The sequence below is a fragment of the Taudactylus pleione genome, unplaced genomic scaffold (assembly GCF_031769625.1).
Source record: "Taudactylus pleione unplaced genomic scaffold, aTauple2 ptg000969l, whole genome shotgun sequence".
NCBI classification, from domain to species: Eukaryota; Metazoa; Chordata; class Amphibia; order Anura; family Myobatrachidae; genus Taudactylus; species Taudactylus pleione.
Genome location: NW_028285370.1, coordinates 3,474,074 through 3,618,252, shown reverse-complemented (window position 1 = coordinate 3,618,252; position 144,179 = coordinate 3,474,074). Strand labels below are relative to the sequence as shown.

The 144,179-nt window shown below is 46.1% G+C and overlaps 3 protein-coding genes and 3 pseudogenes across 3 annotated transcripts; 4 read left to right on the top strand and 2 right to left on the bottom strand.

Moving 5' to 3' along the window:
- Nucleotides 1-15,592: 15,592 nt before the first annotated feature.
- On the top strand, nucleotides 15,593-27,796 carry LOC148454897 (EF-hand calcium-binding domain-containing protein 12-like). The gene is made up of 6 exons (XM_088460645.1): nucleotides 15,593-15,657; nucleotides 22,649-23,060; nucleotides 25,708-25,923; nucleotides 26,188-26,344; nucleotides 26,803-27,056; nucleotides 27,551-27,796. Exons 1-6 carry the CDS (start codon nucleotides 15,593-15,595, stop codon nucleotides 27,794-27,796), a joined length of 1,350 nt encoding a protein of 449 aa, XP_088316771.1.
- Nucleotides 27,797-33,438: 5,642 nt separating this feature from the next.
- LOC148454895 (E3 ubiquitin-protein ligase PHF7-like) lies at nucleotides 33,439-50,940 on the bottom strand. Its single transcript, XM_088460644.1, has 11 exons — nucleotides 50,756-50,940; nucleotides 39,823-39,884; nucleotides 39,504-39,601; nucleotides 38,229-38,330; nucleotides 37,226-37,350; nucleotides 36,832-36,991; nucleotides 36,456-36,562; nucleotides 35,258-35,374; nucleotides 33,941-34,077; nucleotides 33,597-33,671; nucleotides 33,439-33,509 (listed from the first exon to the last, which is right to left on the bottom strand). The coding sequence occupies exons 1-11, from the start codon at nucleotides 50,938-50,940 to the stop codon at nucleotides 33,439-33,441; spliced, it is 1,239 nt and encodes a 412-aa protein (XP_088316770.1).
- LOC148454896 (U2 spliceosomal RNA) lies at nucleotides 44,121-44,193 on the top strand (annotated as a pseudogene).
- Nucleotides 50,941-58,228: 7,288 nt separating the features above from the next.
- LOC148454894 (EF-hand calcium-binding domain-containing protein 12-like) lies at nucleotides 58,229-68,779 on the top strand (annotated as a pseudogene).
- Nucleotides 68,780-83,039: 14,260 nt separating this feature from the next.
- On the bottom strand, nucleotides 83,040-123,141 carry LOC148454893 (E3 ubiquitin-protein ligase PHF7-like). Its single transcript, XM_088460643.1, has 11 exons — nucleotides 122,945-123,141; nucleotides 122,653-122,862; nucleotides 100,857-100,918; nucleotides 100,536-100,633; nucleotides 98,346-98,447; nucleotides 97,342-97,466; nucleotides 96,948-97,107; nucleotides 96,572-96,678; nucleotides 95,373-95,489; nucleotides 94,180-94,316; nucleotides 83,040-83,098 (listed from the first exon to the last, which is right to left on the bottom strand). Exons 1-11 carry the CDS (start codon nucleotides 123,139-123,141, stop codon nucleotides 83,040-83,042), a joined length of 1,374 nt encoding a protein of 457 aa, XP_088316769.1.
- Nucleotides 123,142-133,537: 10,396 nt separating this feature from the next.
- LOC148454892 (EF-hand calcium-binding domain-containing protein 12-like) lies at nucleotides 133,538-142,104 on the top strand (annotated as a pseudogene).
- The last annotated feature ends 2,075 nt before the right edge of the window (nucleotides 142,105-144,179 follow it).

Genomic DNA, 144,179 nt, shown 5'->3' with positions numbered 1-144,179 from the left:
TTATCATTTTATGTAGATCACTTTTTGCAGAAGCACGTCCACATCCGGGACACCATACATTTATTGGAGAACTTAAAACATATCACCTGGCGTCCGGGGTATAGTTTTTTTACCCTGGATGTGCAGGCATTATATACGAATATTCCTCATGAAACTGGCATTTTAGCCATACAAAATACTCTTGTGAAGGATTTTCTGTATACTTCTGAGAAACAGCGTGCTTTTATCACTGAGTCTATTTGATTTATTTTGACACATAATACTTTTATATTTGACTCCACCCATTATTTATAAATTCACGGCACAGCCATGGGCACCAGATTCGCTCCGAGCTATGCGAATATCTATATGGGCCAATTCGAAGATCAATATATATGGAATGGTCCGGCTGGAGCGCATCTGGTGTTCTATGGCCGCTATATTGATGATTTGATTATGATTTGGGATGGGGATCAGAGTTCAGCCGCAGATTTCACAAAATTTCTTAATCAGAACACTATAAATTTACACTTTACATCACAATATAGTTTAGTTTCAGTTGATTATTTGGATGTCACTTTATTTGTGTCAGACAATAAGATTAAATCAACACTTTTTTCAAAAACAGTAGACTGAAATACATATCTGGATTATAGAAGCGGACATTATCGCCCATGGGTGAATAATATACCCAAGAGTCAGATGGGCAGGGTCCGTCGAAACTGCACTGAAGATAAAGATTTTTGTTTTCATGCAGATAGGTTAAAGGCCAGCTTTTTAGAAAGGGGGTATCCTGAGGAATTGGTAGAGAAGGCCAAGAAGCATGCAGAGGATACTAAATCAGATGTTGCCATCAGTCATAGGAACTTGGCAATATCGGATTTAGAAATAAAGAGAGAGAGGGTTGGAATTCACAAAAAAGATCATGCTTTATTATTTGTGACTCAGTTCAATAATGGTGCTAATAAAGTTAAGTCTATTATTAATAGGAATTATAAGTTATTACATAATGATCCCATCCTCTCTCAAATAACTGATCAAAAACCCCAGGTGGTTTTTTAAAAAGGATAGGAACCTAAAAAGTTTCCTTGCACCCAGCATGTTAAGAAGTACCAAACAAATAGATACAACTAGAAGTACTTGGTTGCCAGAATGCCTAGTTGGTTGTTTTAGATGTAACCATACAAGATGCTTGACATGTGGGTTTATTGAGAACAGAAAGAAAACTATTATATCCACAAACTTGGGGACCCAATATGAAATCAAACAATTTATTAATTGTGAATCAACATATGTGGTCTATGTTTTGTGTTGTCCATGTCAAAAACAATATGTAGGATGGACCACGAGATCCCTTAAAGAAAGATTTAGGGAATATAGACTAAATATTTTGAAAGGATTATATACACATAGAGGTTCTCAACATTGTTTTGAGGTTCACTCAAAAGACCCTAGTGGTCTTAAACTTTTGGGAGTGGAAATTATATGTAAAACCCCTAGGGGGGGCGATAGATTTAGAAATTTATGCCACGCTGAATCGAGGTGGATCTTTAGGCTACAGACACTAGCACCAGATGGACTTAATGAAGCTTTGGAATTCATAGAGTGATGACATGGGTGCAGGTCATTTGTGCCCCTATGTACTGAGTGGTCAATGGGGTACATACTATACCTTGCACTCTGTAGTCCCCACTCTATTGATTCTCCTCTGATACTTTTGGTTTTTGTGGGATTTTGCCCCAATTTGTAGCTCATGTACTTTCTTATATCAAGGTACATTAATTAGTGCTAATCTATTTTGATCTTGTCGGTTGTCATTTATGGTGTCGATGGATATATATTTATGATATTGATTATAATGATTTAATGTTAATTGATTTCAACAAAATTATATGCTAATTCAATTTCCTCCATAGCTATACATATTGGTAGTAAATGTATATATATGTATGCAGAAGTGTGCATATATATATATTTTTTGGGACATAGGGATGATTGTTCAATGAATATTCATGGAGTAATGTTTTATTGATATAAATTTATACTTATGAATTAATATTTTTTAGCTTTTAGATTATTTTTATTTTTATCATTATTATTAACATTTTTATTCTCCGTCATATTTTTTGTCAGAATATCAACTATTTGTATTTTTATATTAATTAATTTTGTGATTTAGAATGTTTATTTCATTTATAAATATACCAATTGTGATTAGAATCAATTATAGGTTGCAATAAACTAATGTGGTTATAAAAGAACAAATGAAATTAGTGGGATGCATTAAATGGTTATAGGCTGAAAGAGTTAATTCTGATTAACCAATGAAAGAGATGACTCTTCTATTTAAATCGGATCCATATGATGAGGAATTATCCAGCTTGATAAAGGCCATTGCCGAAACGCGTTGCTGCTTACCTCATTGATCTACTGTATCCAGCACCTTGATACCTGCTATTGCAAAATTATTGGAGATCATTTGGATTTTTTACAATATAATTCCTCCCAGCTACTACTGAGACCGGACGCTGTCTTCCACATTAACTTGATTACCATCACAGCTGCTGGCGTGGCGGATCACGTGGAGACTTCCGACTTGCATAGTCTGGCATAGAATGGAGGCCGCTTGTTTCCCCTCCGCCGGCGGAGAGAGTGAGAGAGTGAGACCGCTGCAGGCACTCGAAGGAGGCTTAGCCTGCCACTTCACCTGCTACATGTGGAGTATTGAGCCAGAGATGCTCCGTGAGTAAATCCCCTGTCTGGGGCTCCATTCATTAAATTCTAAGTGGGACACCACCATCTGAACAGGTGTTATTCCGATTCTCCTTTTTTTTCCCCCATACATTTGCGGGCCAGGACTATTTCAATTTATGATTTACCTATTTCATCAAGTGCTGGATTTCCTTCAATATCACGGTTATTAATCCGTGTTTAGCAATTGTATACACATGTGACATTGCTATTTCAATACCTTAATTGGATATCCTTATGGTATACATTTTATCAATGTTAATGCATCAGCCATATACAGGTTAGGCACTTTGAAGTCCATTTATTGTTATTGTCTAGTGTTTCATGTATGTATTTGTATCCATTTTTAATAAATTTAAGTGTGATTTTCAAACTGACACAATTGATTGGTGTTTCTGACAGAGACACACCAGCGCAGTATTTCTTTTTTCATTTCCTTAAGATTCACACTCTCACAGAGAAGGAGACGGAAAACTAGTGACCATAACCAAGCCCATCTGAAGCACAGGTGCAACAGGGTGGGAGTCCTGTGGAACCTTATGGACTTCGTAGAAATATAGATAACAAAGGTAAGTTCTTACCATATCTCTTATTTTCTACGGCAGGGTCCATAGGGTAACCACAGGATACCTTGGGGATGTCCCAAAGCAGTACCTTCAAGGGTGGGGATGCTCCTGTGCAGAAAGGAGAATCCGCCACCCGAAGGAAGCATCCTGAGAGGCAAAAGGTATCAAAAGCATACTATCATACAAAGGTATGGACAGAAAACCACCTGGCCGCCTTACAAAGCTGAACAGCCAAGGCGCCAAGGCAAGCTGCCCATGAGGGACCCACAGACCGAGTAGAATGAGCAGTAAGAGGGCGGCATTGGAATGCCCTCATAAGTGTAAGCCTCAAAGATAGCCACACGAATCCACCCTGCCAACGACTGTTTGTTGGCAGGCCATCCCTTCTTTTGGAAACCGTAGAGGACAACCAAGGAATCCGACTTCCGAAGGGAACTGGTATGAGCCACGTAAATACGTAGAGCACATACCACATCCAATGAGACCTCACCTGCTGAAAGGTCTGGTGAGTTAAAGGCCGGTACTATAATTTCCTCACTAATGTGGAAACCAGACACCGCCTTAGGAAGAAAACCAGGGCGAGTCCTAAGAACTGCCCTGTTCCTGTGAAAAATCATAAAGGGAGGGCGACAAGAAAGAGCCTCCAAATCTGACACCCTTCTAGCTGAAGTAATACCTAGAAGAAATACAGTCTTAGCTGTAAGCCATTTGAAGTCTACTGAGCCCAGGAGTACAAATGGAGGTCCTTGGAGAGCCCTAAGGACCACAGCCAAATCCCAAGAAGCCACTTGAGGGACAAAGGGAGGCTGAATGCGAAGGACACCCTGCATAAAAGTGCGGATATCAGGAAGCGGAGCAATCCTATGCTGAAACCACACTGACAGTGCAGAAACATGCACCTTCAAGGATGCAAGGCAACTTGTAAGCCCACCTGTAGGAAAGCCAGAGCCCTGGATATCTGAAATACCTGGGGATTGTACCCCTTGGGTGACACCCATCAACTAGGTAAACCACAACCTGTGGTAAATCCTGGCAGAAGCAAGTATCCGAGCTCTGCGCATGGTGTTAACCACATAGTTGGAGAACCCCTTAGCCCATAGGAGGAATGTCTCAAAAGCCACGCCATCGAAGACAGATGACCCAGATCCGGGTAAAAGCAAGGACCCTGAGACAACAGGTCCGAATGTTGAGGTAACAGCAACAAAGTGTCGATGGAGAGACTCCGCAGAGTACCAGTGATGGCTGGGCCATGCTGGAGCCACCAGCAGGATCGTACCCCCTTCTTGCTTGAACTTTCGAAGCACACAATGAAGAAGGGATAACGGAGGAAACTGGTACACAAACTGGAAGGTCCACAGAACCGATAATGTGTCTACCAGGAGAAACTCTGCTTCTCTTGTTCTGGACCCGTTCACAAGCAGCTGGCGGCTGTGTCTGGAGGCCTTGAGGTTTATATCTGAAAGGCCCCATTTGTCCCCTAGGAGCTGAAATACTTCCCGGTGAAGAGACCATTCCCCTGGATGCACATCATACTGGCTGAGGAAGTCCGCTTCCCAGTTGAGGACTTCTGGGATGAACACAGCCGAGATGGCCGGGAGATTGCCATCCGTCCTAATCAGAATGTAGGATACCTCTTTAAGGGCCGTCTGACTTCCTGTTCCTCCTTTGACAGTTTAAGTAAGCCACTATAGTGGAGTTATCTGACTGAATTTGCACTGGTTGTCTGTGCAGAGTAAGTCTTGCATGTTGTAGTGCTTTGAACACTGCCCGAAGTTCCAAGATATTGATCGGAAGGGCCGATTCCGCTGATGCCCACCGTCCCTAAAAAAATGGGTGGACCCGTCACAGCACCCCAGCCCCGAAGACTGGCACCCGTCGTGAGAAGGACCCAGTCCGGGATCCCTTAATGTTGTTAGAGACAGGCACCCCTCCGGAGAAAGCACCATCATTTCTGACTTTATCCGACGGGGCAATCCATCCCACCTGGAGAGAGTCAACCTCTGCAGAGGTCCGGAGTGAAACTGGGCATAATCCACCATGTCAAATGTTGACACAATGGATCCCAGTAATCGCATCGCTGAGTGAATGGACACTCGGCGACCTTGAAGACAAATGTGTACCCTTGTCTGCAACACTGAGAGCTTTGCCTCTATTAAGAAGATGCTCTGCTGTTGAGAGTCCAACAGTGCACCCAGATGGAACTTCCTCTGGGATGGAATAAGTGAAGACTCCTTCCAATCTATCCACCAGCTGAGGGTCTGCAACACCGATATTGTCAGTTGCAGATGGCTGCAAAGTAATTCTGGAGATCCTGCTAACAGTAAGAGGTCATCCATATAGGGAAGCAGGCGAACCCCCTGAAACTTTAGGAGGGCCGCCATGACCACCCTTACCTTAGTAAATACCCGTGGTGCCATAGAGAGACCAAAGGGTAGACCTGAAACCGGTAATGTTGATCCAGTTCAGCAAATCTGAGGAAACATTGATGAGATGTTGCAATAGGGACATGCAGGTAGGCATCCTGGATGCCCAGAGTCACCACAATGTCTCCAAGTTCCATAGCTAATACAATGGAACACAGAGTTTCCATCCTGAACTGAGGTACCCTTTTGTAATCTGTTTAGGGACTTGAGGTTGAGGCTAGGACGGTATGCACCGCACGTTTTTCTGTACCAGAAAGAAGTGGGAATAATAACCCATCCCTCTTTGGGGTGATTGGACAGGCACTATGACCCCTGCCAGGAGCATAGAACGCACCACCTACTGGATTTCCATGGCCTTTTCTTAAACTGAAGGAAGGCCTGCGGTGAAAAATTGATGGGGAGGCCTTCTCGGTAGGACAGGGCATATCCGTGGGAGACCACTTCCTTTACACAAGTGAGAAGGACCCAGTCCGTCTGCGGTGAATTGACAGCAGCCCTGGGCAAATAGTAGAAGTCGGCCCACACCGTGGGCCTCCCCAAGGGGAGGCCTGACCCGCCAGGCTGAGGGTTTGTCGTCTGGTATGGTGACCGGACATCTACCGCTCCAAGTCTGTTTCTTGGACTACGCAGCATTCTTGGCCCCGGAGGGTCTCGGAAATGACTGCACCTTAGGCTTACCCTGGGGATGATAGAATCAAAAATACGAGGTCCCAGATCAGGATGGAATCGGAGCTGAAGACAGGCATGCAAAATTAGCTGTCGCCAGCGTATCCACAATTTTTTTAAATCAGGGCCAAACAGAACCTGAGCATTATAAGGTAAGCATTCCAATCCCTTCTTGGATTCCACATCTGCTCTCCAAGCATAGGCAAACGCAGGGGGGGTTTCCATCTGCCTGGAAACCCCCCTCCCCAGCACACACCATGACCACAATAGAAATAGTAATATAATAGAATGTTACTAGCGCTGCATATTCTGCTCAGTATCACAAATGAAATGATTAGCACCACCTGTGGATCTTTTAAAATGCATCAGCTAGTAATAAATACACCTGTGCACCAACTAGGAGATGTGGAAAACATGCACTGTTAGGGGTGCACTGCTGTATAGACCATCAATAGGGTTAATTATTCATACTGTATAATAATACACTATCCAGTACATAAGGAGACCAATATGTACATATATATGTCCAGGACAGTGCTAGGTTCTTCTGCTGCCCCCCAGAGTCCCAGATTTGCTCCAATACTCTGGAATGGTGCTCACATCTGAAATAAAACATTCAGCTCAGACAGGATGGACCTACTGCCGCATCTAATGGCTCACTGTGATTGCTGGTCCTGTATATGCTGGAATTATGACACACAATATACTTTGTATGTAACATAATAAAGCTGGATAAGTGCTAATTATGCCCTCTTCATGGACTGGCCACACTCACTCTAAAATCAAGCATTTGGAAACCCCCCTCTAGAAATCCTGCGTTTGCCACTGCCAAGAGCGTACCACAAGGAGCGCGAGCGGACACCGCCGGCGCAGAAATCCTTGAAGTAAGAATCCAAAGCTGCCTCTTTAATGTACACAGCTGAATTCAAGCGTGTCACATGAGAATCCACCTAAGAGGGAGACTCCCATTTAGTGAAATAGCTGTCTGCAAAGGGGTATGCATAAGCAAGGCGCCTTAGTGGTTAAATCATTTCCTTAAAATAAGCGAATGTGGGCATAGCCGTGGGAAGGCCATTGTCAGTGATGAGCATGCCCATTCAGACGGCCCGTATGAGGTACAAATATTTTAGACTCAACTCCTTTGGGAGGGGGCTCAGAATCAAATAAATCTAGGAGATCACCCTCATCAGACTACATGTCATCATTATACTTGAGTGATGGGGGGTAACAACAGTCTCTTAGCCGGCCTAAACGGAGGTTCCTGTAACCCATCCGTCAGGTTTTGAACCGTAGTGGACAAAGTGTTAACCCAGACAGGTTCCACGGGGGGAAGCGCCTGTGGAGGGGGACAGTATGCCACCATCATCTTTCCCTGGACCCCTAGTACAGGGGACAGGACTACTGCCTGCTGCGGGAACCCCAGTGGGGGGAACGCAGCAGGGGCAGACAACTGATCCACTAAGGCATTTAGAGCATGTGTTGGCAAGCCCATGGAGGCTCCTGTGACATTTCAGGCACAGTAGGGGTATAGGAAAAGGCATAACAGCTGTACATAAGCCCTCCTGACATACATCCCCTTCTCCTCTACCTATTTTACATCTGGAGCAGGCAAGTTGGCGAGGAGCACTATTTAGCATTGAATCTTCGCTCCCAGACAGGATAAATAATGTGACCCACCACACAGTGAGAACTTCTGATTGTGAGGCAATTCCCACCCTGACAGTACAGTAACGAGAGGGCTGAGGGGAGGAAAGATAAAGCGATAGCAAAAAAAGGCTGACAGAAGAAATCAGACACAGCGCTAGCAGAAAAAACAACCTGCACAATAGCACTATAATCGACTACAAGACCTAATGTCTAGTAGGAATAGTGCTGCATACTCTGACCTTACTACTGGAGGAGAGATATGCAGGGGGGAACCAGGCACCGCAGTGTGAGACCAGCGTTGTAGCTCAAAAAAGATGGCTACCGGAGAGCACAGAGTGGGCGGGCCCGGGTGAGGAACGCTGGAACAGCCTGCTGAATCACTGAAGAAAAAGTGGCGCTGTGTGCAGCGGAGGAGGCGCCGCCTGCGCTATACAGGGAAGAGCGCTCCCCTGGCATGCCTTTAACCCCCAGGATGCTGGAGCACAACTCTGCGGTGCTCCAGCCCCATATCCCGGTGGTTCAGTGGTAGCGCAGGCTCTTGCCTGGCTCCACAAGCAGCTGTCCCCAGGGAGCCCCCAGCCCTGGGGACAAAAGGTGGACTGTGCTTCAGGGGGCGCCTACCACAGATGCCCGCTGCTTACCTCAATGTCCCCCGTGAAGATTCGGCCACAGTCCAAGACCCCCAGGGGTTCCCGCTAGCTGGGGCGGTCAGCGCCGGCGGGGTGTCGGAGTGGCAGCATGGACGTCCACTGGACTGTCCGTGCTGACCACTCTTGAAGATCTTCAGGGGCTGTATCAGCAGCTCCTCTGTGCAGTGACCCGACTCCGGCCGGGCACCTACGAAACTGAAGGTGGGGTATAGGAGAGGAGGCCCCAGTGCATCCTGGGACTAAAAGATTAACTGTGTGGTACCCGACTGTGTGGTGCCTGAGGGTGAGGTATAGGAGAGGAGGCCCCAGTGCATCCTGGGACTAAAAGATTAACTGTGTGGTGCCCGACGGCAGAGCCATCGCCTATACCCCAAGGTATCCTGTGGATACCCTATGGACCCTGCAGTATAAAAATGCTTTGAAATTCTATTGCATTTCTATCACATGCCCCCTGTGTGACCAGAGCAGTCTCTGGTTCTGACTTACTTGTCCAAAGAAGTTGGATCTCAGGTGGTGCTGCAGGCAGGATACAGCTGCTACATCTGCTGTGTAACCTCACCGCTATACGGCTGTGGTCCAGATGGACTCTCTGAGGCTGGAGGCTGTAATGTAAGAAAACAAAACAAGTTATCTAAAGCAAAAGTAGTGACTTCATATATATTCTTGTCTAACCTATTACTTCATATATATTCTTGTCTAACCTATTATATGCCCACGCCCCTCCTGCGTCCCTCCTTACTGACGCTGTCACTTCTTATTGGCATGGACACAGCCACACACCGCTTACTGACATGGACAATGCCTCACACTGCTTACTGACACAGACACTGCAATACACACTGCTTACTGACATGGACGAAAACAATTAGGTGCGAATTGAGAGGTGCGAGTTGACGTTTTCGCTGCAAATTCACATAGCAAATTCATGTAGCAATCCAATTAGCAACTCGCACTGAGCCAGTCAGAGTAAACTCAAAATTTTTCCATCCGCACCTCCCTGAGGGTGAGACATGGAGCCGTATTCAATTAGACGCGAAAAGCCCAGATCCGCAGAAAAGTATCGCCGAACTCGGCTTATTGCGTGGCGGAAACTTATCTCCATATTCAATTCCAGCCGCTTTTCGCGTATACGGCAAGTCAATGTAATGTAATAGGCGAAAAAGATGCGCCTCTGTATAATAGGAGAAAAGAAGTGCAATTTTTTTATTTTGGGGTGCAAAGGTGGGGAAACCACTCAGAACCCATGGGGCAGCCCCCAAAGGACAACTGTGTCAAAAAATTCAGAAAAAAAAAGAACACCCCAAAAAAGTACTTTCATTTTGGGTGCGATAAAAGTAAAAAGTGGGGGGACAAGCATAAAAACTAGCGAAATAGACTTTTTGGGGGTCTGTAAGGATGGGTCAGGTGTTTTTAGGATTGCAGGTGCATGCAACAAGTGCGTTTTTCATGATTTTTAAAACCTCACTTGAGAGACTTTAAACCCTGCTAGCACCCATTTTCATGTACCTCAAATTTATACAGGACTATTTATATTCACCAAAAATACTGCTTTATGCCATTCTTTACCACTTGTGCAAAGACGCTAATAAGAAGCAATTAACACAACTTAAGTACCCCAAATAGATTTATAAGGGCTATTCAGGCACATCTACACTGATCCCCAATGTTAGTGCATCTTTTTGGGGGGTTCAGGCTGATCTTTCCCATTTCTGATAGCACTTGCCACCTATTCCGACTTCGCGGCCTGCCGTTTTTGCGTGGTTTGGAATTGAATAGGGTGAATAGCGGGGGCGCACACGATAAGTTTCCGTGTCCAAAACATGTGATGTAGGCGGAAAGTCGGGCAGGCGAAACTTTATCGCGGACATGAAACTAAATGAATACCGCCCATGGTAGGGAAAGTCTTTATTTTAAGGATACAATGTTGGGACAACCTGCCAAGGGGGCCACGCCTCAACCCTCCCCCAATGACTAATTAGGAAATTGAAAGTTTTTAATTAGCTTAATTAGTCCACTAATTACATGTAATTTTTTGGGTTTAAAAAATGCCCTCAAATTATCCCAAAATCAACTTGTCAGTTTCATCACCCCAAATTTAATAACAGTATTTTCTTGAAAAATAATACATTTTTATAAAAAAAATTTTAAGTACCTCAAAGCACCCAAAAATCTCCTTATAGCCTACTTTTTTATATATACACAATACACACCCCTACGCCTACAGTACAGTAATAACTAAAAAATAATTCCATGCAAACTCAGAATTCTTGTTTTAGGAGAGAGAGAGCACGTAGTATCATCCCACCAGGACTAACATCATGTCAATAAAAATATCTTGCATTTTTGCCTCAGAAAGTGGACAAAACACAACTTACTCGTCCATTTGGGGTACACACCACGGTACTGACACAAACTTGCTCTGCTGCTTCCACAGGAAATCAGATGTTAGCTTGTGAGGCATATTACCGGCAGCAGAGAGCCAAACACTCACTGGCAGCAAAACAGAATTCTGATTTCTGACATTTGTTTTATTATTATTTCATTGTTATTAATTAAACAATTTGTCTCCAGTACAGGAGACATTTTCCTTGAGCCCACATCCTTATCGTCAACAAGCTTCGGTCTTCAATAAAATGGAAATGATGCCAGACCCACTGTCAGACACTTGGGGACATGTTTTAACCAGGCCAATCAGAGAGTGGGGTCGGGCCGTCGCCCTGGTACCTTGAAAGCAACAAGCCTGGGATGTGAGGGACTGGAAGGCTCCTGCACCTACAGAGCCTAGCTGGGGAGCTGCTCCTTCATGTCAGGGGTACTTTATTTTATACACTAGATTTTTTTTTAGCAGGGTTAGGCAATGTGTGACACTTCAGCTGCTGTGGAACTACACCTCCCAGCATGCCCTGCCACAGGGTATGCTGGGAGGTGTAACCCTGTGGCAGGGCACGCTGGAACTTGTAGTACCACATGAGCTTGAGTGCGTGACATTGCCTAGCCCTGTGTTAACTTATTATAGCCTGGAAGCCTGATTGATATCATCACTAATGCATGGGGTGTGACAGCCCTGATATCAGATTTTTTACAGTGGGTACAATTTTATGGATTTGTCCCTGTTTTTTTACTGCAAGGTACCATGCTGTCCAGCCAGAGGCTATTCTCAGGGCCGGCCGGCCCATTACGCGAAGTACGCAGCTGCGTACGGCGCCAAGCTGTAAGGGCGCCGTCAGGACCTGTGCGCAAACTTCTCAGCACTGCAGGGAGGCGCAGGCTGGAGAGGCGCTCTCCCCGCTGTTACTGCTGAGACAATTGTTGCTGCTGTCGGCTGTATGACAGGCAGCCGCATACTGCAGGGAAGCTCTTCATCACACAGTGCTACTGTGTCTTGCCGACCGTTCCGTTCCCCCTGGCCGGGTCCCCGCTTCCTCCCCCCTCCCCACTGTGTTGCACCACCTGACCTGTCAAATTAAATGTTTGGCAGAGGCAGGGTCAGGCAGAGCGGCCGTCTGATGCACGTGACCCAGCCCCCAGTAGCATGTCATCCTCATGAGAGAAGCAGCCTGCCGGTCAGCGGCCATCCGTAGAGGAGCACTGAGCTACGAGCTCCTGCCTCCTCCAGTCCCAACATACAGCTTTCATGCAGAGCAGTCAGCGTCCGGGTGCTGGAAAACAGTCATCCAACTAGGGCAGCAGAGCGTATTCTGAGCTAAGCCTGAAGGTGTGGGCGGAGTGGTGCTTGTGGCTCCACCCACAACACGCCCCCAGTATGGAGGCACTGTGATCTTTTCTCAGCTCAGCAGCACTGCTGATCTTCTGCACCCTGCTATAGTGAGGTGAGGTGAGGTGAGGGGGGTGGGGATCTGAGTAAGGGGAGGTGATCTGTGTGTGTGAAGGGAGGGGAGCTCTGTTTAGGGGGGGTGATCTGTGTGTGTGAAGGGAGGGGAGCTCTGTTTAGGTGAGGAGCTGTGTGTGTGGGGTTGGGTATGTATAAGGAGGGGAGATGCGTGTGTGTGTGAAGTGGGGGATCTGAGTAAGGGGGGAGAAAGCTGTGTTGGGGGAAATTTCAGTGAGTGAGGAAAGCTGTGTGTGTGAGGGGGTGGCTGAGTGAGGAAAGCTGTGTGTGTGTGAGGGGGTGGCTGAGTGAGGAAAGCTGTGTGTGAAGGGGTGGCTGAGTGAGGAAAGCTGTGTGTGGGGGTGGCTGAGAGAGGAAAGCTGTGTGTGAGGGGGTGGCTGAGTGAGGAAAGCTGTGTGTGGGGGTGGCTGAGTGAGGAAAGCTGTGTGTGAGGGGGTAGCTGAATGAGGAAAGGGGGATGGGGGTGGCTAGTGAGGAAAGCTGTGTGTGAGGGGGTGGCTGAGTGGGGAAGGGGAGAGCTGTGGGTGGGTCAGAGTGAGATCTGTGTATGTGTAAGAGGGGAGAGCAGTTTTAAGGGCAGATGAGCTGAGGGCAGGGCCAGCAACAGAAATCTCAGGGCCCGGCACACTCATGTTTTAAGGCCCCCCTCATCACCTTCCAGTATGTACAGTACATGCAGGTTGGCCACCCAGGCCCTGTGTCTCACAGATCCATCCCCAGCACCTGTCTCACAGCCCCAGTGTCAGTGTCTCACAAGTCCAGTCCGTGTCTCACAGCCCCAGCGCCTCTCCAGCCCTATGCTTTCATCTCCATCCCGTTTGCCAATTCATCTCCCGCTTCCCCAACCACCACCTGAACCGTGTCTCCCTAGCCCCTACAACCACCGTCCGAGCACCACTCACCTGCAACCTGCTCCTGTTACCTGTCGGCTCGGACCCGGTTCTTCTCTGAGTGACCCAGCAGCGTAACGTCATGCTCGCTGCTCCGGGTCAAAACAAAACTTTATTTTTCCAGTCAGCCGGCAGATGGCCTCCCTCTCCTTTGTCTCTGTGCCCTGCTGAATACAGCAGAGCTAGGGGGACACATGAACTGGGCTCCTGAGAATCCTGTGGAGCCGGGGCCCTTCGTAATCTCGGAGCCTGGTACATGTGTCCCCTTTGTCCCCCCCTGTCGCCGGGCCTAGCTGAGGGGGAAAGCTGGGGGGAGGGAGTACCGAGTGAGAGGGGAGCATTGTGTGTGTGAGGGGGGAGCGCTATGTGAGAATTTTTATGCTGTATGTATTTAAATATACATTATTTATGGAGCCCCTTTGCGGTATTTTCATGGGGCCCTGTGGAGTCACAGGCAATAACAAAGGGGGAGGAGGAGGCAGTCCCCTCCCATCATTACCCCCAGGCAGGGGGTGATTGACTGTTTAAGCCATCGGGAAGATTCCCTGTGGGCCGATATGCTCTTGGGGCCGTCACGTCTGTTGGCCGGTAACTCTTTAAAAAAAATTTTTATCATGTTGTCCCAGCCCCGCCCCCCACAGACAGCCCATGCACCACCTGACTAAGTGCAGGGCTGTCTGTGGAAGAACAGGGAACCTATTTTTTGTATGTCGGGCATTAGATGCCAGTGTCAGAGCCAGAGCCACGCTGAGAGCCCGCCTTGTGCTGCTGCCTGGTACTGTGTTGCATGTGTAATGACATACATGTGTCATGTGAGCGCTGTGCCCACCCTCTCCCTGACGCCGACTGCCGTCACCCTCTCCCTGATGCCGACTGCCGTCACCCTCTCCCTGATGCCGACTGCCGTCTCCCTGACGCCGACTGCCGTCACCCTCTCCCTGACGCCGACTGCCGTCATCCACTGCTGTTACCCTCTCCCTGTCACCCACTGATGTCACTCCCTCCCCGTCACCCACTGATGTCACTCTCTCCCTGCTGTCACCCTCTCCCTGTCACCTATTGCTGTCACCCTTCCCTGTCGTCACCCAGTGCTGTCATCCTCTCCCCGTCACCCAGTGCTGTTACCTTCTCCCTGAATATGTATCTTTGGGTATAAATGTATCTTAGCACCCAGGGTGGTCCTGCTGTATAAGGACTTCATACATATTCATGTGGGAGCCTATGTGTGTGTTTAATTATTTTCATGTGGGGCCTGTTTTTTTTGCGAGCATAAAAGCATAATTATTTTCACGTGGGGGCTAATGTGTTTTTTTTTTTTTCTTTATGGGTATTCAATTAGCCACAGGATTTCCCCCGTGACATATTATCGTCAAAAATCCCCGATGCGCGGGGAAATGCTGTTCAATTACATATCCTTTTTCTCGTATCAGAAAATTGGGATTATTTCAACAGGGGGCGCCGAAATCTATATCCGCTTACCAAAAAAATTAGGCTCGGGCCGGCCCTGGCTATTCTCATTATCTATTATTATTTGGTCATTTTCAGGAGTGGTCTATGTCTGCCATCTAGTCCACGCTCAGCCAATAGTGGCACTGCAAGTTCCAGCATAACCTTCCAGCTACACAATTTCTCTGTTCCTTGGGCTTAATCCAAAATTACACGCAATGTCGATGTTGGACGCAGTAGGCGATTTTGCATGTGCGGCTATGCCGTAGCGACCGTCACCGACAGGATTTAAAATTTAATTGATGCGTAATAGCTAATTTGGTTGTTACATTTTAAAAAATTGGTTTACAACATGGGTACAAGTGAGCCGTAAGTGTCTGTGATGTGTGCCTGGCGTAAATCAGGCGCATAGGCTCCTGTCCAAGACCCACACTTAAAATAGTCATCGGCGTCGCTTTGTATGTGTTGCAATTTGTGATTTTTTTTAGTGAACCTAATTTGCGTTTGCAATCAAATTATAGTCTAATGTTGTTTTGTGAAGCAGAACCGCTAAAACAATGATCCTGGACATGTTCATATTTTTCCATTCCAGGACCAGCCCTAGTGTAAGCTCCAGAGATCTGTCACCCATGGAAATAGCAGAATAAGTAGGAAAACTTGTGGCACAGCTGCAGTGCATGTAACGTATGGAATCTGCTCCAATGACATTATCCGGGATGAAACTATGCTGAATGTGACATTGGCTACAGAAGTCTCGTTCCAGGACTTTCATCCACCAATGGATAATCACTTGACGGCAGGGCCGGACTGACCATTGGGCACTTCTGGCAAATGCCAGAAGGGCCGATGGCTGCGTGGGCCGGTCTGTCCGTCTACTTGGATACAGTACTATTGAAATTGTCTCTCCCAAAATGGCCGCCGCCTCATAGGAGACAATCGTAGCACATTGAAATTTAAGATGTCTTCATTTGCCATGTTCTGCTGCCGGACGCTAGAGGACCAGCTGTACCTCTAGTAACAGGGAGCAGCTAGTTCGGCAAAAGCCTGGGGAAGACCTGCATGCTGCCTCCCCTACCATTCAGGTAAGTGTTTTGTTATTTTTTCATTACGTGTGTGTCTACTGAGGGAGGCACTACTGTGGGGGGATTACTACTAGGGGGACTACTACTACTATTACAAAGGGGGGGGACAACTACTAGGGGCACTACAAGGGGGGGGACTACTACATGGGGCACTTTAAGGGGAGGAGACTACTACTAGGGGCACTGCATAGGGGGGAGACTACCACTGGGGTCACTACCATTGGGATCACTGTACCACTACTGGGGGCTCTATATAAAGGGCAATACTGGGGGGGACTGCATTGGGGGACCACTACTGGGGGCTCTATATAAAGGGCAATACTGGGGGTACTGTGTAGGGGGGGACTACAACTGGGGCCACTATTTAAAGGGCACTGCATAAGGGGTACCACTACTGGGGTCACTGCATGGGGGGTACTATATAAGGGGCTTGCAACTGGGGGCACATGGGGCACTGCACAGGGGAGACCACTACTGGGGGCACTGTATAAGGGGCACTGCATAGGGGGGATCACTACTGGGAGGGCTGCATAAGGGGGACCTCTCCTGGGGCACAAGGGGCACTGCATAGGGGGGACCACTACTGGGGGCACTGAATTGGGAGGACCACTACAGGGGGTGCTGTATAAGGGGTACTGCATAGGGGGTGTTGAATTTGTAAATAAACCTTTTAATACATTTCTGCCTATAAACCTCTAAGATTCACCTGCCTAGAACCTCTAAGACCACAAGATGTCGCTAATTAGCGCTGTGTTTGGTTATACCATTAATGAAATACTGAGACAGTTGAATAGTGGTCCAACGGGCTAAAGATTATTATTCAGGTAAAAGTACAGATGTTACAACGCTATGATCTAATAATGAGCGCAAATAAATTGTACAAACAATAGGTCATAAGGTACAGTTAATATACATGAAATGGTTAATAAAGATCAAAATACAAGGAGCAATATGAGACAGGGAGACAGAGAACAGAGAACAGAGAGAGAGAGAGAAAGAGAGACACATTAAAATATAATGAGAGAGATATCAATGTCTGCTGAGAGCACATGTTCAAGATGGCTGGTGATGGTGTGTGTGTGTGTGTGGGGGGGGGGGTTGGGAATGCTTCCTGCCCTATTGTCCAAACCGCATGGTCTACAGACAAACTCCATTATGAAGCTACCTGCCCTATTGTCCAAACCGCATGGTCTACAAACAAACTCCATTATGAAGCTACCTCATTGAAATCTCCCATAATGCCATAGTTAATTAAATATGCAAGTTGAATATCATATGCCAACACATCAGGCAAACACTGCACCATTTAATATTCCAACATCTACAACACAAGCTGATTCCAATATACAACAATACCATCCTACAACAGACATCATCCAGTACCCACTAGACTGTGGGGAGGGGGAAGGGCTGAAGCACATGCTCTTCCTTTGTTTGCAAGCCTCATGATCCCTTGGCAAACTCCAATTTGAAAACTCACATTGAAAACTCCCATAATGCACTCCATTTTGAAAGTAAGAAAACTTGCATAATGTTGTAACTTCTGTAAATCATATATCCATTAATGATCATAATTATAATAAAGACAATATACCTATCTGACCCATACAACACCATAACTGGGTAGAATTATAATTTCATTTGATCATCCCACATGGAAGTAGCCATCTCTAATAAACTGCAGACAATATACCTATCTGACCCATACGGCAATTACTTATGACCATTCAAAGCTGTTATTAATTCAACTTCCATAATATATATCACTGATACCACCCTATGATTACATTCATGAGTATACAACACATACCAAGCCTATCTCTCCCAAGCAGAGATATTGTTCAAGCACATGGGAAGGTTCTAACACAGAGCACATGGGAAGGCCCTAACACAGAGCACATGGCAAGGCTCTAACACAGCTCACCAGAGGATCTCAATCAACCAGCATCAATCATTTACAAATATTACAAAAACTCCATAATCAATCCCTTTCCTGCATGCTGATAACAGACTATTGTACCCTACAGTGTAGATGAAAGTACAGATTAGATAACATATCATCCACTGTATGCTAACACAGACTCATGAATATCCTTAGAAAACTATAAACCACAAACCATGCTAAGCTAATAACAGGTTAACACCAAAAATAGCTACAGACACCCAAATAGGCTAAATATTGCACAATTTATACTTAGCTATAACCCAGGGGAACTGAGACCCATTTTCCGTTGTCTTGTGAGAGAGGGAACCTCTCTCTCTTCCAAAATCTGCAAGTGTGTGTGCTGGCTTGTGTGTTCTCAGAATGTGCATGCTATGTTCCCACCCCCTTTCACCTGTGAGGTCATCAGAAAGGGAGTATCCTTTTGGTTTCCGGAAACTACTGCTAATTAGGTTCTAGTCCCAGTTAGCTATCTCTATTGATTAGACTGGAATAACCAGTCCTTTGGACAAAAATGTAAACAAGCCTACACAATGTCATTGTCTTTTGGTAAGGGTTAGAAATCTGTTACAGGGCATTTATTGGACAATTTCAAATGGATACAAAAGGTCTCCAACCTCCCTTTGCATCCCCCACATGCAAATCTAAGCTACTTATGGCTTACAACATTTCAAATAGTTATTCTCTCTAACATTCATCTTTCATAGCCGCATGTTCTGATCTTCATATTGATGTCACCTGAACGCTGTGGAAACAGAGTAGATCAGTACTTTTCCAAACACAGTCCAATTGTCATTTACTAAGCCATAGTTACAGAAAACATTCATTTCTTTATATACTGACATTGCATTTAAACCAAGTAATAATTATCCTTTTTGCGTTACGGGACCATTGCTTTTAAATGTATGTATGCGGGGAAAACACCACTGCTTTGCTGTTGCTCAAATATAAGTCTGTGGTGATTTTAATGTGTTGGAAAGTTATTTTATGTATTCTGAACACTGTCGGTATGTGTTTGGGGAAGATTGTTAAAAAGTTGTTCGTGCTACTTTTAGCAACTTTGCACTGTGGTTTGTGTACTATGTATTTTTGACAAAATGGCGCTTGTGTAGTCTTGCTGCCATTCACAAGATGGCGTCGTGCAGGTTTTCCTGATTGCAAACAGATTCTGTCTTACCCAATTATCCAGTTTCGACAGGGGGACCACTACTGGGGGGCACTGCATAGGGAGGGACTACTACTGTAGCTTTCCCGCTAGGCTGTTTTAGCGGGACGCGGTGCCCTGCCCTCCAGAAGGAGGGCAAAGAGTGCCCTGCCCTCACAGCCTGCGGGTGCCGTCTTCACCCACGGGTCACAGTGTCCTGCAGGTGGGAAAATATGCCCGGCATCTATTCTCCCTGTCGGCAGCGCTTTCGAGCTGCTGGACATGTCCGTAAGTGCCGGGCACGCCCCCAAGAGTGATGAAAATGGGATGTGTCTTATAGACATGCCCCCTTTTCAATAGCCACACCCTCTTATCGGGCGCGTGCACGGCAGTGTCCTTTCTAGCTGCGGCGCCCTGCCTGCCGCCGGAGCTAGAGTGAACACTATACTGGGGGCACTATATAAGGGGCACTACTGGGAGACTGTATAATGGGGACCACTCCTGGGGCACTGCACTGCACAGGGGGGGGGCATCTACTGGGGGCACAGTATAAGGGGGATCACTACTGGGGGCCTGCATAAGAGTGACAACTACTGGGGGCATTGCATACTGGGGGTACTGTATAATGGGCACTACTGGGGGGACTGCATTAAGGTGCATATGGAATGGAAAGGACTGTTCCCAGAGTGACAAGAAAGGGGTATGCGTAATGATTATGGCTTTTTCCATGAGACCATGGCCCCTTAATTTGTTTGGGCATGCGCAATAATATGCTTGCTCTCCAGCTCCATTATGCCCCCTGTTCCCCTCTCCCCTCCCACCTGTGCCCCCTGTTCCCCTCTCCCCATGTCTGTGCATGTTCTGCTCTCCGTGTACTTTGCCCTCCCACCTCTGTGTCTCCTGTCCCCCTATCCCCATGTCTGCACCCCTTCTGCTCTCCCGTGTACTCTGCCCTTCCACCTGTGCCCCCTAGTCCTCTCTCCCCATGTCTGGACCCCTTCTGCTCTCCTGTGTACTTCCTGTGCCCCCTGTTCCCCTCTCCCCATGTCTGTGCATGTTCTGCTCTCCTGTGTACTTTGCCCTCCCACCTCTGTGTCTCCTGTTCCCCTCTCCCCATGTCTGTACCCCTTCTGCTCTCCCGTGTACTCTGCCCTTCCACCTGTGCCCCCTAGTCCTCTCTCCTCATGTCTGTACCCCTTCTGCTCTCCTGTGTACTCTGCCCTTCCACATGTGCCCCCTAGTCCTCTCTCCTCATGTCTGTACCCATTCTGCTCTCCTGTGTACTTCCCCTCCCACCTGTGCTCCCTGTTCTCCTCATGTCTGTACCCCTTCTGCTGTTCTGTGCTTTTTTATGCGCTACACGTAGTGAGGCATAAATTGTCATAGGACCCAGACACTATGGAGTAGGCCCCCAATTTTTTTAAAGTGAGGTGTCCCTGGGACCCACACTTTTTTCATTTAGCGCGATCACTGGGTGTAAGTGGCATTACTGTGTGTAACTTGAATGAGGGGCACTACTCTGCAGTGTAATGTGACAAAGGGGTACTATGGTATGGAATAATTTGAATTGGGGGTACTATTGTGTGCTCACGCCCCTTCCCAGCGAACACACTGTTTTTTTCGACGAGCGCCTACGGCGCGCATACTACCAGATTCTTTTGTGATGGGGGACACCAATGCTCTTTATGTCTACAGGGCATCAAAATGTGTAGTAACAGCTCTGCTTGGTGAACACAGATGTGTCCTCCTCTGCTCAGTACCCCTGCCCTAAAAAATTCCTACAGTGAACACTATCTAATCCTCTACAACTACTAGGCTAGGCCTTGGTCAGTTGGGAAAATGCCTTCCCTTTACTTTGTGTGTGACATATACCAATGTAGCACCAGCTTTACCTAACAGAACAAACCAAATACCAAATGTTTAAATATGGCACATGTACAGTGGCGTAACTAGGGCAGGGCGAGCGGGGTTCGTGCCCTGGGCGCCGTTGGGTCCGGCGGCGCGGGGGGGCACCGCCGGCCACGGTACCGGCCCGCCCGCCCTAGTTAGCCAGTGTAGCACCGACCGCAATGAGTGCGGTCAGCGCTACACATTTGCACAGGACCGGCGCTAGGCTTCCAGCGCCGGTCCTGTGCTGTACGACTGAGCCCGTTCCCTCCCCCTGAGCGCTTGCCCAATAGCACCAGGAGGCGGGCTCAGGCTGTGCATAACACACGCATCGCCGCCAGCGCTGGCGGCGATGCGTGTGTTAAACAGCAGCCAATGAGAGTCAGATAGACTCTCATTGACTGCTGCAGCACCCACTGCAAGAGCCGGACTTCCGTCCGGCTCCTGCAGTGGGTAATGGGACTGACGTCATGACGTCAGTCCCATAGTGCTGAGCGCGCCAGCCCGGGCGGACTGGAGGGCGGGAGCGGCATCGCGGACAGGAGCAGCGTGGAATCAGGTAAGTATATTTTTATATATATTTATTTATTTTTAAACCTATATGCACAACGGGGGAGGGGTTGGCTACTACTGGGGGGGACATCTTCTGGGGGGACATCTACTGGGGGTGCCATTGGGAGGACCTCAACTGGGGGGGGCTACTCTACTGGGGACTACTACTTGGGGGGAGGACTACCACTGGGGGCATTCTAAAAGGGGCCTAGTATTACTAGAGGCACTGCACTCGGGGGACCACTAATGGGGGCAATAATAGGAAGGGCCACTACAGGGACCACTGGATAGGGGGGGGGGTCACTACTGGGAGCCTGCATCAGGGGGACCACTACTGGGGGCACTGCATGGGAGGGGGGGGCACTATATAAGGGGCTTACTGCTAGGAGCACTGCGGGGACCACTACAGGGGGCACTAGATAGGGGGATCACTACAGGGTGCCTGCATAAGGGGACCACTACTGGGAAAACTGCATGGGGGGGACTACTGCTGGGGGCACTATATAAAAGGGCACTGCATAAGGGGATACTGCTACTGGGCGCACTGCATTGTGGGGACTGCTACTGGGGGCACTGCAAAAGGGGGAACACTACATGGGGCACTGCATTTGGGGGGGCCACTACTGGGGGTACTGAGTAAGGGGAACTATTTGGGGGCTGTATAAGAGGGACCACTACTGGGGATACTGTATAAGGGGCACTACTATGGGCCTGCATGAGAGGGACCACAACTGCATACTGGGGGTACTACTGGGGTTAAGGTGCATATGGATAGGAATGTTCAGTTTGAAAATAAAGGGGTGTCATGTTGCCACGCCCCATTTTTAAGTGACCACGCCCATTTTTTTGATGCGTGCGCCTTTGGCGCGCGCACATGGGGGGGGGGGCTCCTTTTTCAAATTTGCCCTGGGCTCCAAATACCCTAGTTACGCCACTGCACATGTATGAATCCCCTGCAGGATGTGCTCTTTTGTGTGTATTTTTTTTTACAGAGAATGATGTACACTTTTATGTTCTAATATTAATTATATGCGTAAGCGCATAGACTAAGATGTGGGAGGAGTCAGGATTAGTAAGGGGAGGAGTCTATGCCAGGAGCCAGATTGCTGACACTGAGGTGGGCCTGTGTGCTTTAAAATGCCAGGGCCTATTTTTAGTCCCAGTCCGGCCCTGCTTGACGGGGTACAAGCAGAGAGATCTGTCCCAGACTCGTTTCTTCAAGGTGGCCTGCAGGACGTTTGGACCTCCAAAGTCAAGGACACAACGCATCATTGCTCCCCCCATGGAAAAACTGCAATCTGGGTCAGTAGAGGTTACGGAACCATCGGTTGTGGCTTCTGGCAGCATTATTAAGTCGGAATCTGAAAGGATGGCTGAGATCAGAGAGACTAGTAACATCGGTAAGAGCATTTCTGACTGGTTACTGGAAAGACAGAAGTTCAGGACCCAATTGGACAGTATGGGGGACATAGACAAATGGCTGCGTGGAAAACTGGACCTGACAGACCTAGAAACCCGGGTACAGGACAGGATGGATGAGAGAAGTCTCAAAAGCCGAATGCCCCTAGAAACCACTGAAGAAACGGTGGGTTCAGCACTTAGAAATCACAATTTTCAGCAACTTTAGTCCTATCGACAGCCAAAGGGCAAACTTATCCTTCAGCACCGGTGCAGCTTAAGGTGGGACTTTACCAGAAATGTGAAACACTTATCCTTAAACTCTCAGCAACTGCCCATTCAAATCTTTATAGTGTTACATGGGTATTTTATACTGACTTATATGAATCTTCTCCACCACTCAGTGGGAGCTGCCATGTTGGTTTTGCTAAGTGTGTTTTACATACTGAGAGCTAAGACCATGTTATTGTTACAGAAGGACAATATTCTTATTTATTAATAGGAGGTGTAAACAGGTAGAGGATGGTAAAACATATGTTAATTTATTTATTGACCCAAATCAGTCATTAAAAATGTGGGGCATACTTTCAATATGGTAAAGGGCAGTAAGCAACTTCTGAATAGCATACGCTACAATTCAACCACACACGCTTTAGCACTATATCCATTTCTGTGCATTGGAGTTCTACCTACACTGCTTCATCTTCTCCTGGCATCATTGCAGTTAAATTGGGGTCTAAGGAGCTGATTCAGACCCGCTCGCTAAGAAGCATTCGCTCGTTGCTGGTGATGGTTCGCAATGTGCGCAAACTAGTCTGATTGATTTGGAAGCGTACACTCGCCGAGCATAGACAGCCCAGCAGAGTGAGACATCTCTGGAATGACACCTATATGTACATAATTATTTTATGTCCACATTAAATACGTTGGAAAAACCGGATGTAAATTAAATACATTAAAAAAAGTATCATTTACATAAAATACATTGATATAGCCACTTCCGCATAAAGGGGGTCATTCAGACCCGCTCACGAGCAACGGTCGCTCGCAAGCGGGTCGATGTTGTGCGAATGCGCATGTGCACTACGGAGGGAGCTCCATCATGCGCATGTGCGAGACCCGGCGAGCGAAGAGATATACGTCATTCGGGGTCTTGCACCAAAGGGGGCCTGCTGTCGATGGTGACTGACAGCACGCCCGTTTGGTGGGTGTGTCGGGGGCGTGGCTGCCAGACGGAGGCGTTCCCATGGGAACGCCTACCGTCTGAGTCCGGCCCCACTGACATCAGTAATGATGTCAGTGAGAGTGACTTTGGCTCTGATAGAGCCAAAATCACTCCTGGGCTTGCGGCAGCGAGACCCTACCGCAGGGTCTCGTCGCAAACCCGATGGTCGCGATGGTCAAAGACCATCGCGACCATCATCATGGACGCTCGCATAAGCTGTGGGTGGTAACCCACAGCTATGCGAGCGTCCAAAAGGCCGCTCCACATTTAAATAGGACGGCCCTGATTCAGAGCTAGCGCTCTGGTCAGAGTGTTCAGCTCTGAATCAGGCCCAAAGTTCCACCATTACCCATTGTGTAGTTCAGATGGGTAAGACTTCACCTGCGTCTCTCAGCCCCAAACCCACCCACTGCGTCTCTAAATCCCAAACCCAACCCCTGCATCTCTCAGCCCCAAACCCAGCCCCTGTATCTCTCAATCCCAAACCCAGCCCCTGCATCTCTCAGCTACAACCTCAGTCCCTGGGTCTCTCAGCCCCAAACCCATCTACTGCATCTCTCAGCTCCAGACCCAGCCCCTGCGACTCTCATCTCCAAACCCTGCCCCGGTTTTTCACATCCCTCAGCCCCTGTGTCTCACAAACCCCAGCCTCTGTGCCTCACAGGCCCCAACTCCTGGGCCTCCCAGCTCTCAGCCCCTGGGCCTTACAGCTCATATCTCCCAGCCCTTGGGCCTCACAGCAACAGCGTCTTAATTTCCAGTCCCTCCCCCATCATCTTCGTCTCCAGCTTTGCCCCCTCCCATACCGTGGCTCCCCCCCAGCCAACACTTACCTGCTGTCTCCTGTGCTGTTCCTCTTCCTCGGCAGCTTGGTCCTGGCTCCAGTCCTCCCTGCAACCAGCAGTGTGACGTTGCGCACCAGCATCAAAGTAAACTTTTTTGATCCAGGCCTCCCAGTCACTAGGCTTCACCTCCCTCTGACAGCTTGCACCGTGAGCCAATCATAGTTTGCAGACCGGCAGCCAATCAGGAGTGGCCGCCGGTCCTCGAGCTGTGTTTGGCCCGCGGCCGGCATTAAATCTGAAAATCAGCCTGCTGTCTCTGTCTGGTTGCCGGTCCTTGATCTGCTGCTGGGCTCCCCTCTATCAGGGCCCGGGACTAGTGTCTGATGGTGACCCTGCCGGGAGACACTGGAGGCGGGTAATGGTGGCTATGGGACCCTGCACCACTGCGGGCCCCGGTGCAAGGCACCGGCTGCACCACCAGTAGTTCCGCCGTTGACTTTGGGTCATATATTAAATGCTAACTCACCTGGTGGCACCCCAGGATCCTCCAGTATGACAATACAAGGATCAGCATTCCCTCCAGAAATTATATTTGGCACCCCCTTCATACTGATACACACCCCTAGTAGAGGCAGCATTTCAGTTTACTGATTAAATCTCTGCTTAAATAATGAAGGGTTTTCAGGGAACTTGCATTGGCTGGACTAAGAATGCATCTGCTCTGGTTTGAAACATCTTTTCACTATTCCCAGATACTTGTGATATCTGATATACCTCAACCAGATGATCCCTGTTACCAGATAACTATAGTATTGTGCTTCCAGCCATATAAAACTGAGGCAGGCGGTTTCTGCATGATGAGGAGCTCGCAGTCCCATGTGATCACACCCACCATCCAGCAGTCTAAACCAGAAGCCCTGGCTATCCTGGAAGGTTACCTGAATCAGCGCCGGCTGTGCCTGGTGGACCTCTATAACCAGACAGACAAGAGCAAGAGGAAGCAAATCTCCAGCCATGACCAGAAGACTGTGAGAAAAGAGGTGAAGATTTAAGAATGGTGGTTGGGTTGTTTGGTCAAAGGATAACTCTCTCCTAAGTTCTTATTTTCTCTTATTTATTACTTGTAGATAAATACATACTATACTTAAAAAATCTTTCTAATATAGCTATCTTATAGAAAAAGTGTATCCAGTGGTGCTGGCCCTCATGTAATAGGCTCCTCAGTTCCTGCATTCAACCTTGGATAGTTGAGATGTTTATTGAACTAACTGCTGGACTGTAACGCAAGTCCTGCTCTTTCCTAGGCTAATAGTCCCATCAGTGACTTGCAGTTTGATGACCTGGTGATCTCACTCAGCAATAAGCAGCCAAATCAAATCAACTACAAGGAGCTGTCAGTGGGACATTATTCCTGGAGGAAGAACATGGAAGACTGTAAGAATGGTGTAACCGTCAGCCCAGGTAGACTAACATGGTCATCTCCTACACACCCTCACCTCGGGGATCCTTCCTTTGCAGAATAGTTGCCCATGGTCTTATTACTGACCAAATATTGGTTTTCTATCTAATGAATGAGAGACAAAGCTGAGAGCATGATAAGTGTGGTAGCTACGTCATACATCTATACATCACGGCTGTTAGTTTTTAGGTGGTGTTAATGGGAAATTTTCAATGAAATGAGTGGATAGTGATAACATGGCAGAAGACACGGGGTGACCATACTTACACTGTCCATGGCATGGACCATTATGCCTGGTGGTAACATCATCCTTTGTGGGTACAGAGAACAGATTGCTCCTTCACTACAGAAAAGCATAAGTACTGTTTTTGTTTGGGTATAACGTGAGTTGCGATGCTGCGTGTTTTGTGTCTCCGTTGGCCATGATCATGTTAAACATAAGTTTCCTCTGTCCTTGCAGCTGCAGTGAGGTATTTCCAGCCTCCCAGCGACCACAACACTGGGGGAGGCGATTCTCAGCCTGTGGTGACCCTCTCTGGGATGCTGGATGGCCTAGGAAGCATAAGAACAGAATCTTGGCCAGTTCACAGTGTGCAAAGCGGGGAGAGCGGGTCACAGATTCTGCAGGTGCCCCCGGTCAGTTTGGAGGAAGGAAGACGCCTCAGCTATGAGGACATTGGGAAGAACTACAGAGAGAGGAAGCGCAGAGTAAAGGTGAGGACACCAAAGATGGAGAGATGAAGGCATGGCCACCACTCCCGCTGTTACTGAACTAGAAGTCTCAGTATCCTTTGCCAGAGAGTTATACTTCATACTGGAGTAGCAGTCATCACTGTCAGTGGCACTTGCCCTTACCCTCTACTGGGTGCAGGAGATGCGTCTGAAATTGGCATCTACTGTGCATTCACACAACTCATAATAGAATGTAACGCAGCAAACCCATGACACGCCCACAAAATGTGCATCCATATTGTTGCTGTCCATTTAGTATCCATACTCAAAATGGCATACCACTATGAATAGTGCGTATATTCACATAGATGCATGTGCAACCCACAACGCATGTGCGGTCTGCAAAAAATCACTAGATGCGGCCGCCTACGAACCTGTGCGTGATTCAGGATCAGGCCCTTAGCGTCAGGCTTAGGGAACCTGGTGACAGCACGGTATAAGCATTCGGTATTCACACTGGCTTCCATCCCCCCCAGAGTAACACTCGGCTTCTGGACTGGTTAGAGCAGTGCCGTTTGGTGTGCACTGGCAATGCTGCCGTGGATGCCCATTCCCTGCCTTCTACACTGGGAGGGGAGACAGCAGAGCTGGTGGAACAGTTCCGGAGACAGGGGCTGCAGCAGTATTACAAGATCCTGAGACTGTGCCAGGCCTATGAGGTTCCTCTCACTGAGAAGCTGCTGGAACGAGGTGAGGAACCAATTTTATTATCTGTGCTCTAGAGACATTCATCTTGAATTGGGGATATTCCTGGTGCCAGGGTCCAATTCAGCTTTAGACAGGGAAGGCTGAGAGGTGCCTAAATAGGGGATGGGATGCAGCATCTGATTGTAGCTGAGGGGAGGATGTAATGTATATAGTAGGGACACTATATTCTGTAACATAACTGGGAAAGCTATATAATGTACTACGTAAATAGGGGAATCACTTTTTTTATTTTTGTCAATCAAATACTAAAATATTATAGTATCCATGCAAACATATCTATCACTCAATGTACAGAAATAATTAAATTGAGACAAAAATAACTTTAACAGTCCATTTAACTATGAATTAAAGACAGACTTTTCATATTTGCAAATTAATTTGAAAGTGCACCAGTATACATGGTCATCTGTATGATATAGCAGTGATTCCCAACCTCGGTCCTCAAGGAACACTAACAGTCCTGGTTTTGGTGATATCCATGCTAAAGCACAGATGGTTTAATCAAAATAAGGTACTAATTAAGTAGCTTGTGCTCAAGTATGGCTATCCTTAAAACCTGGATGGTTAGTGTGCCTTGAGGACCGTGGTTGGGAACCCCTGTGTTATAGGGTAACACGGTAATCCAGTCACCACCCATTATATAACAGCGTGTGTTATCATGAGCAAATAAATTACTTTTACAAACTGCAATAGATCCCAGCAGCTCTAGGCGCCCCTGTATGCTGCGCAGGCTCTGGGCTGGTTATTTAATTACCCCCTCATTGCAGTCACTGGAACACAAGTACGAACCACTTAGTGGACATAGGAATGTTTCTAGATCAGATTTCAAAGTTCAGAAGTAGAAACTGTTCTGTATCTACTAATCAGACCTCACTGGTGGTGAACGTGGAACCATTCTAATCAGACCTCACTGGAGGTGAGCGTGAAACCATACTAATCAGACCTCACTGGAGGTGAGCGTGGAACCATACTAATCAGACCTCACAGGAGGTGAGCGTGGAACCATACTAATCAGACCTCACAGGAGGTGAGCGTGGAACCATTCTAATCAAACCTCACTGGAGGTGAGTGTGAAACCATACTAATCAGATCTCACTGGAGGTGAGCGTGGAATCATACTAATCAGACCATGTATTCTATACATTTTTATATTACTGCCATGCTTTAGTATGTAAACACAGACCACTGTGCAAATATCCAACAGGAAGCATGCTAATACATCTGTCACTGACCTTGTTATCTGGGAGATCGATAGCAAGGCCAGGACAGAACATATTACAGTGCTCTTTTTTAAGAAATAAGTAGAGCAAGGATGTATGGTTTTTTTTTGGAAGAACTGAATAGAGCAAGATTATCTTACTTTAATGATTTATATTTATTACCATACTGAACAATGTGATGTAGAACTGAACAGCTGGAGACAAACATCCTATAAATGTCTTTTTTTATGTAAACAAAAGAAACTGCTAGAAAAATTAAAGATTTCTGTCAGACTTGTAATATGGACCCAATTAATTGGGTTTATGTACAACTCCTATAGAGCGAGATCTTCACACGTCCATGCTACAAACTATGCATGTGCAGAGCAAGTGCCCCCTAAGCTGCTGCACGATTGCCATGGTTCGCACGTTAGGGCATCAGCCCCGTTTTCTCGGAGTGACGAGGCCAGTGCCTGAGTATCCTAATTTAGAGAAGTTGTTATAATTAGTTATTATGGCCATTTCCGTCTTTGCAAAATGCCTTGTAAGTGTTCATTTCCCGGCAAGTGTGTTCAAATCGATAAACATTTTAAATGTATTGTGTTTCTGTGTGAGGGCAAACATCAATCCTTTACTGAGTATTGATACTTCAGATTGTGATAAGTAGTGGGATGACAAGCTGAATATATCTTTGTTTTTAGGATCTACCCCCTTGTTTGCCTCATCTTCTGAACTTTTGCTTCTCAAAAAGAGATATCCTATTGGATGGCATCCATGCCCTCACATCTTCATTCACAGATAAGCTATTTTATTCTGTATGATATAGCTTGTATGCTGTATGTATTGTTCTCACTTTTGAAACGTACATATATGCTATGGAGACATCTTTTATTGATATATGAGGCATCTCATAAGTGAAGTATTCTCTTCTGGGAGGAGTACCAAACCTGCAAATTTAAACTCCTGCAGTTACGCTTTTGAACAAGTGTACATTTGGTATGCATATTATCAAATTATTTCCAACCATAATATTACACTATCTGTCACGATCCTGAAGGCCGACCCTCCAGATACACCAATCTGAGAATCGCCGCCCATGACTTTTACAGGTTACCCTCAGCATGTGTGGTTAACTAAACCTGGTAAATGCCACCAGCAGAAGAACATAATGTTAAAGCATAAAGTAAGCTTATACTCTTACCTGCACACACATTTATCAATACTTAGAAAAGTAGGTAACATGAGTCATATGAAGACTTGGGTCATAAAAACAAAGATCCAGAACTAGAATTAATGTTTAATTGAAGAATGTCTTCAAAGCTTATGTACAAAAGTTTACAAAGAATATAATAATGTTAAAAAAAATCACAGTTACTCACACTCTCCAGAAAATAAAATAATAAATGGGGAAACAAACCATTCGGGACATGGCGGATTAAATGGTTCTGGGACGAGGCCTTCCCAGTGACGAACTCGGGATCATCTGTATCCTTCGATAGCCTCATGCAGGATGAACCAATGGGTCAGGGTTGGCTGACATATTTAGGCCTGCTTTTTCCAGGCACCCCCCTCACCCCCTCCGTGGGGATGATTTTACCCTTTTCAGCTCAGAGTGGATTGTTTAGCTGGCTGAAGCTCACGGTTTCCTGGCCACCTGAGCAGGGGTTCTTTAATTACACACTCAGCTATATTTGAAGTTTGAGGAACAGGCCTCAGTCAATAAACATGCCCAGTGACTAGGTGAGGAGATTCACACCCCTGGAGACCGAATGTCTCCCTGGTCCATCCATTCTTTTGATCACTGTCCCCAAACAGAACACAGGGCTCTTAATGACTGTTTTAGGAAGACAGACCTTCTTACATCCTCGCTTGTCCAGCTTCAAAGGGGACTAGTCAAGAGGGGTTTTGTCACCTTTCCACACACCAGACCTCATGCTGATTAGAGTACACAGACTCTAGAATAACACTATACAAAGGATTGTTACATACAACTGTACAAGAGGGAAATATACATGTTATTACCAATACAAATTAATTTGGAATTATGCCCATTCTGAAATGAAATTAGCTTTTCTGCTACACTATCAGGCCCTTGTTCTGTCTCCATTTGATTCTACAAATTCTGCTGACTCACCAACGGTTTACTGCAGAACTGAGCTGCCACCCACCTTTTTCAGTGCAGTATTTTTGCCTGTGGTACGGCTTGCCCTGTGCTCCAGGCAGTTTCTGATAGTCAGAGGGGAGGCTGACCTTGTTGCTGCCTCACCTCTCACCTCTCCCTGTCATACTCCAATGAAAATAGCAGCTCAACTCTCATTAGCAAGTGGTAGGTGAAGAAGATGCTGGGTATAAATGACACAGGAGCATTATGGCACTGGCAGTGCGCTGTCAGAACCATCTGGATAGGTCGCCTGATCATCAGAGTTGTCCATCAGAGCTATCACATCTCTCACTGAGAAGGGCGTGACCCTGTTTTTTTTCAGTGCAGTATTATTGTCTGCGGCACAGCCCCCCCCCATGCTTCAGGCAGTTTCTGATTGTCAGAGGGGAGGATAACCTATCAATACCTCACCGCATGTCTCTCCCTGTCATACTCCAATGAAAATAGCAGAGTTTTCCACTGTTACAGAAGGACTATAATCTTCCCTTATATTAAGAATAAAGATATTAGTGTGAAGTTAATTGAGCTATTAACCTTGCAATGTTTATAAGTGATAACATATTGATCGGCAATAATTATATATATTATAAATATATCTGAACTAGAAATAATAAGTAACAAGTGTAAAATAAATAAAAGCTTGCATATAGAAAATGCACGATTATAGGAATATATATGTGTCTAACTTATCGAAGATGTCAGAATGCCAAGAGGTCGCATTATATAACATGTTGTTTCTTATTTTGTGCCGAGTGTAATCTATAGGCTCACAGATGCTTCCTGAGATGGCGGATCATAGAGGACTATGCTAAAATATACTGTCCACCTTGCTATATGAAGATCGCGGGCTAGAGATATTAAGGTCCATCTGTCACCAGTGAATGCGCTCTCTGATAACTTGGAGAAAGTCCACATAAAGGTGGCAGCAGCACAGATTAACACCATCCCCCTTTAATAACGTTCACTGATGAATTGATTTCCAGAACACTGCAGGGATCCATCAACCAACCCATAACTGATGGGAGGATGCCTGGAACCGTGCCAACCATTTATATTTAAAATGTCTGATTAAAAGCAACAGTCTTTAATTAGAACTCATTTGAATATGTAATTGATAGGCACAAAAGTACAGGATAAATAGCAGCACTGAAGTGTAACCAGTGGGTTAAATAATTAATTTCTACATAGGTATATAAGTTGTAATACACAACTGTGCTAGGCCCCATTGAGGTTTGAAAAGAGTTTGTATTCATGTAGTTCTAGTCTATGCCTAGACTGGTCAGATTCACCTTTGGGGTCAGACAAGACATATATTGGGGGGCCTATACTTGTACCTGTCATTATCAGAAATGTATAATAAGCCCTTAAGACCTTATATGGTGTTAGTTGTAGAAAGTTAGCCACATTGCAATAGAATAACCATTGTAAGATGTGCAGAGATGCTAAGCATTATGGGTTACTGAAAGTGATGTCCATATTCTTTAGACAAAGAGGGGCTTTGAGATAGTGTAACTCCAGACATTCTAGGACACGCCATAACTGTATTTCTTTGTCCTGAATATATCTTAGTGCTTACTGAGCATGTGCAAGAGATAAGAATGGTCCATGCTATGTTGGACCAATCAGTGCTTGATAGCCAGTATGTAACTAATATGGGCTTAATATCTGGAAAGCCAAACACCCAGACTATGGTATATAAATCAAGACCTAGACAAAGGCTCTTTGGCTCGTGCATGGACCTGAGACTGCAGTAGAGTGTCTGCAATGTAAATTGAAAGACCTGGGCTTTGTGAAACAAGGGCTCCCCAGATTAACATGAACTACATCTTATGTTGAAGATAATGAATCACCGGTGTTATCTGAACACATAGACAAAAGTATACTGTATACTTTGTATGTTTGTTACTTATAAATAAAGTGTGTTAATTTGTACTCACTCAGTTGGTTATGTGGTATAACCATTCACTTCGATCAGAACGAAACACGCCGTTATGCACTGAAGCCATGTGAATGGAGCCTTTGGATTGAAGCCTTAGGCATGCCTAATATCAATATTACTGATTTGTAATCCCCTGCTATAATATGATATAAAAGAAGAATTTTCTCTTTACTTGGTTTGGAAAGCAAAAGATATTTAATTGCTCTAATTCCACTGATGTGAATATGGGGACAAGAGTTAGAGACACTGCATGGATCCACACAGTTCTCTGTTCCTGCAGGATGTGTACGACAGGTAGGTAGCAGATCATGAGGCATCTTGTCTCCACCTGGGCCCCCAGGTTCTGGGTTTAGCACCCTACAATGGTGATTTTCTGGTCCTCCTGGATGTTATTATTTTATAACCCCTCACCCGGGCGCAAGTCTCTCTTGGTGTTACTGAAAGATGCCCCCTCGTCCGGGCGCAGGTCTCTCCTGGTGTTAATGAAGGATGCCCCCTTGTCCGGGTGCAGGTCTCTCCTGGTGTTACTGCAGGCAAAGGATTTTCTCTGCTTGTTGATGGTATTACCACAGATGCCTCTGCCAATGGCTCTGCAATCAGAAAGAGATCCAACATTGTTATCGATATGTTTATGTGGATGGACGTACTCTGTGTCCTACAAGTCGCAAGTTGGCTAAGGCTACTGTAACATGAAAAGGGCCACACATCGATTATACTACAGTGGCATTAACCCAAGACTGGTAACTTAATGATAGTTTTCACTAATGTCTCATTCTACCACGTAAGTGAAATATAAGTTATGATGTTAGATTCTGTACTACCTAGTAATAGGTGACAAATGACAGGGGAAAGTACTTGCCAGCAACATCCTCCGGCTTCTCCAGAATGGAGGTACACTCTGCACAGGTCCATGTGCTCTCAGCAGATCTCAGGGCTGAGCAGGCGAGGTGGGTTCCCACTGACCCACAGCAGTGACACCGAATTATACACCATTCACTGAAAGAGGAGACACAGAGGATAAATCTACAGCTGGAGCTATAAATCTCAGTGATGGTGCATTTCGCTACAGGAAGAAATAGCCCCTAAGATACTAAATGTTTTATTGTATTCTAGAGAGGATTAAACAATTTGGCAGCTTATAAGAATGTATACATTTTAGCAATTCTACAGCAAACATTTCCCAATTTGTAGGGGAGTTATAGTATACAGTTGTGTCCAAATACATCTAGCCTCTTTGCGTGCCCCTCTAGTCGCGCCATGCCATGGCATGACTCTGTAGTGCTGAGAGTATTTTTATAAATTTTTTTACCTTCAAATGCAATTTAATCAAACAGTGATGAAAGTAGGACGCACAAGCAACTTCTGCTGATTAAAATCATATGTGGCATGCCTATATTCTGTGTGTGACAGCGGGTGTATCTGTATGCAAAATGCTACGTTACAGTGCCAGTGGCTACTACACTGTAACAGCTGATACGCCACCCACACAATGGTTGATACGCCACCCGGCACAATGGTTCATATGCCACCTGGCACAATGGATAAAACGCCACCCTGCTCCCCTCATTCTTTTATTTTGTGGGCATGGAATATCATAATGTATCTCTGGTGCCGAATAGAAGAGCAGCCGGGAAGAGAAGCCTCTGAGCCGCCCAACCAGCACAGTGAAGCACGATAAAGAGAAGAACTGAATTATAGGGCAGAGGAAGAAGATAGAGACGGAGGAGCAGGTGAAACCAATAACAAAGTGGGCAGCGCTGTCAAGAAAACCTAAGGTACTGGAACTCTGATAAAGATTCCAATAATACAATTTATTGAATACATATTAGATTCACAACACATATAAAATATGGGATACATTCAGTATCCCGGCGCATCCTGTACCCATCCCATAACATATATAATAACAGAAAATGATTATAGTAGCCAGGTTCTTGGTGTCGGCCTCTTAGTAAGCACACAGTAAATGTGAAAGATATCAACCTCTTAGTAAATACACCGTCACATATATTACGCATACACCCAGTAGATCCTTAGCTAATAAACGTAGGGTCCTATTTATCAAGACTCTAGGCCGCATTAATCATGTGGAATGAGCAGGGGAACCTTCCCAGGGGCTGCTGCTGGGCCATAGCACACTGGCAGCCTTTAATAAATAAAATGCGAAAAGTTTTACCTGCCGCTCTCGCTGTGAGTTCTTCCATGGTCGCAGCGGCAGGGATCCGCGTCGCACTGTTGGTGGACCTGCAGTAGTTCTCCAAAGGCGTTGTTCTCCAGTTCCCAGGATGCATCTCTGAAAGGTTAATGTGAGGTAATATCGCTGATGTAATTAATCAATGTGACATTACAACGCTTTCTTCTGTCTGTTCATCTAGTCCAGTAGTCCAGTCTGGGAAGCCGTCGCTATGGGTCTCGCTACAAAGGGGGCGTGCTGTCGATGGTGAGTGACAGCACGCCCCCTTTGGTGGGTGTGCTGGGGGCGTGACTGGCCAGACCGAGGCATTCCCATGGGAACGCCTACCATCTGGGGCCGGCCCCTCTGACATCACAAGTGATGTCAGTGGGAGAGCTTTCGGCTCTGATAGAGCCAAAAGCACTCCAGGGCTTGCGGCAACGAGACCCTACCAGAAGGGTCTCGTCGCAAGGCCGATGGTCGCGATGGTCTTGACCATCGTGACCATCTTCCTGGCCGCTCGCTATAGCTGTGGGTGGTCAACCACAGCTATACGAGCATCCGGGAGGCCACTCTAAAAATTCAGAAGGATGGCCCTGATTCAGAGCGAGCGCTTTATCAGAGCGTCCGGCTCTGAATCAGGGCCATAGACCCATAGTCAAGTGCCCATAGTCTTATGGCTGGATTTGGCAATTTGCTTACTAAAGAACTGATAAATCTCTGTAAATTATAATAGGACACATTTTGCTTATAGCATTTCATAAGTACGAAACACAAGGTAAAATAACGGGATGCAAGCTTTTGTTTCCTTGTTTAAGCTACACAAATGCACAGTTAATGTCGGCTCCAGTTTCGTCTCTGTAATTGGTGTGGGGGGGTGCACACCGCCACTGATGCCATTCACATCATTATTCCGTTGATAGCTTTCAAAAAATGCAGCCAGCACCATGTTCCAGAAGTGATCCCCAGAAACATGGCAGCTGCATCATATGTACGATATAACGCCAGATTACTGCGTATGCACAGGGGATTCTGGGTAAATTCCAGATTGTTGGTGATGTTCTGTGCATGCGCCAGTGCCATTTTTTTTTTAGGGGGAGGGGGCTCACAGAAATCCTCACATGGGCCCCCTCCAGTCTTAAAATGCCTCTGTGATGGAGCTGGATTCTATGTTCTAGATAAAGACAATTGTTACATATACCTGTGGGGAATGTAAATTCCCATTTGCAGCATCTCCTGCTGGAAACTCGCCATGTTCTGGCATATGGGGCACTTCAAGAAATACTTCCCTGCATTTAATGCCTGCATCTGTAATGTAAGAAGTTCAGATGAAATACCAAATATATATATATGTACAGTCATGAAGCAAACATCCTGCACAAGAGCTGACGAGCAAGGACAAGCCGACCAGCCTAACGTCAGGCCGCATTCACCATAATCCTTCATATACAGAGAGCGGACACCGGAATCAGCTTCAAACCCTCCACTCCATTGGCCGTCATTCCTCGGCTCTCTCCTGGTTGGCCTCCTCCCGGTGACTCCGATAGTGAGGAGTAAATAGTAAAGCCATAGCTCACCTGCAGACAAGTCCTGTGGAACCAAGTGTTTTTGCAGCAGGGGCTCTTAATCACATCATATGCAGGGGCAGGGGTCAGCTCCTCCAGGCAGATGGTACATGCACTTACTCCGTCCTGTGCCGCAGCCTTCTGAACTGGCCGATGCCTTGGGCAGAATGATCTACAGGGAAACAAATATTACAGAATAAATAGTGAGAAGTTCAAACAAAAACCCCCACTGTAACGGAACATACATACACAGCGCGATCGCACGCCAAGACATAGTGGGTGTGCTAATGCCTTGCCGTACGATCGCCTGCCTTCCCGGATTTGCATATGCCAGCTGCGTGCGAACGCATCTAGCAAGCGGGTCTGAATCGGGCCCTATATACCTAGAAGCAAATGGATTACTCACGGAAACTCCTTGAAGTACTGGAATATAAATTCCTTTTCCTGGCCACAGGGGAAGTGCACTGTCTCAGTGCAGCCCTTCCTGCTGCAGCGTATGGAGGCGCCCATCCTCTTGCACACTGTGCAGGGCTGCAAAACATGATTAACAAATGACAATACTGAGAAAAACACGAACAATGAGTGTAAATAGGTCCCCCACTATAAATAACCTTTGTTCTAGATTCCTTTACTTCCTAATAATAGAACAGTCACTGTATATAACACTCAAGTATAGCCAGGTCCTCTGCTAACCACCTTAGTGGGAGAGATAGAAAATAGCTCCTCTAAGGCTTCCAATCATAGCTGCTGCGGCTGATCGGCCGTCCTTTAGAGAGACCTATGGCACGTTAATCTTTTTTCTTTCTTTTTTTTATTTTGGTGAAGTGCAAGTGCATATGTCTGAGCTTCCAGTCCTCTGTGCATGCAGGAACTGGCAAGCTGGATCACACATGTGCATTTAGCAGCACACTGGCTCGAGGAAGCAAAGAGATCTGCATTACCGCTGACAGGCGGCATCACTCTGTTTCTTTCCACAAGCACCCATTGTCTGCTCTGCATCCAAATACTCACTACAACCACAGTCGGTAAACCATCAGGACACATGAACAGTAAAAAAAGCACAGTGGCCAACTGCGCCAACACCTGCAATGCATTCACCTCTGAATTAGGTCCATACACCAAAACATTTTATATAAATACGACTCGACAGAATCTGTCGGCCACCTTGGGAAAACACTTCTGATTGGCTGAGTGGCTTTTGACCTTTCTGGTCACGTCAGTACCACAGTCATTCTGCACCGCGGCTCCAGGCGGAGCCGTTCTCACTGCGGCATCACAAAGCTGTTTATTTTATTCTTTGTGGATTATCAGGGAATAGAATAAACTCCCAATTAGGCCCAATATGTGTCATTCAGTTCTCCGGTGACTTCACATGACATGAGAAAGTAACAGCACGATCGGCTCCTCACCTGCTCTGCTGCCCGGCTGGCTGCCTTCCGCACATCTGGGTACAGGAAGCCATAGAAGCCTTGCCTGTCACTGCCCCTCTGCAGCACACCGCTGGATAGTAACTGGATAGGAGAGAGGGGAGATGTACTTATGGCTGTCACCACTGCTGCATTATCTATAACAATTAGGAAGACTTATATCTCTAACATATGCTCCAATATAGTTTTATCATGTTTTATGCACTTAGCATGTTAATGAAACTGTGCAGATAACTACATATCCTTAGGGGAGGGCTCCAATAATATTTAATGCCTAAAGTTAAAAATGAAACAAAATATGTTTTTTAAATTTTTCCACCATTTTAATTAACAGAAAATGTATGGTTTCATTTGGTAGAATAATTTGTTGCCTTTATGTGGAGGGAGCTATCACACTTATCGCACCCCCCCAACCCCATGGCTTTATGCTAGGCTGAGGGGCTCACAAAAAGGGGTATTTTTAACCTAAGGGTGCATAGCCATGCCTCCCACAATTAGGACACACCCCTCTCCCTGGGCCCATCTCTTTACATCCCTGCCCAAAACACCCACAAGCCATCTCTCTGCTTCAAAGGCTTACCGTGACTTGGCTCTTATCAGCATTGGCCTCCCGGGTAGAGGAGATTGAGACATTTGAGTAAACATTTACATTATCACCTTGTGAATATAGGGCCTGATTCAGGATGGATTGCAAGTCTGTAATCGCACGCACCCGGCCGCTGCGAAAATATGCTATGAATGCATTGCGATCGCAGCAGTATACTCACACACCCACCACTTCAGTAAGCTGCCCACTTCCGCAATACCTTGGTAGTCTGCGAAAGCATCGGTAACATAGAGTAACATCGGACCCAGACGCACAGTTGTGGTAGAGCTGACCTGACTCAGAAATTGCTAAACTTCCTGTCAGTACCTAGAGCTCAGGCTGCGTGTGCCGTCGCAGGGGCTTAATTATGCACGCCGCTGTAATGGCATTCAAACGCACTGGCATATCTGCGTTCCTTTGACCACTGCCCCTCGCGATCGCAGCGGCCGCTTCGCACACTGTGATGCATACGCATGCGCAGAACGCGAACATCGGCAGGGTGCGTGTGCATCCGCAGACTTGCGTTCCAAGCTGAATCAGGCCCATAGGACAAAATGATTATCACATTTGCATAAATATTGCAGATTGTGATAAATGTGCACCTTACTGTGTAACAGGCTGCTTTCAGCTGCTATAACTGATGCTCATCCATCATTACTTTCCATACTTACCAGGCAGTAGTGGTGGACAGTCAGCTTCTCCTTGGCGTTATGCAGCAGCTCTCCATACTTGGGCACATCATTTTCTGCACGACCACAGTAAATGCATGCTGTGGAAGCAAGGCAAGACGTTATGTATGGTGTGTTCTTCATACAAAACACAAATCACACATTAAACCAGAACAAGTACATGCAAGATAGGTGAGGGAATGTAGTTGTGAGACAGAGGGTAGAGAGAGCGATGCTCGACCAGGTGTGTACCCAGCTTTACTCTGTCAAAATTACAGATATATTACTGAAGGTTAATAAAGACTTCTGGCTCCTGTCTTACCTGGATCGGCTTCTAGCGATGAGCTTGATGCCGAATCTCTATTAGTCTTCCGCTTTCTCTTACTAAAGATAGAGATGCAAAAACAAAATTGTAAATTATAAGTGCAAATAATAATCCTCCTTTATGTATATGTCATATATAATATGTTCTGTGGATCTCAAGGTGCTGCTGCTGTATAAACTTACCTTTGTGGATAGTGTAGCTATTTTTATGGGACCAGATAAGCAGGGGTTAAAGTGAGCTGGAATGCGGCGGTACTGAGTTCAGTCAGTTATATATGAAGGGGAAACAAGTCCCTCCCCTGCCCGCAGCCCTGCAGCTGTGCCCAATGCCAACCGAGTGACTCTGCCTCTGAGAGGAGTCACTAAGTGACAAGCATCACCCCATGCCACCTGCAGTAAGGGCACGGCGTCACCCCATGCCACCTGCAGTCAGCGCACAGCGTCACCCCATGCCGCCTGCAGTCAGCGCACAGCATCACCCCATTCCGTCTGCAGTCAGCACACAGCCGTGTTGTCAGAGACACATTTTAGGATTACTTTCCCTTATGGTAAGGGGGGCGGTGTCATGCGACCAAAGTACAGCATGAGCGCCTTCACTTTAAAAATATGCCCCATAACGGGCGGCAGCAGAGTCCGATCAGCTGAATGCGTCTTGAGCATGTTTATGCTAATATATACAGTAATGTTACTGTTATTATCTATTTACATTATTACAGTGATATTGGTAATGGGTTTGTAGTAATAAGGCATATATAGTTCTGCAGCTCAGATTACATTAGTCTTCATTCTAGCACACTCTGGTCTGTATCTCCGCAGTGTGTTACATCAGCTGAGTGTGCTAGAAGCATCAGAGCAGAGAGCGACACCCCAGGCAGAAAAGAGGAACGGCACGGGCTGTGACAGGTGCAGGGTGCTAGAATGAAGACTATTACATTGGCCCCTGAGAACAGAATTTTGATACAGCATAAAACTGTTCCTAATATTCCAACATGACAATAACAAAACATAACAATTGTTTTCTTGGATCATTTTGAATTTAGCTTTATTAGCGGATTGGACGGTTTATAATGAGGAGGATGAGGGCTGGTTGTGTTTCCAGACTTATCTTAGAGACAACTACATTAAAGAAGTTTGTGTAGAGCCAACCTGCAGCTCTCCAGCAGTTGTGAAACTACAAGTCCCAGCATGCCCTGCTACAGTTTTAGAATTCCCTAATAGCAAAACTGTGGCAGGGCATGCTGGGACTTGTAGTTTCACAACAGCTGGGGAGCCACAGGTTGTCCAGGCCTGGTGTAGAGGATGAGAACGCTTGTTTAGTACTAATAAAAGAATTCAAGTGGTTTCATATGAAAATAAAAATAAAAACAATTCTATTATATGCTATTATGTAATGGATTGATGTGATATTCTATTTTTTTTAAACAAATTTTGTAATTGTCATTTTCTATGGTGGTTCAATAAAAAAATAAAATAAAAAATAAAATAAAAATAATAATAATAATAATAAAAATAATAATAATAATAATAATAATAATAATAACAATCCCCACAAAAACAAACAAACAGTGAAACATTAAAGTATCTCAGCTTCTGTTTCAAAGAATTTGAAGCACGATTATAAGTTAATCAATTTTGGATGCTATCAATGTTTGTGTAATTAGTGACAGTATTGATGTACTTAGTGAAATAAATTAGCTATAATTGGTGTTCCACATAATTATAAATCTGATCATAAATATTACATTTGTAACAAGGAAATCCCTATTTTTAAAAACACAACACAGACAGTCACTTACCTAGACGAGGCCATGAAGCCTCACATTTAGAGTTACAGCCTCTCAGATGCTTCTCCAGTAGTAGAATTAGAGAAAATGTGCTTTATAATAAAAACAATACACCTTGCTAGGATTCTGTAACTATAATGCAAGTCTCTGCTGAGGGTGAGCCTCACTGGCTGTCCTGTGTTATGACATCACTGGCCACTGTGACATCACTGATTTGCATAACCATGGCAGGTCAGATATCTGACACAGGGTCTCCATCATGCACATGCAGGGGCTCCATCAGAGAGTTATGGGGGGTACAACACTAAGGGGGCCAGACTGCCTGGGGGCCCGCTGTGGCCAGAAACACAGCCTAATTCCTCTGTACTGGGCCCCATATTTCTCTGCGCACATGTACTGTACCTGCTGCCCGGATCACTAGTTCTCTCACACCAAAGAGAGTCATTCTGGGGCAATAGTGAGCTCCTTGTAATAATAAGCAAAGATAAATCAGGGCAAGTCCATGAACTTAGTTTTCTGAAGTTATTACCACCTAGAGGGGTATTCAATATGAAATGTTAACTTCACTGCCGCAGTTAACGTTTCATATCGGAGTTTTTTTCTGCGTTAAGTCTGGTGCGCGCTCCCGCTTATCCCCGTATTCAATATAAAATTAACGAAAACGGGAAACTCCGAAGTTGAATTTGCGTAAAGTTACAAATTTTTCCTTAAAATAATTGTAAGACCTCCCTAAAGTTGTAAAAACATGGGGGAACACTATGGGTACCCCCGTTTTAGCCTTTAATTGAAAGTCAGGGATTTAAATAGCTGCAGCAGGTGTTTTTTCCCAACATTGAAGAAGTGATGCAGAAGAGCACTTAGGTTATTTCAAATTTGGGGTACATGAAAATGGGTACTAGCATATTTTGATGTCCCTAAAGTAAGTTTTTAAAAATTCTGCATTTGTGCACCTGCTGCTATAAATCTATTCTTCAAAACACCTGCCGCATACTTGCAGAATAGCCCTGAACCTATTTCCCTATTGTTTAACTATTTTTTCCCTTATTTTTTTTTTGCACCCCAATTTTGAAATTAATTTTTTGGGGTGTCCCTATTTTTTTTTTTTTCACTTTTTTTGACACAGTTCTTATTTAAATGTCAATCTCAGGGGTGCAGGCTATTTTTTTTAAGCCTGCACCCCTAAACTCTAATTTTGCTCTTTTTTTCGACACCTATTCAATGGTGAAACGTTATCACCATTTTTTATCAAAGACTTCTCAAAACTGCGATAAGGCTTTGATATTGAATACAGTGTAAAAGTAAAATCTGCAATAATGATGTCATAATTGCGATATTAATGCAAAAACGATGTTATCGCACCCATATTGAATACCCCTGTTAGTGTAGCCCCATGTACTCTATTAATGCACATTCACATCATACTCTGCAATAAGCCTGTGTACCAAATTTGCTGACTTCCGAGGTGGAAGACAGGTTGGCTCAGCAGGGAGAGGGGTGTCGCAGGAAATTAGTAAGAGGGGGGAGGGTCCCACGGGAAAACTGGAGCCAGATCAGTGGTCCAATCTTTTTTTTATTAAATTGGCAAGGTGCAGCAATGACGTGGCTGCATCTCTTCTGCGCCCTAAAAGGCTGCACCCTGGGCCTGGAGCAGATGCTTGTTTGCTCTGTAGTAGTACAGAATCCGCACTGTAGAGTTAGGTGACACAGGTTAGCTATGCTGATATACGCCGCGCCCCCTGACCTCTCCTCAGTGCTGCTGCTGCTGCTCCATTAGGGCTAGAAGGGAAATGTGCTTCTGATGGGAAGCTGAAGTTTGTTTCTATCTGCTCCATGAACAGAACGCCAGTGTGCCCCATGGTCTTCAGAGTGCCCCACACCACACCCACAGCTTTCCAGTGTGCCCTGTGCCCTACACACAACACTCCAATGTAGCCATTGCCCTTCCAGCGAGCCCCATGCCCTACACATGGCCTTCACATGTCACCACCTGCAAACCAGAGGTTCTCACATGCCAGCCGCTGGCCGCTAGCATATCTATCACATCAAGTAGGGGCACTAAAAAGTGAAAATACAGTATGTTTAAAAAGAATTCGGTGTGTGTAATGTAAATGAGTGTATTTAAAAAGGCGGCGTACGCTCCTGATCCACTAAATGCCCTATTATAGATGTTGAGTATAGGTCAGCATATGTGTGTGTCTATCAGTATAGACAATTCTATTTCCATATTGATCTCACATACAGGTGATGCACTAAGTACTTCGGTTAATATATGTATAGTATGTCATATACCACAGCATATCAGGAATGTTATTCAATAGAAAAGAGGGGATAACAATTCTCCAAAATATGGTCCTATAATTATTTGTTATCACCTCACATCTTGTACCTCTTGGTATAAATAGATTTATTACTTCTATTTTTGACCAAAAAATGTTACAGCATATGTGCAGTGTAATTCTTCTCTATTGCTGCTACACTCATAGCAACAGATTTTATTTTTATTTACATTTACATCGCTTCTCGGCCTTTTGGCTAAGATCAAGTGTAGTATCTGTTCTTGGGAAACATGGGGTGGAGTACCTGTTCTGCCTCCAGAGGTTTGGATGTCGCTTCTGGGGGAGAATGGGGAAAAACCCTGTGGAGTACTGTGCTGGGGGAGGACTGACTCCTGGTAGAGAGTGGGGAAACACTCGGCGCTAGTATCTGCTGTCCTAAATGGGGGTGAAGGAGGCCCCTGCGTTGGAGTGGAGAATGGCCGGGGCGTAGTACCTGCTCTCTTAAGGGGGTTGGTCCAGTACCCTGGCAGGGAACGGAGAAACACTTGGTCTTGCCAGGGCCGGGAGCAGCCTGAAGCCCGAGGTCCCCGTGCCCCTGTTATGGCAGAGCCAGGGGTGCCTGAAAATGCACGGGTATTGGTCACACCCACTGCACTAGTACGGCACTTTGCACTTGTACTTCACCTACTTCTGTCTGCACCTTTCCTTTGCCCCGGCCTTCTGGCTAGGGCAAGGATAATTTTTATTTTTCCCGCAGCCTGTAAGGCTGGGGTCTTATTTATTTATTTATTTTACACGAGTGTTTGCACTTTTTTTGCACCTTCACCACACATTTTTATATTATTTGTGTGTTGTGTCACGTGTTTTGATGGGGTTTAGGTGAGACCCTTATGGGCCACCCTCTCCCCTTGTAGCCATGGCCCTCTCCTTCTGGGGAGGGCTGAAGGTTTTTGTTCGTTCACCAGGGGGAAGCTTCGGCCAACCCTGGGGAGAAAGGGACGACCCCGAGCCGTGAGGCGGAGGGAAGTCTGAAGACCCTTGCCCCCTAAGGGGCCTTTTGGCTCCGGGGGTCGGGGACTCAAGGGGTCTCCTCAAGCTTCGGCGAGGTGAGATCCGAAGACCCTTTTCTCCTCAGTTGACCTTTTGGCTCTGAGGAGTTGGGGAGTAGCGGGGCCCTTCTCCTTTTGGAGAGGGTCCAAGGTCCTATGCCCCCAGCACAGTTTTGCACTGTTTTCCACTGGGTGTTTGGAAAAAAAAAAAAATGTGAGGCGATAACCAATAATTATAGGACCATATTTTGGAGAATTGTTATTTCCTCTTCTCTATTGAATAACATCCCTGATATGCTATGGTATATAACATACTATACATATATTAACCGAAGCACTTAGTGCATCACCTGTATGTGAGATCAATATGGAAATAGAATTGTCTATACTGATAGACACACACATATGCTGATCTATACTCAACATCTATAGTAGAACATTTAGTGGATCAGGAGTGTACGCCCCCTTTTTAAATACACTCATTTACATTACACACACCAAATTCTTTTTAAATATACTGTATTTTCACTTTTTAGTGCCTTGCTATTATGTATACAAATTATTCAAACTTATGTTTTATGTATTGTTTAGTGCACCACTATGGATATTTCCCCCCTTTTCTTATTCCCCTACTTGATTTAACAATATGTCCGTGGTAGCACCCCCATTTTCCCGAGTTGAGAGAGAATGATATCTGTGGGGTTTATTCTAACTAAATATTAGGGCATACATGGTGTCTGGTGCAACTGGAAAATAAGAGTTATGGTAAGAACTTACCTTTGTTATCTCTATTTCTACCAAGTCCATAGGGTTCCACAGGATACCTTGGGGTATAGGCAGGGGCTTCTTAAGAGAGGAGGGGGCCCGTGTGCACTCACCATGCGGGGCCCCCTCCTCTCTTTCTGGTGGCTGGCAGCCGACTGACACGGCTGGTCAGCCACCAGAGCCTTAATACACTCCGGGCACTAGAGTGTGCCCGGAGTTTACTGCGCATGTGCAGAGCGCTGGAAAATGGTCGCAGTGGCCATTTTCAAGGTGTTCTGAGCAGCACTGACACCCGATGCGGGACACGCACAGGTAAGTTTAATAAAAAAATGGGTGCAGGGAGTGCGGTGCGGGGCCCCCCGGGGGTCCGAGTGCCCCGCACACACTGCACCCATTGTAGATACGCCACTAGGTATAGGCGATGGCTCTTCTGTCGGGCACCACACAGTTAATCTTTTAGTCCCAGGCAGTGGTGTAACTAGGGTATTTGGAGCCCAGGACAAATTTGAAAAGGAAGCCCCCCCCTGATGTGCGCGCGCCAAATGCGCGCATGGCAAAAAAATGGGCGTGGCCACTTAAAAATGGGGCGTGTCAACATGACACACCCCTTTATTTTCAAACTGAACATTCCTATCCATATGCACCTTAACCCCAGTAGTACCCCTTATACAGTATCCCCAGTATGCAGTTGTGGTCCCTCTTATGCAGGCCCATAGTAGTGCCCCTTATATAGTATCCCCAGTAGTGGTCCCCCTTATACAGCCCCCAATTAGTTCCCTTTACTCAGTACCCCCAGTAGTGGCCCCCCAAATGTAGTGCCCCACGTAGTGTTCCCCCTTATGCAGTGCCCCCAGTAGCAGTCCCCACAATGCAGTGCGCCCAGTAGCGGTATTCCCTTATGCAGTGCCCTTTATAAGGTGCCCCCAGTAGTAGTCCCCCCCTATGCAGTGCCCTTTATATAGTGCCCCCAGCAGTAGTCCCCCCATGCAGTTTTCCCAGTAGTGGTCCCCTTATGTAGGCACCCTGTAGTGATCCCCCCTATCCAGTGCCCCCTATAGTGGCCCTTCCTATTATTGCCCCCAGTAGTGGTCCCCCGAGTGCAGTGCCTCTAGTAGTAGGCCCCTTTTATAATGTCCCCAGTGGTAGTTCCCCCCCAAGTAGTAGTTCCCAGTAGAGTAGCCCCCCCAGTAGAGGTCCTCCCAATGGCGCCCCCAGTAGTAGCCACCCCTCCCCCAGTAGAGGTCCCCCCAGTAGTAGCCACCCCCCTTCCCCGTTGTGCAGATAGGTTAAAAAAAAATATATATATATATATAAAAATATACTTACCTGAATCTCTGCTCCTGCTCCTGGTCCTGCTCGCGATGCCGCTCCCGCCCGGGCTGGCGCGCTCAGCATTTTGGGACAGACGTCATGATGTCATGACGTCAGTCCCATTACTCACTGCAGGAGCGGGACGGAAGTTCAGCTCTTGCAGTGGGTGCTGCAGCAGTCAACGAGAGTCTATCTGACTCTCATTGGCTGCTGTTTAACACACGCATCACTGCCAGCGCTGACGGCGATGCGTGTGTTATGCACAGCCTGAGCCCACCTCCTAGCGCTATTGGGCAAGTGCTCAGTGGGAGGGAACGGGCTCAGGTGTGAAGCACGGGACCAGCGCTGGAAGCCTAGTGCCGGTGCTGTGTAAATGCGTAGCGCTGACCACACTCATTGCGTTCGGCGCTACACTGGCTAACTAGGGCGGGCGGGCCGGTGCCGTGGCCGGTGGCACCCCCCCGCGCCGCCGGTCCAACGGCACCTAGGGCATGCACCCCGCTCGCACTGCCCTAGTTACGCCACTGGTCCCAGGATGCACTGGGGCCTCCTCTCCTATACCCCGCCCCCAGGCCAAGGCACCTTCAGTTACATACCAAGCCATAGGCCGGAGGAGGAGAAAACAGAGAGAAGGAAGACTGGAACATGCAAGATTCACACTCTCACAGAGAAGGAGACAGAAAACTAGTGACCAGATCCAAGTCCATCTGAAGCACAGATGCGAAAGGGTGGTAGTCCTGTGGAACCCTATGGACTTCGTAGAAATAGAGATAACAAAGGAATGTTCTTACCATAGCTCTAATTTTCTACTGCAGGGTCCATAGGGTATCCACAGGATACCTTTGGGATGTCCCAAAGCAGTACCTTCAAGGGTGGGGATGCTCTTGCAGAAAGGAGAATCTGTCGCCCAATGGAAGCATCCTGAGAGGCAAAAGGTATCAAAAGCATAATACCATACAAAGGTATGGACAGAAAACCACCTGGCCACCTTACAAAGCTGAACAGCCAAGGTGCCAAGGCGAACTGCCCATGAGAGACCCACAGACTGAGTAGAATGAGCAGTAAGAGGGTGGCATTGAAATGCCCTCATAAGTGTAAGCCTCAAAGATCGCCACGTGAATCCACCCTGCCAATGACTGTTTGTTGGCAGGCCATCCCTTCTTATGGAAACCGTAGAGGACAAACAAGGAATCCAACTTCCGAATGGAACTGGTATGAGCCACGTAAATACGGAGAGCACGTACCACATCCAATGAGGCCTCACCTGCTGAAAGGTCTGGTGAGTTAAAGGCCGATACTATAATTTCCTCATTAATGTGGAAACCAGACACCACCTTAGGAAGAAAACCAGGGCGAGTCCTAAGAACTGCCCTGTTCCTGTGAACAATTATAAAGGCAGGGCAACAAGAAAGAGCCTTCAAATCTGACACCCTTCTAGCTGAAGTAATAGCTAGAAGAAATACAGTCTTAGCTGTAAGCCATTTGAAGTCTACTGAGCCCAGGAGTACAATGGAGGTCCTTGGAGAGCCCTAAGGACCACAGCCAAATCCCAAGAAGCCACTGGAGGGACAAAGGGAGGCTGAGGGCCTGATTCAGAGTCGGACGCTATTTGCGCTCGCTCGGTCAGAAAAAGGGGCCGGCTATTTAAATTGAGCGCTCGCTCTTTGCGGTCTGGTGGCGCCTCAATGTCTGAGCAAGCAAACGAAACATGCGCTCGCTATTTTGTAAAGACGCCCCCTGGCTGCTCACATCCTACGTCATCTCCGCTATTTATTAGATTAATCAAGTACATCGAAAGGCATCTGAACTGCTCGCAGTGCTTGTGGTAGGTTTATCCTACCGCAATCATGCGAACAGTTCAGGTTAAGAGACAACCAAGTGACATGGCCGATGACATTGCTTTGTTAATTATGCACACCCTTAAAATGCCCGTTTTGACCGTTTGGCACGCCTGCGTTCGGATCTCCACTCCTCGTTTTCAAGCACCTTCCCCTGTTACCACCCACAAACGCCTCATCCTGTCACTCAAATTAGCAGGCACTCGCTATTTGGCGAGCACTTGATTTCCGATCGCACTGACTGGTTGGCGCATGCGCATTATGACCCATACGCATGCACAGTTCTGTGAACATCGCTCAGAGCGAATGAGCGGCCGCTTACGAGCGGCTCTGAATCAGGCCCTGAATGCGAAGGACACCTTGCATAAAAGTGCAGATATCAGGAAGTGGAGCAATCCTATGCTGAAACCACACTGACAGTGCGGAAACATGCACCTTCAAGGATGCAAGGCGACTTGTAAACCCGCCTGTAGGAAAGCCAGAGCCCTGGATATCCGAAATACCTGGGGATTGTACCCCCTGGGCAACACCCATCAACTAGGTAAACTACACCCTGTTGTAAATCCTGGCAGAAGCGAGTATCCGAGTTCTGCGCATGGTGTTAACCACATAGTTGGAGAATCCCTTAGCCCATAGGAGGGATGTCTCAAAAGCCACGCCATCGAAGACAGACGACCCAGATCCGAGTAAAAGCAAGTACCCTGAGACAACAGGTCCGAACGTTGAGGCAACAGCCACGAAGTGTCGATGGAGAGACTCTGCAGAGTACCAGTGATGGCTGGGCCATGCTGGAGCCACCAGCAGGATCGTACCCCCTTCTTGCTTGAACTTTCGAAGCACACAAGGAAGAAGGGATAATGGAGGAAACTGGTACACAAACTGGAAACAAACTGGAAGATCCACAGAACCGACAGTGTGTCTACCAGGAGAAACTCTGCGTCTCTTTTTCTGGACCCGTACACAAGCAGCTGGCGGCTGTGTCTGGAGGCCATGTGGTCTATATCTGAAAGGCCCCATTTGTCCCCTAGGAGCTGAAATACCTCCCGGTGAGGAGACCATTCCCAGTTGAGGACTCCTGAACACAGCCGAGATGGCCGGGAGATTGCTGTCCATCCAAGTTAGAATGTAGGATACCTCTTTAAGGGCCGTCTGACTTCCTGTTCCTCCCTTGACAGTTTAAGTAAGCCACTATAGTGGCGTTATATGACTGAATTTGCACTGGTTGTCTGTGCAGAATAAGTCTTACATGTTGTAGTGCTTTGAACACTGCCCGAAGTTCCAAGATATTCATCAGAAGGGCCAATTCCGCTGACGCCCACCGTCCCTAAAAAAACATGTGGACCCCTCACAGTCCCCCAGCCCCGAAGACTGGCACCCGTCGTGAGAAGGACCCAGCCCAGGATACCTTGATGAGATGAGACGTCTGTAATCACCAAGTTAGAGACAGGCGCCCCACCAGAGAAAGCACCATCGTTTGTGACTTTATCCGATGGGACAATCCATCCCACCTGGAGAGAGTCAACCTCTGCAGAGGTCTGGAGTGAAACTGGGCATAAATCACCATGTCAAATGTTGACACCATGGACCCCAGTAATGGATACTCGGCGACCTTGAAGACAAATGTGTACCCTTGTGTGCAATGCCGAGAGCTTCACCTCTGTTAAGACGATTCTCTGCTGAGTCCAACAGTGCACCCAGATGGAACTTCCTCTGGGATGAAATAAGTGAAGACTCCTTCCAATCCATCCGCCAGCCGAGGGTCTACAACACCGATATAGTCAGTTGCAGATGGCTGCATAGTAATTCTGGAGATCCTGCTAACAGTAGGAGGTCATCCAGATAGGGAAGCAGGCGAACCCCCTGAAACTTCAGGAGGGCCGCCATGACCACCCTTTCCTTAGTAAATACCCATGGTGCCGTAGAGAGACCAAAGGGTAGACCTGAAACTGATAATGGTGATCCAGTGCAGCAAATCTGAGGAAACATTGATGAGATGTTGCAATAGGGACATGCAGGTAGGCAACCTGGTTGCCCAGAGACACCACGATGTCTCCAAGTTCCATAGCTAATACAATGGAATGCAGAGGTTCCATCCTGAACAGAGGTACCCTTTTGTAATCTGTTTAGGAGCTTGAGGTTGAGGCTAGGATGGTATGCACCGCACGTTTTTCTGTACCAGAAAGAGGTGGGAATAATAACCCATCCCTCTGTGGGGTGACGGGACAGGCACTATGACCCCTGCCAGGAGCATAGAACGCACTACCTACTGGATTTCCAGGGCACTTTCTTAAACTGAAGGAAGGCCTGCGGTGAAAAATTGATGGGGAGGTCTTCTCGGGAGGATAGGGCATATCCGTGGGAGACCACTTCCTTTACCTAAGTGAGAAGGACCCAGTCCATCTGCGGTGGTTTGACACCAGCCCTGGGCAAATAGTAGAAGTCAGTCCCCACCTTGGGGCTCCCCAAGGGGAGGCCTGACCCGCCACGCTGAGGGTTTGTTGTCCGGTATGGCGGCCGGACATCTACCGCTCCAAGTCTGTTTCTTGGCCCCAGAGGGTCTCGGAAAGCACTGCACCTTAGGCTTGCCCTGGGGATGATAGAATCAAAAAGACGAGCTCCCATATCTGGATGGAGTAGGAGCTCAAGGCAGGCATGCAAAATTAGCTGTTGCCAGTGTATCCACAATTTTGACTAAATCAGGGCCAAACAGAACCTGAGCATTATAAGGTAAGCATTCCAATCCCTTCTTGGATTCCGCATTTGCTCTCCAAGAACATACCACAAGGAGCGGCGAGCGGACACCGCCGCTGCAGAAATCCTTGAAGTAAGAATCCAAAGTTGCCTCATTAATGTACACAGCTGAATTCAAGCGTGTCACATGAGAATCCACCTAAGAGGGAGACTCCCATTTAGTGAAATAGTTGTCTGCAAAGGGGTATGCATAAGCCAGGTACCTTAGCGGTTAAATCATTTCCTTAAAATAAGCGTACGTAGGCATAGCCATGGGAAGGCCATTGTCCATGATGAGCATTACCATTCAGACTCAACTCCCTTGGGAGGGGGCTCAGAATCAGATAAATCCAGGAGTTCACCCTCATCAGACTACATGTCATCATTATACTTGAGTGATGGGGGGGTAACAAAGGTCTCTTAGAAGGCCTAAACGGAGGTTCCTGTAACCCACCCGTCAGGTTCTGAACTGTAGTGGACAAAGGGCCTGATTCAGAGCCGTTCGCTATTTGCGGTCGTTCGTTCAAAAACAAGGGGTGGCTATTCAAATGATCCGTTCGCAAATTGCAGTCTGTTCACACCTCTAAGACTGAACGAGCGAGCAAAACATACGCTCGGTTATTTGTTAAAAACGCCCCCTGGCCGCTCGCACCATACGTCATGTCCGCTATTTATTAGATTAATCGAGTACATCGACCAGCGTATGAACTGCTCGCTATTCTTGTGGTTGGTTTTTGCTACCACAATCTTGCGAGCAGTTCTGGCTATAAAATAACCCAGTGACGTGGTCAATGACGCTGCTGTATTAATTATGCACACCCATAAAACGCCCGTTTTGACCTTTAAGCACGCCTGCGTTCGGATCTCCACTCCCCATTTTCAAGCACCTTCCCCTGTTACCACCCACATACGCCTCATTCTGTCACTCAAAATAGCAGGCATTCGCTATATTGCGAGCACATGAATTTCGGCCGCACTGACTGGTTCGCGCATGCGTATAACGATCCGTACGCATGCGCAGATGTGCGAACATCGCTCGGAACGAGCGTACTGCCGCTAGCGAGTGGCTCTGAATGAGGGCCAAAGTGTTAACCCAGATAGGTTCTGCGGGGGGGAAGCGCCTGTGGAGGGGGACATTATGCCACCATTATGCCAGTGGGGGGAACGCAGGAGGGGCAGACAACTGATCCACTAAGGCATTTAGAGCATGTGTAGGCAAGACCATGGAGGCTCCTGTGACATTTTAGGCACAGTAGGGGTACAGGAAAGGGCATAATATAGCTGTACATAAACCCTCCTGACATACATCCCCTTCTCCTCTACCTACTTTACATCTGGAGCAGGCAAGTTGGCGAGGAGCACTATTTAGCATTGAATCTTCGCTCCCAGACAGGATAAATAATGTGACCCACCACACAGTGAGAACTTCTGACTGTGAGTCAATTCCCACCCTGACAGTACTGTAACGAGAGGGCTGAAGGGAGGAAAGATAAAGGGATAGCAAAATAAGGCTGACAGAAGAAATCAGACACAGCGCTAGCATAAGTCACCAACTATGCAGAAAAAAATAACCTGCACAATAGCACTATAATCGACTACAAGACCTAATGTCTAGTAGGAATAGTGCTGCATACTCTGACCTTACTACTGGAGGAGAGGTATGCAGGGGGGAACCAGGCACCGCTGTGTGAGACCAGCGTTGTAGCTCAAAAAAGATGGCCGCCGGAGAGCACAGTGTGGGCGGGCCCGGGTGAGGAACGCTGGAACAGCCCGCTGAATCACTGAGGAAAAAGCGTCGCTGTGTGCATCGGGGGAGGCGCCGCCTGTTCTATACAGGGAAGCGCGCTCCCCTGGCATGCCTTTAACTCCCAGGATGCTGGAGCGCAACTCTGTGGTGCTCCAGCCCCATATCTCAGCGGTTCAGTGGTAGCACATGCTCTTACCTGGCTCCACAAGCAGCCGTCCCCAGGGAGCCCCTAGCCCTGGGGACAAAAAGGTGGACTGTGCTTCAGCGGGGGCCTACTGCAGACGTCCGCTGCTTACCTCAATGTCCCCCATGAAGATCTGGCCACAGTCCAAGACCCCCAGGGGTTCCCACTAGCTGGAACCCCTAGGAGCCCGCCGAGTTCCCCGGATCAGTACCGGTGGTCGGCGCCGGCGGGGTGTCGGAGTGGCAGCATGGATGTCCACTGGACTGTCCATGCTGACCATTCTTCAAGATCTTCAGGGGCTGTATCAGCATCCCTTCTGTGCAGTGACCCGACTCCGGCCGGGCACCTACGAAACTGAAGGTGCCTTGGCCTGGGGGCAGGGTATAGGAGAGGAGGACCCAGTGCATCCAGGGACTAAAAGATTAACTGTGTGGTGCCCAACGGCAGAGCCATCACCTATACCCCAAGGTATCCTGTGGATACCCTATGGACCCTGCAGTAGAAACTTGCTTTGAAATTCTATTGCATTTCTATCACATGCCACCTGTGTGACCAGAGCAGTTTCTGGTTCTGACTTACTCGTCCAAAGAAGATGGATTAGCAGGTGGTCAGGATGCTGCTGCTACATCTGCTGTGTAACCTCACCGCTATACGGCTGTGGTCCAGACGGACTCTCTGAGGCTGGAGGCTGTAATGTAAGAAAACAAAACAAGTTATCTAAAGCAAAAGCAGTGACTTCATATATATTCTTGTCTAACCTATTAAATGCCCACACCCCTCCTGCGTCCCTCCTTACTGATGCTGTCACTTCTTATTGACATGGACACAGCCACACACCACTTACTGACATGGACAATGACTCATACTGCTTACTGACACGGACACTGCAATACACACTGCTTACTGACACAGCCACACACTGCTTACTGACAAGGACAATGACTCACTGCTTACTGACACAGACACTGCCATACACACTGCTTACTGACACAGCCACACACCACTTATTGACAAGGACAATGACTCACACTGCTTACTGACACAGATACTGCAATACACACTGCTTACTGACACAGCCACACACAGCTTACTGACACAGACACTGCAATACACACTGCTTACTGACACAGCCACACACCACTTATTGACAAGGACAATGACTCACACTGCTTACTGACACAGATACTGCAATACACACTGCTTACTGACACAGCCACACACAGCTTACTGACACGGACAATGATTCACACTGCAATACACACTGCTTACTGACACAGCCACACACCTCTTACTGGCATGGACAATGCCTCACACTGCTTACTGACACAGACACTGCAATACATTGCTTACTGACACAGCCACACACCTCTTACTGACAAGGACAATGCCTCACACTGCTTACTGACACAGACATTGCAATACACACTGCTTACTGACACAGACACTGCAATACACACTGCTTACTGACAGGAACGAATCCAATTCGGTGCGAATTGTGAGGTGCGAGTTGATGTTTTCTCTGCAAATTCACATAGCAAATTCATGTTGCAATCCAATAGGAAATCGCACTGAACCATACTTGCCAACCCTCCCTCATTGTGCAGGAGACTTCCTGAAATAGCAGCGATCTCCCTGTCTCCCTGAAGAGTCTACCAATCTCCCTCATTTCATCTTACCCCCATTATGACACTGTTATATAAAAGAAAAAAAAGAGATATATACATTATAATGGGATCGTTAGTATAATTTACCTGCATTGATTATAAAGCACAATGATCCCTATGGTTACATGTATTTTCTGAGAAGTATCAGTGTGTTTTCATCAACAAGTAGATGTTACTAGCTGCTTTGGGGCTCATTTACATGTGGCTATAAATCAATTTTATGACACGCCTCTCAGATGTAGCAGTACACGCCCACTTTACTGCCGCGCTCATAGGTGCTGCTTTCACAATCTCCCTGAAATGCTTTTTCAAAAGTAGGCAAGTATGCACTGAACCCTCCAGAGTAAACACAAAATTTTTCCATCCGCACCTCCCTGGGGGTGAGACATGGGGCCATATTCAATTAGACGCAAAAAGCCGAGATCCGCGGAAAAGTATCGCCGATCTTGGCTTATTGCGTGGCGGAAACTTATCTCCATATTCAATTCCAGCCGCTTTTTGCGTACATGGAAAGTCAATGCAATGTAATAGGCAAAAAAGATGCGCCTCTGTATAGCAGGAGAAAAGAAGTGCAATTTTTTTATTTTGGGGTGCAAAGGTGGGGAAACCACTCAGAACCCTTTTGACACAACTGTGTCAAAAAATTCAGAAAAAAAGAACACCCCAAAAAAGTACTTTCATTTTGGGGGGGCGAAGTAAAAAGTAGGGGGACAAGCATAAAAACTAGTGAAATAGACTTTTTGGGGGTCTGTAAGGATGGGTCAGGTATTTTTAAGATTGCAGGTGCATGCAGCAGGTGCGTTTTTCATGATATTTAAAACTTCACTTTAGAGACTTTAAACCCTGCTAGCACCCATTTTCATGTACCCCAAATTTATACAGGACTATTTATATTCCCCAAAAATACTGCTTTATGCCATTCTTCACCACTTGTGCAAAGACGCTAATAAGAAGCAATTAACACAACTTAAGTACCCCAAATAGATTTATAAGGGCTATTCAGGCACATCTACACTGATCCCCAATGTTAGTGCATCCTTTTGGGGGGTTCAGGCTGATCTTTCCCATTTCTGACAGCACTTTCCGCCTGTTCCAAATTCGCAGCTTGCCGTTTTTGCGTGGTTTGGAATTGAATAGGGTGAATATCGGGGGCGCACACAATAAGTTTCCATGTCCAAAACACGTGATGTAGACGGAAAGTCGGGCAGGCGAACTTTATCTCGGACGTTAAACTAATTGAATACCGACCATGGTAGGGAAAATCTTTGTTTTAAGGATACAATGTTGGAACAACCTGCAGAACCCCATGTGCCTCAAATTACCACAAAATCAACTTGTTAGTTTAATCACCCCAAATGTAATTACAGTAGTTTTCTCATAGAAAAATAATACATTTGTAATTTTTTTTAAGTACCCTCAAAGCACCCCAAAATCTCCTTATATCCTACTTTTTTTTATACACACCCCTCTACACCTACAGTACAATAATAACAAAAAAATCATTCCATGCAAACTCACGTAGTATCATCCCACCAGGACTAACATCATGTCAATTAGAAGATCTTTTGCCTCAGAAAGTGGACAAAACACAACTTACTCGTCCATTTGGGGTACACACCACGGTTCTGACACAAACTTGCTCTGCTGCTTCCACAGGAAATCAGATGTTAGCTTGTGAGGCATATTACCGGCAGCAGAGAGCCAAACACTCACTGGCAGCAAAACAGAATTCTGATTTCTGACATTTGTTTTATTATTATTTTAGTTTTTATTAATTAAACAACTTGTCTCCAGTACTGGAGACATTTTCCTTGAGCCCACATCCTTATCATCAACCAGCTTCGGTCTTCAAGAAAATGGAGACGACGCCAGACCCATTGTCAGACATTTGGGGACATGTTTTAACCAGGTCAATCAGAGAGTGGGGTCGGGCCATCACCATGGTACCTTGAAAGCAATAAGCCTTGGATGTAAGAGGGACTTGAAGGTTCCTGCACCTACAGAGCATAGCTGGGGAGCTGCTCCTTCATGTCAGGGGTACTATATTTTATACACTAGTTTTTTTTTTTAGCAGGGTTAGGCAAAGTGTGACACTCCAGCTGCTGTGGAACTATACCTCCCAGCATGCCCTGCCACAGCTTTGCTGTTAGAGCATTATAACCCTGTGGCAGGGCACGCTGGGACTTGTAGTACCAGATGAGCTGGAGTGCGTGACGTTGCCTAGCCCTGTGTTAACTTATTATAGCCTAGAAGCCTGATTGATATAATCACTAATGCGTGTGACAACCCTGATATCAGATTTTTCTACAGTGGGTACAATGTTATATATTTGTCCCTGTTTTTTTACTGCAAGGTACCATGCTGTCCAGCCGGAGGCTATTCTCATTATCTATTATTATTTGGTCATTTTCAGGAGTGGTTTATGTCTGCCATCAAGTCCAGGTTCAGCCGGTAGTGGCACTGCAAGTTCCAGCATAACCTTCCAGCTACACAATTCCTCTGTTCCTTGGGCTTAATCCAAAATTGCACGCAATGTCGATGTTGGATGCAGTAGGCGATTTTGCACGTGCGGCTATGCCGTAGCGATGGTCACCGCCAGGATTCAAAATGTAATTGATGCGTAATAGTGAATGTGGTTGTTACATTTATAAAAATGGTTTCCAACATGGGTGCAGGTGAGACGTGTCTGTGATATGTGTCTGGCATAAATCAGGCGCATAGGCTCCTGTCCAATACCCACACTTAAAATAGTCATCGGTGTTGCTTTGTATGTGTGTTGCAATTTGTGATTTTTTTTAGTGAACCTAATTTGCGTTTGTGATCAAATTAGAGTCTAATGTTGTTTTGTGAAGCAGAACCGCTAAAACAATGATCCTGGACATGTTCAGCCGCTTACATATTTCTCCATTCCAGGACCAGCCCTAGTGTAAGCTCCAGAGATCAGTCACCCATGGAAATAGCAGAATAAGTAGGAGAATTTGTGGCACCGCTGCCTTTATGCTGCAGCGCACGTAACGCATGTTAGCTGCTCCAATGACATTATCCGGGATGAAACTATGCTGAATGTGACAATGGCTACAGAAGTCTCATTCCAGGACTTTCATCCACCAATGGATAATCACTTGACGGGGTATAAGCAGAGAGATCTGTCCCAGACTCATTTCTTCAAGGTGGCCTGCAGGACGTTTGGACCTCCAAAGTCAAGGACACGACACATCATTGCTCCCCCCATGGAAAAACTGCAATCTGGGTCAGTAAAGGTTACGGAACCATCGCTTGTGGCTTCTGGCAGCATCATTAAGTCAGAATCTGAAAGGATGGCTGAGATTGGAGAGACTAGTAACATCGGTCAGAACATTTCTGACTGGTTACTGGAAAGACAGAAGTTCAGGACCCAGTTGGACAGTATGGGGGGCATAGACAAATGGCTGCCTGGAAAACTGGACCTGACAGACCTAGAAACCAGGGTACAGGATAGGATGGATGAGAGAAGTCTCAAAAGCCGAATGTCCCTAGAAACCACTGAAGAAACGGTGGGTTCAGCACTTAGAAATCACAGTTTTCAGCAACTTTAGTCCAATCGACAGCCAAAAGGCAAACTTATCCTTCATCACCGGTGCAGCTTAAGGTGGGACTTAACCAGAAATGTGAAACACTTATCCTTATACTCTATGTAACTGCCCATTCAAATCTTTATAGTGTTACATGGGTATTTTAAACTGACATATGAATCTTCTCCACCACTCAGTGGGAGCTGCCATGTTGGTTTTGCTAAGCGTGTTTTACATACTGAGAGCTAAGACCATGTTATTATTACAGAAGGACAATATTCTTATTTATTAATAGGAGGTGTAAACAGGTAGAGGATGGTAAAACATAATGTTTATTTATTGACCCAAATCAGTCATTAAAAATGTGGGGTATACTTTAAATATGGTAAAGGGCAGTAAGCAATACACTATAATTTAACCACACACGCTTTAGCACTATATCCATTTCTGTGCACTGGAGTTCCACCTACACTGCTTCATCTTCTCCTGGCATCATTGCAGTTAAATTGGGGTCTAAGGAGCTGATTCAGACCCGCTCTCTAAGAAGCATTCGCTCGTTGATGGCGATGGTTCGCAATGTGCGCATGCGTATGCATCACAGTGCGCAAACTAGTCCGATCGATCGGGAAGCATACACTCGCAGACAGCCCAGCAGCGTGAGTGACAGGAGCAGCTGTTTGTGGGTGGTAACAGGGGCTGGCCACTAGAAATGAGGGAGTGGAGGTGCGAATGCAGTCATGCCCGAGTGTCTTAACGCCGTATCAGAGGCGTGCATAATTAACAGGCAGTGTCATTGTACTCGTCACCTGGTTGTTTTTTACACTGAAGTGCTCGCAGCGCTTGCAGTAGGGTATAGTCAACCTCAAGTGTTGCTTTCCCTTCCGATGGTACCCGATGTACCGATGGTTGCATACGCTTCCTGGAGATGTCGTGCGCTACTGGGTGTCTTAAGACAGGCTGGTGGGCGTCTGCATACACAAAACGATTGCATGCCAAGACATAGTGGGCGTGCTTATGCCTTGCCGTGCAATCGTCTGCCTTGCTGGTTGTGTGCCGAATTTGCATAGGCTGTGTGCGTGCGAACGCATCTAGCGAGCGAGTCTGAATTGAGCCCTAAGTACTAAGCCTTGGAGAGAGAGAAAATGGATGGAGATAAAGTACCGACCAATCAGCTCCTTCACTACATAATATTAGCACCACTTTGGGTCATATATTGAACGCTAACTCACCTGGTGGCACCCCAGGATCCTCCAGTATGACAATACAAGGATCAGCATTCCCTCCTGAAATTATTTTGGCACCCCCTCATACTAACATACACCCCAAGTAGAGGCAGCATTTCAGTTTACTGATTAAATCTTTGATTAAATAATTATGGGTTTTCAGGGAACTTGCATTGGCTGCACTGAGAATGCATCTGCTCTGGTTTGAAACATCTTTTCACTTTTCCCAGATACTTGTGATATCTGATATACCTCAACTAGATGATCCCTGTTACCAGATAACTATAGTATTTTGCTTCCAGCCATATAAAACTGAGGCAGGCGGTCGCCGCATGATGAGGAGCTCGCAGTCCAGTGTGACCACACCCCCCATCCAGCAGGCTAACCCAGAAGCCCTGGCTATCCTGGAAGGTTACCTGAATCAGTGCCGGCTGCGCTTGGTGGACCTCTATAACCAGACAGACAAGAGCAAGAGGAAGCAAATCTCCAGCCATGACCTGAAGACTGTGAGAAAAGAGGTGAAGATTTAAGAATGGTGGTTGGGTTGTTTGGTCAAAGGATAACTCTCTCCTAAGTTCTTATTTTCTCTTATTTATTACTTGTATATATAAATACATACTATATTTAAAAAACCTTTCTAATATAGCTATCGTATAGAAAAAGTGTATCCAGTGGTGCTGGCCCTCATGTAATAGGCTCCTCAGTTCCTGCATTCAACCTTGGATAGTTGAGAGGTTTATTGAACTGATCGCTGGACTGTAACGCAAGCCCTGCTCTTTCCTAGGCTAATTTTCCCATCAGTGACTTGCAGTTTGATGACCTGGTGATCTCACTCAACAATAAGCAGCAAAAATCAAATCAACTACAAGGAGCTGTCAGTGGGACATTATTCCTAGAGGAAGAAGAACATGGAAGTTAGATTGCCTACCTGAATCCTCTGGCACATTCTCTTCATTTGATCTCACAAACGAAGATGAAGTATCTTCCCTCTTCTCTTCCTCCTACTGTATTACCTCTACTCTAGATCCTTTACCCTCACAAATCAGTAAAGCTCTGTCTCCTGTGCTTATCCCAACCCTAACTAAAATCTGTAATCTCTCTCTCTACTGGCAACTTTCCATCACTGTTCAAGCATGCAGTGATTACTCCTATTCTGAAAAAACAAAACTCTGACCCCAACACTCTCTCAAATTACCGTCCTATCTCCCAGTTCCCATGCCCCTCCAAGCTAATTGAGAGATTTGTCTACACCCGCCTCACACACTTTCTTAACTCACATAACTTATTGGACCCACTTCAGTCCGGCTTCCGTTCCCAACACTCCACAGAGACAGCACTGACTAAGGTAGTAAATGATCTGGTCACTGCCAAGGCTAAAGGCCATTACTCACTCCTAATTCTTCTAGATCTCTCTGCTGCTTTTGACACTGTTGACCACTCTCTTCTCATATACACACTACAATCCCTAGGTCTTAAGGACACAGCTCCTTCTTGGTTCTCTTCCCACCTATCTGATCGCTCTTTTACTGTTCGTTTTTCTGACTCTGCCTCCTCTTCACTAACTCTATCAGTTGGAGTACCGCAAGGCTCTGTATTAGGGCCTCTGTTATTCTCAATCTATACCTCCTCTCTTGGCAAACTAATCAGCTCTTTTGGATTTCAGCACCATCTGTATGCATATGATACTCAAATCTATGTATCTTCCCCAGATTTATCACCATCTGTACTGGTCCGTGTCACTGAATGTCTTTCTGCAATTTCATCTTGGATGTCATTTCGCCACCTGAAACTTAATATTTCTAAAACAGAATTAATTATATTTCCACCAGCCAATAATGGTTACCAAACTGATCTCTCTATCACTGTTGACAACTCGACAATCCACCCTGCCCCACAAGCTCGCTGCCTTGGGTGTCATCCTTGACTCTGAACTGTCCTTTGTTCCCCACATTCAATCTGTCTCAAAACCATGTTACATACATCTAAAAAACATATCCAAAATTCGACCATATCTCACACAAGACACTGCAAAAACTCTAATCCATGCACTTATTATTTCCCGTATTGACTATTGCAATAGCCTCCTTACTGGTCTTCCCAAAAACAGGCTATCTCCATTACAATCAATTATGAATGCAACTGCAAGGCTTATCTTCCTTGCCAAACGTTCATCGTCTGCTACCCCACTCTGTCAGTCCCTCCACTGGTTGCCGGTTTTCTACCGTATTCAATACAAAATACTCTTACTTACACATAAGGCTATTAACCAAACCACACCAACATACATCTCTTCACTCATTTCTAAATATCTCCCTACCCGACCTCTCCGCTCAGTACAAGATCTGCATCTCTCATCCCCATGCATTACTTGCTCCCATTCACGGTTACAGGACTTTCTTCGGGCTGCACCCACTCTATGGAATGCCTTAACTCACACAATACGACTTTCCTCTAGTCTCCAATCCTGCAAGCGATCCCTTAAAACTCACCTCTTCAGGCAAGCTTATCAGAACCCAGAACCACCCACATAACCTTCATAGCCTCCATATGTAATTACATCCCCATTCACAGTCCACACACAACCTCACACATCGTCTTTCTCTCACATCCTCATGACATTTGGCCGACATTCCGGTGTAAATGGGTCATGCAACTGTGCCTTCTGGCTGGACCAAAATGCAATATATAGCACCTATTCTTGTGTATCAATGCCTATTTCCCTATAGATTGTAAGCTTGGTTTTCTATCTAATGAATGAGAGACAAAGCTGAGAGCATGATAAGTGTGGTGGCTACGTCATACATCTATACATCACGGCTGTTAGTTTTTAGGTGGTGTTAATGGGAAATTTTCAATGAAATGAGTGGATAGTGATAACATGGTAGAAAACATGGTGTGACCATACTTACACTGCCCATGGCATGGACCATTATGCCTGTGGTAACGTCATCCTTTGTGGGTACAGAGAACAGATTGCTCCTTCACTACAAAAAAGCATAAGTACTGTTTTTGTTTGGGTGTAACGTGAGCTGCGATGCTGCGTATTTTGTGTCTCCGTTGGCCACGATCATGTTAAACATAAGTTTCCTCTGTCCTTGCAGATGCAGTGATGTATTTCCAGCCTCCCAGCGACCACAACACTGAGGGAGGCAATTCTCAGCCTGTGGTGACCCTCTCTGGGATGCTGGATGGCCTAGGAAGCACAAGAACAGAATCTTGGCCTGTCCACAGTGTGCAAAGCGGGGGGAGCGGGTCACAGTTTCTGCAGGTGCCCCCGGTGAGTTTGGAGGAAAGAAGACTCCTCAGCTATGAGGACATGGAGGACATTGGGAAGAACTACAGAGAGAGGAAGCGCAGAGTAAAGGTGAGGATACCAAAGATGGAGAGACGAAGGCATTGCCACCACTCCCGTTGTTACTGAACTACAAGTCTCAGCATCCTTTGCCAGAGAGTTATACTTCGTACAGGAATAGCAGTCATCACTGTCAGCGGCACTTACCCTTACCCTATATTGGGTGCAGGGGATGCGTCTGAAATTGGCATCTACTGTGCATTCACACAACTCATAATAGAACGCAACACAGCAAACCCATGAAACATCCACAAAATGCGCATCCATATTGTTGCCATCCATTTAGTATCCGTACTCAAAATGGCGTACCACTATGAATAGTGCGTATATTCGCATAGATGCATGTGCAACCCGCAACGCCTGCGCGGTCTGCAAAAAATCACTAGATGCGGCCGCCTACGAACCTGTGCATGGTTCAGGATCAGGCCCTTAGTGTCAGGCTTAGGGAACCTTGCGACAGCACAGTTAGAGCAGTGCCATTTGGTGTGCACTGGCAATGCTGCCGTGGATGCTCATTCCCTGCCTTCTACACGGGAAGGGGAAACAGTAGAGCTGGTGGAACAGTTCCGGAGACAGGGGCTGCAGCAGTATTACAAGATCCTGAGACTGTGCCAGGCCTATGAGGTTCCTCTCACTGAGAAGCTGCTGGAACGAGGTGAGGAACCAATTTTATAATGTGTGCTCTAGAGACTTTCATCTTGAATTGGGGATATTCCTGGTGCCAGGGTCCGATTCAGCTTTAGACAGGGAAGGCTGAGAGGTGCCTAAATAGGGGAAGCAGCATCTGATTGTAGCTGAGGGGAGGATGAAATGTATATAGTAGGGACACTATATTCTGTAACATAACTGGGAAAGCTATATAATGTACTACGTAAATAGGGGAATCACTTTTTTTATTTCAGTCAATCAAATACTAAAATATTATAGTATCCATGCAAACATATCTATCACTCAATGTACTGAAATAATTAAATTGAGACAAAAATAACTTTAACAGTCCATTTAACTATGAATTAAAGACAGACTTTTCATATTTGCAAATTAATTTGAAAGTGCACCAGTATACATGGTCATCTGTATGATATAGCAGTGATTCCCAACCTTGGTCCTCAAGGCACACTAACAGTCCTGGTTTTGGTGATATCTATGCTAAAGCACAAATGGTTTAATCAAAATAAGGTACTAATTAAGGGCCTGATTCAGAGCCGCTCGTAAGCGGCCGCACGTTCGCTCCGAGCAATGTTCGCACATCTGCGCATGCATATGGGTCGTAATGCGCATGCGCCACCCTGTCATTGCGGTTGGAAATCATGCGCTCTCAAAACAGCGAAGGCCTGCTAATTTGAGTGACAGAATGAGGCGTTTGTGGGTGGTAAAAGGGGAAGGTGCTTGAAAACGGGGAGTGGAGATCCGAACGCAGGCGTGCCAAAATGTCAAAATGGGCGTTTAATGGGTGTGCATAATTAACAAAGCAGCGTCATCGACCACATCACTTGGTTGTCTTTTAGCCTGAACTGCTTGCAGTGATTGCGGGAAGTAAAACCTACCACAAGCACTGCGAGCAGTTCAGACGCCTTTCGATGTACTCGATTAATCTAATAAATAGCGGAGATGACGTATGATGCAAACGGCCAGGGGGCGTCTTTACAAAATAACGAGCACATGTTTCGTTCACCCGCTCAGACATTGAGGCGTCAACAGACCGCAAAGAGCGAGCGCTCAATTTAAATAGCCCACCCCTTTTTCTGAATGACCGTTCGCAAATAGCATCCGGCTCTGAATCAAGCCCTAAGTTCTTTGTGCTCAAGTATGGTTATCCTTAAAACCTGGACTGTTAGTGTGCCTTGAGGACCGTGGTAGGGAACCCCTGTGTTATAGGGTAACACGGTAATCCAGGCACCACCCATTACATAACAGCGTGTGCTATCATGAGCAAATAAATTACTTTTACAAACTGCAATAGGTCCCAGCAGCCCTAGGGGCCCCTGTATGCTGCGCAGGCTCTGGGCTGGTTATTTCATTACCCCATCATTGCAGTCACTGGAACACAAGTACAAACCACTCAGTGGACATAGGAATGTTTCTAGATCAAATTTTCAAAATTCAAAATTAGAAACTCTTCTGTATCTACTAATCAGATCTCACTGGTGGTGAGCGTGGAACCATTCTAATCAGACCTCACTGGAGGTGAACGTGGAACCATACTAATCAGACCTCACTGGAGGTGAGCATGGAACCATATTAATCAGTCCTTACTGGAGGTGACCATGGAACCAAACTAATCAGACCTCATTGGAGGTGAGTGTGGAATCATACTAATCAGACCTCACTGGAGGTGACCATGGAACCAAACTAATCAGACCTCATTGGAGGTGAGCGTGGAACCATTCTAATCAGACCTCACTGGTGGTGAGCGTGGAACCATACTAATCAGACCTCATTAATGGTGAGAGTGGAACCATACTAATCAGACCTCACTGGAGGTGAGCGTGGAACCATACTAACCAGACCTCACTGGAGGTGAGCGTGGAACCATACTAATCAGACCTCACTGGAGGTGAGTGTGGAATCATACTAATCAGACCTTACTGGAGGTTAGCGTGGGACATACAATTGTGTCTGCATGGTAAGATGTAGGTAATACTGTAACACAGCCTATAAATCTCTCCATATTGTCTGTGCCTCTATAAACAGCATTATTATATCCCGGGGACAAACTGATCACCTGCGGACCAGGGCACCAGCTGCCGCTTCGCCAGCCCGGAACAGTAACCATGTCCAAGGATAAATTCAAGGGAAAGAGCGGAGCATCAGGGAGTGATGCCCAGGAGAGCGGGACAGTGCCACATTGACAGCCAGGAACAGCAATGAGGCCCAAGGATAGGTCCATGAGAAAGAGCAGAGTATCAGCGAATGATCCCCAGGGGACAGAGAAGGTGCACACGGTTAGATCTCCTGGGAGCAGGTGAGTTGCCGTACTGTGTCAGGTCATGTGATACTCAGGATGCTGGCACTATGCTCTTTGGCAAAGGGGACACATAGACATAATGTATAAATGGCGCAAACAATCTATACCTCTTCCCACTAGGGAAGGGTGAAATGCCCCCCACAAATATACGTCATGCTAAAATTTAACATGACCAGGTGACCCCCATCCATATGTTGGCCACAAAGCACCTTCACCCCCTGCTATTATATGGAGACAAATACCCTCGGTGAAATATATTCAGAAACATTCTGTATATGTACATGCCTTAAACATAGCACAGGAGTATGGCAATGTTTCAATTAAAGTTTCAACAACAGTATGACATTTGGGGAACATGTCCAGCCAATGCGAGAGTCCCACCCTGACTTTCCAGAAATCAGAAAACCACCTAAGAAGTCTACAGTTAGTGGAGATAGCTCTGTTGTCCCATAAGGGATGAACCAATACTTGATCCAAGTCATTATTGTGGAAAGGGAACCCTAGCTGGGGCACAGGTTGAAGCCGTGTTCAAAATCACGGGTTGGAGCCATGTTGGAGCCCGGGCTTATGTCTGAAATGGGTATAACAAACTTTTTATCTCTTCTTCCCCTGGAATAGACAGAAGCTCTTTCACCTGCCAAGTCACCATTGCTGTTCTTCTGCAGCTTGTAGACAATATCATCACTGACCTCTTCCGATCCGCCAATGAGCTTAGTAGGGTAACCCAGGAAAACCCTTTCTGACCACAGCGTACCTGGCTTAGACCCGGGAAAATCCCTGGTCATGACCACGGCCACGGACCTGGGTCACATAACCCAGGTTGAACTATTCACACTGACACATGACCTGTTTTTTTTCCCCGGGTCCTTGCCTCGGTGTGAGAGGGATATTAGTTGTAGCTTTACGTTTAAGAAAGTTATACCACTCTCAGACATACTTTGCTTAAGCTTCAACAGGGCTATGCGTTACTGTTAGTTTTGCCAAATAAAACATGGGAATTCCCGGGTGAGCAAACCCATAGCCCCAGATGTAATAAAATTGGCGAGACCTGGAGTGGCTGTTATAAGTTAGAGAACACAATCATCTTTATCAAATTGACTTGACCCAAATAAGATTGGGGGAGATTGTTTGTCATTTCTTGAATGGAAGTTTTGTTTCAGGGTTTTATGTTACTTGTATTCTTCTTATTCAATACTTCCTCCATTCTGTTTTGTATTTCCTAGCGATGGCCCGTATCCTCGGAAAACCTACGTCAAATGGGTCAGGACTAAAGTGAGGGGCAAGAAAAGAGTGAGGTTAGAAACTCTGAGATGTTGGATGACGTATGAGCAGTTTCAGGAAATGATTGGGTGAGTTGTGGGAGGACAAAGGGGTTCAGAGTCCTGGTACAAAGACTGATCCGTACATGTCATTCAGCACGGCCACTGGCCAGAATACACCTGCCCTCCATATATAGCGACACTTTTACCAAGACAAATCTAGCGCACGATTCCCAAGCACATTCAAAAAGGGAACCAAACACCCCTCGGCGTCCCTTCAGTTGCTGCTGGTAACAGAGGTACCATGGTGGTGTTATACCTCCCAACTGCCCGCAGAGGGCGTACTTGCCTACTTTCAGCTCCCTCCTTCCGGGAGGGAGTTGTCAGGCTTCCACAGCGGGGAGGGGTATCCCATCTGAAAGAGGGCGTGATGCGTGGATGATACTCTATTGGGGGTGGAGCATAGGGACGTGACCGCAATCGCGTCAACCTGGCGCCCGCCCCCTCTTCACAGTGCTGAAATTGACGGCGGTGGGGCCACAATGACACGATTCAGCTCAAATCGCATCATCAGGGCCCACGGGGGGAGGGGTAGGCGGCCGCCGGGAGACTTTCCTGCCTTTCTGGGGGGCCGGACGCGGCACTGGATTTTCAGGAAGCTTCTGGCCGAATCGTGAGGGTAGGCAAGCCTGACATAGGGACTTTCCCCTCAAATCGTGACAGTACTTTTTTACTTTTCATATAGACCCCACGCATGGGGGTGATGGTGCAGTTCACCATCTTCTATAACATATTAAAAAAATATATATATTTTTTTCAGATTGTTCAGTTTTGATTGGATTAGAATAAGAAACTGAATACAAATTTGAAAATAATTTATCGACTATAAATAGCATGAAGTGAGCCTATTGGTTACATCACCGACAGCTTCTAGTTATGTTCTACTAAATGCAATCCTTCCCTATAACCCCGAGCTATGTATGTGCGGAAGAAAGAGGCCCCGCCCATCTCCAACATGACCTTGGCGGTATCTTTACTAAAAAACGTTCTCAAAACATCTCAATATGTGGAATATATAATACTATTATCCCCCTTTATTCTTTATTATGTTTAGAAACCTGAAGCGGCGGTTCTTACATCGGATGACAATGCGTTTTGGCCAGGACACCTTGACAGGACATCTATCTGCTGAAAGCTGCTGAGAGAGGCTCAAACCCATCACTGACTAGGAACCAAATCAATCACAGAGGCTAATGGGGGGTATCCACTTAGCAACATACAAATGACAGCACGATTGCGACATTGCAATCGTGCTGTCGTTTGTATAGCTAGTGATGTGCCTAGACTGAACGTTCACTCGTTCAGTCCTGGCACATTCCTCATCCCCACACATGCAGAACCTGACGTGATCGTCAGGTTGACCTGCATGTACGGGCGATGTCGGATGTTGGAAGCGACCCGCGGGCACGCGCATCGCGGGTCACTTCCGTCCAAAACATCCCCGATGCATGCGCGATTTACAAGCGATTGCACGATAACGACATCATTATCGTGCAATTGCTTGCTTAAATCGCTTAGTGGATCCCCCCTATAAGACCTCTCTGAAACGTCTGTGTTGTCTAAATGTAATAAAATCAGAAGTTACATTTGTTATTTTCGTCACTGTTTATGGTGCGGGAGGTGGAGGGCCTACGAAATCTAAGGCGATGTTGGGTATTAGTTATTAATTAAGGAATGTAATGAGTTAATTGAATGACGGAGACGGCACATAACCCAGGGCGCCCTCTGGCTTTGATTGGTTGCTATAGGTTATAGCACATTTTCTACCCAATTATCTATGCGTCAGATTTCATAAACGCCCCTCAGTATGTGTAATAGCAACTGCCGCAAGGAATATCCAATCACATGTACCGGTTATGATTATGAAGCTATTATATGTGGCACTACCTCAGCTTTATGTGTACGACCGCACGGCTGCCTCGATGTTTGTCTAGTGCGCATTCACACGAGGGAGCCGGCTCCTTCGTGCGCATGCGTGAGACCCGCTACGACCGACAGCGCCGGTCGTAGCGGGTCTCTTTCCAAAGAGGACGAGCTGTCGATGTTGATTGACAGCTCACCACATTTGGAAGGCGGGCCGGGGGGGTGGCAGCCCAAATGGAGGCATTCCCATGGGAACGCCTACCATTTGGGGGAGGCCCCAGAGCTTCCAGCTCTGACAGAGCCAGAAGCTCTCCGGGGCTTACGACAAGTGAGATCCTACCCTAGGGTCTCGTCGTAAGCCCTGATGGTCGCGATGGTCTATGACCATCGTGACCATCACCCTAGTGGTCATTAGAGCTGTGGGTGTAAACCCACAGGCTAACGACCGAAACAGAGGTGGGCGGTCAGGATGCAAGCAGCCGCCCATTTTCTGAGCGACCGCTTGCATCCTCCGACCGCCTCTGAATGAGGACCTCAGTCTCTAGCTTATAAATGCCCATAAAACATTTGTAATTAGGTTTCCTGGGTAACTATGAACTGTATAAAAATTGGAAGACAACATTGACCATCTCAGCATTAGACAATATTTTTACAAATGCACTAACCTGGCCTGAATTAAATGCAGTCCCAGTTATTATAAATGGAAAACATACAGGACAGATGGGAATAGGTTCTCACAAGTGACTTGGCTTATTCGGGAAAAGGTATCTATAGTGCTAATGAGAACATGGCACAGTGTGACCCAGGGAAAGCATCGTATTGCTGTGTGCGGTCAGGGAGGAGAGTCTTTCCCCTTTGATGGGAAATAAGTAGCTGCCACACTGGAAATCCCTTCTTTTTTCTGGATCAACACTTTTATGGAGCGTACACACTAGACGATATGCTCCCTGAGCGATGTGTAGTGTATCCCCGGCAGAGTGTGCTCTATGTCGTTCATGACATTGAGCACACCCGCTGAACGATATCTTTAACAATATCATTCAGCGCCGGGCTCTCTCCCCCATTCCCCAACATACAGCAACCTGACGACATCGTCAGGTTGGCCTGCATGTTTACTCGATGAACGATAATGACGAACGACCCGCAGGAACGCGCATCATCATTATCGTTCATCATTTTGGTGTTAAAAATGGACGATAAAGTGGATGACTGAACGATACATTATCGTTCAGTCGTCCACTTTAATCGCCCTGTCTGTACGCACCTTTACACTAAAGGTTCCCAAAATCCGCCATTACAGTCCAGGTTTTAAGGCAGAGATGCAGACATTCTGGCTGCCCCTTCCGGGAGGGGGCAGCCAGATCAGCAAAATCGGGGGGAGTCGTCGGCTGCTGTGGGCGGAGCGGGGCGTGGCCATGTGCTCACGTCATTTTGCCCCCGCTACACAATGCCGATAATCCTGACACTGTAAAGCAGGGGGCGGGGCGGGGCCAAAATGACGTGATTCGGCATGAATCGCATCACAGGCCCCCACCAGGGATTTTCATGTAATCGCAGGGGGGGTGGCAGGAGGGGTCAGCAGCTTGCGGGAGGCTTGCCTGCCTTCCTGGGAGGCCGGGAGGCAATTTTTGGGAGGCTCCCGACCAAATCAGGAGGGTAGGCAAGTATGTGTTAAGGATAACCATGCTTGAGCACAGGTAACTTAATTAGTACCTCAGTCAATTTGATTTAACTATCTAGGCTCAAGCATGGATATCCCTAAAACCTGCAATGTAATGGTGGAGTTTGGGAACTTCTGACCTACACAATGTATATAAGGTTGGAGATTATGCGCCAATCAGCCTCAGTACCTATGAAACGATGGTGGAATGTGTTTGCAGGGGTAGGCGACGTGTGGCACTCCAGCTGCAGTGGAACCAGCCATCCCAGCATGCCTTGCCAAAGTTTTAGCATGCCTTTGGCCTAACAGCAAAACTGTGGCAGGGCATGCTGGGATGTGTAGTTCCACAGCACATGTCGCCTACCCCTGGTCTAAGGAAAGCTGAGGGGGTTACAGCTATAAAGAAGATAACATTTAATAAACCATATATCAGAGTTTCCCAAACCCCGCCATTACAGTCCAGGCTTTAAGGATATCTACAAGTCCAAATGACGAGTCCAAATTGACTGAGGTACTAATTAAGTCGCCTATGCGCAAGCATGTATATGCTTAAAACCTGGACTGTAATGGGGCAGTTTATTCCTATAACAAAGGCAATCAAATATGGAATTGTTATCAAGTATTTTGTTATTCTGAGGATGATCATGATTTCTTCAGTCATGTTTTAATTACTGATAAACGCGCCTGACAAAAGTGTTTGGAGTTATTTTAAGACCATATTTACCCACCAATTGTCTATTGCTCACTTTCTCAAACTCGGTCCTCAGGACCCCAAACAGTGCATGTTTTCCAGGTCTCCTCAAAATCAATAGTGAAATAATTATCTCCACCTGTGGATCTTTTAAAATGCGACAATAAGTAATGACTACACCTGTGTACATGCTGGGTGACCTGCATAACGTGACCTGTGTGGGGTCCTAGGTTACACACACACACAGATATATATATATTATTTGTTACATACACAATTCCTTTAAGGTTTACTTTTATCTATCTAATAAACATAAATATATTAATTAACTTAATTATTTTATTAGAAAATGAAGCAAATGACCACGATACTGACGTAAGTGTGTTTTATTTTTTGAACACGTTGCATGTTTTTTGTACTGGGCATATGTCGATTCGGTTGGATTTTGCACTGACGCGTCCTTATGCTTTCAGAGGTGCAAAGGAGGAGGGAGGAGGCGTGCAATATATATATATGTATTAGAGATGTGCAGGTCCACTTCCCAGAGAACCGACAACAACCGAATTTAGGGGTACTGAGTCCCGGTTCGGATCTTCCCACATTTTGTAGCTCGGATTTTAAAACCAAACTTGGGTTTTGGAGTGCATGCTAATAGGGGAAAATTAGCTGTGTTTTTAATTATTTTTTCCTTAAAATACACATCCAAAATCAAAACCAAAACACAAAGATGAATCCGGATCGAAAACCAAAATGCGGGAGCATGCACACATCTCTAATATACTGTATATAAAATATATATATATATATATATATATATATATATTGCCTTGATGATAATGATGACAATCAGCAGACACTTCCGATTGGCTAAGTGTGTCTTCCATGATCCCTTACACTGATACTCTTAATTTAATGTTGTGGCTGTTGCTATCTATTTGTATTATCTATTAGATATTTGCAATTTCAGGGAGCAGATTCTAATTTAATATTTTTGAATACATCGGATGATTGTGTTTAATTGGACTTTTTGCACTTCCATTCCCTTCAACAATCCATCTCTCCAAGCGTAAGGAGGTGCAAATATCAAATCTACATAAGGACATTAGCATTCACTTATTTTTTTTGTTTGCATGTGTGCATTTTTCACACCAAGTATGCAGTCATTTGCCCAATTTATAATATAGAGTCAGGTGCATAAATATTGGGACATTGACAGAGTTTTCATATTTTGTCCTCTATTCACCACCACAATGGCTTTGAAATTAAACAAACAAGATGTGCTTTAACTGCAGACTTCAGATTTAATTTGAGAGTAATTACATCCAAATCAGGTGAACGGTGTAGGAATTACAACGGTTTCTATATGTGCCTCCCACTTTTTAAGGGGCCAAAAGTAATGGGACAAACTAAACAATCCTAAATCTAACTTTCACTTTTTAATACATTGTTGCAAATTCTTTGCAGGCAATTACAGCCTGAAGTCTGGAATGCATAGACATCACCAGATGCTGGGTTTCATCCCTGGTGATGCTCTGCCAGGCCTCTACTGCAAATGTCTTCAGTTCCTGCTTGTTCTTGGGACATTTTTCCTTCAGTTTTGTCTTCATCAAGTGAAATGCATGCTCAATCGGATTCAGGTCAGGGGATTGACTTGGCCATTGCATAACATTCCACTTTTTAGCCTTAAAAAACTCTTTGGTTGCTTTTGCAGTATGCTTCGGGTCACTGTCCATCTGCACTGTGAAGCGCCGTCCAATGAGTTCTGAAGCATTTGACTGAATATGAGCATATAATATTGCCCGAAACACTTCAGAATTCATTCTGCTGCCTTTGTCAACAGTCACATCATCAATAAATACAAGGGAACCAGTTCCATTGGCAGCCATACATGCCCACGCCATGACACTACCACCACCATGCTTCACTGATGAGGTGGTATGTTTTGGATCATGAGCAATTCCTTTCCATCTCCATACTCTTCTCTTCCCATCACTCTGGTACAAGTTGATCTTTGTCTCATCTGTCCATAGGATGTTGTTCCAGAACTGTAATGGCTTTTTTAGATGTTGTTTGGCAAACTCTAATCTGGTCTTCCTGTTTTTGAAGCTCACCAATGGTTTACATCTTGTGGTGAACCCTCTATATTCACTCTTGTGAAGTCTTCTCTTGATTGTTGACTTTGACACATATACAAATACCTCCTGGAGAGTGTTCTTGAAGAAAAGAAGAAGTTCTGAAAAGGAGTAGAGGCAGACGGCAAGGGAGAAGATGTCAGGAAGAAGAGAGAAGAGCTGTCAAGATCAAGCAAAGAGGAGCCATCCAAAGCAACAATCAAAGACAACACCATTGACTGGAAGAGGCCAGGAGACTGTGGGTGAAGCTGAAGAAGTCCTGAAGTCCTGGCCAGTGGACGGCTCTTGCTCTAGGCCTAACTCCCCCTTCAATGCATCCACATATTGGGCAAAAGTCCCAAGCCAAAATGTTGTACATGCCCGTGAAGGGCTGTGAAGCACCCATGAGTATTTACCCACTAGGGCTCTGCACTAGTGCTGGCCTGTTTGGTGGGCAGAGTACTAGGATTCTTAATACATTTTTGCCCTGCACCCTATGCTCCAGGGAGGTGATTTCCAACCTTTAGATGCCTCAGACCCATGGCGACACCCGACACCATTTTCCCACCAAAACATCTGTTTCCCCACCAAAACAGGGCACCCATTGACATTAATAGGTAGATAAAAGGAGTAACCCTTTATAGGCCAAAATAGTTCAATTGGCACTAATAATCTTCTTTGCAAATATGTTTCCCAGCAGTCAGGTTTCCTTTACAGCTGTTCAGCCTGGTATTGATTATGTTGATACTTTTCTGTGACTTAATTGTACTTTCTCGATTGGGTCCATCTACAGCCACAAGCTGATGGCAATTCATTTTGGGTGATTACTGTCACTTGGAGAAATTGTATCTTTACTAATATAAGAATGTTGTGTCTGTCTATATGTTCCAAGTTGGCGCAAAAACTACTGAACAGATTTTCATGAACTGCATGAATTGTTAGTGGAAATTCCTAGAAATAACCTGCACTTTGTTTCATCTTCATCCGTCAAGTTAAAGTTGAGCAATAACATAAACAAAATTATTTGACATATTCAATGTAAGAAAGAAGTGTGTTACCAAGCGTGCGGCTGGTAAGGGGTGGGGGGAGAGCTGCTTTATGCCTGCGGTCACTTGAATAGGATAGGCTACATAGCAGTCTGTGCACAGGGCACACAGTGACATTGGTGTGAGTGGTGGGTGAATAGGATAGGTTACATAGCAGTCTGTGCACAGGGCACACAGTGACATTGGTGTGAGTGGTGGGTGAATAGGAGAGGTTACATGCAGTCTGTGCACAGGGCACAGTGACATTGGTGTGAGTGGTGGGTGAATAGGAGAGGCTACAAAGCAGTCTGTGCACAGGGCCCACAGTGACATTGGTGTGAGTGGTGGGTGAATAGGAGAGGTTACATAGCAGTCTGTGCACAGGGCACAGTGACATAGTTGTGAGTGGTGGGTGAATAGGAGAGGTTACACAGCAGTCTGTGCACAGGGCACACAGTGACATTGGTGTGAGTGGTGGGTGATAGGATAGGTTACATAGCAGTCTGTGTACAGAGCACACAGTGACATTGATGTGAGCGGTGGGTGAGTAGGAGAGGTTACATGCAGTCTGTGCACAGGGCACAGTGACATTGGTGTGAGTGGTGGGTGAATAGGAGAGGCTACAAAGCAGTCTGTGCACAGGGCCCACAGTGACATTGGTGTGAGTGGTGGGTGAATAGGAGAGGTTACATAGCAGTCTGTGCACAGGGCACAGTGACATAGTTGTGAGTGGTGGGTGAATAGGAGAGGTTACACAGCAGTCTGTGCACAGGGCACACAGTGACATTGGTGTGAGTGGTGGGTGATAGGATAGGTTACATAGCAGTCTGTGCACAGGGCACATAGTGACATTGGTGTGAGTGGTGGGTGAATAGGATAGGCTACATAGCAGTCTGTGCACAGGGTACACAGCGACATTGGTGTGAGTGGTGGGTGAATAGGATAGGTTACATATCAGTCTGTGCACAGGGCACACAGTGACATTAGTATGAGTGGTGGGTGAATAGGATAGGTTACATAGCAGTCTGTGCACAGGGCACACAGTGACATAGGTGTGAGAGGTGGGTGAATAGGATAGGTTACATATCAGTCTGTGCACAGGACACACAGTGACATAGGTGTGAGAGGTGGGTGAATAGGATAGGTTACATAGCAGTCTGTGCACAGGGCACACAGTGACATAAGTGTGAGTGGTGGGTGAATAGGATAGGCTACATAGCAGTCTGTGCACAGGGCACACAGTGATATTGGTGTGAGTGGTGGGTGAATAGGATAGGTTACATAGCAGTCTGTGCATAGGGCACACAGTGACATAGGTGTGAGAGGTGGGTAAATAGGATAGGTTACATAGCAGTCTGTGCACAGGGCACAGATACATTGGTGTGAGTGGTGGGTGAATAGGATAGGCAACATAGCAGTCTGTGCACAGGGCACAGAGTGACATTGGTGTGAGTGGCGGATGAATAGGAGAGGTTACATAGCAGTCTGTGTACAGAGCACACAGTGACATTGGTGTGAGCGGGGGGTGAGTAGGAGAGGTTACATAGCAGTCTGTGCACAGGGCACAGAGTGACATTGGTGTGAGTGGTGGATGAATAGGAGAGGTTACATAGCAGTCTGTGTACAGAGCACACAGTGACATTGGTGTGAGTGGTGGGTGAGTAGGAGAGGTTACATGCAGTCTGTGCACAGGGCCCACAGTGACATTGGTGTGAGTGGTGGGTGAATAGGAGAGGTTACATAGCAGTCTGTGCACAGGGCACACAATGACATTGTTGTGAGTGGTGGGTGAATAGGAGAGGTAACATAGCAATCTGTGCACAGGGCACACAGTGACATAGTTGTGAGTGGTGGGTGAATAGGATAGGTTACACAGCAGTCTGTGCACAGGGTTCACAGAGACATTGGTGTGAGTGGTGGGTGAATAGGAGAGGCTACATAGCAGTCTGTGCATCGGGCACACAGTGACATAGGTGTGAGTGGTGGGTGAATAGGATAGGCTACATAGCAGTCTGTGCACAGGGCACACAGTGACATTGGTGTGAGTGGTGGGTGAATAGGATAGGCTATATAGCAGTTTGTGCACAAGGCACACAGTGACATTGGTGTGAGTGGTGGGTGAATAGGATAGGCTACATATCAGGGCACACAGTGACATTGGTGTGAATAGGTGGGTGAATAGGATAGGCTACATAGCAGTCTGTGAACAGGTCCCACAGAGACATTGGTGTGAGTGGTGGGTGAATAGGAGAGGCTACATAGCAGTCTGTGCACACGGTACACAGTGACATTGGTGTGAGTGGTGGGTGAATATGATAGGCTACATAGCAGTCTGAGCATAGGGCACACAGTGACATTGGTGTGAGTGGTGGGTGAATAGGATAGGCTACATAGCAGTCTGTGCACAAGGCACACAGTGACATTGGTGTGAGTGGTGGGTGAATAGGATAGGCTACATAGCAGTCTGTGCACAGGGCACACAGTGACATAGGTGTGAGTGGTGGGTGAATAGGATAGGCTACATAGCAGTCTGCACAAGGCATACCGTGACATTGGTGTGAGTGGTGGGTGAATAGGATAGGCTACATTAGCAGTCTGTGCACAGGGCACACAGTGACATAGGTGTGAGTGGTTGGTGAATAGGAGAGGTTACATAGCAGTCTGTGCACAGGGTACACAGAGACATAGGTGTGAGTGGTGGGTTTTTCGGATGGGCTACATATCAGTCTGTGCACAGGACACACAGAGACATAGGTGTGAGTGGTGGGTGAATAGGAGAGGCTACATAGCAGTCTGTGCACAGGGCACACAGTGACATTGGTGTGAGTGGTGGGTGAATAGGATAGGCTACATATCAGTCTGTGCACAGGACACACATTGGCATTGATGTGAGAGGCAGGGCCAGTTCTACCATTACGCATGGTACGCAGCTGAGTAGGGTGCCACATAGTGGAGGGAGCCTCAGCTGCGTACCATGCAGGCCAACTGTGTCTTTGTGACACAGCTGCACTTCGTGTGTAGCGCTGATCGGACGGAGCGCTGACCGGACGGAGCTCTACACAGTGTCAAACACACAGCCGCCGGCACCGGCAGCTGTGTGTTTGTTGTGATTAGCATCCTGTGCACCCACTGCCAGAGCTATCTTCTGCAGTGGGTAATGGAAGAGACGTCATGACGTCTCTCCCATGATGCAAAGCGGCCCAGCCCGGGAGGATGGATGGAGGAGCTGGGGGCACTAAAAGGGGGGCTACTACTGGGGGCACTAAAAGGCGGGACTACTACTGGGGGCACTACAAGGGGGCTACAAGGGGGGACTACTACTGGGGGCACTACAAGGGGGGCTACTACTGGGAGCACTACAAGGGGGGCTACTACTGGGGGCACTTCAAAGGGGGTCTACTACTGGGGGAACTACAAGGGGGGGCTACTACTAGGGGCACTACAAGGGGGGCTACTCCTGGGGCACTGTAAGGGGGACTACTACTGGGGGCACTAAAAGGGGGGCTACTACTGGGGGCACTACAAGGGGGGACTACTACTAGAGGCACTACAAGGGGGGACTACTACAAGGGGGGATTACTACTGGGGGCACTACAAGGGGGGGCTACTACTGTGGCCACTGCACAAGGGGGGAACTTCCACTGGGGGCACAACAATGGGGTGACTACTACAAGGAAGGATTACTACTAGGGGCACTACAAGATGGGGGACTACTACTAGGGGCACTATTTAAAGGGTAATACTTGGGGTACTGCATAGGGGGGAAATACAACTGGGGCCACTGTTTAAAGGGCACTGCATAAGGGGTACCACTTTTGGGGGCACTGCATGGGGGGATTACAACTGGGGGCACTATATAAGGGGCACTGCATATGGGGTACCACTATTGGGGGTACTGCATGGGGGGCTACTACTGGGGGCACTATATAAGGGGTTTACTACTGGGGGCACTGTAAAAGGGGCACTGCATAAGGGGGCATCAAAAAATATACTTGCTTACCAAAAAATTTTGGCTAGGGCCAGCCCTGTACGCTGGCCAAAGTCTGCATAGCAAGGGATTGGATGGCAATCACTGTGCCAAATATGGAAACCTGGTTATCTTTGGATAGTGTGGTTGCTGCACATGAAAAGTATGTTCATACCGCTAGAGGCTCGGTGTGGAAGTATTATGATACTTGGGAAAGATGGCTCGATTCTCCATATAGTCGTTCAAGGTTGATGGCACCCAGCCTGTTTACTATCTTGTCCCAAGCTTCTATATTTAAATAACAATAATAATAATATTTGTATAATGCTGTGCAAACTGTCTTTACCATGTATATATGTACCCAAATACCTTATTTGTTGTTTGACATGCATGTGATGAATGATATACCGTACACATGCTATTTGGATAATAAAAAGTGAAACCACGCACAAGATTTTTTTATTTATTTTTTGCTTTATGTACTATTTTTTGTTTTTATTATTGTAATGTTTATATTATTGTATAATGTAAATTTATTGCATATTTTAAAAACTCAATAAAAAATTATTGGATTCAGAAAAAAAAAAGCAAACAAGAAATAGATGAAAGGTAAGCACTACTGTCCCTCTTTCCTTTCCCTCTGATGGGGCCTTGACTAACAATGCGCTCAGCTGCGGCAAAGAAACGTTGCTGGACAATGGAACTGGACTTTGGGAAAGGACAGGCATGGGAATTGGGGTTCGCAGACAGCCAGTTCTTACCTGGATTCTTGGTTTCCTCAGGCCCATAGCCCAGGGTTGCCTACCTTTAATATTCTCTTCCCGGGAGAAGCCCGGGTAAGAGAAGCAGCAGGGGGCCGACGGGGGCAGGGCTTGACGATTCGCGTCATTAAGCCCCACCCCCTCGTGGTAAAATTGCTGCGATTGGGCACAATTTACATAGGGGGCGGGGCCAAATGCTGTGATTCATGCAGAATCACAGCTTAAGCCCCGCCCCCTTCACGGAGACCCGCGATTGCCACGGGTATTCTCCTAATTCTGCCCACTTCACTAGGAAGTGGGCAGAATGCGGGGAAAATGCCTACCCTTCCGGGGGTGCGGGGGGTTACCCGAAAAATCGGGAGCCTCCCGCGAAAACCGGGAGGGTAGGCATGTATGCCATAGCCCCGCTGCAAGCCAGACGCATCCATCCACAGGGTCCCCTGGGGCGGTCTTGACAGGTGATGGGGGGGTTCTCCACTGCACTACCTGGGTTTGTGAGTTGGAACACGACAGTGGATTTCTTTACAACCTGTAAAACTGAAACCTCAGCAAACACAGGCAAAGGGGTAAAATAAAAAACAGACGACACTCAGCTGTGCGCTGCAGTCAGCTCCGCACGAGACACAGGCTGCCGCTGCTTGGTAGGGAAGGGAAATCGAGACCCGCAGTCCCATGCTCAAATAAAAAAGCAAACAATAAGGGGGCGTGGCCACGGAGAGCATGCTGTAGCTCACGTATTGGTGCGCTCTCCGGACCCTACTATCCTGCTTGCCCATCCTGACCTCTCCCCCGGGACCCAAAACCGGTGTATGTCTGGCGGAATGTGCGGTGACTGCACTGTACAGCGTTGGTGTGAAAACGAGGGCTGACACCCAGCAGCAGGCTGTTTGAGAGAGACGCGACCAGATCACGTGTGCCATTGGTGCCATCTTCCTAACTGGGCAGAGTCCTGCAGCGGCTCCTGAGAGACAGGAGGTGATACTCCCTGGTGGCTGAAGCGGAGCTGAGGCATACCCTGTGGCCTTCCAGAGTGGCTGACGGCGAGAGTGTACACCCTGGGCATGTGAGTGGGCTCCATTCTCCATTCTGCACTACAGGGCTGTGACTCTCATGGTGCTATATTTGCAGCTACAGCCTCCTCTGCATGTAATCACCTGCAGCAGCTTTTACTATTAAAGTGCCTCTCTATGTGTCATTTGTGCAATACTACCATGAAGAAAGAGGTGTCACTTTCACTTATATTTATTCCTATATAATTATATATTCTGCTATAGTCAGCGATAACCAGACAGAACCTCCCATTTCACCCTCATGATGGGGAAGAATTCAGCTGCAACAGCTAAACTGGAGAAGTTCTGCAGAATACCTCTGGCCCAGTCCACTTCTGCGGCACAGGGGGCGATTCCCCTCCTACATCCCCTGTGGAGTCACTAACCTTGGCTCAGTCCTCTGACACTGCGCTTCAATGTGTCCTTGAGGCAGTGACAACTTGTGAGGCTAGGTTGTCAGAGAAGATTGGGAAAGTACAGTCCGATCTTTCAATTATACACCATGACCTACAGTGTGTGCGTGAGATAGTTGGTGAGGTGAAGATGCGGACTTCCACTTTGGAGGATAAGATTACTCCTTTAAGTGTCCGTGTTAACTGTATGGATTCCCAGATTATCTCCATACGAGGAAAATGTCTGACATGGAGGGACGCCTAAGGCGCAATAATGTTCAATTCGTGGGGTTCCCAGAGAAGGAGGAGGGAACCAATCCTGAAAAATTCCTGGAAAAATGGTTGTGCAACACGTTCGATTCTACCTCTTTCTCATCTTATTTTACAATTGAGAGAGCTCATCGGGTGCCTTCTAGACCCCTACCACCTGGGGCACCACCACGTACTCTCATAGTGAAGTTCTTACATTTCTGTGATCGGGACTCTGGGCCTGATCCAGAGCCGGACGCTCTGACAGAGCGCTCGCTCTGAATCAGGGCCGGCCTTCTTGTTTTTTAGTGTGGCCAGGAAGATGGTCGTGTTGGTCAAGACCATCGCGACCATCGAGCTTGCGACGAGACCCTTGTGATGTCAGTGGGGCTGGCCCCAGATGGTAAGCGTTCCCATGGGAACACCTCCATCTGGGCAGCCATGCCCCCGGCTCGCCCACCAAATGGGGCGTGCTGTCACTCATCATCGACAGCATGCCCCCTTTGGTACGAAACCCAGAGCGATGGAGCGCCCATCGCTATCTGGGGTTTCGATCATGTGCACGACGGAGCCGGCATCGACCCGGTTGTGAATCAGGCCCTCTATCCTCAGACTGGCCTGTACGAACGGTCCATTACAATGGAACGGGACTATTGTCTCCGTATTTCCGTATTTCGCAATGGAAAAACAAAAAGATAGGGCTCAATTTCTCCCGATTAAAAGACGTCTGCGTGATCTAAATATTTCATACGCCATGTTACACCCATCCAAGCTTCGTGTTATTGCTGATGGGGAGACCGAATTCTTCACGACTCCGATGGAAGCGGCACTGTGGCTGGACTGCCGCAGACCAGCAAGGGAACCACTGGTTAATGATTGATATCCTGTTTTTTTTTTTTTCTTCTTTTTGCTTGAGATATATCAATCATATGTAGTTGCAAGAATACTGTATAATGTATTTCCGTTATGGCGTTTCGTTCTCTGCTAGATCGGTATTGTTCTTGTGTAGATGCATCAGTATATACAAATAGGGGCGTGTTGTTGCTAATGTTACATATCTAAAGAAAAAAGTCCAGGAATGATGATGTTCGTCCATGTAAGATGACGTTTTGCCTCTTTCTGAGTTCCGTTTTTTTGGAGGGAAAAATTCGAACTCAACGTGCAAACTCGAACCTATCCGAGCCTGCACATCCCTACTTCAGATATAATTTGTCTAATGGAGGCTCACTTGACTGGTGGGAAATTATTGTCGCTGAGGAAGCCATGGATAGGATGGACATATCACTCTTCACATATCTCAGCATCAAGGGGTGTATCTATTTTAGTGCGTAAATCTGTCCAGTTCTCATTGGAAAGGGTGCCGTGTGATGCTTGGGGTAGATATGTATTCTTAAAATGTAAAATTAATTCTATGTCCTTATTACTATTGGCAGTCTATATTCCACCACCGTACTCCCACAATGTTCTTAAGAAGGTCGCTGAATTTTTGGCCCTTTTTCCGGGTATACCCACTCTATGCATGGGGGATTTTAATAACATATTAGACCCTATACTAGATAGACATAGAATGACTGCATCAGTAACACAGGGTAGGGAAACTGGATTTTCGAGTATGATTAGGGTAATGGGCCTGGTTGATGCCTGGAGGTTGAGGTATCCCTCTGTGAGACAATATTCCTTTTTCTCTTACACACATTCCTCTTTTTCCAGGATAGATATGGCCTTAGCTATACCGGATTTAATACCTAGAATACACAAGATAACATATGAGACTAGGGGAATCTCTGACCACTCCCCAATGTCAATTAGTGTAGATTTAGAGGGAGAGGGGTCAATACTTTTGGAAATTCAACCAGTTCTGGTTATCACACATGGGTTCAGGAGCAGAGTTGGAAGTGGAGTGGAAAGAATTTTTTGAATTGAACAGTGGTACTGCTTCTGTTGCACTTATATGAGATGCCTTTAAGTCATTTTTAAGAGGTTCTTTAATTCGTAGGGTGGCTGGGTTGAAATCTTCATATAGAAAAGCTGAAATGGATCTGGAGGCTTCTTGTAAGTCTTTTGAGTTAGCCTATATTTCGCTAACGAGTCAGATTTAAATAAAAAAGCATGGTGGGGTGCCCAAAAATTATGGAATGATTTCTGATGGACAAGGCATAATACAAGATTCTGTTTAACTCATATTGCAATATGCATCAGGTGATAGACCTGGTTCTTATCTTGCTAACTTGGCTCGCATCGAGCAAAAGTCATCCAATACAGTGGTAAAATTAGTTGGGTCAGGCAGCGTTGTATATGTGCATAACCCAGATATTGTGGGCCAATTCGTTAAATATTACCATGACCTATACTAATCTAGGTTGGTTTATACCCAACCGGAGGTGTGTGAATTTTTGTCTACTGTATCACTCCCGACACTCTCCTCGGAGGCAAGGGACTCACTTGACTCTCCACTGTCAATGGAGGAAATAGAGGTGGCCCTAAACTCATTTCCAAATGGTAAAGCCCCTGGCTTAGATGGGATCCCCCTTGAGGTTTACAAAAAACATATTTGCTCCTCAATTACTAGAGCTCTTTAATCAAATTTACATAAACAATACGCTGCCAAATTCTATGTCTGAGGCACTGATAATTGTCTTACCTAAATCAGGCAAAGATACCACTATGACTGACTCATATAGACCTATATCACTTCCCCCTACAGATATAAAAGTCCTGGCTAAAATATTGGCCTCCAGGATTAACCGGGTCATAACCCAACTGATTCATCCTGATTAGACAGGCTTTATGCCCGGTAAATCCATGGCAGTAAATCTACGGCGGTTATTCACACACTTACAGATACAACGTGGGGATCCACAAATCTTTATTATTGTGTCATTAGATGCCACTAAGGCGTTCAATTCAATCGAGTGGATATTTCTTTGGGAGACCATGGAACGATTTGGTAGTGGCCCGGGATATATTAAGTGGGTAAAGCTGTTATATACGGACCCTGTGGCGAGAGTGTCAGTGAATGGATTTATTTCCACATAATTTTCACACCATAGGGAAACGAGGCAGAGATGTCCCCTGTCACCCATTCTCTTTGCTATGGCCATCGAGCCCGTAGCTTGCATGATTAGAGCTCATTCTAACATTCATTGGTTTCAGCTAGGATCAAGGGTAGATAAGATTGTGCTGTATGTGGATAACATACTATTATTTATCATGCAATATGTTACTTCTATGCCTAAGGCTCTTGAGGTTATTGATTTATTTGGGAAATACTCCGGTTTATTGATTAACTGGGATAGATCATGTATTTTACCCTTCAGGGGGACTTGTCCCACTATTCCTATTATTAATCTTCCTCTAAAATGGGTGAACTCATTTAAATATTTAGGAATATGGATCTCCAATATCCCTCAACATTATCTGCCACTGAATATGTTGCCACAAATTGAATATCTTAAGTCCCGTGTCCCAATTTGGAGTAAACTGCCACTAACGGTAACGGGAAGAGTAAATCTTGTTAAAATGGTTCTCCAACCTAAACTCCTGTATACTTTCTATCATTCTCCGGTCTATATCCCACAGAAATTTGTTAAACAGATTGATGGCCTCTTATCTTCACTGATCTGGGCCAGCAAAAGGGTCAGGATCAAATTGTATACTTTAACTAGACCTCGTGATGTTGGAGGCTTGGCATTACCCCTGTTTTAATTTTATTATTTTGCTGCACAATTAACACATATATGGGAATGGATTAATGATCAAACTGATAATTCCTTGCATGCCCAGGTCATGGCTTATTCTAAGACAGGCTTGTCACCATTACGACTAATATTGAGTGATAATATACCTATATTTAGGATGCCCGTAATTAGGCAGGCCCTCACGATTTGGAGACTTGTCTCACTTCTATTACAAGCGGAGGGCATTGATCCAGATCCACCTTTTGCTCATGCTAATTGCTTTAGGGAGCTCTAAGCTCTTCAGGTCAGAGAAGCCTGGGGTCAGTGGGGTGTAGTGTCTATTGGTCAGATAATTCAGGCAGACACTCTAAAGACCTTCCATCAACTGCGGCTAGAGTTTGACGTCCCCAACCACTTCTTCTATAGGTATCTTCAGCTTAGACATGCTGTTAATGCTCAGTTCTCTAAAGTTCCTCTGTCGTTACAGGAGTTTCCCATTAAAACCTTATTGCAGTCTGCTAGTTCTAGTCACTTAATATCTACGATATACTCTAATTTATTGAACAAGCATCATAAGTCTGATTTATTATCATATATATATATAAAATAAAGTCTTTCTGTTAGTTCAGGCTAATCTCGAGAACCACTTAATGGAATTTGATGCAATTTGCACCATTCTATGGAGCATTTGCAGAGGAAGGTTTAGGTGTAGGAAATATTAATGTGTGACAGAAGGGAGCCGGGCAGTGACGATTTTAGTGAAGAAAGTCAATGAAAATACTTACGTCCGTGCGTTTTCTTGGCTTACACTGCCTAAACCATTAAAGATACAGTATAGCACAACAATGGACTTTATTTTATACCATGTGGAGACTGATACATATTATCCGATTTCTCCAGAAAAATGTATATTTACTGATACAAAAATTAAGTTCTCCCTTTTTTTTTTTTACCGTTCCTGTTTAATTTATGTAAAAAACGATTCTTTAATGTCAAACGAGTCCAATTCCCGGTAAGAGTCTGCTTTGGTATGACAATAAATAAAGCTCAGGGACAGACACGTAACGTGGCTGGAGCTGACCTTAGTGGAGACTGTTTTTCTAAGGGACAACTTTACGTGGCTCTTTTGCGTATCACATCAAAACGAAATCTTTTTGTGTTGACGTCATAAAGGAAAAATTACTAATGTCATCTTACAAGGCAATCTTATAAGACCTCGGTTAAAAAATGTAAATTCAAAATTGCTCTGGTACGAAACCTGGGTGGGTTGCTACTAGTGTATACAAGGGATGACTGGGTTCGGATTTCTGAAATCCGAACCACCTCTAGCCCCCCCCTGATCTGAGCTGGGAACCGAGTCAGGCTCTGGTTTTCCTGCCTGGCTCGGAACTGAAATCAAGGCAAAACGTCATTATCCCGCTGTCGAATTCTCGCAGGTTTTGATTCTATGAAGGTCCCACGATCGTTGCCATGTTTCATTCCGGCTGTGGAGCGTGCGTGCAGAGGGAGGGAGTTGGGAACTGTTGGCTAGTGTGGAGGGGGGGAGCTGGGAGCTGTTGCTGACACTGGCTGGCTACTGTTGTCCATACATAGGGGCTGGGTGGCTACTTTTGTCCATATAGGGGCTGGCTGTTGTCCTGTCCATAGGGGCTGGCAGAGGGAGGGAGCTGGGAGCTGTTGGCTACTGTACTGTTGTGATAATAAAAAATAAACTTAGTAGTACTTATATATACATTACAATACAGGGCTGGCTGGCTACTGTGAAGAGGAGGAAGCTGGGAGCTGTTGCTGATGCTGGCTGGCTGGCTACTGTTGTCCATATACATAGGGGCTGGCTGGCTACTGTTGTCTATATAGGGGCTGGCTGTTGTCCTGTCCATAGGGGCTGGCTGGCTGGCTGGCTGTAGTGCTGTGTAGTGCTGTGTGCCGGTGCACACCCCTACTTTAAACCAAATAAATTGGAGCAAATGTGCAGAAATAGCTCAGACGTAGAAAGGGAGACACATTTTCCTGTTTTCCCTTTCCGACTAAAATATTCTGCTACACTATGTAGACCTGCAATCGGTGTATAGACATTACAGCAGCTGTTTAGTCAGAAGAGAATGTTTCCAGGGGCGCAGAGAGAGGGGGTTATTAATTACCCAGGCCTGGGCTTATTGGAGGTCTGGTTCCCCCATAACACTGCTTAACTGTTTTTGGCAGTAGCCTCTCTCCCCAGCCCAGCTGCTGTGTGCTGGGCTTTGGAGGCTCTCTCTGCCTGCAAGGTGTGTGGGGAAGGAATCGTACTGATCGCTCCCACTCCCCTGGATCTGACCGTACCATGCATAGTGGTTTTTCAGATATTTGTAGGGGGTGTGACATAACACTGGCACTTTGTTTACTTTGCTGTGTTTTTTTGCATTGGTATAATCTATATTGTGCATGAGGGGCAGAAAAAATTCTAATACAAAAGAATATTAAATTTACCCCTACAGAGGTGGCAGTTAATGTATGTAAAAAGAGAGATTTTTTTGGTACATAACTAATGCACTTTAATTCTTTGTTTCCTTTATGGATGTGAAAAAAACAATTCTGGAGCCTTAAATGAAAGAAACTTAAAATTGGAAGAAAACACAGGAGGTCTTTTGGACTCTATACACTAGATAGCGCTGATGTGTCACAATTGCTGAACAGTCTTTCTATTTGGACCTATTTGGACCTATGGACCAATAGTCCTTTTCTGGAGACTTTTGGAGCTGCCACTCAAAATTGAGGAGTGTAATTTCTCTGTCATTTTTGGGACAGTGAGACTTTGTAAATAGTGGAAGAACTGCAGTCACTCAGGTGGATAGTCAATTGGAGGAAATCCATTCTGACACCTTCTCAGTAGATGCTACACTTAGGCTCTTTACTCAATTCCAGGGTTCGACAGGTCTTCCATCCTGCAGATAACATTTTAGCTCTGCAGTCCAGGATTTGTGAATTCCTGAGCAACCATCAGGTTTGGCTCCACAGCTGCATGCAGATCTTGGGTTCTTTGGTCTCCATCTTCAACATAGTGGTGTAAGTCTAGTTCCTCTCCTGTCCTCCTCAGTTGGAAATTCTAGCATGGTGGAACAAGTCCCTTTTGCACCTCAGGGTGCAGACGCTCATTCTCCCTTGGGACAGTTATGGTGGCTCCACCAGCCCCACACATGGACAGGGACCATCTTCTTCAGATCCCAGACTGGGTCCTACTCAACTCCGACGCAGGTCTTCGGGGGGGTGGGGGATGATGATGTGTTTTCAGACCTTCCAGGGTCTATGGACGACTCAGGAAAGCAGACTGTCCATCAATGTCCTGGAGCTCCACGCAGTACACAGCGCATTTTGCCAGGCACAGTCACTCCTCCTGGGTTATCCGGTCAACCGATGTCACCTATATAAACTACCAGGGTGGCACTCACAGTTGCAAAGCCATGATGGAGTCAACTGCATTCTCCACTGAGCAGAGCGGTATCCATCTGCACTGTCAGCAGCCTTCCTCCCCGGAGTCCAGAATTGGGATGCGGACTCCCTAAACCTCCAGGATTATCACTTGGGTGAGTAGGCTCTACATCAAGACTCTACTAGTCCACCGTTGGGACCTACCAGACATAGATATGATGGCATCACAACACAATCATCAGTTGCAGTGATGCAGTTCCCACACCAGGAAGCCCGCAGCTCTCCTGGTGGACTACACTCTATAGGTACCATGGATGTTTCTGCAAATATACATCTTTCCTCCAATCTCAAAGATCCCGCAGGTCTTTCGCAGGTTAACGCTGGAGGGAGACACAGTGATCCTTATGGCTCCAGTGTGGCCACAGCAGGAGTGATACGTGGATCTTCTTGCCTGAGTATCGGTTCTGTTTACCTTGCCTATGTGTGTGAATCAGAGTGTCTGCCTGTCTTCCTTCTCCTCGCTCCTTGCCATGGCTTGCTAACTTAACTGGCTGCTGGTGGCTGGGGTCGGGGTACAAAGGAAAGGGAGCCTGGGCTGCTGGGAAATAAATGTTAACTATTTGGTGACCAGGTTCTCCTCTATCTAGGCTATAGCTAGAGTGATCCCTGTACCCCCTATGGAGTCAAAGAAAAGGATTTAACAGGTAAGAACATAAATCTCCTTTTTGTGGATAATGCAATTCCACAAAGCCACACCTTATATTTAAAAACAAATACACATGTATTCTATACATTTTTATATTACTGCCATACTTTAGTAGGTAAACACAGACCACTGTGCAAATGTCCAGCAGGAAGCATGTTAATACATCTATCACTGACCTTGTTATCTGGGAGATCAATAGCAAGGCCAGGACAGAACATATTACAGTGCTCTTTTTTAAGAAATAAGTAGAGCAAGGATGTATGGGTTTTTTTTGGAAGAACTGAGTAGAGCAAGATTATCTTACTTTAATGAATTACATTTATTACCATACTGAACAATGTGATGTAGAACTGAACAGCTGGAGACAAACATCCTATACATGTTATTTTTTATGTAAACAAAAGAAACTGCTAGAAAAATTTAATATTTTTGTCAAACTTGTATAGGATACTATGGACCCAATTCATTGGGTTTATATACAACTCCTATGAAGCGAGATCTTCACACGTCCATGTTACAAACTATGAATGTTCAGATCAAGTGCCCCCTAAGCTGCTGCACGATTGCCATGGTTCACACGTTAGGGCATCAGCCCCGTTTTCTCGGAGTGACGAGGCCAGTGCCTGAGTATCCTAATTTAGAGAAGTTGTTATAATTAGTTATTATGGCCATTTCCTTCTTTGCAAAATGCCTTGTAAGTGTCAATTTCCCATCAAATGTGTTCAAATCAATAAACATTTTAAATGTATTGTGTTTCTGTGTGAGGGCAAACATCAATCATTTACTGAATATTGATACTTCAGATTGTGATAAATAGTGGGATGACAAACTGAATATATCTTTGTTTTTAGGATCTACCCCCTTGTTTGCCTCATCTTCTGAATTTTTGCTTCTCAAAAAGAGATATCCTATTGGATGGCATCCATGCCCTCACATCTTCATTCACAGATAAGCTATTTTATTCTGTATGATATAGCTTGTATGCTGTATGTATTGTTCTCACTTTTGAAACGTACATATATGCTGTGGAGATATCTTTTATTGATATATGAAGCTTCTCAAAAGTGAAGTATTCTCTTCTGGGAGGAGTACCAAACCTGCAAATTTAAACTCCTGCAGTTACGCTTTTGAACAAGTGTACATTTGGTACGCATATTATCAAATTATTTTCAACCATAATATTACATTATCTGTCATGGTCCTGCGGGCCGACCCTCCAGATACACCAATCTGAGAATCGCCGCCCGTGACTTTTACAGGTTACCCTCAGCATGTGTGGTTAACTAAACCTGGTAACTGCCACCAGCAGAAGAATATAATGTTAAAGCATAAAGTAAGCTTATGCTCTTACCTGCACACACATTTATCAATACTTAGAAAAATAGGTAACATAAGTCATATGAGGACTTGGGTCATAAAAACAAAGATCCAGAACTAGAATTAATGTTTAATTGAAGAATGTCTTCAAAGCTTATGTACAAAAGTTTACAAAGAATATAATATTGTTTAAAAAAATCACACAGTTACTCACACTTTCCAGAAAATAAAATAATAAATGGGGAAACAAACCATTCGGGTCACGGCCGATTAAGTGGTTCTGGGACGAGGCCTTCCCAGTGACAAACTCGGGATCATCTGTATCCTTCGATAGCCTCATGTAGGATGAGCCAATGGGTCAGGGTTGACACATATTTAGGCCTGCTTTTTCCAGGCACCCCCTCACCCCCTCCGTGGGGATGATTTTACCCTTTTCAGCTCAGAGTGGATTGTTTAGCTCTCTGAAGCTCAGGGTTTCCTGGCCACCTGAGTAGGGGTTCTTTAATTACACACTCAGCTATATTTGAAGTTTGGGGAACAAACATACCCAGTGGCTAGGTGAGGAGATTCACACCTCCGGAGACCGAATGTCTCCCTGGTCCATCCATTCTTTTGATCACTGTCCCCAAACAGAACACAGGGCTCTTAATGACTGTATTAGGAAGACAGTCCTTCTTACATCCTCGCTTGCCCAGCTTCAAAGGGGACTAGTCAAGAGGGGTTTTGTCACCTTTCCACACACCAGACCTCATGCTGATTAGAGTACACAGACTCTAGAATAACACTATACAAAGGATTGTTACATACAACTGTACAAGAGGGAAATATACATGTTATTACCAATACAATATAATTTGGAATTATGCCCATTCTAATGTGAAATTAGCTTTTCCGCTACACTATCAGGTGCTTGTTCTGTCTCCATTTGATTCTACAAATTCTGCTGACTCACCAACGATTTACTGCAGAACTAAGCTGCCACCCACCTTTTTCGGTGCAGTATTTTAGCCTGTGGTATGGCCTGCCCAGTGCTCCAGGCAGTTTCTGATAGTCAGAGGGGAGGCTGACCTTGTTGCTGCCTCACCTCTCCCTGTCATACTCCAATGAAAATAGCAGCTCAACTCTCATTAGCAAGTGGTAGGTGAAGTAGATGCTGGGTATAGATGGCACAGGAGCATTATGGCACTGGCAGTGCGCTGTCAGAACCCTCTGGATAGGTCGCCTGATCATCAGAGTTGTCCATCAGAGCTATCACATATCTCACTGAGAAGGGCGTGACCCTGTTTTTTTTCAGTGCAGTATTATTGTCTGCGGCAGAGCCCCCCCATGCTTAAGGCAGTTTCTGATTGTCAGAGGGGAGGATAACCTATCAATACCTCACCGCATGTCTCTCCCTGTCAAACTCCAATGAAAATAGCAGTTTTCCACTGTTACAGAAGGACTATAATCTTCCCTTATATTAAGAATAAAGATATTAGTGTGAAGTTAATTGAGCTATTAACCTTGCAATGTTTATAAGTGATAACATATTGATCAGCAATAATTATATATATTATAAATATATCTGAACTAGAAATAATAAGTAACAAGTGTAAAATTAATAAAAGCTTGCATATAGAAAATGCACGATTATAGGAATATATATGTGTCTAACTTATCGAAGATGTCAGAATACCAAGAGGTCGCGTTATATAACATGTTGTTTCTTATTTTGTGCCGAGTGTAATCTATAGGCTCACAGATGCTTCCTGAGATGGCGGATCATAGAGGACTGTGCTAAAATATACTGTCCACCTTGCTATATGAAGATCGCAGGCTAGAGATATTAAGGTCCATCTGTCACCAGTGATTGCGCTCTCAGATAACTTGGAGAAAGTCCACATAAAGGTGGCAGCAGCACAGATTAACACCATCCCCCTTTAATAACGTTCACTGATGTATTGATTTCCAGAACACTGCAGGGATCCATCAACCAACCCATAGCTGATGGGAGGATGCCAGGAACCGTGCCAACCACTTATATTTATAATGTCTGATTAAAAGCAACAGTCTTTAATTAGAACTCATTTGAATATGTAATTGATAGGCACAAAAGTACAGGATAAATAGCAGGATTGAAGTGTAACCAGTGGGTTAAATAATTAATTTCTACATAGGTATATAAGTTGTAATACACAACTGTGCTAGGCCCCATTGAGGTTTGAAAACAGTTTGTATTCATGTAGTTCTAGTCTATGCCTAGACTGGTCAGATTCACCTTTGGGGTCAGACAAGACATATATTGGGGGGCCTATATTTGTACCTGTCATTAGCAGAAATGTATAATAAGCCCTTAAGACCTTATATGGTGTTAGTTGTAGAAAGTTAGCCACATTGCAATAGAATAACCATTTTAAGATGTGTAGAGATGCTAAGCATTATGGGTTACTGAAAGTGATGTCCATATTCTTTAGACAAAGAGGGGCTTTGAGATAGTGTAACTCCAGACATTCTAGGACACGCCATAACTGTATTTCTTTGTCCTGAGTATATCTTAGTGCTTACTGAGCATGTGCAAGAGATAAGAATGGTCCATGCTATGTTGTACCAATCAGTGCTTGATACCCAGTATGTAACTAATATGGGCTTAATATCTGGAAAGCCAAACACCCAGACTATGGTATTTAAATCAAGACCTAGACAAAGGCTCTTTGGCTCGTGCATGGACCTGAGACTGCAGTAGAGTGTCTGCAATGTAAATTGAAAGACCTGAGCATTGTGAAACGAGGGCTCCCCAGATTAACATGAACTACATCTTATGTTGAAGATAATGAATCACCGGTGTCATCTGAACACATAGACAAAAGTATACTGTATACTTTGTATGTTTGTTGCTTATAACTAAAGTGTGTTCATTTGTACTCACTCAGTTGGTTATGTGGTATAACCGTTCACTTCGATCAGAACGAAACACACCGTTATGCACTGAAGCCATGTGAATGGTGCCTTTGGATTGAAGCCTTAGGCATGCCTAATATCAATATTACTGATTTGTAATCCCCTGCTAAAATATGATATAAAAGAAGAATTTTCTCTTTACTTGGTTTGGAAAGCCAAAGATATTTAATTGCTCTAATTCCACTGATGTGAATATGGGGACGAGAGTGAGAGACACTGCATGGATCCACACAGTTCTCTGTTCCTGCAGGATGTGTACAACAGGTAGGGAGCAGATCATGAGGCATCTTGTCTCCACCTGGGCCCTCAGGTTCTGGGTTTAGCACCCTACAATGGTGATTTTCTGGTCCTCCTGGATGTTATTATTTTGTAACCCCTCACCCGGGCGCAAGTCCCTCTTGGTGTTACTGAAAGATGCCCCCTCGTCCGGGCGCAGGTCTCTCCTGGTGTTACTGCAGGTGGAGGATTTGCTCTGCTCGTTGATGGTATTACCACAGATTCCTCTGCCAATGACTCTGCAATCAGAAAGAGATCCAACATTGTTAGCGATATGTTTATGTGGATGGACATACTCTGTGTCCTACAAGTCGCAGGTTGGCAAAGGCTACTGTAACATGAAAAGGGCCACACATCGATTACACTACAGTGGCAATAACCCAAGATTGGTAACTTAATGATAGTTTTCACTAATGTCTCATTCTACCACGTAAGTGAAATATAAGTTATGATGTTAGATACTGTACTACCTAGTAATAGGTGACAAATGACAGGGGAAAGTACTTACCAACAACATCCTCCGGCTTCTCCAGAATGGAGGCACACTCTGCACAGGTCCATGCACTCTCAGCAGATCTTAGGGCTGAGCAGGCGAGGTGGGTTCCTGCTGACCCACAGCAGTGACACCGAATTATACACCATTCACTGAAAGAGGAGACACAGAGGATATATCTACAGCTGGAGCTATAAATCTCAGCGATGGAGCATTTCGCTACAGGAAGAAATAGGCCCTAAGATACTAAATGTTTTATTGTATTCTAGAGAGGATTAAACAATTTGGCAGCTTATAAGAATGTATACATTTCAGCAATTTTTTTTACCTTCAAATGCATCTTAATCAAACGGTGATGGGAGTAGGACGCACAAGCAACTTCTGCTGATTAAAATGATATGCGGCATGCCTATATTCTGTGTGTGACAGCGGGTGTATCTGTATGCGAAATGCTATGTTACAGTGCCAGTGGCTACGACACTGTAACAGCTGATACGTCACCCACACAATGGTTGATACGCCACCCAGCACAATGGTTCATACGCCACCCGGCACAATGGATATAACGCCCCCCTGCTCCCCTCATTCTTTTATATTATGGGCATTGGATATCATAATGTGTCTTTGGTGCCGAATAGAAGAGCAGCCAGGAAGAGAAGCCTCCGAGCCGCCCAACCAGCACAGTGAAGCACGATAAAGAGAAGAACAGAATTATAGGGCAGAGGAAGAAGAAAGAGACGGAGGAGCAGGTAAGTGTGGGGTGAAACCAATAACAAAGTGGGCAGCGCTGTCAAGAAAACCTAAGGTACTGGGAACTCTCTGATAAAGATTCCAATATTACAATTTATTGAATACATATTAGATTCACAACACATATAAGATATGGGATACGTTCAGTATCCCGGCGCATCCTGTACCCATCCCATAACATATATAATAACAGAAAACGATTATAGTAGCCAGGTTCTTGGTGTCGGCCTCTTAGTAAGCACACAGTAAATGTGAAAGATATCAACCTCTTATTAAATACATCGTCACATATATTACGCATACACCCAGTAGATCCTTAGCTAATAAACGTAGGGTCCTATTTATCAGAGTCTAGGCCGCATTAATCATGCGGAATGAGCAGGGGAACCTTTCCAGGTGCTGCTGCTGGGCCATAGCACACTGGCAGCCTTTAAGAAATAAAATGCGAAAAGTTTTACCTGCCGCTCTCACTGTGAGTTCTTCCATGGTCGCAGCAGCAGGGATCCACGTCGCACTGTTGGTGGACCTGCAGTAGTTCTCCAAAGGCGTTGTTCTCCAGTTCCCAGGATGCATCTCTGAAAGGTTAATGTGAGGTAATATCGCTGATGTAATTAATCAATGTGACATTACAACGCTTTCTTCTGTCTGTTTCATCTAGTCCAGCAGTCCAGTCCGGCAAGCCGTCACTATGGGTCTCGCTACAAAGGGGGCATGCTGTTGATGGTGAGTGACAGCACGCCCCGTTTGGTGGGCGTGCCGGGGGCGTGACTGGCCAGACGGAGGCATTCCCATCGGAACGCCTACCATCTGGGGCCAGCCCCACTGACATCACAAGTGATGTCAGTGGGAGTGCTTTCAGCTCTGATAGAGCTAAAAGCACTCCAGGGCTTGCGGCAACGAGACCCTACCACAAGGGTCTCGTCGCAAGGCCGATGGTCGCGATGGTCTTGAGCATCGCGACCATCTTCCTGGCCGCTCGCTATAGCTGTGGGTGGTCACCCACAGCTATACGAGCGGCCGGGAGGCCGCTCTAAAAATTCAGAAGGACGGCCCTGATTCAGAGCGAGCGCTTTGTCAGAGTGTCCGGCTCTGAATCAGGGCCATAGACCCATAGCCAAGTGCCCATAGTCTTATGGCTGGATTTGGCAATTTGCTTACTAAAGAACTGATAAATCTCTGTAAATTATCATAGGACACATTTTGCTTATAGCTTTTCATAAGTACGAAACACAAGGTAAAATAGCGGGATGCGAGCTTTCGTTTCCTTGTTTAAGCTACACAAATGCACAGTTAATGTCGGCACCAGTTTCGTCTCTGTAATTGGTGTGGGGGAATGCACACCGCCACTGATGCCGTTCACGTCATTATTCCGTTGATAGCTTTCAAAAAATGCAGCCAGCACCATGTTCCAGAAGTGATCCCCAGAAACATGGCAGCTGCATCATATGTACGATATAACACCAGATTACTGCGTAGGCACAGGGGATTATGGGTAAATTCCAGATTGTTGGTGATGTTCTGTGCATGCGCCAGTGTCATTTTTTTTTCAGGGGGAGGGGGCTCACAGAAATCCTCACATGGGCCCCCTCCAGTCTTAAAATGCCTCTGTGATGGAGCTGGATTCTATGTTCTAGATAAAGACAATTGTTACATATACCTGTGGGGAATGTAAATTCCCATTTGCAGCATCTCCTGCTGGAAACTCTCCATGTTCTGGCATATGGGGCACTTCAAGAAATACTTCCCTGCATTTAATGCCTGCATCTGTAATGTAAGAAGTTCAGATGAAATACCAAATATATATATATGTACAGTCATAAAGCAAACGTCCTGCACAAGAGCTGACGAGCGAGGACAAGCCGACCAGCCTACTGTCAGGCCGCATTCACCATAATCCTTCATATACAGAGAGCGGACACCGGAATCAGCTTCAAACCCTCCACTCCATTGGCCGTCATTCCTCGGCTCTCTCCTGGTTGGCCTACTCCCGGTGACTCCGATAGTGAGGAGTAAATAGTAAAGCCATAGCTCACCTGTAGACAAGTCCTGTGGAACCAGGTGTTTTTGCAGCAGGGGCTCTTAATCACATCATATGCAGGGGCAGGGGTCAGCTCCTCCAGGCAGATGGTACATGCACTTACTCCGTCCTGTGCCGCAGCCTTCTGAACTGGCCGATGCCTTGGGCAAAATGATCTGCAGGAAAATAAATATTACAGAATAAATAGTGAGAAGTTCAAACAAAAACCCCCACTGTAACGGAACATACATACACAGCGCGATCGCACGCCAAGACATAGTGGGTGTGCTAATGCCTTGCCGTACGATCGCCTGCCTTCCCGGATTTGCATATGCCAGCTGCGTGCAAACGCATCTAGCAAGCGGGTCTGAATCGGGTTCTATATACCTAGAACCAAATGGATTACTCACGGAAACTCCTTGAAGTACTGGAATATAAATTCCTTTTCCTGGCCACAGGGGAAGTGCACTGTCTCAGTGCAGCCCTTCCCGCTGCAGCGTATGGAGGCGCCCGTCCTCTTGCACACTGTGCAGGGCTGCAAAACATGATTAACAAATGACAATACTGAGAAAAACACTAACAATGAGTGTAAATAGGTCCCCCACTATAAATAACCTTTGTTCTAGACTCCTTTACTTCCTAATAATAGAACAGTCACTGTATATAACACACAAGTATAGCCAGGTCCTCTGCTAACCACTTTTCTGGGAGAGATAGAAAATAGCTCCTCTAAGGCTTCCAATCATAGCTGCTGCGGCTGATCGGCCGTCCAACAGAGAGACCTATGGCACGTTAATCTTTTTTTCTTTCTTTTTTTTATTTTAGTGAAGTGCAAGTGCATATGTCTGAGCTTCCAGTCCTCTGTGCATGCAGGAACCGGCAAGCTGGATCACACATGTGCATTTAGCAGCACACTGGCTCGAGGAAGCAAAAAGATCTGCATTACCGCTGACAGGCGGCATCACTCTGTTTCTTTCCACAAGCACCCATTGCATGCTCTGCATCCAAATACTCACTACAACCACAGTCGGTAAACCATCAGGACACATGAACAGTAAAAAAAGCACAGTGGCCAACTGCGCCAACACCTGCAATGCATTCACCTCTGAGTTAGGTCCATACACCAAAACATTTTATATAAATTCGACTCCCCAGAATCTGTCGGCCACCTTGGGAAAACACTTCTGATTGGCTGAGTGGCTTTTGACCTTTCTGGTCATGTCAGTTCCACAGTCATTCTGCACCGCGGCTCCAGGTGGAGCCGTTCTCACTGCGGCATCACAAAGCTGTTTATTTTATTATTTGTGGATTATCAGGGAATAGAATAAACTCCCAATTAGGCCCAATATGTGTCATTCAGTTCTCCGGTGACTTCACATGACATGAGAAAGTATCAGCACGATCGGCTCCTCACCTGCTCTGCTGCCCGGCTGGCTGCCTTCCGCACATCTGGGTACAGGAAGCCATAGAAGCCTTGCCTGTCACTGCCCCTCTGCAGCACACCGCTGGATAGTAACTGGATAGGAGAGAGGGGAGATGTACTTATGGCTGTCACCACTGCTGCATTATCTATAACAATTAGGAAGACTTATATCTCTAACATATGCTCCAATATAGTTTTATCATGTTTTATGCACTTAGCATGTTAATGAAACTGTGCTGATAACTACATATCCTTAGGGGAGGGCTCCAATAATATTTAATGCCTAAAGTTAAAAATGAAACAAAATATGTTTTTTTAAATTTTTCCACCATTTTAATTAACAGAAAATGTATGGTTTCATTTGGTAGAATAATTTGTTGCCTTTATGTGGGGGGAGCTATCACACTTATCGCGCCCCCCAACCCCGTGGCTTTATGCTAGGCTGAGGGGCTCACAAAAAGGGGTATTTTTAACCTAAGGGGGCATAGCCATGCCTCCCACAATTAGGACACACCCCTCTCCCGGGGCCCATCTCTTTACATCCCTGCCCAAAACACTCACAAGCCATCTCTCTGCTTCAAAGGCTTACCGTGACTGGGCTCTTATCGGCATTGGCCTCCCGTGTAGAGGAGATTGAGACATTTGAGTAAACATTTACATTATCACCTTGTGAATATAGGGCCTGATTCAGGACGGATCGCAAGTCTGTAATCGCACGCACCCGGCTGCTGGGAAAATATGCTATGAATGCATTGCGATCGCAGCAGTATACTCACACACCCACCACTTCAATAAGCTGCCCACTTCCACAAGTGGTCAGGGCTGCCATCAGGGGGGGACTGCGGGGACTCCAATCCCGGGCCCAGAGAGAGAGGGGGCCCGGGTAACGGCCGCTGCTGATTGGCTGGCTGCCGTTCCATGAGCTGCGATTGGCTTGCAACCGGCTCCATGTATTAAATGCCACCGAGACTCTTCTCTGGCAGCTGCCAGTGCATTCCACCAGTGACACGCGGTACCTCGCATCACTCTGCGCTGTAGGAGCTCCCAGAGTCACGGAGATGGCAGAGTGTCCAGGTAAGTTTGGGCTCTGTTGTAGGGTGGGAGTGCCTAATTTATGTATTATATACAGTATATATATATATACAGTGTGCATATATATATATATATATATAGTATTTAGTATATATACAGTGTGAATATATATATATATATATTTAGTATATATACAGTATATATACAGTGTGTGGATATATATATATATATATACATAGAATATATACAGTGTATATATATATATAGATATAGATATAGATATATATAGATAATCATACACATACATGTGGGTAAGTGATGTTATATTACTTGCTGAGCTGACACTTACATTTGCATGCTTTTAATTTAATATAGTTAAGCACCAGAGGCTTTTGTTTGTGTATGTATGTTTTATATATATATATATATATAATTATATACACACAAAACATCTTATGCTTAGATATATTAAATTAAAAACATGCAAATGAAAATGTCAGCACAGCAAGTAATATAACATCACATACGAACGATTAATCTGTGCCCCCAATAGGTCCAGCCCTCCCTGTCTCTCACCCCCCAAAGTAGCTCCACCCACATCCACAGCTCCACCCACTTCTGCCCCATACCCCGGGGTGAGGGGGGCCCTGCTTAATTTGTCAGTACCGGGCCCCACCATTTCTGATGGCAGCCCTGCCTTTGGTAGTCAGTGAAAGCATCGGTAACATAGAGTAACATCGGACCCAGATGCACAGTTGTGGTAGAGATGACCTGACTCAGAAATTGCTAAACTTCCTGTCAGTACCTAGAGCTCAGGCTGCGTGTGCCGTCACAGGGGCTTAATTATGCACGCCGCTGTAATGGCATTCAAACGCACTGGCATACCTGCGTTCCTTCGACCACTGCCACTCGCGATCGCAGCGGCCGGTTGGCACACTGTGATGCATACGCATGCGCAGAACACAAACATCGGCAGGGTGCGTGTGCATCCGCAGACTTGCGTTCCAAGCTGAATCAGGCCCATAGGACAAAATGATTATCACATTTGCATAAATATAGCAGATTGTGATAAATGTGCACCTTACTGTGTAACAGGCTGCTTTCAGCTGCTATAACTGATGCTCATCCATCATTACTTTCCATACTTACCAGGCAGTAGTGGTGGACAGTCAGCTTCTCCTTGGCGTTATGCAGCAGCTCTCCATACTTGGGCACGTCATTTTCTGCACGACCACAGAAAATGCATGCTGTGGAAGCAAGGCAAGACGTTATGTATGGTGTGTTCTTCATACAAAACACAAATCACACATTAAACCAGAACAAGTACATGCAAGATAGGTGAGGGAATGTAGTTGTGAGACAGAGGGTAGAGAGAGCGATGCTCGACCAGGTGTGTACCCAGCTTTACTCTATGTCAAAATTACAGATATATTACTGAGGGTCAATAAAGACTTCTGGCTCCTGTCTTACCTGGATCGGCTTCTAGCGATGAGCTTGATGCCGAATCTCTATTAGTCTTCCGCTTTCTCTTACTAAAGATAGAGATGCAAAAACAAAATTGTAAATTATAAGTGCAAATAATAATCCTCCTTTATGTATATGTCATATATAATATGTTCTGTGGATCTCAAGGTGCTGCTGCTGTATAAACTTACCTTTGTGGACAGTGTAGCAAGTTTTATGGGACCAGATAAGCAGGGGTTAAAGTGAGCTGGAACGCGGCGGTATTGAGTTCAGTCAGTTATATATGAAGGGGAAACAAGTCCCTCCCCTGCCCGTGGCCCTGCAGCTGAGCCCAATGCCAACTGAGTGACTCTGCCTCTGAGAGGAGTCACTAAGTGACAAGCATCACACCATGCCGTTAGCAGTCAGCGCACAGTGTCACCCCATGCCGTCTGCAGTCAGCGCACAGCATTACCCCATGCCGTCTGCAGTCAGTGCACAGCGTCACCGCATGCCATTAGCAGTCAGTGCACAGCATCACCCCATGCCGCCTGCAGTCAGTGCACAGCGTCACCCCATGCCGTCTGCAGTCAGCGCACAGCATCACCCCATGCCGCCTGCAGATGGTGCACAGCATCACCCCATGCCGCCTGCAGTCAGCGCACAGCATCACCCCATGCTGCCTGCAGTTGGAGCACAGCATCACCCCAAGCCACCTGCAGTCAGCACACAGCATCACCCCATGCCATCTGCAGTCAGCGCACAGCATCACCCGATGCCATCTGCAGACAGGGCACAGCATCACCCCATGCCATTAGCAGTCAGTGCACAGCATCACCCCATGCCATCTGCAGTCAGCGCACAGCATCACCCCATGCTGTCTGCAGTCAGCGCACAGCATCACCCCATGCCATCTGCAGTCAGTGCACAGCGTCACCCCATGCCGTCTGCAGTCAGTGCACAGCGTCACCCCAATGCCGCCTGCAGTCAGTGCACAGCGTCACCCCATGCCATCTGCAGTCAGTGCACAGCGTCACCCCAATGCTGCTTGCAGTCAGTGCACACCGTCACCCCATGCCGTCTGCAGTCTGCTCATGTAGAGATGGTCTCGCCTTTTCCCCCCAATCCAGGCACTATTGTAAGCTGTGCATGCACACCAAATATCTTATGTATCTACAGCCGTGTTGGCAGAGACACATTTTAGGATTACTTCCCCTTATGGTAAGGGGGCGGTGTAATGTGACCAAAGCACAGTATGAGCGCCTTCACTTTAAAAATACACCCCATAATGGGCGGCAGCAGAGTCCAATCAGCTGAATGTGCCTTGAGCATGTTTATGCTAATATATACAGTAATGTTACTGTTATTATCTATTTACATTATTACAGTGATATTGGTAATGGGTTTGCAGTAATAAGGCATATATACTTCTGCAGCTCAGATTACATTAGTCTTCATTCTAGCACATTCTGGTCTGTATCTCGGCAGTGTGTTACATCAGCTGAGTGTGCTAGAAGCATCAGAGCAGAGAATGACACCCCAGGCAGAAAAGAGGAACGGCACGGGCTGTGACAGTTGCAGGGTGCTAGAATGAAGACTATTACATTGGCCCCTGAGAACAGAATTTTGATACAGCATAAAATTGTTCCTAATATTCCAACATGACAATAACAAAACATAACAATTGTTTCCTTGGATCATTTTAAATTTAGCTTTATAAGCGGATTGGACGGTTTATAATGAGGAGGATGAGGGCTGGTTGTGTTTCCAGACTTATCTTAGAGACAACTACATTAAAGAAGTTTGTGTAGAGCCAACCTGCGGCTCTCCAGCTGTTGTGAAACTACAAGTCCCAGCATGCCCTGCTACAGTTTTAGAATTCCCTAATAGCAAAACTGTGGCAGGGCATGCTGGGACTTGTAGTTTCACAACAGCTGGGGAGCCACAGGTTGTCTAGACCGGGTGTAGAGGATGAGAACGCTTGTTTAATACTATTAAAAGAATTCAAGTGGTTTCATATGAAAATAAAAATAAAAACAATACTATTATATGCTATTATGTAATGGATTGATGTGATATTCTATTTTTTTTAAACAAATTTTGTAATTGTCATTTTCTATGGTGGTTCAATAAAAAAATAAAATAAAAAATAAAATAAAAATAATAATAATAATAATAATAATAATAATAATAACAATCCCCACAAAAACAAACAGTGAAACATTAAAGTATCTCAGCTTCTGTTTCAAAGAATTTGAAGCACAATTATACGTTAATCAATTTTGGATGCTATCAATGTTTGTGTAATTAGTGACAGTATTGATGTACTTAGTGATATAAATTAGCTATAATTGGTGTTCCACATAATTGTAAATCTGATCATAAATATTACATTTGTAACAAGGAAATCCCTATTTTTAAAAACACAACACAGACAGTCACTTACCTAGACGAGGCCATGAAGCCTCACATTTAGAGTTACAGCCTCTCAGATGCTTCTCCAGTAGTAGAATTAGAGAAAATGTGCTTTATAATAAAAACAATACACCTTGCTAGGATTCTGTAACTATAATGCAAGTCTCTGCTGAGGGTGAGCCTCACTGGCTGTCCTGTGTTATGACATCACTGGCCACTGTGACATCACTGATTTGCATAACCATGGCAGGTCAGATATCTGACACAGGGTCTCCATCATGCACATGCAGGGGCTCCATCAGAGAGTTATGGGGGGTACAACACTAAGGGGGCCAGACTGCCTGGGGGCCCACTGTGGCCAGAAACACAGCCTAATTCCTCTGTACTGGGCCCCATATTTCTCTGCGCACATGTACTGTACCTGCTGCCCGGATCACTAGTTCTCTCACACCAAAGAGAGTCATTCTGGGGCAATAGTGAGCTCCTTGTAATAATAAGCAAAGATAAATCAGGGCAAGTTCATGAACTTAGTTTTCTTTCTGAAGTTATTACCACTTAGAGGGGTATTCAATATGAAATGTTAACTTCACTGCCGCAGTTAACGTTTCATATATGAGTTTTTTTCTGCGTTAAGTCTGGTGCGCGCTCCCGCTTATCCCCGTATTCAATATAAAATTAACGAAAACGGGAAACTCCGAAGTTGAATTTGCGTAAAGTTACAAATTTTTCCTTAAAATAATTGTAAGACCCCCCCTAAAGTTGTAAAAACATGGGGGAACACTATGGGTACCCCCGTTTTAGCCTAATTGAAAGTCAGGGATTTAAATAGCCGCAGCAGGTGTTTTTTTCCCGACATTGAAGAAGTGATGCAGAAGAGCACTTAGGTTATTTTTTTCATTTTTTTATGTGGTCCCATCAAATTTGGGGTACATGAAAATGGGTACTAGCATATTTTGATGTCCCTAAAATAAGTTTTTAAAAATTCTGCATTTGTGCACCTGCCGCTATAAATCTATTCTTCAAAACACCTGCCGCATACTTGCAGAATAGCCCTGAACCTATTTCCCTATTGTTTAACTATTTTTTCCCTTTTTTTTTTTTTGCACCCCAATTTGGAAATTAATTTTTTGGGGTGTCCCTATTTTTTTTTTTTTTTACTTTTTTTGACACAGTTCTTATTTAAATGTCAATCTCAGGGGTGCAGGCTATTTTTTTTAAGCCTGCACCCCTAAACCCCAATTCTGCACTTTTTTTCGACACCTGTTCAATGGTGAAACGTTATCACCGTTTTTTATCAAAGACTTCTCAAAACTGCGATAAGGCTTTGATATTGAATACAGTGTAAAAGTAAAACCTGCGATAATGACGTCATAATTGCGATATTAACGCAAAAACAATGTTATCGCACCCATATTGAATACCCCTGTTAGTGTAGCCCCATGTACTCTATTAATACACATTCACATCATACTCTGCAATAAGCCTGTGTACCAAATTTGCTGACTTCCGAGGTGGCAGACAGGTTGGCTCAGCAGGGAGAGGGGTGTCGCAGGAAATTAGTAAGAGGAGGGAGGGTCCCACGGGAAAACTGGAGCCAGATCAGTGGTCCAATCTTTTTTTATTAAATTGGCAAGGTGCAGCAATGACGTGGCTGCATCTCTTGTGCGCCTTAAAAGGCTGCACCCTGGGCCTGGAGCAGACGCTTGTTTGCTCTGTAGTAGTACAGAATCCGCACTGTAGAGTTAGGTGACGCAGGTTAGCTATGCTGATATACGCCGCGCCCCCTGACCTCTCCTCAGTGCTGCTGCTGCTGCTCCATTAGGGCTAGAAGGGAAATGTGCTTCTGATGGGAAGCTGAAGTTTGTTTCTATCTGCTCCATGAACAGAACGCCAGTGTGCCCCATGGTCTTCAGAGTGCCCCACACCACACTCACAGCTTTCCAATGTGCCCTGCACCCTACACACAACACTCCAATGTAACCCTCGCCCTTCCAGCGAGCCCCATGCCCTACACATGGCCTTCACATGTCACCACCTGCAAACCAGAGGTTCTCACATGCCAGCCGCTGCCGCTAGCATTTCTATCACATCAAGTAGGGGCACTAAAAAGTGAAAATACAGTATGTTTAAAAAGAATTCGGTGTGTGTAATGTAAATGAGTGTATTTAAAAAGGCGGCGTACGCTCCTGATCCACTAAATGCCCTATTATAGATGTTGAGTATAGGTCAGCATATGTGTGTGTCTGTCTATCAGTATAGACAATTCCATTTCCATATTGATCTCACATACAGGTGATGCACTAAGTACTTCGGTTAATATATGTATAGAATGTCATATACCATGGCGTATCAGGGATATTATTCAATAGAAAAGAGGGAATAACAATTCTCCAGAATATGGTCCTATAATTATTAGTTATCGCCTCACATATTGTACCTGTTGGTATAAATAGGAGGTTTATTACTTCTATTTTTGTCCCAATAAATGTTACAGCATATGTGCAGTGTACTTCTTCTCTATTGCTGCTACACTCACTGCAACAGATTTTATTTTTATTTACATTTATTTATATTCTTTTCCCCTATTCCATTGAGATGATTATTAGTGATGAGCGGTTCAGACAGCGCTAGTGCGCTGTCTGTTCTAGTGTTAGATAGATTAGAGTAGGCAGTGTTCTTGCTGCTCTGTGACTCTGTGACGGATTCTGAGGAATCCGAACCGCTCCGAACAGGTGGAATCCGAGTCCACCCGAACGCAAGTTCGGGTGTTCCCGCCTGACTCGGATTCCACCTCGAGGCCGAACGTCACCCGTCCGGCGCCGGATTCTCGCGAGAGCCGAGTGAAGTTCGCCCTCTATAAAAAGGCGCGGCGCCCGGCAGTTGGCGCCATTTCTCGCGTGACGCGTAGTAGTTAGGTAGTTAGCTAGTGCGCTGTCTGTTCTAGTGTTAGATAGATTAGAGTAGGCAGTGTTCTTGCTGCTCTGTGACTTTACTGGGCATAAGCCCTTTGTGTGTGCTCCGTGACTGGGCATAATAAGCCCACTGTGTGTATGTGTACTCTACTACTCACTGTATTATACAAGCTCCGTGACAACTGACAGGGCATAGCCCACTGAGTGTATTATACAAGCTCCGTGACTGGGCTTAGCCCACTGAGTGTATACAAGCTCCGTGACAGGGCATAGCCCACTGAGTGTTTTGTACAAGCTCCGTGACAGGGCATAAGCCCACTGAGTATTATACAAGCTCCGTGACAGGGCATAGCCCACTGTGTCTATTATACAAGCTCCGTGACAGGGCATAGCCCACTGTGTCTATTATACAAGCTCCGTGACAGGGCATAAGCCCACTGAGTGTATTATACAAGCTCCGTGACAGGGCATAAGCCCACTGAGTATTATACAAGCTCCGTGACAGGGCATAGCCAACTGTGTCTATTATACAACCTCCGTGACAGGGCATAGCCCAATGAGTGTATTATACAAGCTCCGTGACAGGGCATAGCCCACTGTGTCTATTATACAAGCTCCGTGACAGGGCATAAGCCCACTGAGTATTATACAAGCTCCGTGACAGGGCATAAGCCCACTGAGTATTATACAAGCTCCGTGACAGGGCATAGCCCACTGAGTGTATTATACAAGCTCCGTGACAGGGCATAAGCCCACTGAGTATTATACAAGCTCCTTGACAGGGCATAAGCCCACTGTGTCTATTATACAAGCTCTGTGACAGGGCATAAGCCCACTGTGTCTATTATACAAGCTCCGTGACAGGGCATAGCCCACTGAGTCTATTATACAAGCTCCGTGACAGGGCATAGCCCACTGAGTCTATTATACAAGCTCCGTGACAGGGCATAAGCCCACTGAGTATTATACAAGCTCCGTGACAGGGAATAGCCCACTGTGTCTATTACACAAGCTCCGTGACAGGGCATAAGCCCACTGAGTATTATACAAGCTCCGTGACAGGGCATAGCCCACTGTGTCTATTATACAAGCTCCGTGACAGGGCATAGCCCACTGAGTGTATTATACAAGCTCCGTGACAGGGCATAGCCCACTGTGTCTATAAAACAAGCTCCGTGACATGGCATAAGCCCACTGAGTATTATACAAGCTCCGTGACAGGGCATAGCCCACTGTGTCTATTATACAAGCTCCGTGACAGGGCATAGCCCACTGAGTGTATTATACAAGCTCCGTGACAGGGCATAGCCCACTGTGTCTATTATACAAGCTCCGTGACAGGGCATAGCCCACTGAGTGTATTATACAAGCTCCGTGACAGGGCATAGCCCACTGTGTCTATTATACAAGCTCCGTGACAGGGCATAAGCCCACTGAGTATTATACAAGCTCCGTGACAGGGCATAGCCTACTGTGTCTATTATACAAGCTCCGTGACAGGGCATAGCCCACTGAGTGTATAATTCAAGCTCCGTGACAGGGCATAAGCCCACTGAGTATTATACAAGCTCCGTGACAGGGCATAGCCTACAGTGTCTATTATACAAGCTCCATGACAGGGCATAGCCCACTGAGTGTATTATACAAGCTCCGTGACAGGGCATAAGCCCACTGAGTATTATACAAGCTCCGTGACAGGGCATAAGCCCACTGTGTCTATTATACAAGCTCCGTGACAGGGCATAGCCCACTGAGTGTATTATACAAGCTCCGTGACAGGGCATAGCCCACTGTGTCTATTATACAAGCTCCGTGACAGGGCATAAGCCCACTGAGTATTATACAAGCTCCGTGACAGGGCATAGCCCACTGTGTCTATTATACAAGCTCCGTGACAGGGCATAAGCCCACTGAGTATTATACAAGCTCTGTGACAGGGCATAGCCCACTGTGTCTATTATACAAGCTCCGTGACAGGGCATAGCCCACTGAGTGTATTATACAAGCTCCGTGACAGGGCATAGCCCACTGTGTCTATTATACAAGCTCCGTGACAGGGCATAGCCCACTGAGTGTATTATACAAGCTCCGTGACAGGGCATAGCCCACTGTGTCTATTATACAAGCTCCGTGACAGGGCATAAGCCCACTGAGTATTATACAAGCTTCGTGACAGGGCATAGCCCACTGAGTGTATTATACAAGCTCCGTGACAGGGCATAGCCCACTGTGTCTATTATACAAGCTCCGTGACAGGGCATAGCCCACTGTGTCTATTATACAAGCTCCGTGACAGGGCAGAAGCCCACCGAGTATTATACAAGCTCCGTGACAGGGCATAGCCCACTGTGTCTATTATACAAGCTCCGTGACAGGGCATAGCCCACTGAGTGTATTATACAAGCTCCGTGACAGGGCATAGCCCACTGAGTCTATTATACAAGCTCCGTGACAGGGCATAGCCCACTGAGTCTATTATACAAGCTCCATGACAGGGCATAAGCCCACTGAGTATTATACAAGCTCCGTGACAGGGAATAGCCCACTGTGTCTATTACACAAGCTTCGTGACAGGGCATAAGCCCACTGAGTATTATACAAGCTCCGTGACAGGGCATAGCCCACTGTGTCTATTATACAAGCTCCGTGACAGGGCATAGCCCACTGAGTGTATTATACAAGCTCCGTGACAGGGCATAGCCCACTGTGTCTATAATACAAGCTCCGTGACATGGCATAAGCCCACTGAGTATTATACAAGCTCCGTGACAGGGCATAGCCCACTGTGTCTATTATACAAGCTCCGTGACAGGGCATAGCCCACTGAGTGTATTATACAAGCTCCGTGACAGGGCATAGCCCACTGTGTCTATTATACAAGCTCCGTGACAGGGCATAGCCCACTGAGTGTATTATACAAGCTCCGTGACAGGGCATAGCCCACTGTGTCTATTATACAAGCTCCGTGACAGGGCATAAGCCCACTGAGTATTATACAAGCTCCGTGACAGGGCATAGCCTACTGTGTCTATTATACAAGCTCCGTGACAGGGCATAGCCCACTGAGTGTATAATTCAAGCTCCGTGACAGGGCATAAGCCCACTGAGTATTATACAAGCTCCGTGACAGGGCATAGCCTACTGTGTCTATTATACAAGCTCCATGACAGGGCATAGCCCACTGAGTGTATTATACAAGCTCCGTGACAGGGCATAAGCCCACTGAGTATTATACAAGCTCCGTGACAGGGCATAAGCCCACTGTGTCTATTATACAAGCTCCGTGACAGGGCATAGCCCACTGAGTGTATTATACAAGCTCCGTGACAGGGCATAGCCCACTGTGTCTATTATACAAGCTCCGTGACAGGGCATAAGCCCACTGAGTATTATACAAGCTCCGTGACAGGGCATAGCCCACTGTGTCTATTATACAAGCTCCGTGACAGGGCATAAGCCCACTGAGTATTATACAAGCTCTGTGACAGGGCATAGCCCACTGTGTCTATTATACAAGCTCCGTGACAGGGCATAGCCCACTGAGTGTATTATACAAGCTCCGTGACAGGGCATAGCCCACTGTGTCTATTATACAAGCTCCGTGACAGGGCATAGCCCACTGAGTGTATTATACAAGCTCCGTGACAGGGCATAGCCCACTGTGTCTATTATACAAGCTCCGTGACAGGGCATAAGCCCACTGAGTATTATACAAGCTTCGTGACAGGGCATAGCCCACTGAGTGTATTATACAAGCTCCGTGACAGGGCATAGCCCACTGTGTCTATTATACAAGCTCCGTGACAGGGCATAGCCCACTGTGTCTATTATACAAGCTCCGTGACAGGGCAGAAGCCCACCGAGTATTATACAAGCTCCGTGACAGGGCATAGCCCACTGTGTCTATTATACAAGCTCCGTGACAGGGCATAGCCCACTGAGTGTATTATACAAGCTCCGTGACAGGGCATAGCCCACTGTGTCTATTATACAAGCTCCGTGACAGGGCATAGCCCACTGAGTGTATTATACAAGCTCCGTGACAGGGCATAGCCCACTGTGTCTATTATACAAGCTCCGTGACAGGGCATAAGCCCACTGAGTATTATACAAGCTCCGTGACAGGGCATAAGCCCACTGAGTATTATACAAGCTCTGTGACAGGGCATAAGCCCACTGAGTATTATACAAGCTCCGTGACAGGGCATAGCCTACTGTGTCTATTATTCAAGCTCCGTGACAGGGCATAGCCCACTGAGTGTATTATACAAGCTCCGTGACAGGGCATAAGCCCACTGAGTATTATACAAGCTCCGTGACAGGGCATAAGCCCACTGTGTCTATTATACAAGCTCCGTGACAGGGCATAGCCCACTGAGTGTATTATACAAGCTCCATGACAGGGCATAGCCCACTGTGTCTATTATACAAGCTCCGTGACAGGGCATAAGCCCACTGAGTATTATACAAGCTCCGTGACAGGGCATAGCCCACTGTGTCTATTATACAAGCTCCGTGACAGGGAATAGCCCACTGAGTGTATTATTCAAGCTCCGTGACAGGGCATAGCCCACTGTGTCTATTATACAAGCTCCGTGAAAGGGCATAGCCCACTGTGTGTATACAAGCTCTGTGACTCCAGTTCATAGTGATAAAGTAATATGGATCACGAGAATGAACTGAGAGGAGAGCAGAAACAACATGTAAATGCTAGCATTGCAGCGGCTGGAAGTCCATCACTTTTATCTAAAGCTGATGCTCAAGGGCGTAGAGGCTTTAAAACCTTAAGGAACCTGAAATCAAAAAATGTAGATTTTACAGGGGTAAAGACAAAAAAAAAACCTCTAAAGACTACTACTATTGCAGAGAAACAGAAAATTGGCAACATACCATTCACCACACGTAGTGGCAAGGAAAGACTCAGGCTTTGCCCTTTATTTCTGAGTGGTGGTTCTGCAGCTGTCAGTCAGGCATCTTGTGCCTCTCGTGATGATAAAAGACCTTTTCAATCATACTATAGAAGTGTGAAAAAATTTAAAACCAATAAGGCAATCGAACAAACTGTGTTTTTTGAAACACAAATGTCAGAAATCCCTGAGGAGAGTCTAAGTGGGTCCACGAGTGGCATTTCTATGTGTAAGCCTGACCTTTCAGAGAAGCCGCCCTCCACAGTTTCTTTTCCATCTGTAGTTGTGGGGATGAGCAGTATTGCCGAGGACATAGAAATTGAGGATGCCACCGTGGAATTGCAAGAGGATGAGAGGAATATATGTGCAGCTGACGCTGGCACTAATGAGGATGTTGAGGATGAGGATATTATTTGTATAAGTCAGGCACCAGTGGAAGCAGCTCTTGGCCAAGATAAGAAGGCCATTGCCATGCCTGGGCATAGAACCAACAAATCCACATCTTTTTTGTGGAATTACTTTTACCCAAACCCTGACAACGTTTGTCAAGCCATTTGTAGCCTCTGTGAGACCACAGTTAGTAGAAGTAGGGACGTTAAACATCTAGGAACCTCTACGCTATTACGTCATCTGCAGCGAGCTCATGACAGGTGTTTGATAACAGAATCTACTGCAAAAAAAATAACAACAAGCAGTCCAGCATTAGCTAGATGCCTTCTCTCTACTAAATCCCAGCACCTGCAATCTCCGCCAACAACACCTTCCTCCTCAATATCCTCAGGAATGATCAGTGGCAGTACAACATCCAATTTGTTAGTGCTAAGTCACGGTGACTCCTCCAATTTCCAGGACACCTCAGAAGACACTGAATTTTTGAGCGCTAGGCCTGCTGCTGCTGCTGCTGCTGGTGGATCTTCATCCCAGAAGTGTACCAAGAAGACTACTAGTAGTATACCAAAAAAACAATTGACTGTTAAAGAATCTCTTGCAAGGGGAAGCAAGTATGACAGCTCTCACCCTGTCGCACAGCGGATCACTGACGCCATGACAGCTATGCTAATATTAGATCTGCGTCCAATATCCTCAATTAATGCAGTGGGATTTACACAGCTAATTGAGGTCATGTGTCCCCGGTACCAAATTCCATCTCGGTTTCATTTTACCCGAAAAGCCATTCCTCGGCTGTACCAGGACGTTAAACAGAACCTAATTATTGGTCTGCAAAATGCTATTGTACCCACTGTCCACTTAACCACAGATATGTGGACAAGCGGTAGTGGACAAACTAAAGATTACATGACTGTGACGGCCCACTGGGTGGGTGAATCGCCTTCAGCAGCAGCAGTATCTAACAAACAACACCAGCTCATTCAGAGGCAGGCAACTCTGTGCATCACCAGATTCAATAAGAGGCATACCGCTGACAACCTCTTAGAAAAACTAAGAGATGTCATAGAAACATGGCTTACCCCACTTGGACTCTCCTCAGGATTTGTGATTTCTGACAATGCTACAAATATAGTGAAAGCATTACAGCTGGGTGAATTCCAACACATTCCCTGTTTTGCTCACACAATAAACTTAGTGGTGCAGGGTTTTTTAAAAACGACAGGGGCGTGCAGGAGATGCTGTCTGTGGCCCGAAAAATTTCGGGACATTTTCGGCATTCAGCAACAGCGTGCAGGAGATTGCAGCACCTGCAAGAGCAGTTTAATTTGCCCTGCCATCAACTGAAGCAAGAAGTGGTAACGAGGTGGAACTCAACCCTGTATATGCTTCAGCGGATGGAGGAGCAGCAAAAAGCCATCCATAGCTATACGACAAGCCATGACATTGGGAGAGGAGGGGGAATGTACCTTACCCCAGCACAGTGGAGAGTACTTTCTGTCTTGTGCAAGGTGCTCAAACCATTTGAAGTTGCCACTTGTGAAGTGAGTGCTGACACTGCTAGCTTGAGTAAGGTGATTCCCCTGATTTCGCTTTTGGAAAAGCAGCTGGAGAAATTGAAGGATGATATTAAACAAAGTGATTCCGCAAAGTATGCTGGACTGATAGATCAAGTCCTTTGTTCGCTTCGCCAGGATCCACGGGTGGCCAAGATCTTGAAATCTGATCATTATATTTTAGCAACCATTCTTGATCCTAGGTTCAAGTCATATGCTGTGTCTTTCTTTACAACTAACCCAGATCTTAAAAGAACCAAAGCGCTCCTGGTGAGCAAGTTGGCAGCTGAAGTGACACATGGCACTACGATGACGTCTCCTCCTTCTGTTTCTCCAGCAGCAGCCAGAAAAAAATGCACCTTTTCCAAAAGACCCAGTGGTGATGCAGATAAGTCAAGTCAACATTTTGACATCTGGTCGGGTCTAAAAGATTTGCCCAACACCAGTGACACCTCTACCGCAACTCCATCTAATACGATTACCATCCAAAGAATGGTGGAGGATTATTTTCAGGACACCATACACATAGACATGTCACAGAGTCCCTTCGAATATTGGAAGAAAAAAAAGGCAATTTGGAGACCCTTGTATAAACTGGCTTTGCATTATTTAAGCTGCCCACCCTCCAGTGTGTACTCGGAGAGAGTTTTCAGTACAGCCGGGAACCTTGTGAGTGAACGACGAAGGAGGCTACTTCCACAAAATGTAGAAAAAATGATGTTCATTAAAATGAACTGGAAATTTCACGAGGAAAACCTTTCCCACCAATCACGTCACAGTACAGATACTTCTGTAATGGTAGATTCCAGCGGGGATGAACTGATATTGTGTGAGGAGTCGGATGATGTACACACTGATGAGGGTGAGGATGGCAATGATGGTGACATCATGCCACTGTAGACCTGTTGCCTTTAGTAGATTGGAAGATTTTTTTGTGGGGGCCCAAACAAACCAAGCACTTCAGCCACAAAGTGGCAGTACCTGTTGCTGAAATGCTTCGTTTGTTAAAGTGTGCATGTCCTTTTTAAGATCCAACATAAAGGGTGGGTGGGAGGGCCCAAGGACAATTCCATCTAGCACTACTTTTCATTTCTGCCACTGCTGTGTGGCATAGTTTCATAGATGTGCTTTAAACTGTGGTGTCTGTGCCACTGCGCCGCTGCTCTGACGCTTGGTCACCAGTCAGCTCACTGCAACCTTTGGCCAATAATGGTGAAAACAATAATTTAAGCTGTGAGGTGGTCTAAATTGACTGTAAATGACTGGAAATTAATGTTATTGAGGTAAATAACACTCTAGGAAGAAAAAAAATCCCAATTTATGTAATTTTAGCTTTTTTTGCCAATTTTGACAAAAAATCCAAATCCAAATCCAAATCCAAAGCCAGTCACCGCAGTTTGGCAAATCCAAATCCAACTCCAAAGCCGGACGACGAATTAGAACCAAATCCAAATCTAAATCCGGCAAAAATGGTCCGGCGCACATCCCTAATGATTATATACAATGTGTGGTGACATTACTAATCACACTGACTGTTGCTAATGAAATCACGAGGTGCAGTGCTGTTTTATGAAGGAAATTCCCTCAGACATGCACTTGAGCATATAAAAACCTGTGAATGAAGCCAAACAAGTGGGAATAGAGATATGTGTCATTTGCATAATTCATTTCCCAGCAATACCTGTAGTGACAACTATGAGAAGTCACATGAACTATAACACACACATATAGGTTACAGCCTTATAAAGAGATTGGAAATTGTATAAAATCACCTCAATGGAATAGGGGAAAAGAATATAAATAAATGTAAATAAAAATAAAATCTGTTGCTGTGAGTGCAGTAGCAATAGAGAAGAATTACACTGCACATATGCTGTAACATTGCTTAGTCAAAAATAGTAGTAATAAACCTCAATATTTATACCAACAGGTACAATATGTGATGTAATAACCAATAATTATAGGACCATCTTTTGGAGAATTGTTTTTCCATTGACTAATACCTCTGATACGCCATGGTATATTACATACTATACATATATTAACTGAAGCATTTAGTGCATCACCTGTATGTGAAATCAATATGGAAATGGAATTGTCTATACTGATAAACACACACATACGCCGACCTATACTCAACATCTATAATAGGACATGTAGTGAATCAGGAGCGTACGTCCCCTAATTCTTTTTAAACATATTTTCGCTTTTTAGTGCCTTGCTATTATGTATACAAATTATTCAAACCTATGTTTTAAGTATTGTTTAGTGCACCACTATGGATATTTCCCCCCTTTTTTTCTTCCCCTACTTGATGTAACAATATGTCCGTGGTAGCACCCCCATTTTCCAGAGTTGAGAGAGAATGATATCTGTGGGGTTTATTCTAACTAAATATTAGGGCATACATGGGGTCTGGTGCAACTGGAAAATAAGAGTTATGGTAAGAACTTACCTTTGTTATCTCTATTTCTACCAAGTCCATAGGGTTCCACAGGATACCTTGGGGTATAGGCAGGGGCATCTTAAGAGAGGAGGGGGCCCGTGTGCACTCACCGTGTGGGGCCCCCTCCTCTCTTTCTGGTGGCTGGCAGCCGACTGACATGGCTGGCCAGCCACCAGAGCCTTCGTAGACTCCAGGCACTAGAGTGTGCACGGAGTCTACTGTGCATGCGCAGAATGACGGAAAATGGCCGCGTCGTCCATTTTCTGGTGTTCTGTGCATGCGCAGTAGACTCCGGGCACACTCTAGTGCCCGGAGTCTAATGCGCATGTGCAGAACACCGGGAAAATGGCAGCGGCAGCTATTTTCCGGTGTTCTGAGCAGCGCTGACTCCCGATGCGGGACCACAGACAGGTAAGTTTTAAAAGAAAATGGGTGCAGGGTATGCGGTGCAGGGCCCCTCGGGGGCCCGTGTGCCCCGCACACACTGCACCCATTGTAGATACGCCACTGGGTATAGGCGATGGCTCTGACGTTGGGCACCACACAGTTAATCTTTTAGTCCCAGAAGGCACTGGGGCCTCCTCCCCTATACCCCGCCCCCATGCCAAGGCACCTTCAGTTACGTGCCAAGCCATAGGCCGGAGAAGGAGAAAACAGAGAGAAGGAAGACTGGAACATGCAAGATTCACATTCTAAAATTATACAAAATACTGGACCTGTGTGGATCTGTTAAATTGGAGACACCCTGCAGCAGTAAAAGAGGTATGCCAAACCTCTGAACACAAGGAAATGAAAAAAGAAATACTGCGCTGGTGTGTCTCTGTCAGAAACACCAATCAATTGTGTCAGTTTGAAAATCACACATAAATTTATTAAAAATTGATACAAATACATACATGAAACACTAGACAATAACAATAAATGGACTTCAAAGGTCCAGTATTTTGTATAATTTTATTGTGTTTTTCTATTGCCGCTTCTGGAATAGTGTGTTTCTGGAAAATTGAATATGACGGAGTTTAATTGGGTCCATGATAGGACTAGTAGAAGAGAAAAATATGTATAATCTTTTTTCAGAACTCAATAGGTATGTTCGATCATTGTGTAGACAGAGATATTTCTTTAATAAACAACTAGCTAAAATAGGTGAAGATATAAGTCCCATCATACTGGACGTTGATGATCAAGCTTGTTTGGCCACTTTAGAATTATTACAAGAAGAAAGTGGAGGAAATGTGCAGAAAGATTTGATTTTTGACATTAGGCCACAGCTGTCATCATTAGATAGGACTAAGTTTAAAAAGAAATCCAATTTTTACCCTTTATCTAAAAAAAGTGCATCTATACAATTATTCTATAAAAATACCTTGAGAGAATTTCAAAATTTAGGTTGTAAACATCCCAATGCAGATCTGGGTAAATTGAACCTATCCCATGGTGAAAGAGCTGTGTTGAGGTTGCTCCAGGATGATGACTCCATCATAATTAAATCAGCAGACAAGGGTGGTGGGGTGGTCATTCTGGATAGGGCGGATTATATCAGTGAATCCCTAAGACAGCTTCAGGATCAGGCCTTTTATTGTGTGATCAATCAGGACCCCACTTAAAATTTTCAGAATGAATTGAGGCTACTGTTGGAGAAAGCACTTGGTGATGGGGTTATTACTGAAGAAGAATTTGGTTTTTTATTCACGAATCACCCAGTTATTCCGGCTTTTTATTATTTACCAAAGATTCACAAATCTTTGATTTCTCCACCAGGGCTACCTATTATTTCGGGAATAGGGTCACTCACTTGTAATTTATCATTTTATGTAGATCACTTTTTGCAGAAGCACGTCCACATCCGGGACACCATACATTTATTGGAGAACTTAAAACATATCACCTGGCGTCCGGGGTATAGTTTTTTTACCCTGGATGTGCAGGCATTATATACGAATATTCCTCATGAAACTGGCATTTTAGCCATACAAAATACTCTTGTGAAGGATTTTCTGTATACTTCTGAGAAACAGCGTGCTTTTATCACTGAGTCTATTTGATTTATTTTGACACATAATACTTTTATATTTGACTCCACCCATTATTTATAAATTCACGGCACAGCCATGGGCACCAGATTCGCTCCGAGCTATGCGAATATCTATATGGGCCAATTTGAAGATCAATATATATGGAATGGTCCGGCTGGAGCGCATCTGGTGTTCTATGGCCGCTATATTGATGATTTGATTATGATTTGGGATGGGGATCAGAGTTCAGCCGCAGATTTCACAAAATTTCTTAATCAGAACACTATAAATTTACACTTTACATCACAATATAGTTTAGTTTCAGTTGATTATTTGGATGTCACTTTATTTGTGTCAGACAATAAGATTAAATCAACACTTTTTTCAAAAACAGTAGACTGAAATACATATCTGGATTATAGAAGCGGACATTATCGCCCATGGGTGAATAATATACCCAAGAGTCAGATGGGCAGGGTCCGTCGAAACTGCACTGAAGATAAAGATTTTTGTTTTCATGCAGATAGGTTAAAGGCCAGCTTTTTAGAAAGGGGGTATCCTGAGGAATTGGTAGAGAAGGCCAAGAAGCATGCAGAGGATACTAAATCAGATGTTGCCATCAGTCATAGGAACTTGGCAATATCGGATTTAGAAATAAAGAGAGAGAGGGTTGGAATTCACAAAAAAGATCATGCTTTATTATTTGTAACTCAGTTCAATAATGGTGCTAATAAAGTTAAGTCTATTATTAATAGGAATTATAAGTTATTACATAATGATCCCATCCTCTCTCAAATAACTGATCAAAAACCCCAGGTGGTTTTTTAAAAAGGATAGGAACCTAAAAAGTTTCCTTGCACCCAGCATGTTAAGAAGTACCAAACAAATAGATACAACTAGAAGTACTTGGTTGCCAGAATGCCTAGTTGGTTGTTTTAGATGTAACCATACAAGATGCTTGACATGTGGGTTTATTGAGAACAGAAAGAAAACTATTATATCCACAAACTTGGGGACCCAATATGAAATCAAACAATTTATTAATTGTGAATCAACATATGTGGTCTATGTTTTGTGTTGTCCATGTCAAAAACAATATGTAGGATGGACCACGAGATCCCTTAAAGAAAGATTTAGGGAATATAGACTAAATATTTTGAAAGGATTATATACACATAGAGGTTCTCAACATTGTTTTGAGGTTCACTCAAAAGACCCTAGTGGTCTTAAACTTTTGGGAGTGGAAATTATATGTAAAACCCCTAGGGGGGGCGATAGATTTAGAAATTTATGCCACGCTGAATCGAGGTGGATCTTTAGGCTACAGACACTAGCACCAGATGGACTTAATGAAGCTTTGGAATTCATAGAGTGATGACATGGGTGCAGGTCATTTGTGCCCCTATGTACTGAGTGGTCAATGGGGTACATACTATACCTTGCACTCTGTAGTCCCCACTCTATTGATTCTCCTCTGATACTTTTGGTTTTTGTGGGATTTTGCCCCAATTTGTAGCTCATGTACTTTCTTATATCAAGGTACATTAATTAGTGCTAATCTATTTTGATCTTGTCGGTTGTCATTTATGGTGTCGATGGATATATATTTATGATATTGATTATAATGATTTAATGTTAATTGATTTCAACAAAATTATATGCTAATTCAATTTCCTCCATAGCTATACATATTGGTAGTAAATGTATATATATGTATGCAGATGTGTGCATATATATATATGTTTTTGGGACATAGGGATGATTGTTCAATGAATATTCATGGAGTAATGTTTTATTGATATAAATTTATACTTATGAATTAATATTTTTTAGCTTTTAGATTATTTTTATTTTTATCATTATTATTAACATTTTTATTCTCCGTCATATTTTTTGTCAGAATATCAACTATTTGTATTTTTATATTAATTAATTTTGTGATTTAGAATGTTTATTTCATTTATAAATATACCAATTGTGATTAGAATCAATTATAGGTTGCAATAAACTAATGTGGTTATAAAAGAACAAATGAAATTAGTGGGATGCATTAAATGGTTATAGGCTGAAAGAGTTAATTCTGATTAACCAATGAAAGAGATGACTCTTCTATTTAAATCGGATCCATATGATGAGGAATTATCCAGCTTGATAAAGGCCATTGCCGAAACGCGTTGCTGCTTACCTCATTGATCTACTGTATCCAGCACCTTGATACCTGCTATTGCAAAATTATTGGAGATCATTTGGATTTTTTACAATATAATTCCTCCCAGCTACTACTGAGACCGGACGCTGTCTTCCACATTAACTTGATTACCATCACAGCTGCTGGCGTGGCGGATCACGTGGAGACTTCCGACTTGCATAGTCTGGCATAGAATGGAGGCCGCTTGTTTCCCCTCCGCCGGCGGAGAGAGTGAGAGAGTGAGACCGCTGCAGGCACTCGAAGGAGGCTTAGCCTGCCACTTCACCTGCTACATGTGGAGTATTGAGCCAGAGATGCTCCGTGAGTAAATCCCCTGTCTGGGGCTCCATTCATTAAATTCTAAGTGGGACACCACCATCTGAACAGGTGTTATTCCGATTCTCCTTTTTTTTTCCCCATACATTTGCGGGCCAGGACTATTTCAATTTATGATTTACCTATTTCATCAAGTGCTGGATTTCCTTCAATATCACGGTTATTAATCCGTGTTTAGCAATTGTATACACATGTGACATTGCTATTTCAATACCTTAATTGGATATCCTTATGGTATACATTTTATCAATGTTAATGCATCAGCCATATACAGGTTAGGCACTTTGAAGTCCATTTATTGTTATTGTCTAGTGTTTCATGTATGTATTTGTATCCATTTTTAATAAATTTAAGTGTGATTTTCAAACTGACACAATTGATTGGTGTTTCTGACAGAGACACACCAGCGCAGTATTTCTTTTTTCATTTCCTTAAGATTCACACTCTCACAGAGAAGGAGACGGAAAACTAGTGACCATAACCAAGCCCATCTGAAGCACAGGTGCAACAGGGTGGGAGTCCTGTGGAACCTTATGGACTTCGTAGAAATATAGATAACAAAGGTAAGTTCTTACCATATCTCTTATTTTCTACGGCAGGGTCCATAGGGTAACCACAGGATACCTTGGGGATGTCCCAAAGCAGTACCTTCAAGGGTGGGGATGCTCCTGTGCAGAAAGGAGAATCCGCCACCCGAAGGAAGCATCCTGAGAGGCAAAAGGTATCAAAAGCATACTATCATACAAAGGTATGGACAGAAAACCACCTGGCCGCCTTACAAAGCTGAACAGCCAAGGCGCCAAGGCAAGCTGCCCATGAGGGACCCACAGACCGAGTAGAATGAGCAGTAAGAGGGCGGCATTGGAATGCCCTCATAAGTGTAAGCCTCAAAGATAGCCACACGAATCCACCCTGCCAACGACTGTTTGTTGGCAGGCCATCCCTTCTTTTGGAAACCGTAGAGGACAACCAAGGAATCCGACTTCCGAAGGGAACTGGTATGAGCCACGTAAATACGTAGAGCACATACCACATCCAATGAGACCTCACCTGCTGAAAGGTCTGGTGAGTTAAAGGCCGGTACTATAATTTCCTCACTAATGTGGAAACCAGACACCGCCTTAGGAAGAAAACCAGGGCGAGTCCTAAGAACTGCCCTGTTCCTGTGAAAAATCATAAAGGGAGGGCGACAAGAAAGAGCCCCCAAATCTGACACCCTTCTAGCTGAAGTAATACCTAGAAGAAATACAGTCTTAGCTGTAAGCCATTTGAAGTCTACTGAGCCCAGGAGTACAAATGGAGGTCCTTGGAGAGCCCTAAGGACCACAGCCAAATCCCAAGAAGCCACTTGAGGGACAAAGGGAGGCTGAATGCGAAGGACACCCTGCATAAAAGTGCGGATATCAGGAAGCGGAGCAATCCTATGCTGAAACCACACTGACAGTGCAGAAACATGCACCTTCAAGGATGCAAGGCAACTTGTAAGCCCACCTGTAGGAAAGCCAGAGCCCTGGATATCTGAAATACCTGGGGATTGTACCCCTTGGGTGACACCCATCAACTAGGTAAACCACAACCTGTGGTAAATCCTGGCAGAAGCGAGTATCCGAGCTCTGCGCATGGTGTTAACCACATAGTTGGAGAACCCCTTAGCCCATAGGAGGAATGTCTCAAAAGCCACGCCATCGAAGACAGATGACCCAGATCCGGGTAAAAGCAAGGACCCTGAGACAACAGGTCCGAATGTTGAGGTAACAGCAACAAAGTGTCGATGGAGAGACTCCGCAGAGTACCAGTGATGGCTGGGCCATGCTGGAGCCACCAGCAGGATCGTACCCCCTTCTTGCTTGAACTTTCGAAGCACACAATGAAGAAGGGATAACGGAGGAAACTGGTACACAAACTGGAAGGTCCACAGAACCGATAATGTGTCTACCAGGAGAAACTCTGCTTCTCTTGTTCTGGACCCGTTCACAAGCAGCTGGCGGCTGTGTCTGGAGGCCTTGAGGTTTATATCTGAAAGGCCCCATTTGTCCCCTAGGAGCTGAAATACTTCCCGGTGAAGAGACCATTCCCCTGGATGCACATCATACCGGCTGAGGAAGTCCGCTTCCCAGTTGAGGACTTCTGGGATGAACACAGCCGAGATGGCCGGGAGATTGCCATCCGTCCTAATCAGAATGTAGGATACCTCTTTAAGGGCTGTCTGACTTCCTGTTCCTCCTTTGACAGTTTAAGTAAGCCACTATAGTGGAGTTATCTGACTGAATTTGCACTGGTTGTCTGTGCAGAGTAAGTCTTGCATGTTGTAGTGCTTTGAACACTGCCCGAAGTTCCAAGATATTGATCGGAAGGGCCGATTCCGCTGACGCCCACCGTCCCTAAAAAAATGGGTGGACCCGTCACAGCACCCCAGCCCCGAAGACTGGCACCCGTCGTGAGAAGGACCCAGTCCGGGATCCCTTAATGTTGTTAGAGACAGGCACCCCTCCAGAGAAAGCACCATCGTTTCTGACTTTATCCGACGGGGCAATCCATCCCACCTGGAGAGAGTCAACCTCTGCAGAGGTCCGGAGTGAAACTGGGCATAATCCACCATGTCAAATGTTGACACAATGGATCCCAGTAATCGCATCGCTGAGTGAATGGACACTCGGCGACCTTGAAGACAAATGTGTACCCTTGTCTGCAACACTGAGAGCTTTGCCTCTATTAAGAAGATGCTCTGCTGTTGAGAGTCCAACAGTGCACCCAGATGGAACTTCCTCTGGGATGGAATAAGTGAAGACTCCTTCCAATCTATCCACCAGCCGAGGGTCTGCAACACCGATATTGTCAGTTGCAGATGGCTGCAAAGTAATTCTGGAGATCCTGCTAACAGTAAGAGGTCATCCATATAGGGAAGCAGGCGAACCCCCTGAAACTTTAGGAGGGCCGCCATGACCACCCTTACCTTAGTAAATACCCGTGGTGCCATAGAGAGACCAAAGGGTAGACCTGAAACCGGTAATGTTGATCCAGTTCAGCAAATCTGAGGAAACATTGATGAGATGTTGCAATAGGGACATGCAGGTAGGCATCCTGGATGCCCAGAGTCACCACAATGTCTCCAAGTTCCATAGCTAATACAATGGAACACAGAGTTTCCATCCTGAACCGAGGTACCCTTTTGTAATCTGATTAGGGACTTGAGGTTGAGGCTAGGACGGTATGCACCGCACGTTTTTCTGTACCAGAAAGAAGTGGGAATAATAACCCATCCCTCTTTGGGGTGATTGGACAGGCACTATGACCCCTGCCAGGAGCATAGAACGCACCACCTACTGGATTTCCATGGCCTTTTCTTAAACTGAAGGAAGGCCTGCGGTGAAAAATTGATGGGGAGGCCTTCTCGGTAGGACAGGGCATATCCGTGGGAGACCACTTCCTTTACACAAGTGAGAAGGACCCAGTCCGTCTGCGGTGAATTGACAGTAGCCCTGGGCAAATAGTAGAAGTCGGCCCCCACCGTGGGCCTCCCCAAGGGGAGTCCTGACCCGCCAGGCTGAGGGTTTGTCGTCTGGTATGGTGACCGGATATCTACCGCTCCAAGTCTGTTTCTTGGACTACGCAGCATTCTTGGCCCCGGAGGGTCTCGGAAATGACTGCACCTTAGGCTTACCCTGGGGATGATAGAATCAAAAATACGAGGTCCCAGATCAGGATGGAATCGGAGCTGAAGACAGGCATGCAAAATTAGCTGTCGCCAGCGTATCCACAATTTTTTTAAATCAGGGCCAAACAGAACCTGAGCATTATAAGGTAAGCATTCCAATCCCTTCTTGGATTCCACATCTGCTCTCCAAGCATAGGCAAACGCAGGGGGGGTTTCCATCTGCCTGGAAACCCCCCTCCCCAGCACACACCATGACCACAATAGAAATAGTAATATAATAGAATGTTACTAGCGCTGCATATTCTGCTCAGTATCACAAATGAAATGATTAGCACCACCTGTGGATCTTTTAAAATGCGTCAGCTAGTAATAAATACACCTGTGCACCAACTAGGAGATGTGGAAAACATGCACTGTTAGGGGTGCACTGCTGTATAGACCATCAATAGGGTTAATTATTCATACTGTATAATAATACACTATCCAGTACATAAGGAGACCAATATGTACATATATATGTCCAGGACAGTGCTAGGTTCTTCTGCTGCCCCCCAGAGTCCCAGATTTGCTCCAATACTCTGGAATGGTGCTCACATCTGAAATAAAACATTCAGCTCAGACAGGATGGACCTACTGCCGCATCTAATGGCTCACTGTGATTGCTGGTCCTGTATATGCTGGAATTATGACACACAATATACTTTTTATGTAACATAATAAAGCTGGATAAGTGCTAATTATGCCCTCTTCATGGACTGGCCACACTCACTCTAAAATCAAGCATTTGGAAACCCCCCTCTAGAAATCCTGCGTTTGCCACTGCCAAGAGCGTACCACAAGGAGCGCGAGCGGACACCGCCGGCGCAGAAATCCTTGAAGTAAGAATCCAAAGCTGCCTCTTTAATGTACACAGCTGAATTCAAGCGTGTCACATGAGAATCCACCTAAGAGGGAGACTCCCATTTAGTGAAATAGCTGTCTGCAAAGGGGTATGCATAAGCAAGGCGCCTTAGTGGTTAAATCATTTCCTTAAAATAAGCGAATGTGGGCATAGCCGTGGGAAGGCCATTGTCAGTGATGAGCATGCCCATTCAGACGGCCCGTATGAGGCATAAATATTTTACACTCAACTCCTTTGGGAGGGGGCTCAGAATCAAATAAATCTAGGAGATCACCCTCATCAGACTACATGTCATCATTATACTTGAGTGATGGGGGGTAACAACAGTCTCTTAGCCGGCCTAAACGGAGGTTCCTGTAACCCATCCGTCAGGTTTTGAACCGTAGTGGACAAAGTGTTAACCCAGACAGGTTCCACGGGGGGGAAGCGCCTGTGGAGGGGGACAGTATGCCACCATCATCTTTCCCTGGACCCCTAGTACAGGGGACAGGACTACTGCCTGCTGCGGGAACCCCAGTGGGGGGAACGCAGCAGGGGCAGACAACTGATCCACTAAGGCATTTAGAGCATGTGTTGGCAAGCCCATGGAGGCTCCTGTGACATTTCAGGCACAGTAGGGGTATAGGAAAAGGCATAACAGCTGTACATAAGCCCTCCTGACATACATCCCCTTCTCCTCTACCTATTTTACATCTGGAGCAGGCAAGTTGGCGAGGAGCACTATTTAGCATTGAATCTTTGCTCCCAGACAGGATAAATAATGTGACCCACCACACAGTGAGAACTTCTGATTGTGAGGCAATTCCCACCCTGACAGTACAGTAACGAGAGGGCTGAGGGGAGGAAAGATAAAGTGATAGCAAAAAAAGGCTGACAGAAGAAATCAGACACAGCGCTAGCAGAAAAAACAACCTGCACAATAGCACTATAATCGACTACAAGACCTAATGTCTAGTAGGAATAGTGCTGCATACTCTGACCTTACTACTGGAGGAGAGATATGCAGGGGGGAACCAGGCACCGCAGTGTGAGACCAGCGTTGTAGCTCAAAAAAGATGGCTACCGGAGAGCACAGAGTGGGCGGGCCCGGGTGAGGAACGCTGGAACAGCCTGCTGAATCACTGAAGAAAAAGTGGCGCTGTGTGCAGTGGAGGAGGCGCCGCCTGCGCTATACAGGGAAGAGCGCTCCCCTGGCATGCCTTTAACCCCCAGGATGCTGGAGCGCAACTCTGCGGTGCTCCAGCCCCATATCCCGGTGGTTCAGTGGTAGCGCAGGCTCTTGCCTGGCTCCACAAGCAGCTGTCCCCAGGGAGCCCCCAGCCCTGGGGACAAAAGGTGGACTGTGCTTCAGGGGGCGCCTACCACAGATGCCCGCTGCTTACCTCAATGTCCCCCGTGAAGATTCGGCCACAGTCCAAGACCCCCAGGGGTTCCCGCTAGCTGGGGCGGTCAGCGCCGGCGGGGTGTCGGAGTGGCAGCATGGACGTCCACTGGACTGTCCGTGCTGACCACTCTTGAAGATCTTCAGGGGCTGTATCAGCAGCTCCTCTGTGCAGTGACCCGACTCCGGCCGGGCACCTACGAAACTGAAGGTGGGGTATAGGAGAGGAGGCCCCAGTGCATCCTGGGACTAAAAGATTAACTGTGTGGTACCCGACTGTGTGGTGCCTGAGGGTGAGGTATAGGAGAGGAGGCCCCAGTGCATCCTGGGACTAAAAGATTAACTGTGTGGTGCCCGACGGCAGAGCCATCGCCTATACCCCAAGGTATCCTGTGGATACCCTATGGACCCTGCAGTAGAAACTTGCTTTGAAATTCTATTGCATTTCTATCACATGCCACCTGTGTGACCAGAGCAGTTTCTGGTTCTGACTTACTCGTCCAAAGAAGATGGATTTCAGGTGGTCAGGATGCTGCTGCTACATCTGCTGTGTAACCTCACCGCTATACGGCTGTGGTCCAGACGGACTCTCTGAGGCTGGAGGCTGTAATGTAAGAAAACAAAACAAGTTATCTAAAGCAAAAGCAGTGACTTCATATATATTCTTGTCTAACCTATTAAATGCCCACACCCCTCCTGCGTCCCTCCTTACTGATGCTGTCACTTCTTATTGACATGGACACAGCCACACACCACTTACTGACATGGACAATGACTCATACTGCTTACTGACACGGACACTGCAATACACACTGCTTACTGACACAGCCACGCTGGAACTTGTAGTACCACATGAGTTTGAGTGCGTGACATTGCCTAGCCCTGTGTTAACTTATTATAGCCTGGAAGCCTGATTGATATCATCACTAATGCATGGGGTGTGACAGCCCTGATATCAGATTTTTTACAGTGGGTACAATTTTATGGATTTGTCCCTGTTTTTTTACTGCAAGGTACCATGCTGTCCAGCCGGAGGCTATTCTCAGGGCCGGCCGGCCCATTACGCGAAGTACGCAGCTGCGTACGGCGCCAAGCTGTAAGGGCGCCGTCAGCACTGCAGGGAGGCGCAGGCTGGAGAGGCGCTCTCCCCGCTGTTACTGCTGAGACAATTGTTGCTGCTGTCGGCTGTATGACAGGCAGCCGCATACTGCAGGGAAGCTCTTCATCACACAGTGCTACTGTGTCTTGCCGACCGTTCCGTTCCCCCTGGCCGGGTCCCCGCTTCCTCCCCCCTCCCCACTGTGTTGCACCACCTGACCTGTCAAATTAAATGTTTGGCAGAGGCAGGGTCAGGTGTGAGTGGGTGGCTGAGTGGGGAAGGGGAGAGCTGTGGGTGGGTCAGAGTGAGATCTGTGTATGTGTAAGAGGGGAGAGCAGTTTTAAGGGCAGATGAGCTGAGGGCAGGGCCAGCAACAGAAATCTCAGGGCCCGGCACACTCATGTTTTTAGGCCCCCCTCATCACCTTCCAGTACGTACAGTACATGCAGGTTGGCCACCCTGGCCCTGTGTCTCACAGATCCATCCCCAGCACCTGTCTCACAGCCCCAGTGTCAGTGTCTCACAAGTCCAGTCCGTGTCTCACAGCCCCAGCGCCTCTCCAGCCCTATGCTTTCATCTCCATCCCGTTTGCCAATTCATCTCCCGCTTCCCCAACCACCACCTGAACCGTGTCTCCCTAGCCCCTACAACCACCGTCCGAGCACCACTCACCTGCAACCTGCTCCTGTTACCTGTCGGCTTGGACCCGGTTCTTCTCTGAGTGACCCAGCAGCGTAACGTCATGCGCGCTGCTCCGGGTCAAAACAAAACTTTATTTTTCCAGTCAGCCGGCAGATGGCCTCCCTCTCCTTTGTCTCTGTGCCCTGCTGAATACAGCAGAGCTAGGGGGACACATGAACTGGGCTCCTGAGAATCCTGTGGAGCCGGGGCCCTTCGCAATCTCGGAGCCTGGTACATGTGTCCCCTTTGTCCCCCCCTGTCGCCGGGCCTAGCTGAGGGGGAAAGCTGGGGGGAGGGAGTACCGAGTGAGAGGGGAGCATTGTGTGTGTGAGGGGGGAGCGCTATGTGAGAATTTTTATGCTGTATGTATTTAAATATATATTATTTATGGAGCCCCTTTGCGGTATTTTCATGGGGCCCTGTGGAGTCACAGGCAATAACAAAGGGGGAGGAGGAGGCAGTCCCCTCCCATCATTACCCCCAGGCAGGGGGTGATTGACTGTTTAAGCTATCGGGAAGATTCCCTGTGGGCCGATATGCTCTTGGGGCCGTCACGTCTGTTGGCCGGTAACTCTTTTAAAAAAATTTTTATCATGTTGTCCCAGCCCCGCCCCCCACAGACAGCCCATGCACCACCTGACTAAGTGCAGGGCTGTCTGTGGAAGAACAGGGAACCTATTTTTTGTATGTCGGGCATTAGATGCCAGTGTCAGAGCCAGAGCCACGCTGAGAGCCCGCCTTGTGCTGCTGCCTGGTACTGTGTTGCATGTGTAATGACATACATGTGTCATGTGAGCGCTGTGCCCACCCTCTCCCTGACGCCGACTGCCGTCACCCTCTCCCTGATGCCGACTGCCGTCACCCTCTCCCTGACGCCGACTGCCGTCTCCCTGACGCCGACTGCCGTCACCCTCTCCCTGACGCCGACTGCCGTCATCCACTGCTGTTACCCTCTCCCTGTCACCCACTGATGTCACTCCCTCCCCGTCACCCACTGATGTCACTCTCTCCCTGCTGTCACCCTCTCCCTGTCATCTATTGCTGTCACCCTTCCCTGTCGTCACCCAGTGCTGTCATCCTCTCCCCGTCACCCAGTGCTGTTACCTTCTCCCTGAATATGTATCTTTGGGTATAAATGTATCTTAGCACCCAGGGTGGTCCTGCTGTATAAGGACTTCATACATATTCATGTGGGAGCCTATGTGTGTGTTTAATTATTTTCATGTGGGGCCTGTTTTTTTTTGCGAGCATAAAAGCATAATTATTTTCACGTGGGGGCTAATGTGTTTTTTTTTTTTTCTTTATGGGTATTCAATTAGCCACAGGATTTCCCCCGTGACATATTATCGTCAAAAATCCCCGATGCGCGGGGAAAGGCTGTTCAATTACATATCCTTTTTCTCGTATCAGAAAATTGGGATTATTTCAACAGGGGGCGCCGAAATCTATATCCGCTTACCAAAAAATTAGGCTCGGGCCGGCCCTGGCTATTCTCATTATCTATTATTATTTGGTCATTTTCAGGAGTGGTCTATGTCTGCCATCTAGTCCACGCTCAGCCAATAGTGGCACTGCAAGTTCCAGCATAACCTTCCAGCTACACAATTTCTCTGTTCCTTGGGCTTAATCCAAAATTACACGCAATGTCGATGTTGGACGCAGTAGGCGATTTTGCATGTGCGGCTATGCCGTAGCGACCGTCACCGACAGGATTTAAAATTTAATTGATGCGTAATAGCTAATTTGGTTGTTACATTTTAAAAAATTGGTTTACAACATGGGTACAAGTGAGCCGTAAGTGTCTGTGATGTGTGCCTGGCGTAAATCAGGCGCATAGGCTCCTGTCCAAGACCCACACTTAAAATAGTCATCGGCGTTGCTTTGTATGTGTGTTGCAATTTGTGATTTTTTTTAGTGAACCTAATTTGCGTTTGCAATCAAATTATAGTCTAATGTTGTTTTGTGAAGCAGAACCGCTAAAACAATGATCCTGGACATGTTCATATTTTTCCATTCCAGGACCAGCCCTAGTGTAAGCTCCAGAGATCTGTCGCCCATGGAAATAGCAGAATAAGTAGGAAAACTTGTGGCACAGCTGCAGTGCATGTAACGCATGGAATCTGCTCCAATTACATTATCCGGGATGAAACTATGCTGAATGTGACATTGGCTACAGAAGTCTCGTTCCAGGACTTTCATCCACCAATGGATAATCACTTGACGGCAGGGCCGGACTGACCATTGGGCACTTCTGGCAAATGCCAGAAGGGCCGATGGCTGCGTGGGCCGGTCTGTCCGTCTACTTGGATACAGTACTATTGAAATTGTCTCTCCCAAAATGGCCGCCGCCTCATAGGAGACAATCGTAGCACATTGAAATTTAAGATGTCTTCATTTGCCATGTTCTGCTGCCGGACGCTAGAGGACCGGCTGTACCTCTAGTAACAGGGAGCAGCTAGTTCGGCAAAAGCCTGGGGAAGACCTGCATGCTGCCTCCCCTACCATTCAGGTAAGTGTTTTGTTATTTTTTCATTACGTGTGTGTCTACTGAGGGAGGCACTACTGTGGGGGGATTACTACTAGGGGGACTACTACTACTATTACAAAGGGGGGGGAAACTACTAGGGGCACTACAAGGGGGGGGACTACTACTTGGGGCACTTTAAGGGAAGGAGACTACTACTAGGGGCACTGCATAGGGGGGAGACTACCACTGGGGTCACTACCATTGGGATCACTGCACCACTACTGGGGGCTCTATATAAAGGGCAATACTGGGGGGGACTGCATTGGGGGACCACTACTGGGGGCTCTATATAAAGGGCAATACTGGGGGTACTGTGTAGGGGGGGACTACAACTGGGGCCACTATTTAAAGGGCACTGCATAAGGGGTACCACTACTGGGGCCACTGCATGGGGGGTACTATATAAGGGGCTTGCAACTGGGGGCACAAGGGGCACTGCACAGGGGAGACCACTACTGGGGGCACTGTATAAGGGGCACTGCATAGGGGGGATCACTACTGGAGGGCTGCATAAGGGGGACCTCTCCTGGGGCACAAGGGGCACTGCATAGGGGGGACCACTACTGGGGGCACTGAATTGGGAGGACCACTACAGGGGGTGCTGTATAAGGGGTACTGCATAGGGGGTGTTGAATTTGTAAATAAACCTTTTAATACATTCCTGCCTATAAACCTCTAAGATTCACCTGCCTAGAACCTCTAAGACCACAAGATGTCGCTAATTAGCGCTGTGTTTGGTTATACCATTAATGAAATACTGAGACAGTTGAATAGTGGTCCAACGGGCTAAAGATTATTATTCAGGTAAAAGTACAGATGTTACAACGCTATGATCTAATAATGAGCGCAAATAAATTGTACAAACAATAGGTCATAAGGTACAGTTAATATACATGAAATGGTTAATAAAGATCAAAATACAAGGAGCAATATGAGACAGGGAGACAGAGAACAGAGAACAGAGAGAGAGAGAGAAAGAGAGACACATTAAAATATAATGAGAGAGATATCAATGTCTGCTGAGAGCACATGTTCAAGATGGCTGGTGATGGTGTGTGTGTGTGTGTGTGGGGGGGGGGGTTGGGAATGCTTCCTGCCCTATTGTCCAAACCGCATGGTCTACAGACAAACTCCATTATGAAGCTACCTGCCCTATTGTCCAAACCGCATGGTCTACAAACAAACTCCATTATGAAGCTACCTCATTGAAATCTCCCATAATGCCATAGTTAATTAAATATGCAAGTTGAATATCATATGCCAACACATCAGGCAAACACTGCACCATTTAATATTCCAACATCTACAACACAAGCTGATTCCAATATACAACAATACCATCCTACAACAGACATCATCCAGTACCCACTAGACTGTGGGGAGGGGGAAGGGCTGAAGCACATGCTCTTCCTTTGTTTGCAAGCCTCATGATCTATAGGCAAACTCCAATTTGAAAACTCACATTGAAAACTCCCATAATACACTCCATTTTGAAAGTAAGAAAACTTGCATAATGTTGTAACTTCTGTAAATCATATATCCATTAATGATCATAATTATATTAAAGACAATATACCTATCTGACCCATACAACACCATAACTGGGTAGAATTATAATTTCATTTGATCATCCCACATGGAAGTAGCCATCTCTAATAAACTGCAGACAATATACCTATCTGACCCATACAGCAATTACTTATGACCATTCAAAGCTGTTATTAATTCAACTTCCATAATATATATCACTGATACCACCCTATGATTACATTCATGAGTATGCAACACATACCAAGCCTATCTCTCCCAAGCAGAGATATTGTTCAAGCACATGGGAAGGTCCTAACACAGAGCACATGGGAAGGCCCTAACACAGAGCACATGGGAAGGCCCTAACACAGCTCACCAGAGGATCTCAATCAACCAGCATCAATCATTTACAAATATTACAAAAACTCCATAATCAATCCCTTTCCTGCATGCTGATAACAGACTATTGTACCCTACAGTGTAGATGAAAAGTACAGATTAGATAACATATCATCCACTGTATGCTAACACAGACTCATGAATATCCTTAGAAAACTATAAACCACAAACCATGCTAAGCTAATAACAGGTTAACACCAAAAATAGCTACAGACACCCAAATAGGCTAAATATTGCACAATTTATACTTAGCTATAACCCAGGGGAACTGAGACCCATTTTCCGTTGTCTTGTGAGAGAGGGAACCTCTCTCTCTTCCAAAATCTGCAAGTGTGTGTGCTGGCTTGTGTGTTCTCAGAATGTGCATGCTATGTTCCCGCCCCCTTTCACCTGTGAGGTCATCAGAAAGGGAGTATCCTTTTGGTTTCCGGAAACTACTGCTAATTAGGTTCTAGTCCCAGTTAGCTATCTCTATTGATTAGACTGGAATAACCAGTCCTTTGGACAAAAATGTAAACAAGCCTACACAATGTCATTGTCTTTTGGTAAGGGTTAGAAATCTGTTACAGGGCATTTATTGGACAATTTCAAATGGATACAAAAGGTCTCCAACCTCCCTTTGCATCCCCCACATGCAAATCTAAGCTACTTATGGCTTACAACATTTCAAATAGTTATTCTCTCTAACATTCATCTTTCATAGCCGCATGTTCTGATCTTCATATTGATGTCACCGGAACGCTGTGGAAACAGAGTAGATCAGTACTTTTCCAAACACAGTCCAATTGTCATTTACTAAGCCATAGTTACAGAAAACATTCATTTCTTTATATACTGACATTGCATTTAAACCAAGTAATAATTATCCTTTTTGCGTTACGGGACCATTGCTTTTAAATGTATGTATGCGGGGAAAACACCACTGCTTTGCTGTTGCTCAAATATAAGTCTGTGGTGATTTTAATGTGTTGGAAAGTTATTTTATGTATTCTGAACACTGTCGGTATGTGTTTGGGGAAGATTGTTAAAAAGTTGTTCGTGCTACTTTTAGCAACTTTGCACTGTGGTTTGTGTACTATGTATTTTTGACAAAATGGCGCTTGTGTAGTCTTGCTGCCATTCACAAGATGGCGTCGTGCAGGTTTTCCAGATTCCAAACAGATTCTGTCTTACCCAATTATCCGGTTTCGACAGGGGGACCACTACTGGGGGGCACTGCATAGGGAGGGACTACTACTGTAGCTTTCCCGCTAGGCTGTTTTAGCGGGACGCGGTGCCCTGCCCTCCAGAAGGAGGGCAAAGAGTGCCCTGCCCTCTCAGCCTGCGGGTGCCGTCTTCACCCACGGGTCACAGTGTCCTGCGGGTGGGAAAATATGCCCGGCATCTATTCTCCCCGTCGGCAGCGCTTTCGAGCTGCTGGACATGTCCGTAAGTGCCGGGCACGCCCCCAAGAGTGACGAAAATGGGATGTGTCTTATAGACATGCCCCCTTTTCAATAGCCACACCCTCTTATCGGGCGCGTGCACGGCAGTGTCCTTTCTAGCTGCGGCGCCCTGCCTGCCGCCGGAGCTAGAGTGAACACTATACTGGGGGCACTATATAAGGGGCACTACTGGGAGACTGTATAATGGGGACCACTCCTGGGGCACTGCACTGCACAGGGGGGGGCATCTACTGGGGGCACAGTATAAGGGGGATCACTACTGGGGGCCTGCATAAGAGTGACAACTACTGGGGGCATTGCATACTGGGGGTACTGTATAATGGGCACTACTGGGGGGACTGCATTAAGGTGCATATGGAATGGAAAGAACTGTTCCCAGAGTGACAAGAAAGGGGTATGCGTAATGATTATGGCTTTTTCCATGAGACCATGGCCCCTTAATTTGTTTGGGCATGCGCAATAATATGCTTGCTCTCCAGCTCCATTATGCCCCCTGTTCCCCTCTCCCCTCCCACCTGTGCCCCCTGTTCCCCTCTCCCCATGTCTGTGCATGTTCTGCTCTCCATGTACTTTGCCCTCCCACCTCTGTGTCTCCTGTCCCCCTATCCCCATGTCTGCACCCCTTCTGCTCTCCCGTGTACTCTGCCCTTCCACCTGTGCCCCCTAGTCCTCTCTCCCCATGTCTGGACCCCTTCTGCTCTCCTGTGTACTTCCCCCCCACCTGTGCCCCCTGTTCCCCTCTCCCCATGTCTGTGCATGTTCTGCTCTCCTGTGTACTTTGCCCTCCCACCTCTGTGTCTCCTGTTCCCCTCTCCCCATGTCTGTACCCCTTCTGCTCTCCCGTGTACTCTGCCCTTCCACCTGTGCCCCCTAGTCCTCTCTCCTCATGTCTGTACCCCTTCTGCTCTCCTGTGTACTCTGCCCTTCCACATGTGCCCCCTAGTCCTCTCTCCTCATGTCTGTACCCATTCTGCTCTCCTGTGTACTTCCCCTCCCACCTGTGCTCCCTGTTCTCCTCATGTCTGTACCCCTTCTGCTGTTCTGTGCTTTTTTATACGCTACACGTAGTGAGGCATAAATTGTCATAGGACCCAGACACTATGGAGTAGGCCCACAATTTTTTTAAAGTGAGGTGTCCCTGGGACCCACACTTTTTTCATTTAGCGCGATCACTGGGTGTAAGTGGCATTACTGTGTGTAACTTGAATGAGGGGCACTACTCTGCAGTGTAATGTGACAAAGGGGTACTATGGTATGGAATAATTTGAATTGGGGGTACTATTGTGTGCTCACGCCCCTTCCCAGCGAACACACTGTTTTTTTTGACGAGCGCCTACGGCGCGCATACTACCAGATTCTTTTGTGATGGGGGACACCAATGCTCTTTATGTCTACAGGGCATCAAAATGTGTAGTAACAGCTCTGCTTGGTGAACACAGATGTGTCCTCCTCTGCTCAGTACCCCTGCCCTAAAAAATTCCTACAGTGAACACTATCTAATCCTCTACAACTACTAGGCTAGGCCTTGGTCAGTTGGGAAAATGCCTTCCCTTTACTTTGTGTGTGACATATACCAATGTAGCACCAGCTTTACCTAACAGAACAAACCAAATACCAAATGTTTAAATATGGCACATGTACAGTGGCGTAACTAGGGCAGGGCGAACGGGGTTCGTGCCCTGGGCGCCGTTGGGTCCGGCGGCGTGGGGGGGCACCGCCGGCCACGGTACCGGCCCGCCCGCCCTAGTTAGCCAGTGTAGCGCCGACCGCAATGAGTGCGGTCAGCGCTACACATTTGCACAGGACCGGCGCTAGGCTTCCAGCGCCGGTCCTGTGCTGCACGCCTGAGCCCGTTCCCTCCCCCTGAGCGCTTGCCCAATAGCACCAGGAGGCGGGCTCAGGCTGTGCATAACACACGCATCGCCGCCAGCACTGGCGGCGATGCGTGTGTTAAACAGCAGCCAATGAGAGTCAGATAGACTCTCATTGACTGCTGCAGCACCCACTGCAAGAGCCGGACTTCCGTCCGGCTCCTGCAGTGGGTAATGGGACTGACGTCATGACGTCATGACGTCAGTCCCATAGTGCTGAACGCGCCAGCCCGGGCGGACTGGAGGGCGGGAGCAGCATCGCGGACAGGAGCAGCGTGGAATCAGGTAAGTATATTTTTATATATATTTATTTATTTTTAAACCTATATGCACAACGGGGGAGGGGTTGGCTACTACAGGGGGGGACATCTTCTGGGGGGGACATCTACTGGGGGTGCCATTGGGAGGACCTCAACTGGGGGGGGGCTACTCTACTGGGGACTACTACTTGGGGGGATGACTACCACTGGGGGCATTCTAAAAGGGGCCTAGTATTACTAGAGGCACTGCACTCGGGGGACCACTCATGGGGGCAATAATAGGAAGGGCCACTACAGGGACCACTGGATAGGGGGGGGGGTCACTACTGGGAGCCTGCATCAGGGGGACCACTACTGGGGGCACTGCATGGGAGGGGGGGCACTATATAAGGGGCTTACTGCTAGGAGCACTGCGGGGACCACTACAGGGGGCACTAGATAGGGGGATCACTACAGGGTGCCTGCATAAGGGGACCACTACTGGGAAAACTGCATGGGGGGGACTACTGCTGGGGGCACTATATAAAAGGGCACTGCATAAGGGGATACTGCTACTGGGCGCACTGCATTGTGGGGACTGCTACTGGGGGCACTGCAAAAGGGGGAACACTACGTGGGGCACTGCATTTGGGGGGGCCACTACTGGGGGTACTGAGTAAGGGGAACTAATTGGGGGCTGTATAAGAGGGACCACTACTGGGGATACTGTATAAGGGGCACTACTATGGGCCTGCATGAGAGGGACCACAACTGCATACTGGGGGTACTACTGGGGTTAAGGTGCATATGGATAGGAATGTTCAGTTTGAAAATAAAGGGGTGTGTCATGTTGCCACGCCCCATTTTTAAGTGACCACGCCCATTTTTTTGACGCATGCGCCTTTGGCGGCGCACATGGGAGGGGGGGCTCCTTTTTCAAATTTGCCCTGGGCTCCAAATACCCTAGTTACGCCACTGCACATGTATGAATCCCCTGCAGGATGTGCTCTTTTGTGTGTATTTTTTTTTACAGAGAATGATGTACACTTTTATGTTCTAATATTAATTATATGCGTAAGCGCATAGACTAAGATGTGGGAGGAGTCAGGATTAGTAAGGGGAGGAGTCTATGCCAGGAGCCAGATTGCTGACACTGAGGTGGGCCTGTGTGCTTTAAAATGCCAGGGCCTATTTTTAGTCCCAGTCCGGCCCTGCTTGACGGGGTACAAGCAGAGAGATCTGTCTCAGACTCGTTTCTTCAAGGTGGCCTGCAGGACGTTTGGACCTCCAAAGTCAAGGACACGACGCATCATTGCTCCCCCCATGGAAAAACTGCAATCTGGGTCAGTAGAGGTTACAGAACCGTCGCTTGTGGCTTCTGGCAGCATCATTAAGTCAGAATCTGAAAGGATGGCTGAGATCAGAGAGACTAGTAACATCGGTAAGAGCATTTCTGACTGGTTACTGGAAAGACAGAAGTTCAGGACCCAATTGGACAGTATGGGGGACATAGACAAATGGCTGCGTGGAAAACTGGACCTGACAGACCTAGAAACCCGGGTACAGGACAGGATGGATGAGAGAAGTCTCAAAAGCCGAATGTCCCTAGAAACCACTGAAGAAACGGTGGGTTCAGCACTTAGAAATCACAATTTTCAGCAACTTTAGTCCTATCGACAGCCAAAGGGCAAACTTATCCTTCAGCACCGGTGCAGCTTAAGGTGGGACTTTACCAGAAATGTGAAACACTTATCCTTAAACTCTCAGCAACTGCCCATTCAAATCTTTATAGTGTTACATGGGTATTTTATACTGACTATGAATCTTCTCCACCACTCAGTGGGAGCTGCCATGTTGGTTTTGCTAAGTGTGTTTTACATACTGAGAGCTAAGACCATGTTATTGTTACAGAAGGACAATATTCTTATTTATTAATAGGAGGTGTAAACAGGTAGAGGATGGTAAAACATATGTTAATTTATTTATTGACCCAAATCAGTCATTAAAAATGTGGGGCATACTTTCAATATGGTAAAGGGCAGTAAGCAACTTCTGAATAGCATACGCTACAATTCAACCACACACGCTTTAGCACTATATCCATTTCTGTGCATTGGAGTTCTACCTACACTGCTTCATCTTCTCCTGGCATCATTGCAGTTAAATTGGGGTCTAAGGAGCTGATTCAGACCCGCTCGCTAAGAAGCATTCGCTCGTTGCTGGTGATGGTTCGCAATGTGCGCAAACTAGTCTGATTGATTTGGAAGCGTACACTCGCCGAGCATAGACAGCCCAGCAGAGTGAGACATCTCTGGAATGACACCTATATGTACATAATTATTTTATGTCCACATTAAATACGTTGGAAAAACCGGATGTAAATTAAATACATTAAAAAAAGTATCATTTACATAAAATACATTGATATAGCCACTTCCGCATAAAGGGGGTCATTCAGACCCGCTCACGAGCAAAGGTCGCTCGCAAGCGGGTCGATGTTGTGCGAATGCGCATGTGCACTACGGAGGGAGCTCCGTCATGCGCATGTGCGAGACCCGGCGAGCGAAGAGATATACGTCATTTGGGGTCTTGCACCAAAGGGGGCCTGCTGTCGATGGTGACTGACAGCACGCCCATTTGGTGGGTGTGTCGGGGGCATGGCTGCCAGACGGAGGCGTTCCCATGGGAACGCCTACCGTCTGAGTCCGGCCCCACTGACATCAGTAATGATGTCAGTGAGAGTGACTTTGGCTCTGATAGAGCCAAAATCACTCCTGGGCTTGCGGCAGCGAGACCCTACCGCAGGGTCTCGTCGCAAACCCGATGGTCGCGATGGTCAAAGACCATCGCGACCATCATCATGGACGCTCGCATAAGCTGTGGGTGGTAACCCACAGCTATGCGAGCGTCCAAAAGGCCGCTCCACATTTAAATAGGACGGCCCTGATTCAGAGCGAGCGCTCTGGTCAGAGTGTTCAGCTCTGAATCAGGCCCAAAGTTCCACCATTACCCATTGTGTAGTTCAGATGGGTAAGACTTCACCTGCGTCTCTCAGCCCCAAACCCACCCACTGCATCTCTAAATCCCAAACCCAACCCCTGCATCTCTCAGCCCCAAACCCAGCCCCTGCATCTCTCAGCCCCAAACCCAGCCCCTGTATCTCTCAATCCCAAACCCAGCCCCTGCATCTCTCAGCTACAACCTCAGTCCCTGGGTCTCTCAGCCCCAAACCCATCTACTGCATCTCTCAGCTCCAGACCCAGCCCCTGCGACTCTCATCTCCAAACCCTGCCCCGGTTTTTCACATCCCTCAGCCCCTGTGTCTCACAAACCCCAGCCTCTGTGCCTCACAGGCCCCAACTCCTGGGCCTCCCAGCTCTCAGCCCCTGGGCCTTACAGCTCATATCTCCCAGCCCTTGGGCCTCACAGCAACAGCATCTTAATTTCCAGTCCCTCCCCCATCATCTTCGTCTCCAGCTTTGCCCCCTCCCATACCGTGGCTCCCCCCCAGCCAACACTTATCTGCTGTCTCCTGTGCTGTTCCTCTTCCTCGGCAGCTTGGTCCTGGCTCCAGTCCTCCCTGCAACCAGCAGCGTGACGTTGCGCACCAGCATCAAAGTAAACTTTTTTGATCCAGGCCTCCCAGTCACTAGGCTTCGCCTCCCTCTGACAGCTTGCACCGTGAGCCAATCATAGTTTGCAGACCGGCAGCCAATCAGGAGTGGCCGCCGGTCCTCGAGCTGTGTTTGGCCCGCGGCCGGCATTAAATCTGAAAATCAGCCTGCTGTCTCTGTCTGGTTGCCGGTCCTTGATCTGCTGCTGGGCTCCCCTCTATCAGGGCCCGGGACTAGTGTCTGATGGTGACCCTGCCGGGAGACACTGGAGGCGGGTAATGGTGGCTATGGGACCCTGCACCACTGCGGGCCCCGGTGCAAGGCACCGGCTGCACCACCAGTAGTTCCGCCATTGACTTTGGGTCATATATTAAATGCTAACTCACCTGGTGGCACCCCAGGATCCTCCAGTATGACAATACAAGGATCAGCATTCCCTCCAGAAATTATATTTGGCACCCCCCTCATACTGATACACACCCCTAGTAGAGGCAGCATTTCAGTTTACTGATTAAATCTCTGCTTAAATAATGAAGGGTTTTCAGGGAACTTGCATTGGCTGGACTAAGAATGCATCTGCTCTGGTTTGAAACATCTTTTCACTTTTCCCAGATACTTGTGATATCTGATATACCTCAACCAGATGATCCCTGTTACCAGATAACTATAGTATTGTGCTTCCAGCCATATAAAACAGGCAGGTGGTTTCCGCATGATGAGGAGCTCGCAGTCCCATGTGATCACACCCACCATCCAGCAGTCTAAACCAGAAGCCCTGGCTATCCTGGAAGGTTACCTGAATCAGCGCCGGCTGTGCCTGGTGGACCTCTATAACCAGACAGACAAGAGCAAGAGGAAGCAAATCTCCAGCCATGACCAGAAGACTGTGAGAAAAGAGGTGAAGATTTAAGAATGGTGGTTGGGTTGTTTGGTCAAAGGATAACTCTCTCCTAAGTTCTTATTTTCTCTTATTTATTACTTGTAGATAAATACATACTATACTTAAAAAATCTTTCTAATATAGCTATCTTATAGAAAAAGTGTATCCAGTGGTGCTGGCCCTCATGTAATAGGCTCCTCAGTTCCTGCATTCAACCTTGGATAGTTGAGATGTTTATTGAACTAACTGCTGGACTGTAACGCAAGTCCTGCTCTTTCCTAGGCTAATAGTCCCATCAGTGACTTGCAGTTTGATGACCTGGTGATCTCACTCAGCAATAAGCAGCCAAATCAAATCAACTACTAGGAGCTGTCAGTGGGACGTTATTCCTGGAGGAAGAACATGGAAGACTGTAAGAATGGTGTAACCGTCAGCCCAGGTAGACTAACATGGTCATCTCCTACACACCCTCACCTCGGGGATCCTTCCTTTGCAGAATAGTTGCCCATGGTCTTATTACTGACCAAATATTGGTTTTCTATCTAATGAATGAGAGACAAAGCTGAGAGCATGATAAGTGTGGTAGCTACGTCATACATCTATACATCACGGCTGTTAGTTTTTAGGTGGTGTTAATGGGAAATTTTCAATGAAATGAGTGGATAGTGATAACATGGCAGAAGACACGGGGTGACCATACTTACACTGTCCATGGCATGGACCATTATGCCTGGTGGTAACATCATCCTTTGTGGGTACAGAGAACAGATTGCTCCTTCACTACAGAAAAGCATAAGTACTGTTTTTGTTTGGGTATAACGTGAGTTGCGATGCTGCGTGTTTTGTGTCTCCGTTGGCCATGATCATGTTAAACATAAGTTTCCTCTGTCCTTGCAGCCGCAGTGAGGTATTTCCAGCCTCCCAGCGACCACAACACTGAGGGAGGCGATTCTCAGCCTGTGGTGACCCTCTCTGGGATGCTGGATGGCCTAGGAAGCATAAGAACAGAATCTTGGCCAGTTCACAGTGTGCAAAGCGGGGAGAGCGGGTCACAGATTCTGCAGGTGCCCCCGGTCAGTTTGGAGGAAAGAAGACCCCTCAGCTATGAGGACATTGGGAAGAACTACAGAGAGAGGAAGCGCAGAGTAAAGGTGAGGACACCAAAGATGGAGAGACGAAGGCATGGCCACCACTCCCGCTGTTACTGAACTAGAAGTCTCAGTATCCTTTGCCAGAGAGTTATACTTTGTACAGGAGTAGCAGTCATCACTGTCAGCGGCACTTGCCCTTACCCTCTACTGGGTGCAGGAGATGCGTCTGAAATTGGCATCTACTGTGCATTCACACAACTCATAATAGAATGCAACGCAGCAAACCCATGACACGCCCACAAAATGTGCATCCATATTGTTGCCGTCCATTTAGTATCCATACTCAAAATGGCATACCACTATGAATAGTGCGTATATTCACATAGATGCATGTGCAACCCACAACGCATGTGCGGTCTGCAAAAAATCACTAGATGCGGCCGCCTACGAACCTGTGCGTGATTCAGGATCAGGCCCTTAGCGTCAGGCTTAGGGAACCTGGTGACAGCACGGTATAAGCATTCGGTATTCACACTGGCTTCCATCCCCCCCAGAGTAACACTCGGCTTCTGGACTGGTTAGAGCAGTGCCGTTTGGTGTGCACTGGCAATGCTGCCGTGGATGCCCATTCCCTGCCTTCTACAATGGGAGGGGAGACAGCAGAGCTGGTGGAACAGTTCCAGAGACAGGGGCTGCAGCAGTATTACAAGATCCTGAGACTGTGCCAGGCCTATGAGGTTCCTCTCACTGAGAAGCTGCTGGAACTAGGTGAGAAACCAATTTTATTATCTGTGCTCTAGAGACATTCATCTTGAATTGGGGATATTCCTGGTGCCAGGGTCCAATTCAGCTTTAGACAGAGAAGGCTGAGAGGTGCCTAAATAGGGGAAGCAGCATCTGATTGTAGCTGAGGGGAGGATGTAATGTATATAGTAGGGACACTATATTCTGTAACATAACTGGGAAAGCTATATAATGTACTACGTAAATAGGGGAATCACTTTTTTTATTTTTGTCAATCAAATACTAAAATATTATAGTATCCATGCAAACATATCTATCACTCAATGTACTGAAATAATTAAATTGAGACAAAAATAACTTTAACAGTCCATTTAACTATGAATTAAAGACAGACTTTTCATATTTGCAAATTAATTTGAAAGTGCACCAGTATACATGGTCATCTGTATGATATAGCAGTGATTCCCAACCTCGGTCCTCAAGGAACACTAACAGTCCTCATTTTGGTGATATCCATGCTAAAGCACAGATGGTTTAATCAAAATAAGGTACTAATTAAGTAGCTTGTGCTCAAGTATGGCTATCCTTAAAACCTGGATGGTTAGTGTGCCTTGAGGACCGTGGTTGGGAACCCCTGTGTTATAGGGTAACACGGTAATCCAGTCACCACCCATTATATAACAGTGTGTGTTATCATGAGCAAATAAATTACTTTTACAAACTGCAATCCCAGCAGCTCTAGAAACCCCTGTATGCTGCGCAGGCTCTGGGCTGGTTATTTAATTACCCCCTCATTGCAGTCACTGGAACACAAGTACGAACCACTTAGTGGACATAGGAATGTTTCTAGATCAGATTTCAAAGTTCAGAAGTAGAAACTGTTCTGTATCTACTAATCAGACCTCACTGGTGGTGAGCGTGGAACCATTCTAATCAGACCTCACTGGAGTTGAGTGTGGAATCATACTAATCAGACCTCACTGGAGGTGAGCGAGGATCCATACTAATCAGACCTCACTGGAGGTGAGCGTGAAACCATACTAATCAGACCTCACTGGAGGTGAGCGTGGAACCATACTAATCAGACCTCACTGGAGGTGAGTGTGGAACCATTCTAATCAAACCTCACTGGAGGTGAGTGTGAAACCATACTAATCAGATCTCACTGGAGGTGAGCATGGAATCATACTAATCATACCATGTATTCTATACATTTTTATATTACTGCCATGCTTTAGTAGGTAAACACAGACCACTGTGCAAATATCCAACAGGAAGCATGCTAATACATCTGTCACTGACCTTGTTATCTGGGAGATCGATAGCAAGGCCAGGACAGAACATATTACAGTGCTCTTTTTTAAGAAATAAGTAGAGCAAGGATGTATGGGTTTTTTTTGGAAGAACTGAATAGAGCAAGATTATCTTACTTTAATGATTTATATTTGTTACCATACTGAACAATGTGATGTAGAACTGAACAGCTGGAGACAAACATCCTATAAATGTCTTTTTTTATGTAAACAAAAGAAACTGCTAGAAAAATTAAAGATTTCTGTCAGACTTGTAATATGGACCCAATTAATTGGGTTTATGTACAACTCCTATAGAGCGAGATCTTCACACGTCCATGCTACAAACTATGCATGTGCAGAGCAAGTGCCCCCTAAGCTGCTGCACGATTGCCATGGTTCGCACGTTAGGGCATCAGCCCCGTTTTCTCGGAGTGACGAGGCCAGTGCCTGAGTATCCTAATTTAGAGAAGTTGTTATAATTAGTTATTATGGCCATTTCCGTCTTTGCAAAATGCCTTGTAAGTGTTCATTTCCCGGCAAGTGTGTTCAAATCGATAAACATTTTAAATGTATTGTGTTTCTGTGTGAGGGCAAACATCAATCCTTTACTGAGTATTGATACTTCAGATTGTGATAAGTAGTGGGATGACAAGCTGAATATATCTTTGTTTTTAGGATCTACCCCCTTGTTTGCCTCATCTTCTGAACTTTTGCTTCTCAAAAAGAGATATCCTATTGGATGGCATCCATGCCCTCACATCTTCATTCACAGATAAGCTATTTTATTCTGTATGATATAGCTTGTGTGCTGTATGTATTGCTCTCACTTTTGAAAT

Excerpts from the sequence above, each read along its gene's own strand:
- LOC148454897 (XM_088460645.1), top strand. The coding sequence starts at position 15,593 with ATGCTGAATGTGACATTGGCTACAGAAGTCTCGTTCCAGGACTTTCAT. Across the intron at positions 23,061-25,707 it reads TAGAAACCACTGAAGAAACG|CCATATAAAACTGAGGCAGG; the intron begins GTGGGTTCAGCA and ends TTGTGCTTCCAG. Across the intron at positions 27,057-27,550 it reads AGAGGAAGCGCAGAGTAAAG|AGTAACACTCGGCTTCTGGA; the intron begins GTGAGGACACCA and ends CATCCCCCCCAG.
- LOC148454895 (XM_088460644.1), bottom strand. The coding sequence starts at position 50,940 with ATGGAACCTCTGCATTCCATTGTATTAGCTATGGAACTTGGAGACATC. Across the intron at positions 37,351-38,228 it reads CCAGCCGGGCAGCAGAGCAG|CCCTGCACAGTGTGCAAGAG; the intron begins GTGAGGAGCCGA and ends CATGTTTTGCAG. Across the intron at positions 33,672-33,940 it reads GAAGCCGGAGGATGTTGCTG|AGCCATTGGCAGAGGCATCT; the intron begins GCAAGTACTTTC and ends TTCTGATTGCAG.
- LOC148454893 (XM_088460643.1), bottom strand. The coding sequence starts at position 123,141 with ATGGAAACTCTGTGTTCCATTGTATTAGCTATGGAACTTGGAGACATT. Across the intron at positions 122,863-122,944 it reads CACCACGGGTATTTACTAAG|GATCTCCAGAATTACTTTGC; the intron begins GTAAGGGTGGTC and ends TACTGTTAGCAG. Across the intron at positions 83,099-94,179 it reads GAAGCCGGAGGATGTTGTTG|GTATTAAATCCGGTATAGCT; the intron begins GTAAGTACTTTC and ends TGTGTATTCTAG.